Genomic DNA, 126,283 nt, shown 5'->3' on the forward strand with positions numbered 1-126,283 from the left:
TAGTCCATTTACATTCAGTGTTATTATAGAAAGATACGGGTTTAGAGTCATTGTGATGTCTGTAGGTTTCATGCTTGTAGCAATGTCTCTGGTACTTTGTCTCACAGGATCCCCCTTAGGATCTCTTGTAGGGCTGGTTTAGTGGTGATGAATTCCTTCAGTTTTTGTTTGTTTGGGAAGACCTTTATCTCTCCTTCTATTCTAAATGACAGTTTTGCTGGATAAAGGATTCTTGGCTGCATAGTTTTTTTTCTGTTCATCACATTGAAGATTTCCTGCCATTCCTTTCTGGCCTGCCAAGTTTCAGTAGAGAGATCCGTCACGAGTCTTCGGTCTCCCTTTATATGTTAGAGCACGTTTATCCCTAGCTGCTTTCAGAATTTTCTCTTTATCCTTGTATTTTGCCAGTTTCACTATGATATGTCGGGCAGAAGATCGATTCAAGTTACGTCTGAAGGGAGTTCTCCGTGCCTCTTGGATTTCAATGCCTTTTTCCTTCCCCAGATCAGGGAAGTTCTCAGCTATTATTTCTTCAAGTACACCTTCAGCACCTTTCCCTCTCTCTTCCTCCTCTGGAATACCAATTATGCATAGATTATTTCTCTTTAGTGCATCACTCAGTTCTCTAATTTTCCCCTCATACTCCTGGATTTTTTTATGTCTCTTTTTCTCAGCTTCTTGTTTTTCCATAATTTTATCTTCTAGTTCACCTATTTTCTCCTATGCCTTTTCAATCCGAGCTGTGGTCATCTTCATTTTATTTTGCAGCTCATTAATAGCATTTTTAAGCTCCTCCTGGCTGTTCCTTAGTCCCTTGATCTCTGTAGCAATAGATTCTCTGCTGTCCTTTATACTGTTTTCAAGCCCAGCGATTAATTTTATGACTATTATTCTAAATTCACTTTCTGTTATATTGTTTAAATCGTTTTTGATCAGTTCGTTAGCTGTCGTTATTTCCTGGAGGTTTTTTTGAGGGGAATTCTTCCGTTTTGTCATTTTGGAGAGTCCCTGGAGTGGTGAGGACCTGCAGGGCACTTCCCCTGTGCTGTCTTGAATACCTTGCGTTGGTGGGCGGGGCCGCAGTCAGACCTGATGTCTGCCCCCAGCCCACCACTGGGGCCACAGTCAGACTGGTGTGTGCCTTCTCTTCCCCTTTCGTAGGGGCAGGATTCACTGTGGGGTGGTGTGGCCTGTTTGGGCTACTTGCACACTGCCCGGCTTGTGGTGCTGGGGATCTGGCGTATCAGCTGGGGTGGATCGGCAAGGTGCACAGGGGCGGGAGGGGCAGGCTCAGCTCGCTTTTCCTTTGGTGATCAGCTTCAGGAGGGGCACTGCGGCACCGGGAGGGAGTACAACCTGCCACCGGAGGGATGGATCCGCAGAAGCACAGCATTGGGTGTTTGCGCGGTGCAAGCCAGTTCCCTGACAGGAACTGGTTCCCTTTGGGATTTTGGCTGGGGGATGGGTGAGGGAGATGGCACTGGCGAGCGCCTTTGTTCCCCGCCAAGCTGTGCTCTGTTGTCCGGGGCTCAACAACTCTCCTTCCCGTTGTCCTCCAGCCCTCCCATTCTCTGAGCAGATCTGTTAACTTATAACTTTCCAGATGTTATGTCCCGCTTGCTGTCAGAACACACTCCGTCCAGCCCCTCCATTTTTGCAAGCCAGACTCAGGGGCTCTGCTTTGCCAGCAGGCTGCCCCCCCACCGCCCCGGCTCCCTCCCAGCAGTCCGTATAGCGCGCACCGCCTCGCCACCCTTCCTACTCTCTTCACTCTCTTCCGTGGACCTCTCGTCTGCGCTTGGCTCCAGAGAATCCGTTCTGCTAGTCTTCTGGCGATTTTCTGGGTTTTTTAGGCAGGTGTGGGTGGAATCTAAGTGATCTGCAGGATGCAGTGAGCCCAGCGTCCTCCTACACCGCCATCTTCCCAGAAACCTCTCTCTGGAAAAAATTTTTGAAAAATCCCCACCCAAGTATATTTTGATGTACACCCCCTCCAGGAGCTGTGAAGTGCCCAGAGAAGTGCCTAGGCTACCAGAGAGAACTACAGGAGTGGGAAGGATGCCACCATGAATGCCTGGAGGCGAGGAGATATTTCCAATCCACATATAGTTCACTTATCTTAGTTAAATAAAAAAATTAAAAAATAATTTTGCATTCATTCCTCCCAGAGATGTAACTTCACTCCTCCCCACCCTGACACCTTTTCCTCCATCCCTCATGCACACAACACACACAGCAAATACCACATCTTTTTACACAACATAGTGCTGACTCCTGCCCAGAAGCCACTGTCGGACAGGAGTAAGGCTGCGTCCTGAATCTGTTAACCACATTGATCATGACCTTGTCACCATGGAGAGTTTTCTGTACATTTCATAAGCCTCTGCCTTGTTCTATGAATTTGTGGCACAATCGTTCTGACTAGCAGATTTCCTTAAAAAAAAAAAAAAAAGCACAAGAGAAAATCTTTATAAATCTATTATACCCTGGGAGAATAAACTATCTGAAGTCTACTTAACACTTCCATTCCATTGCAGCCAAACAAACCATACCCTTTACAAACTGCTTAATGATTGTGTCGTTACTGCCATGTACCCCACCTAAAACGAACTTCCCAATCCATAGACATGCTGTCATGGAATGAACACTTTTTCTGGAGCAGGAAAGGACCAGGTTCAAGCCCTGGCTCACGCTCACTGGGATGTGGGTGTCTTTCCTTATTTAAGAATAAGGATAATTATACCTACCACATAGGGATGTCATGATGTTTAAGTGACGTAACCTCTGGCCCACAGGTTCTACAGTTGAGCAGTCAAGCCATGGAAGGTTCTAAAAGGTGATCTCCTCACCAAGTCACAATCAAACCAGAGTCAGCTAATTGAATTTAGGGAGTTGAATTGGTATACTGGGCCCCAAGGGTGGGGAGGAGAGCAGCAGAAGGGGCCCATGATGTCATGGGTAGACTAAATTAGCTTTAGACATAATGTGTATACGTGGCAGGGAAGCAGTCCAAGGCATTGTGACCTGGTGAATAACGGACAATAAAGAGAGATTATAACAAGGATGCTGGTGCCAGTATGTAAGCAAAAAAGAGAAGAAACAAAAGACCTGGGGTTTTCAGAGAGTGATCTGATGAAAAGACTAACAAATGATATTGGGCAAGTACTGAAAATGTGACTTGATGAAGTATTAACTGGGGTTTGTTGGGAGTTTAGGATGTGTCCCAGATCCTCCCCTCTGGGATTCTCTGCTAGGAGAAGCATCTACATAAGAGAAAATTCTAAGTGTGATATAAAATAAAGCTTTCTCCTCCTTCTCCCCCACACCATTTCCCGAAAACCTAAAAGGCAGGGACCGTAGCACAGACTTAGAGCACCCTTATACCAGCTCATGGGGGCCAGAAGCCAGTGGGAAGCTCAGACGCCCTGCCTCTTGAAGACACAAGCCTTGCCTGCATGCACTTTCCACATATAAGAAATGCAAGAACCCTGGAAACCAAAAATTTGGTGACAAAACTTGACCTGAACTAACGGGAAGTGAACTGAACTGAGTGGCTTAAACAACAGACATTTTCTCACAGGTCTGGAGGCTGGGAAGTCCCAGATCAAGGTGCCAGTGGATTTGGTTCTTGGTGTGGGCCTTCTTTCTGGCTTGTAGGTGACTGCCTTCTCACTATGTCCTCACATGGTGGAGAGAGGAGGCTCTGGGGTCTCTTCCTCCTCCCATAAGAGCACTGATCCTATCATGGAGCTCCACCCTTATCACCTCACAGAAACCTAATTACCTCCTGAAGGCTCTAGTTCCAAATGCTAGGAATTTTTAAGGGAGACACAAAAACTCAGTCCATAACACAATCTGATCCTAAAGATTTTTAAATTAGGAATTGTGGTCGTGTACCACACCCAGATAATACCGATGTTAACATTTTGGTATCTAATCTAATTTTTAAAATCCACCTGTTATTAGATATTTAGGAAGATGTTTTCAATTTCCCCTATTTAAAAAAATCTGCAAATATTATTTCCTTAAGGAAAAATTCCTAAAAGTAGACTAAACTAAAGGAGCACACATGTTGTAAGGCTCTTGAAACATGCTGCCAAATTACTTTCCAGCATTGTTGGCCAGTATTTAAGAAAGGTTATCAGCACATGAAGTCTTACTGCTACACTACAGCATTACTTTTTATTTACAAAAAACCAGCACATATAGTGTTGTACATCAATTACAATTCAATAATAATAAAAAAGAAAACCAGCACGTGTGTATGATAAAGTACTCATTGAGTACAGAAATGTATACAGCCTTGCTGCCAACTTTCAATCCCTTTCCCCAAAGGAAGGAGGGGAGGAAAGGAGGGAGAGAGTTTGAGGGAGGTCAACCATGTTGCACATATTTTCCTTAAACCTGTCTTAGCCTTTACCAGCTGCCTCCACCAACACTCTCCAATCCTATGCCTTGAGAGGCCAGGTGAGGATGACAACTCTCACTGTATGCCAAACCTGGCCTTCTCTCAGCTGTTTAATTCCTGGACTTTGCTAATCTTTACTACTCTACGGTAATTTAAAATTTCCTTTCTGCCACCTATTTTATTTTAGCAGAATTTGACTTCCTCTGGGTATCAGTCCTGACTGAGAAACTAGGACAAAAAAGAACATTAAAATTTGTAAACCCCATTAGATCTCTGACTACCAATGTAATCTACTAGACCTTACCCAAACCAAATGTCTAGGGCCATATTTGAGAAGATGCCTGTTGCAAGGCTAGTCTCCTCTGGCTTTAGCAAAGACTTTATCTGTACTCTAAACTAGATCTCTTGGCCTGGGGTACAGGGGAGAGACAGGCCCTATGTTGATGCCCCATGAGTAACTACATGATTGGAGTGACAGCCATGGACGGGAGTAGGGGTGTTCTGACTAGACCAGGATAAGAGTTGTCCACCACAGCAGTCATTGGTTCTGCCCACCATGGTTCTCACCCTCTGGTTATTCTATCCTCCTGAACCCTCAGCACATTATCATGGAGAGAAGAGGGAAACAACCCCCAAGTGGATTCACTAGAATCCTGCTAGGTAGGTCAGATCAATTCATTTTGGATGACACAGTCCCCAGTACCTACCCTGGGGTCATAGAAATGAATCTGACCCAGACAGACACTTCCCAGGAGAGGACAAACCCTCTGATAAGTTTCCTTTTAAAGCTCTTCCCCTTTAAATCATAGTTGCCATTGTACAAAGCCATGTTCTGTAAAAAAAAAAAAAAAAAAAAAAAAAAAAAATAGGCTCCATGTGATGGAGCAGTTTCTGTAAATTGTAGCCCTTGCAGAGAGAACTCACCAGGCTGTGCAAAATTCCCTGAGATGCTTAAATACCTGGCACCGGAGGAGCAAGTAAACAAGGAGTGGGAAGGAAGGGGCCTCAGACACCCTTTCTGCTTCTTGTATCAGTTCCTGACTCCTAGCATCCTTTTCTGGCCCCTGAACCCCAGCGCCCCCGTGGTGTGCTGTGATGCTGTCCCTATGCCTGTCTGCCCCAGAGTGCCACCATCCACATAGCTCTATTCCTTACCTCTCCCCAGCAAAACCCCAGGCCTGAGACTCTGCCACACCCTGTCCCCCTAGACTTCTCAGGTTCAAACCTCATTCCTTGGCCCTTATTTCTATCTAGTCTCTGAGACCATTACCTCCCACTGCCTGAGACTCCCTCTCTCACTTACCAAAGATGTTAGGAAGACTGTTGGCTCCATCACACTACTCAGAGTTGTAACACATAAAAGAAAGTTATCAAACCATATTTCCATTTCCTGATTTTCCACAGACTTCATGTGTCTGGCACTATGTTTTCAAGTATTGTGTTTTTCAGGGATATATCTGTCATACAATTGGGATTTGACTGTGCAAAGATTCTATTATTAACAGAATAATTTGGATCATCAAATGATACATTTTAATGGACACCCAAGTAGCCTACCTTTAGATCTAACTCTAAATGTTTTTATTTTATGAAAATCTATAATAAAAAATGGCATAAGACTTAGTATTCAGGCACATCTCTTTGAAATACTTTCTCGATTTCTTCCTCACAAATTATTTTTGTATACTTGGGCTATAACTCATGTCAAAGTTTTTCCATAGTCTGAGAAACTTCTACACTCGACAAGTATATTATTAAACACGTCAAAATTTAGGTTGAGACTTTTCTTTGGGTAAACATCTTGCAGACGCTATTGAAGGATGTTTCCCAAGTTGTCATGCCCCTAACCCTTAATTAAAAATCCCTCTTAATTAAGAACAAGGAATGAAAATGTTAGATAAGGGTGTTGGCACTAGAATGTGGACCCAGGCAAGGGGCCCAGAAATAGGGATAGAGGCTGCCTTGATATGAACTGAAACTCTCTGACCAGAAAGCCAGGAAGCAGAAGGTCAAGACATTGTTGATGTCATATCCAGGAGCAGAGGGTGGGCTTAGACACTTGGACATTCCAGCCCAGACTCTGGCCATCCTTACAGATTCCCAAGACATGGGAATACAACAGGACCTCCTTCAGGCCCCAATTCTGCAACTGTATTTTGCAAGGAGGGCCAGAGAGGCCCTGTTTCCAACCAAGCCTCAGCTGAAGACATGTTCCTCTGCAGGGGAAACCAGAGGAGACATACAACCTGTCCTGAAAGTTCTGGGGTCCACCATACTCTCCCCGCCACTGAATACAGACTTCCCTGTCCGTGGCTGAATCTGGCTCCCTACGCTGTCCCGTGGTGCTGTTTCAGGCAAACGATTAAGTTGCTTTAGGGCCAAGGAACACATTGCGCTCACTGGGAGGCCTAGCATCTCCTAATGGAATCAACCTGGGCCACAACACAGGCTTATTCTCTTTACCTCCTGATCTGTTACCAACTGTGAGACCTTAGGCAAGTTGCTTAACCTCTCTGAAGCCCCCATTTCTTCACCTGTAAACTGCAGATAATACATATGGGGATGTGGTGGGCATATTGAATGCATGCACAAAGAAAAGTATTATGAAAACACCCAGTGCAATTATCAGTCTGGCAATATGTTGATGCTAGCCTTGAGCAGTTTGTATTACTTTCTAAAAATAAAAAAGGCTGCTAAGAAAATTTTATGAGAATTCATCTTTCTACTTGTGTAATTTTCATAAAAACCCTGGAAGTGTTAGCATGTAAACAATGCCAGATACTCATTTTCTTTATAAATATCTATAATTGAAATCAGCTTTACAAAACAGAACAAACCCAAGTAAATTATATGCACGTGATTAATTACAAAATTTTTGTCTCATTAACAAAAGCTTATGTAAATCTGAATTAAGAATGTAAAGAGCATTCTTGAACTTTTTGATCCATTTCTTCAAGCTTAATTGCAAAAATCTTAAGAACCATACAACTATTTCCACTCCCTGAACTAAATCCAATTCAAGAGAGGAGCGAAGAACGAGCCCAAACTCAAGCCTGGGGATGCCCATGCTTAAAAAGTGGGGGAAGAGTGCTTAAGGTCATTGGTAATCAAAGACACAAATAATAAAAACTCCTAGAATGGCTGAAGTTAAAAAGACTAAAAAGATGTTGAGGAAGATGTGAAGCAACTGGAACCCCTATACATTGCTGGTGGCAGTGTATAATGGTGCAACTCGGGGAAGGTTAGTTTCTTATACAGTTGAACACGTGCTTCCTGCACATTTATATCCACTAAAAGACTTGTACAAGAATATTCATAGCAGTTTTATTCATATTGGTTAAAAACAGAACACAACCCACATTTCTACTCCCAGAAAATGGATAAATGAACTGTGGTATATTTATAAGATGGAATGCTACACAGCAATAAATAGGAACAAACTATTGACACATGATGGATGAATGTCATAGGCATTATGCTAAGCAAAGGAAGCCAGTAATGAAAGATACATATGGTATGAATTTCTTTATGTGAAGTTCTCCAAAAGACAGAATTACGGCGAAAAAAATCAGAAGTGGGTTGGCTCTGGGAGGATGGCCTAAGAAGAGACATGAGGGAACTTTCTGGGGGTGATGGAAGTATTCTATGTTGTCATAAAAATATGTGTGTGTGTGTATGTATGTGTTCGTTTGTCAAAACATGTCAAATTGTACACTTATGATTTGTACATTTCACTCTAGAAATTTTACTTTAAAAATATCTAAAAACAAATGCTGAACTCTAATTAGTAAGCTTGTTTTTTTCAGTAGCACAAGTTAGCAATTTTGAAACTACTTTCTGTGTATCCCAGACTTGAGAAAATGAGTAAATATATTTAGGGGAATAGGAGCCAGGTTTCTACTGTCAGAGAAGAATTACAATTATGGAAAAGGGGAAGATTAGATATTCTCTGAGGTTATGGATTGGAATTTGAAGTATCTGTATGAACTCATATGGATTTCAGTACATAGAAAAATAGATAAATATACTTCCTAGCTCTGTCCATTGAGAGCACCTAGAAGCAATGAGACCCCTATAGCAGTGAGCACATCTTAGGTTCTAAATAATTCTCTCATTCTCCACTCATATAAACCAGGTCTCTCTGCAGAAAAGTCTTGTATGCCAGGACTGAAGCATGAAAAGCACAAGATGAATCTGGGACATCCTATTACAGCAAAAACTAAGGAGATATTCAATCAGTAGTTGGAAAATCCAAAAGTACCCAGGATCAACTTGAAAGAACTTCCACTGGCCAAATCTGGAAAAACTTGAGCATCATGTATTATATTCCACTAAATAAAATAAAAACCCATGAGACCACACTGTTATAAATACATACATAAGTACATACAAGCAGGGGGAAAGATAAAGCTCTTCCTTATGGAAAAATGCTACCTAATAAATATAGAAGGAATGGTAAAATCAGAAAACCATCAATGGACTATAAGATAAGTTTGACAAGGGTGAAAGTTTGATAAGGAACAGAATATTCACATATCCTCAAAGTTATTTCCCCACAAAGGGGGAAATGGTAGCTTTATTACTTACCAAGGCAAAATGATAACTTTATGGTGGAGAAATTTGGCAGACACCACCTATTCCAGTTACTACGGCTACCGAACAAACCACCCCCAAACTCAGCACTATTAAACCATCATATGTTATGCTCATGGATTCTGGGGGTTAGGAATTTGGACATGGAACATTGGGGACAGCTTGTCTGTGTTCCATGGTTTTAGGGGCCTCAGCTGGGAAACATGAAGGCTAAAGGCTGGAATCATCCGAAGGCTCCTTCACTCACGCACATGCAGCTGATGATCCATCTCTGGGAGCCTCAAATCCTCTCCACGTGGCTAGTTTGGGCTTCCTCACTGGATGGTGGCTTCCCCAACTCACCACTGTGAAGTTACTACTTCTCGCTTTGTACTTAATAAGTAACTTACAGGAACACACTTTGAGACTATATAAATATCCTATCTCTCAATCATGCTTTCTTTTGTCCACTACTTTTAGCACCCACTGATGATTTTTTTTTTTTTTTTTTTTGCCTGCAACAATCACTATTGTGGTATCATTGCAAACTCTTTTTTAAAATGTCAATTGACTTCACAGACATCTACATTTCTTCAAAAAAGTCCAAAGCCCAAACAGAGTAATTCTTGGAAGTGTAGAATCCACTCGTTTGGTTCACAAGCATTTTCCTTTGAAATTGCACCTTGTTTTCTAAAGTAATCATCTTTGCTAATCTGATAGGTTAGGAAAAAAAGATAACTCATCATACCTTTAATTCCTATTAGTATAGACTGAAGTTGAGCAACTTTTCATGTTTGAACCATTTCTATTTCCTTTTTTGATAACTGTTCTTATTATTTGTCCATTTCATATATACTTGTAGTTTTTTTATATACTATGAAATAATTATGAGGAAAAAAATGTTACGGAAGACAGCCCTTTATAGTTATACAAGTTGTAGGCTTTTTTCCCAGTTTTGTGTTTTTAAAATTTTTTGAGTATTCTTTTTTGTGCATAACTTTTTATTCTTTATATATTATGGAATTTACCAATTGTGTGTGTGTGTGTGTGTTTGTGTGTGTATGTGTGTGTTTCTTAGAAGAGTCTTCCCCATCCTGGTATTATTAGTTCAATCTCTCATATTTTTACATACTACTTTGTGATTTAATTTTTTATATTTGATCAATCTGGAATTTAATTTGGTGTAAGAAATGAGTTAGAGATCCAACTTTTTTCTCATATAATGATCTGGTTGTCTCAACACCATTAAAAGAACAATTTACCTTTTACTGACCAAAGCACCTTTTATCATATACTAAATTCCCGTATTTATTTCATCTGACTTTCCAGTTTGTATTACTGATTTAGTTATGTGTTTTTACCTTGTTGTTGTAATTATTATAAATTTATAATGTTTTAACATCTAGGAGAACTAGTACCTCATCATTACTCTTTTATTTTCCCCACAACTTTTCTCTCCAAGAATATGCTTACTTATTTTTCATGTGAACATTACATTTGGTTTATATGAATTCATATGGTTTATATGAATGTGAACATTACATTTGGTTCCATTTTTCTCAGGAAAGTAATATATTTCTCAGTTAGGGAGACCTGATATCTTATGGTACCGACTCTTCACGAGCATGGAAGCTCAAACATAGCAGAACTTGGTTAAGCCTTCTTTGTGTCCCCCTTTTTTGTGTGGCATTTTAAAATAGAATTTTAAAAGTGTTTTTCAGTTTAAAATAGAGCTACCCTATGATCCAGCAATTGTACTACTGGAATTTATCCAAAGGATACAAAAATACAGATTTGAAGGGGTACATACACCCCTATGTTTATAGCAGTGCTATCAACAATAGCCAAGTTATGGAGAGAGCTCTAATGTCCATCAACTGATGAATGGGTAAAGAAGATGTATGTACATACAATAGAATTTTATGCAGCCATCAGAAAGAATGAAATCTTGCCATTTGCAATGACATGGATGGAGCTAGAGGGTATTATGCTAAGTGAAATAAGTCATCAGAGAAAGACAAACACCACATGACTTCACTCATGTGAGGAATTTAAGAAACAAAACAGATAAACATATGGGAGCAAGGAGAAAAAAGAGAGAGGGAAACAAACCAAGAGAGACTCTTAAAGATGGAGAACAAACTAAGCGTTAATAGCTGGGGGATGGGCTAGATGGGTGATGGGTATAAGGAGGACACTTGTTATGATGAGCACTAGGTGTTGTAGGTAAGTGATGAATCATTGAATTCTCCTCCTGAAACCATTATTGTACTGTATGTTAACTAACTAGAAGTTAAATAAAAATTTGAGAAGAAAAAAAAATAATAAATAAATGAAAGTGTTTTTCATATAAATCTGTATGGTTAAATTTATTTGGGGGGTATCTTATCTATTTTGTCATTATTGCAAATGGATTCTTTTCTCCCATCATGTCTTCTGATTGCTGCTTACAAATAGTTTAATGTTTACAAATAGTTAAGTAGTTCACAAGTTCTGAAAATTTATATAACGTAATAGGAGGAAGAGGATTTTATTCCTTTCTATATCAATCACCAACCCACAATGGTAGCAAATGAGACTAGGGCTATCTACCAAAGCAACTTCATGCAGTTCTCTCTTTTTGTCTTGATAGAAACATTCAGCATACTGGCTTTTGGACTGCCCGTTTATTTTATGGAATTTATATATACTTTATATAAATTGAATGTGTGTAGATAGATAACTCATTCAATAAATAAATCCTTTAATATAAAAATAAGGCTCTTTCAAGTTATCTTAACTACAGCAGAGCTGGTTAATACACGTGAAGAGATGGTGAGAAAGGAGACTGAGGGGTGAGATACAGAAGATTTGCAGTGTTTATCAAAAATCATAACCACACATCCACTTAGAATGTAGGCTTTGCAGTCACCACACTGCCCTTGCAGGGAAAAAAATTTTTTAAGTTTATTTATTTATTTTATTTATTTTGAGAGAAAGAGAGAGACACGAGCAGGAGAGGGGGTGGAGGGGGGGGTGGAGAGAGAGAGAGAGAGAGAATCCCAAGCCAAGAAGCTCCACTCAGGGCTCAAACTCACGAACCATGAGATCATGACCTGAGCCCAAATCAAGAACCAGATGCTTGGGGTGCCTGGGTGGCTCAGTTGGTTAAGTGTCCGACTTCGGCTCAGGTCATGATCTCATGGTTCCTGAGTTCAGGCCCCATGTCAGGCTCTATGCTGACAGTTCAGAGCCTGGAGCCTGCTTTGGATTCTGTGTCTCCTTCTCTTTCTGCTCCTCCCCCACTCCTGCTCTGTCTCTCTCTCAAAAAATAAATAAACATTTGGGGCGCCTGGGTGGCTCAGTCGGTTGAGCATCTGACTTCAGCTCAGGTCATGATCTCACGCTCTGTGAGTTTGAGCCCCGCGTCGGGCTCTGGGCTGATGGCTCAGAGCCTGGAGCCTGCTTTCGATTCTGTGTTTCCCCCTCTCTCTGCCCCTCCCCTGCTCATGCTCTGTCTCTCTCTGTCTCAAAATTTAAAAAAAAAAAAAACATTAAAAGAAATTAAAACAAAAAAAAGAATTGGATGCTCAATGGACTGAGCCACCCAGGCGCCCCCCCAAAAAAATTTTTTTACCATGAGTATGCATAATTCCCAGAACGTTTCATCATCTAATTCAGAGGCTGCAAACTCATGCCAAAACAGGTGACATAAATGCGTGAAGGAGACCTGAGGATAATGAAATAGGGAAAGGTGGTGACTGGGGCAAACTGCCTACCTCCTGTCCCACCAAAGAGACAGCTGTGTCTTAGCACCAAGCAGTGGCTTCCATGTAGTAAGTATAATCCATGTTGCTGTATCTTCCAATTGTTAAGAGAAGCCAGAAGTCCATAATTAACATATGAAAGTTCCCACTTGTTAAATGCTTTCTCAAATTTTTAAAAACAAAACACAAGGATGCAGGCCAGATGTAACCCAGGTCCTCAGGCCAACCAGCACGAGTTCCTTCCTGCTCTGACCCTTACTCCTGCACCTCCATGCTCAGTGGCAAACACAGTGAAAAAGAATTCTGCCTCGGCCAGCTCTGGACTCTAGACTGAGTGTTACCACCCCACTTTGATGGGATGATTAATAACCTGCTTTGCACCAGAGACAGAAGTGGAAATTTACTTCTGAACTTGAATGATCTTTAATTATGGTGATGGCCAGCTCCAGGAAACCACTGGTTTCCTAATGGCCTCCTCCCAGTGAGGCAGACATTGGTCACATTATTTGGGCTAACTGCACGTGGGGCACAGCACTGACTGCTAACGGAATGGCAGCTGAGTCCAGGTTCTAGTCCCCAGAGAAGTGGTAGAGGGTACCCTCCATGCTTCAGTCCCACAGCTGTCAACTTTACCGAAAGAATCCTCCAAATGCTTTTTAAAATTAACTACGGGGCACCTGGGTGGCTCAGTCAGTTAAGCATCCTACTTCGGCTCAGGTCATGATCTTGTGGTTTGTGGGTTCAAGCCCCGTGTCGGGCTCTGTGCTGACAGTTCAGAGCCTGGAGCCTGCTTCGGATTCTGTGTCTCCCTCTCTCTCTGCCCTCCCCTGCTTAATCTCTGTCTCTCTCTCTCTCTGTCTCTCAAAAATGAATAAACATTAAAGAAAAAATTTTAATAATAAAACAAAATTAACTAAATGGTTCCTTGTCAAGAGCAGCATATTTTAAAAAGAGATCTGTTGATCTACAACACTGATACAATGATTTGCAATTTTCAGAGTGTCTCATGTCCTCTTTCTATCCAATATTAATGCAGCCCCAAAGAGGAGCTTTTATGATAACCCTCATTTTAGGTTAGAAAGCTGAGATCAGAGAGGTTTGATGGCTTACTCAAACTCCACAGAGTAAGTGCTTCTGGTCATGCAGCTGAAAAAGCCTTCTCTGTCCATTTTTATTTTTTTTTATTTTTATTTTTTTTTAAATCTAGACAAAGCATTTATTTCCCTACACAGGGTAAACATTATTTAAATCACTTTTATTTGTTTATCCATAGATAGTATGAATATTCTACAAATATTTTCTTTTTTTTTTATTTTTTTTTATTTTTTTTTATTTTTTAATATATGAAATTTACTGTCAAATTGGTTTCCATACAACACCCAGTGCTCATCCCAAAAAGTGCCCTCCTCAATACCCATCACCCACCCTGCCCTCCCTCCCACCCCCCATCAACCCTCAGTTTGTTCTCAGTTTTTAACAGTCTCTAATGCTTTGGCTCTCTCCCACTCTAACCTCTTTTTTTTTTTTTCCTTCCCCTCCCCCATGGGTTTCTGTTATGTTTCTCAGGATCCACATAAGAGTGAAACCATATGGTATCTGTCTTTCTCTGTATGGCTTATTTCACTTAGCATCACACTCTCCAGTTCCATCCACGTTGCTACAAAAGGCCATATTTCATTTTTTCTCATTGCCACGTAGTATTCCATTGTGTATATAAACCACAATTTCTTTATCCATTCATCAGTTGATGGACATTTAGGCTCTTTCCATAATTTGGCTATTGTTGAGAGTGCTGCTATAAACATTGGGGTACAGGTGCCCCTATGCATCAGTACTCCTGTATCCCTTGGATAAATTCCTAGCAGTGCTATTGCTGGGTCATAGGGTAGGTCTATTTTTAATTTTCTGAGGAACCTCCACACTGCTTTCCAGAGCGGCTGCACCAATTTGCATTCCCACCAACAGTGCAAGAGGGTTCCCGTTTCTCCACATCCTCTCCAGCATCTATAGTTTCCTGATTTCTTCATTTTGGCCACTCTGACTGGCGTGAGGTGGTATCTGAGTGTGGTTTTGATTTGTATTTCCCTGATAAGGAGCGACGTTGAACATCTTTTCATGTGCCTGTTGGCCATCCGGATGTCTTCTTTAGAGAAGTGTCTATTCATGTTTTCTGCCCATTTCTTCACTGGGTTATTTGTTTTTCGGGTGTGGAGTTTGATGAGCTCTTTATAGATTTTGGATACTAGCCCTTTGTCCGATGTGTCATTTGCAAATATCTTTTCCCATTCCGTTGGTTGCCTTTTAGTTTTGTTGGTTGTTTCCTTTGCTGTGCAGAAGCTTTTTATCTTCATAAGGTCCCAGTAATTCACTTTTGCTTTTAATTCCCTTGCCTTTGGGGATGTGCCGAGTAAGAGATTGCTACGGCTGAGGTCAGAGAGGTCTTTTCCTGCTTTCTCCTCTAAGGTTTTGATGGTTTCCTGTCTCACATTCAGGTCCTTTATCCATTTTGAGTTTATTTTTGTGAATGGTGTGAGAAAGTGGTCTAGTTTCAACCTTCTGCATGTTGCTGTCCAGTTCTCCCAGCACCATTTGTTAAAGAGACTGTCTTTTTTCCATTGGATGTTCTTTCCTGCTTTGTCAAAGATGAGTTGGCCATACGTTTGTGGGTCTAGTTCTGGGGTTTCTATTCTATTCCATTGGTCTATGTGTCTGTTTTTATGCCAATACCATGCTGTCTTGATGATGACAGCTTTGTAGTAGAGGCTAAAGTCTGGGATTGTGATGCCTCCTGCTTTGGTCTTCTTCTTCAAAATTACTTTGGCTATTCGGGGCCTTTTGTAGTTCCATATGAATTTTAGGATTGCTTGTTCTAGTTTTGAGAAGAATGCTGGTGCAATTTTGATTGGGATTGCATTGAATGTGTAGATAGCTTTGGGTAGTATTGACATTTTGACAATATTTATTCTTCCAATCCATGAGCACGGAATGTCTTTCCATCTCTTTATATCTTCTTCAATTACCTGCATAAGCTTTCTATAGTTTTCAGCATACAGATCTTTTACATCTTTGGTTAGATTTATTCCTAGGTATTTTATGCTTCTTGGTGCAATTGTGAATGGGATCAGTTTCTTCATTTGTCTTTCTGTTGCTTCATTGTTAGTGTATAAGAATGCAACTGATTTCTGCACATTGATTTTGTATCCTGCAACTTTGCTGAATTCATGTATCAGTTCTAGCAGACTTTTGGTGGAGTCTATCGGATTTTCCATGTATAATATCATGTCATCTGCAAAAAGCGAAAGCTTGACTTCATCTTTGCCAATTTTGATGCCTTTGATTTCCTTTTGTTGTCTGATTGCTGATGCTAGAACTTCCAGCACTATATTAAACAGCAGCGGTGACAGTGGGCATCCCTGTCGTGTTCCTGATCTCAGGGAAAAAGCTCTCAGTTTTTCCCCGTTGAGGATGATGTTAGCTGTGGGCTTTTCATAAATGGCCTTTATGATCTTTAAGTATGTTCCTTCTATCCCGACTTTCTCAAGGGTTTTTATTAAGAAAGGGTGCTGGATTTTGTCAAAGGCCTTTTCTGCATCGATTGACAGGATCATATGGTTCTTCTCTTTTTTTTTGTTAATGTGATGTATCACGTTGATCGATTTGCGAATGTTGAACCAGCCCTGCATCCCAGGAATGAATCCCACTTGATCATGGTGAATAATTCTTTTTATATGCTGTTGAATTCGATTTGCTAGTATCTTATTAAGAATTTTTGCATCCATATTCATCAGGGATATTGGCCTGTAGTTCTCTTTTTTTACTGGGTCTCTGTCTGGTTTAGGAATCAAAGTAATACTGGCTTCATAGAATGAGTCTGGAAGTTTTCCTTCCCTTTCTATTTCTTGGAATAGCTTGAGAAGGATAGGTATTATCTCTGCTTTAAATGTCTGGTAGAACTCCCCTGGGAAGCCATCTGGTCCTGGACTCTTATTTGTTGGGAGATTTTTGATAACCGATTCAATTTCTTCGCTGGTTATGGGTCTGTTCAAGCTTTCTATTTCCTCCTGATTGAGTTTTGGAAGAGTGTGGGTGTTTAGAAATTTGTCCATTTCTTCCAGGTTGTCCAATTTGCTGGCATATAATTTTTCATAGTATTCCCTGATAATTGTTTGTATCTCTGAGGGATTGGTTGTAATCATTCCATTTTCATTCATGATTTTATCTATTTGGGTCATCTCCCTTTTCTTTTTGAGAAGCCTGGCTAGAGGTTTGTCAATTTTGTTTATTTTTTCAAAAAACCAACTCTTGGTTTCGTTGATCTGCTCTACAGTTTTTTTAGATTCTATATTGTTTATTTCTGCTCTGATCTTTATTATTTCTCTTCTTCTGCTGGGTTTAGGCTGCCTTTGCTGTTCTGCTTCTATTTCCTTTAGGTGTGCTGTTAGATTTTGTATTTGGGATTTTTCTTGTTTCTTGAGCTAGGCCTGGATTGCAATGTATTTTCCTCTCAGGACTGCCTTCGCTGCATCCCAGAGCGTTTGGATTGTTGTATTTTCATTTTCGTTTGTTTCCATATATGTTTTAATTTCTTCTCTAATTGCCTGGTTGACCCACTCATTCGTTAGTAGGGTGTTCTTTAACCTCCATGCTTTTGGAGGTTTTCCAGACTTTTTCCTGTGGTTGATTTCAAGCTTCATAGCATTGTGGTCTGAAAGTATGCATGGTATAATTTCAATTCTTGTAAACTTATGAAGGGCTGTTTTGTGACCCAGTATATGATCTATCTTGGAGAATGTTCCATGTGCACTCGAGAAGAAAGTATATTCTGTTGCTTTGGGATGCAGAGTTCTAAATATATCTGTCAAGTCCATCTGATCCAATGTATCATTCAGGGCCCTTGTTTCTTTATTGACTGTGTGTCTAGATGATCTATCCATTTCTGTAAGTGGGGTGTTAAAGTCCCCTGCAATGACCACATTCTTATCAATAAGGTTGCTTATGTTTATGAGTAATTGTTTTATATATCTGGGGGCTCGGGTATTTGGCGCATAGACATTTATAATAGTTAGCTCTTCCTGGTGGATAGACCCTGTGATTATTATATAATGCCCTTCTTCATCTCTTGTTACAGCCTTTAATTTAAAGTCTAGTTTGTCTGATATAAGTATGGCTACTCCAGCTTTCTTTTGGCTTCCAGGAGCATGATAAATAGTTCTCCATCCCCTCACTCTCAATCTAAAGGTGTCCTCAGATCTAAAATGAGTCTCTTGTAGACAGCAAATAGATGGGTCTTGTTTTTTTATCCATTCTGATACCCTATGTCTTTTAGTTGGCGCATTTAATCCATTTACATTCAGTGTTATTATAGAAAGATATGGGTTTAGAGTCATTGTGATGTCTGTATGTTTTATGCTTGTAGTGATGTCTCTGGTACTTTGTCTCACAGGATCCCCCTTAGGATCTCTTGTAGGGCTGGTTTCGTGGTGACAAATTCCTTCAGTTTTTGTTTGTTTGGGAAGACCTTTATCTCTCCTTCTATTCTAAATGACAGACTTGCTGGATACAGGATTCTCGGCTGCATATTTTTTCTGTTTAGCACACTGTAGATATCGTGCCAAGCCTTTCTGGCCTGCCAAGTTTCAAAGGAGAGATCAGTCACGAGTCTTATAGGTCTCCCTTTATATGTGAGGGCACGTTTATCCCTTGCTGCTTTCAGAATTTTCTCTTTATCCTTGTATTTTGCCAGTTTCACTATGATATGTCGTGCAGAAGTTCGATTCAAGTTACGTCTGAAGGGAGTTCTCTGTGCCTCTTGGATTTCAATGCCTTTTTCCTTCCCCAGTTCAGGGAAGTTCTCAGCTATAATTTGTTCAAGTACCCCTTCAGCACCCTTCCCTCTCTCTTCCTCCTCTGGGATACCAATTATGCGTATATTATTTTTTTTTAGTGTATCACTTAGTTCTCTAATTTTCCCCTCATACTCCTGGATTTTTTTATCCCTCTTTCTTTCAGCTTCCTCTTTCTCCATAACTTTATCTTCTAGTTCACCTATTCTCTCCTCTGCCTCTTCAAGCCGAGCCATCGTGGATTCCATTTTGTTTTGCAATTCGTTTAAAGCGTTTTTCAACTCCTCGTGACTGTTCCTTAGTCCCTCGATCTTTGTGGCAAGAGATTCTCTGCTGTCCTGTATACTGTTTTCAAGCCCAGCGATTAATTTTATGACTATTATTCTAAATTCACTTTCTGTTATATTATTTAAATCCTTTTTGATCAGTTCATTAGCTGTTGTTATTTCCTGGAGATTCTTCTGAGGGGAATTCTTCCGTTTGGTCATTTTGGAGAGTCCCTGGCGTGGTGAGGACCTGCAGGGCACTTCCCCTGTGCTGTGGTGTATAACTGGAGTTAGTGGGTGGGGCCGCAGTCCAACCCGATGTCTGCCCCCAGCCCACTGCTGGGGCCACAGTCAGACTGGTGTGTGCCTTCTCTTCCCCTCTCCTAGGGGCGGGATTCACTGTGGGGTGGCGTGTCCCGTCTGGGCTACTTGCACACTGCCAGGCTTGTGTTGCTGGGGATCTGGCGTATTAGCTGGGGTGGGTAGGCAAGGTGCACGGGGGCTGGAGGGGCAGGCTTAGCTCGCTTCTTCTTAGGTGATCCACTTCAGGAGGAGCCCCTCTTCCGTGGGCCTCTCGTCTGCGCTTGACTCCGGAGACTCCCTTCTGCTAATCCTCTGGCGGTTTTCTGGGTTCTTTAGGCAGGTGTAGGTGGAATCTAAGTGATCGGCAGGACGCGCTGTGAGCCCCGCGTCCTCCTACGCCGCCATCTTCCGGCACTCCCCTCTGTCCATTTTTAAGTGGTTGATCAAGTAACCTGCAGAGCAAGTCTTTGCCCCTGTTATTTGTAACAATCTATGTAGGAGGAAGCAGACAGTGCAGTTTCTTTCAAACATCAGGAAAAAGCAGAAATAAACTCCACAAAGTCATAGAAGAGAAGATGATACAGACATTACTCTGAAAGAGTGTCTACTAAAACCTCTTAAGCCATGAACTTTTTTTTTTTAATGTGTATTTGTCTATTTTGAGACAAAGGGAGGAGGGGTGAGAATCTCAAGCAGGCTCCATGCTATGAGAGCAGCTCCCCATGCTGGGCTCGACCACATGAACCATAAGATCATGACCTGAACCGAAACTGAGAGTTAGATGCTTAACCAACTGAGTCATTCAGGCACCCCTGAGTCATGAATTCTTAAAGGAAGTCAGACTGAATACTGCCTGGTTAGAGAAAAAAAAAATTATTAGTTTGTATATTTTTTCTCAGTGGTTTTTCCAATCTTTAGATATATCTTTGGCAAAATTTCCACCGTTTCATATAATGAAGTTTTGTTTTGTTTTCTTTTACAAAGAGTAATCCGTTTCAGAGTTGGAATGTAAGTGAGGTTAGTTTTGCATCTCAAAAAGCAGGCCCTCAGGAAGGAGGCAAGTGAGTCTCTGTCGCCACCTGGTGGACATTTATTTATTTATTGTTTAATTTACACCCATGTTAAGTACTATATAGTGCAACAATGATTTCAGGAGTAGATTCCCTAATGCCCCTTACCCATTTAGCCTATCCCCCCTCCCACAACCCCTCCAGTACCTGTTTGTTCTCCATATTTAAAAGTCTCTTATGTTTTGTCCCCCTCCCTGTTTTTGTATTATTTTTGCTTCCCTTCCCTTATGTTCATCTGTTTTTTATCTTAAATTCCTCATATGCATGAAGTCATATGACATTTGTCTTTCTCTGACTAATTTCGCTTAGCATAATACCCTCCAGTTCCATCCACGTAGTTGCAAATGGCAAGATTTCATTCTTTTTGATTGCTGAGTAATACTCCATTGTGTGTGTGTGTATGTGTGTGTGTATAGAGAGTATATATTGTGTATATATTGTGTATATTGTGTATACATTGTGTGTGTATATATATAGATAAATTGTGTATATATTGTGTATAGTGTGTGTGTGATTTATATACACCACATTGTGTGTGTGTATAGAGAGTATATATTGTGTATATATTGTGTATATTGTGTATACATTGTTTGTGTATATATATACATAAATTGTGTATATATTGTGTATAGTGTGTGTGTGTGTGATTTATATACACCACATTGTGTGTGTGTGTGTGTGTGTGTGTGTGTGTGTGTGTATACATTTTCTTTATCCATTCACCCATCTATGGGCATTTGGGCTCTTTCCATACTTTGGCTATTGTTGACAGTGCTGCTATAACCATTGGGGTGCATGTGCCCCTTTGAAACTGCACACCTGTATCCCTTGGGTAAATCTGGTGGACATTGTTAAACGGGAAACTGCAGAGAAGACTAGAAGATGGTGCACAGAGCCCCCAACCACATTGCACAAATGATGTCATGTGACAGCCACTAAGAGGCCAGAGCAGTCTTGGCAGACTGACCCACAATTGTCATTTCCAATTAGAAACACATCATATTTAAAAGATCTTAAAATTTTGCTTGTAGTATTTGGAATGAAGCATCACATGCCTTCCCCTGATCTGTGTGCCATACTCCTCTTGTGTTTTCTAGTATTATTTTCACATTTTCTCTTAACCACAGTGCTGCTTTATTGACTTAAATATTCGTATCCAGTATATGGGCCATTTGAGCTGACTATACTCTATGTCCAAACTTGAATTACTTGATTCTTCTGGCCTTCAAACCTTGTTTTCACCTAAATATTGTGCTCCTTCTCCAGCGATGACAGCTCGTCATTCAGGCCTATTATTTCTGCTTTCAAAATATTTTTAAATTAATCCTTACCTCCCTATATGTTAACTGACCCAGATTTTAATTAATTTTTTTTTAATTAAAAAAATTTAAAAACATTAATCCTTTCTTCCTATTGCTATGTCCCAATCATGGCCTTTATCCCCGAATTCTGGATTCCTTTATTTATTCAGCACATTTTGACTGGGCACCAAATGCTGGTCCATGTAGATCTGGCCCTGGGCATGGGGTAGAGAGATGTGGGCACTTCCACCTGTGGACCCAGGAGAAGACATATTTACAGAAGGTTTCAAGTAAAAACTGGGTAGTTCAGGTTGAGAAGGATGAGTAGCTTCCTTGCTTGGGTTCCTGACATCAACTGTTTCCAGTTAGACCCACCACACCTCCTCTTCAGTCTGACTTCTCACCTACATTCCTGACTCAAAAGCCTTCAGAGTTCCCCCCTTCACCCATCAGCTCATCCACAGAGTCTGTGTAGCTCTGCACTTGGAGACACAGGTAGAGAGAATTCCAGTCCTGGCCTTAAGGATCTCAGCAGGAGGAAGATAGACTAGCAGACACACAAGTGTGCAGAGAGTTTCCCAGAGGCTGGGTTAATAAGCACTCTGGGTCCAGAGAGGGTGTGAACAATTCTGCTAGGTAGTGGGGAGAGTGAGCTGGGGAGGTTTCCAAGGGAAGGTTACATTCACATTGGTCCCTGAAAGACCCAGTTTATCAACTAGAGGTGGGGGGAGGTGAGGCAGACAGTATCCTGGGCTGAGGGAGCTCTAGGTGGAAAGGCACAGAGGAATGGAAGAGTATAAGGGTCAGGGGCAGCAGTCCTTCTGCATGGCCAGAGAGAAAGTACATGGCTAGCATGACAATGACCCAGATTCTAAAAGCATCAGTGGATGTAATGGCCATATGTTCACCCTCACCTCATGGATTTATCATCCCTAAGGTTTCCTAAGGCAATAAAACTAATAATAAGATTTCAAATGAATGAAATCCCATGCAGCCACTTCTAACTCTCATTTCACATACCGCTGCACTTCTATGACTAGGGCTGTATGGGGAATAGCAGTCATTGTTAATCAGGCTGTGAGAGCAAGGCTCATATTCACAAGTCACAGTGTGGACTAAAGTTGTAGGAATGAGGCATCAATTGCTCATTGGTGGCTACAGGAGTGCTGGCAGTTGATGGCTCAGATGAGTTTTCCTTCATGACTTGCTCCCAGTTGAAGAGAGCTGCCTCATCCAAAGTCATAACCTCTTCCCAAAGATGGAGGCAGGGAACGAAGTCTGGGCCCCTTACCCTTATACACAACAGCTTTGAAGGATGATCCCCACTCCAGAGCCCCCAACAGGATTGGCTGAGACCTTTGTCACATCTGCATCACAACTCAACTTCTTCCTCTTTCTACTTTCTTCTTCCTCTTCCTTCACTCCACTATAGGGTCCATCCCAAGAGCACTCCTTAGCACACAAATCTGTCTCATAGTCTATTTTCCAGAGAACCTTATCTGCAACAGATAGCTTAGGAAAACTGGTTCTCATTAAAACAAGATCTGATGTCATCAGCATAGTTTAAGAAAGACCTTGTCACTCAGAAGGAAGCTGACCAGCCATGGAAGCCTCGTAGAGGTCATCGCTGGCAGTGCTCACCCACTCTGTGGAGGGAAGGAGCCTCTCAGAGCCTCACAAGCCCTTTCACCTGGCAGGACTCTACCCTCCCGGGAGATCAGTGTGTAAGGCTGTTTGAATCTGGTGCCAGTAAATGAAACTCACATTCTGTAACTAACTTCTCTTTCTCCTTGCTCATGCTCATCAAGAGACATTTTGATTCCTATTTGCCTGTGTGCCTCAGACTGCAGAAAGAAAATGCCTGAATGTGCAATCTATCTGGCAATTACAATTTATTACTTTTTTTTAATTTTTTAAATGTTTATTTTAATATTTTTGAGAGAGAGAGGCAGAGCATAAGCAGGGGAGAGTCAGAGAAAGAGGGAGATACAGAATCCCAAGTAGGCTCCCAGCTCTGAGCTGTCCACACAGAGCCTGATGCAGGGTCGAACCCACCAACCGTGAGATCATGATCTGAGCCAAAATCGTGGCTTAACTGACTGAGCACCCCAGGCACCCCTACAATTTCTTATTTTCAATCAGCACATTGACATTCAGGCTTGGAGTCGGTCTCTTGCAAACCTTGTTAGCCCAAGTGAACTGATCAGTAGTGAGACAGTGACAAGGACATATGTCCAAGCCCACAAGGCAGAGATCAAAACTTGGATGATGGTCAATTCACCATTGCAATCCCCCTTCTAGGGATCTTGTGGTAGACAGACAGTCCACTGCTTCTTTTCTTTTTTATTAAATTTTTTAAAGTGTCTATTTATTTATTTTGAGAGAGAGAGAACAGGGGAGGGGCAGAGAGAGAGAGAGGGAAAGAGAGAGAGAATCCCAAGCAGGCTCTTTACTGTCAGCACAGAGCCTGACACAGTGCTGGATCTCACAAACTGAGATCATGACCTGAGCTGATATCAGGAGTTAAATGCTCGACCAACTGAACCACCAACTGAACCACTGAACCAGTCCACTGCTTCTTATAATATCTCTTCCTTGACTTTCAAGTGTCTACAGACTTAACCCAAAGGGAACCCGGAAACAGTTCCGCTTCCCCCAGTATAGCCCCTTCTCAGTCCAAACTCTCTAGGAAAGAAACTTCTTTTCCCCCAGAGGTCAGGAGAGATGACTATTTGGGAGTTTAGAAGAGCTTTTTCACAAGCAAAGGAAACTAAGAGAATTGATAGCTCCCCCAGGGGTAAGCCATGGCTAAGGTCCTCTCATGAGGAGATATTGTCAATATACTTAAAAGGAAGAATTTCCATAATGAATCCCTTCAGAATAAAGGAGATGGTTTTGCTAGTAACTGCTTCTGACTTCACTTTAAAACCTCAACAGTAAAGTGATTGGTATTATAAGTAAAGAGCCAATCTGCCCAGCCTGCTTGGTGCTTTTGAGGAACATCCACTTAGCTTCCAGTCCCTGAGAGTAGAGGCCAGGAGGCCAGGCTGTTAGCCTCCAGGTCCCATCTTTGCAAAATGGTTTTCTAGATACATATTTCCTGTCTTTCACAAGCTAGGTGTTTCTTTGGGAGAATGATGGGTATTCTCCAAGTCTCTGCTTTTGCAAATTGACTTCAAAATGGAATTTAGGAACTTTCTCTCACATCTACACCATCTTTATCACCCTCCCCTCCTCAAGCTCTACATTATCTCCCTGCTCCTCCTCTGAAGTGTGGGTCCCCAGAGGTCTACAAAAGGAGAACATGTGTAGCCACTGGTTACTTGGTCAGTTGAGGGGACAACTCCTCCAGAACAGGTCTATGAGCCACCTGGACCTAGTGACATTACTTCAGAGGTGCTAGCAAGACTTGTCTCAGGGTGGCAGTGTGAGGAGAGAGATCCAATTATCTCCCCATGCTCATCTCCTACTCCTTAGAAAAAGGAGGCTCAGGAAACAAAGTAAGCAGAGCCCAGACCTAATTCTAGACCAGTGTCCCTCCTACTGGGACATTCTGCTAAGCTGCTCTCACTCAGGCACTAGTTAATCACATATTTAGTCAACCACTTAGTCAAAAGACATTCAATAAGGTCCTACCATTGGCAAGCCCAGAGCTGGGTTCGCTGAAAGGATGTGGAACAAATATTGGGTGGAGCCACAGGCATACACAGGAAGACGTGATGGTGAGCCACAAAGATGCACCCAGTGTCTACAGGAAACTATAGTTCCGGCACAGCAGAAGAGGACTCAGACAGGCTGAAGGGGTCAAGGGCAAATGTCCCCAACCTCACAGCTTGGCAAGGGCTGGCATTCACTCAGCCTCTAGTTCCTAAGAGCAGAGGACAGCACTGCCAACTAGGACTGGCTATATAATCTGCAGGACCTGGTGCAAATTCAAATGTGAAGGCTGTGCTTAAAAATATTAGGACTTTCAGGGAACCTGGGTGGCTCACTTGATTGTCTGACTTCAGCTCAGGTCATGATCTCACTGTTCGTGAATTTGAGCCCTGTGTCAGGCTCTGTGCTAACAGCTCAGACCCTGGAGCCTTCTTCCGATTCTGTGTCTCCCTCCCTCTCTCTGCCCTTCCCCCACTCATGCTCTCTCTCTAAAATAAACATTAAAAAAATTTTTTTAATATTCAGAATTTCAAGATAGAGACAGCAGCTGTGAGTCTATGCACAAGTTATTTCATCTCTCTGGGCCTCAGCTTCCTTGTTTGTTCAGGAGGGGTCTGGATTAGGTAGTGGGAGATTTGGCATTCCTTGGCTTTGTGAATGAAATGTAATGTTGAGTTAGCAGCAGGGCCAGCTTCATGGGCATGTGACTTGTGCAGTCTCACAGCTGGTCAGTGGCAACCAGGTCTCCTTAGGAAACAGCTATGCCTTGCTTTTGCCAATCAGAATTATATCCTACATATTTGTCTCTTTGCTATCCACTTGTACTTCTCACTGTAAAGCTAGCTATATACAAAATGAAGAGAAGAAAGCATGATTTCTTCAAACATAAAATAATACCAAACTCTCCAGCCACCACTGCCACTTCCTCTTTCTAGGGAAGCAGCCCAGGTCCATCTGGGAAGCCTCTCCAGAGCCCTGCTGCTCATGCAAGGCACACGGCACTGCCATGTGTGATGGCATCTTTCTGGGGCCTCCTGACCATCCTCGATGAGGGCAAAGGAGTGCAAAGTCCACAAATCAGGTCTCATAGTCCCAAGGAGGAACAGGTCAAGCTGCTTTGTCCTTGCACCCTCTGTGGATCCCAGATGTCATGTTGTCACCACTGGAAGAACCTCAGAGTTGAGCACAACAACCCTCCCACTTGACAAAGGAGAGATCTGAGGCCCAGAGAAGGGATGTGTAGAGTTGGGACAACTGAGGTCTCCTGGTAGAGTTCCCCAAATTCCTGTCTTGACTCAGAAACTGTACATGCCCATATTCCTGGCAATACTTTCTTCTCTACAACACGCAGAGGAGGGTGGAAAAGAAAGATGAGGTGTGATGGAAGGAGTTTCTAGGCCAGATAGACCTGGCCAGTTATGCAAACTTTGCTGCCTCATAGAACTCTTTGAGCCTTAGTTTCCCCCATCTAAAAAGTGAGGAAAGTAACATCTACCTCCAGGGTGGAATGAAATGAGGTGAAATGCCCAAGATACCTAAGAGAGTCCTGCCATTATAGCAGATGTTCAACAAATGTAGCGTCCTGCCCACCGTCCTTCCCTTCCTTCCTCTGAATCCTGAATTCCAGATTTCAGCTCCTCTCATGTGTGGTGTCAGGTGAAGTGTCTGAGCATCTACTTTAACCCCACTATATATGGCACTGAAGAGCTTTATGAGAAAATACTTTGACCACATACACAACTGGGGTTCCAACTCATAGGGCAAACTGGAGATCAGTGGGAGGGAAGGGAAATAGCAGAAGGATCCTCATTTTGGAGCAGCAGAGGCCTGGAGTCACATCAGACAAATTCCCAGAAATCCTTGGGGGAAGAGGAAACCATGTCAGAGTGGCTATGACCCTGTGGGCTAGCTGGGGACACCTAATAAGGTGGTAATATCCAGACATTCCCATTCATGGGCCCTCATGGATTTCTCAGGCTGCTGAGGCCTGCAATTGCCCACCACAATGCTGCCATGGGAAAGCCTGTAGAGGCCCCTACAAGTGGGGACCTCAGAGAAGAGGCAGTCCACCATCACTGCCACCAAAGCTGCTCCCTCTTGGCTCTGACACCAGGTAGACTCCCCCACCCCATGCTTGTTCCCTCACCTGCTCACGGTGCCTTTCAATGACAAGGGACACCTGTCGGTAGTTCCCATGCACAGGCTCTCCCCTTCTGAGGCAGCAAGAAACCCCCAGAGAGCAGTATCCCCAGAATGCCCACCCTCCTGCCCCTCATCCAGCCATTCTCAGCCCAGCCTCAGCCTCCATCTTGTCCCGGACACATGGATAGCATTTCCTGTAATGGTGACAGTGGGCCTTGTGACCTGATGGAACATCTACTCTACACAAACCCCAAATGGTGGGCATTTATGACCTTGCCGACCCTCCAGGAGACTGGGGAATGCTCAAGTGGTAGCTGGACTCTCAGCAGGTCTGATCAGAGTAGCAGAGAGGTTTAGAGCAGGATGTGAGGTCAGACAGCCCTGACTGGAATTCTGGTTCTTCCACTTACCATCCGGTTTCTCAGGCAGGTTACTGCACCTCTCTGAGCCTCAGTCTCTTCATCTACAACATGGCTAGATTAGCCCCTTCTATGAAGGAGAAAGTGAGAGGGTGTGAGTAAAAGACTCAGCACCACACCTGGTACACAGGGAGTCCTCATTAAACATGAGAAGTGGTGGCTGCTGCTCTGGATAACTGCCAATGGTCTCATCCAGACGCTCATGGCAGTCGACCTTCTTCACTCAACTCCATCCAGTCTTGATTATCCTCTTGAACTCGGCTGAATCACACAACTTCAGAAATCCTGTGTCTCCATCACCCACAGGGAACAGCCACAGGCCTTATCATGTTCTTCTTCATGCCTTGTGTGTGCAATGTGGCCTCACTCCCTGTCCAGCTCACCTTTCCCTGTGCCCTCCTCCATAGGCATTTCACCCCTCCTACCCCCACTCCTGTTGACCCCCAGAGATGTCCTGTTCACTCTCAGTGCCTCTCCTTTGCGAAGATCTTCCTGCCCCATCAGCAGGAACCTATCATGCCCCCGTGGTCCTTCAGCACTAGCCTGGATCCTTTTCCCATAGCAGACTCTCACTGGGGCTGTGACACAGGCCTGTGAGTCCCTCAGAGCAAGAAACATGGCCCAGGTAATCTCTGCACACTCCCCTGTGCCGAATCACAGTTGGGTGGGTGTTGTTGGCTTGAGGAAATGGAATAATTAGGTATTTGTCTAATTATTCCAGACATGTGCAAGTCTCTATCCTCTACATTTCAGACCCAGCATTTTTGAAAAACAGAAATGGAGGGAGAGAGGCCAGATGCACACATTCCTGTGCTCCAACCAGCATTTTTGGACTAACCAGAGCCAGCCATGCCCCTCCACATCCCCCTGCACCACCCACACTGGCCAGCATAAGCACACTGCAGAGCCTCCACCGAGTTCCACGAGAAATTAATCACACACAGCATTTCACCACCTTTGCAGTTTTTCTGATGGCTATGGGGTCACAAGAAGTGGTCACACGCTGCTTCCAGCGCTTCCCTGGGAAAATCTGCGCTCGCAGACCCACCACCTACAGCTCTTCTGCAGCCCTCACCCAACCCAGCACCAGCCCTCAGGCCCCTTTGGCTTTCTCCTCATTTCCCCAGGCACTTGGAGGTCCCCATGGCTTTCTTGTCCTGAGCAACCTCTCCTTCCCAGAAGTTCTTGCCTCTGTCCCTGTGAATCCAAACCATCACTCTCTCTGTAGGGCCAAGGATTCTGATTATAGACATCCCCCCTGGAGTCCCAGCAAACAATGCAGGGAATGTTTGAAACCATGTACAACAAGGATGAGCACTGAGTTCTAGAGAATGGGCATTCCTAGGGGGAGATAGAAAGGGTAGTAGGGCTTTGACTTAGCCATACTCTTTCATTTCTCTAAAGTGAGAGTCAAGTTCTTTTTTTTTTTTTTTTTCATTCAAGTTAGTTAACATGTAGTGCAGTATTTGTTTCAGGAGTAAAGTTAAGTGATTCATCACTTACATATAATATCCAGTGCTCATCACAAGTGCCCTCCTTAATGCCCATCACCCATTTAGCCCATCCCCCACCCACCTCCCCTGTAGCAAACCTCAGTTTGTTCTCTGTATTTAAGAGTCTCTTATGATTTGTCTCCCTCTCTGTTTTTATCTTATTTTATTTTTCCTTCCCTTCCCCACATTCATCTGTTTTCTTAACTTCCACATGAGTGAAATCATATGATATTTGTCTTTCTCTGACTGACTCATTTCACCTACCATACTACACTCTAGTTTCATCCACATTGTTGCAAATGGCAAGGTTTTATTCTTTTTGATCACCGAGGAATATTCCAGTATGTGTGTGTGTGTGTGTGTGTGTGTGTGTGTGTGTGTGTGTAGGTACACATACCACATCTCCTTTATCCATTCATCAGTCAATTAACATTAGGGCTCTTTTCATACTTTGGCTATTGTTGATAGCACTGCTATAAAAATTGGGGTGCATATGCCCCTTTGTATCAGCATTTTTGTATCCTTTAGATAAATACCTAGTAGAGCAATTGCCGGGTCATAGGGTAGTTCTATTTTTAATTTTTTGAGGAACCTCCATACTGTTTTCCAGGGTGGTTGCACCAGTTTGCATTCCCACCAGCAGTGCAAAAGGGTTCCCTTTCTCTGCAACCTTGCCAACATCTGTTGTTACCTGAGTTGTTAATTTTAGCCATTTTGACAGGTGTGAGGTGGTATCTCTCTGTGGTTTTGATTTTTATTTCCCTGATGATGAGTGATGTTGAGCATCTTTTCATGTGTCTGTTAGCCATCTGGATGTCTTCTTTGAAAAGTGTCTATTCATGTCTTCTACCCATTTCTTCACTGGATTATTTGTTTTCTGGGTGTTGAGTTTGGTCAGTTATTTATACATTTTGAATACTAACCCTTTATCAGATATGTCATTTTCAAATATCTTCTCCCATTCCCTCAGTTGCCTTTTAGGTTTGTTGATTGTTTCCTTCACTGTGCAGAAGCTTTTTATCTTGATGAGGTCCCAATAGTTCATTTTTGCTTGTGTTTCCCTTGGAGAGGCAGGGAGCTCTAAATCCAATGTGGCAAATAGGAAGAGTCTCCATGGATGGCTATAATATTACTTGTATGTGTGTATTTCATAATTCAAAAAAAATGTTTAAAGACAAAGGCACTTGGGGATATAAGTACAACACACTTTAGGAACATAAGCCAATGAGCCCTCTGATCATTCTTAGGGGTGGGGATCATTCTGGCCTCAGCCAGTTGCCCCATATCAGCCCTTCAAAGGGCTCCCCACCCCTGCTCTTCCTCAGCCCACCCTGGGATCCCTGCTTCTGCTCCCCTCTGGGCTATGCCCCATCCACTTCTTGCCTCCTGGATCCCAAAATTCTCTCCTTCCAAGAACACACCTGGCCCAATCAGCCCCCAACTTCTTCCCCCAATCAGCACACCTTTGCCTTCCCTCCTAGTGGCCCTCAGGCTGCTTATCACTGCCAAGCCACAGGAACACATAGTGAAAATAACTAACAAAGGGAACACCTACAGAAGCTGTAAACAGTCCTTCAAATCTCATAGGAAGAACCACCCTAGGCTCCCTGGAACATAGTGTGGGCCAGCTGTGCCCTTCACTTGTGCACTGGTTTGGGAATGTACCTTGCCGGCCTTTTTAATTCCTGGGCTGGCATACCTGGTTCGCAGCCTCAGTCGGGAAAGTGCAGCTGGAAGGATGAGGAGGAAGGTGAGGAGGAGCCATGGTGGGCACCAGCTCCACCAGCGCCAGTCAGGACCACTTCTCATGGGGACCTCCTGGAGCTCATTACCTGTGTCCTGGTGAAGGAAGCCCCTCCTCGGAGCAGGTCCCAAACCAGAGGTGTTTCTGGGACTTGCTCTTCCGATCCCCTTGGTTCTCCTGATTCCTCTTCCTCTTTCTATAAAGTAGATAACAATCCTTCCCCATTTTGCTGACACCAAAAGGAGCTTTGGCTACATAATACACAAAATGGTGGGAAGGGCTTTTTTTTTAATAGTTTAAAATTTTTTTGCAATGAAGAATAATTGGCATAGAGAAAAGTGTCTATATCACGTGTGCTCAGCCCAATGAATTTTTCCAAAGTGAACACACTTGTGAAACAAACACATAGGTCAAGAAGCACAAGCATGCCCCAGGAGCCCTGCCCATGACCTCTTCCAGGCACTACCCTCCACCCCAGGGGGAGCCCCATGCTGACTTCTAACAGCACACGAGTTGTGCCTGTTTTGTACTTTTTGGAAGTGGAATCACACAGTATGAACTCGCTTGTGTCTGGCTTCTTTTGCTCGACATTATGCTTATGAGTTTCACCCATACTATTTCTTGTAGTTGTGGTTCTTTATTCTCATTGTTGTGTAGTATTCCATTGAGAAACTCAGGTACATTTTATTTATCTACCCTCCTGCTGACAGGCATTTAGGTAATTTCAGTTTGGGCTATTATGAATAATGCTATTTGGCAAGGAGGGACTTTTATATCATTATAAATAATTATAAATAAATAAATTAATAAAATATCAATTTAACCCCTTAACAATTTTTAAGTGTACAGTACAGTATTGATAACTGTATGCATACTGTTGTAGAAGAGATCGCTAGGGCTTTTCTTTTTCTTCTTAATTTTTTTTAAGTTTATTTATTTGAGTGAGAGACAGTGAGAGGGGAAGGGCAGAGAGAGAGGGAGAGAAAGAGAATTCTTGGTAGGCTCTGCGCCCTCAGTGTAAAGCCTGATGCAGGGCTTGAATTCAGGAACCATGAGATCATGACTTGAGCAGAAATCAAGAGTTGGATGCTGAACTGGCTGCACCACCCAAGTGCCCCTGGAACTTATTCATTTTGCATGATGAAACTAGATATCTATTGAACAACAATCCTCATTTCCTCCTCCCCTCAGCCCCTGGCAACCTCCATTTTACTTTTTAAGAGTTTGACTACTTTTGACACCTCATATAAGCAGAATCTGGCAGTATTTGTCTTTTTTGTGATTGGCTGATTTCACTTAGCACAATGTCCTCCAGGTTCGTACACTTTGTAGCACATGACAGGATTTCCTTCTTCAGGCTGAGTAAATACTCCAGTGAGTGAGTGAGTGAGTGAGTGAGTGTGTGTGTGTGTTCATACTACATCTTCTTTATCCACTCATCCACTGCTGGGTATTTAGGCTGCTTCCACATCTTCACTATTGTGAATAATGTTACAGTGAACATAGGTGTGCAAATATCTCTTCACAATTTTGTTTTCTATTCTTTTGGATATGGGCACAGAGGTAGGATTGCTGAATCACAGGAAAGTTCTATTTTTAGTTTTTTGACAAATCTTCATTATGTTTTTATTTTTATTTATTTATTTTTTTTTATTTTTTATTTTTTATTTTTTATTTTTTAATATATGAAATTTACCATTATGTTTTTAATTGCAGCATCATTTTATATTCCCACTAACAGCACACAAGCATTCCAATTTCTCTACATCCTCACCAACACTTGTTACTTTCTGGGTTTTGTTTTTATAGTGGCCATCAAGGAGATATCTCACTAAGGTTTTGATTTACTTTTCCCTGATGATTAGTGATGTTGAGCTTCTTTTCATGTTTGTTGGCCTTTCATCTATCTTTTTTGAAGAAATGTCTATTCAAGTCCTTTGCCCATGTTTTGTTTGTTATTGTTGTTTTTAAGTTGGAGGAGTTCCTTATATATTTTAGACATTAACACCTTATCAGGTATATGGTTTGCAAATATTTTCTCCAATTCTGTAGGTTGCCTTTTCACTTTGTTGATTGTTTCCTTTGCCATGCAGAAGATTTTAAGTTTGATGTTATCTCATTTTTCTATTTTTGTTTTGGTTATCTGTGCTTTTGGTTTCATATCCAAGGAATAATTGCCAATTCCATTTCATGAAGCTTTCCCTGTGTTTCCTTCTACAATATTTAGTCTCAGGTCTTACATTTAGGTCTTTAATCCACTTTGCTAATTTCTGTATATGATGTAAAAGAAGAGTCCATTTTCATTATTTTGCATGTGGTTCTCCAGTTTGCCCATCACCATTTGTTGAAGACACTATCCTTGCCCCATGATGCAGTCTCAGCACCCTTGTTGAAGACCATTTGGCCATATCTGCAACAGTTTATTTCTGGGCTCTCTTTCCTTTTCCATTGGTCTCAGTGTTAGTCTTTCTGCCAATACCATATTGTTTTGATCACTATAGTTTTGTAATATATTTTGAAATCAGGAAGCATGAGGCCTTTAGCTTTGTTCTTTCTGAAGATTGATTGTTTTGGCTATTCAGGATCATTTGAAATGCCATATGAAATTTAGGATTATTTTTCTATTGCTACCAAAAAAATTCCATTGTTATTTTGATAGGAATTTCACTGAATCTGAAGATTACTTGGGGTGAATATGAACATCAACACTATTAAGTCTCCCAATCCATTAACACAGGATGACTTTCCATTTATTTCTCTTCTTCCAATTAATTTCTTATCTTCTTTAATTTCTTTCAGCAACATTTTGTAGTTTTCAATGTATAGGTCTACTGCCTACTTGGTTAAGTTTATTACTAAGTATTTTATCCTTTTTATATAAATGGAATTGTTTTATTAATTTCCCTTCCAAACTGTTCATTGTTAGTGTATAGAAATGTTGATTTTTGAGTGTTGATTTTGTATCCTGCAACTGTGCTGAATTCATTTATTAGTTCTAACGGGGTTTTTTTTTGTATGTGGAATCTTTAGGGTTTTTTACATATAAGATCATGTCATCTATGAACAGAGATTATTTTACTTCTTCCTTTCCAGATTGGATGCATTTTTTTTTTTCTGGTCTAATTGTTCTAGCTAGGAGTAGAGAGATCTTTTTAAAGGCTTTGCCTGTATCCCTATAAGGCTGTCTTCCTCCCTTCCCTAAAGTCCCAGTATGATAAACTTGCTCTTTGGGTTAATTGACGTGCCAAAGTCACAGTTAATATTTGCTTAAGGCAAGAATTAGACCGACACCTATATGACCACAGAACTTACAGGCTCTTTTCATTTTCTCTTATGAGCTAAGAGATCTGTGATTATTAAAATGACATGATTAAATTGAACAGGTAACACCCATTAACATACCAATGTAAATTCCTTTAGAAAAGGGAGCTCCAAGAGCTGGTCAGTATTGACATGATTGGAAGAGCAGAGAGGGAGCTAGAATTTGGGGACAGGCGGGACTGGGGTAGTAGATGCCCCTAGGCAAGGGGTGGAATGAAGGGAAATAGAGCTGATGGGGGGCTATGACTGAGGTGGCTCCCTGCTTCCCAAACTCCCACTTATGGGGTATCACTGGCATGAGTTTTATTTTATGCCAGTACCATCTGTACTATTGTTGACTCTGTTTTTCTAAAAATAAATACACTTTAAAAGGAAACTTTATATCTCTACTCTAAATCCCTACTATAATCATTTCCCACAAATAGAATGTAGCTATAGAAAATAAATACAATGAAAACAATACATGTTGTGAAATTCTAACTAAATAGTTGTCTACTAAAGGATGCCATCCTGGGGCCTATTTTTTGGTTAAGGAGTGAGATTAGCATGAGTTAGGGAGGTGTGGAAAACATTACCATCATGCTAAATTTCTCCTTGATACAATCAGAAAGATTAGGAAGCAATTAGAAAGGAAATAACTATCTCAACTTTGATTCAAAGTTATTTTATGTACCACCTAAAATTACCTCCCACACCTCCAATGGAATGTGTCCTAAAAGACATTCTTAGGTAGAGCATCAGGTTTTGTCTTGTTTTGAGGAAAGAGCCTAAAGCCCCACCCCAGAAAAGCCATGAGAAATGGGGGTTGTGGCTGAAAAAGGAATCTGGAGCATTTCTAGGAAGGTAACAGCATGGAAAGCCATTAGGGGCAGCAGGGACTGGAGCTTGAGAAACACAAGTATCTCCCATTCCCATGATTAGCTTTCCTAGAAGGGTCTGTGGGGAAAGCAAGAGCCATTTGAAGGTTAGAGACAAGAACAAGAGCTAGCAGATTCTGCTAAGAATTCTTGGCTTCAGTTCTCTCCTCCCTCTTCGCTCTTCTTCCCTCTTCCTTTTTTCATCTCATCTTTCTTTCTCTCTCTTGCTTCATTCTCCTTCCCACTGATTATAGCCTACCTACTACTGTGCATGAAGTAGCTAAATAGGAAGCACTTCAGCAAGTACAGTCAAAGAAGATGGTTAATGGTTAATATTGGGGAAAGTAGAACCTAGAAGCCAGAAAAAAATAGCCTGAAATCTTGGCTCCTTAAAATGAAAACATTTCTTTCCGTGTAGCAAAAAATATGATTACAATTATGATAACATTTGACAACAAAAAACAACTGGAAAATATGTACAATGTAGGTAACAATCCAGAAGTTAATATCCCTATGATATAAAATAGAGCTCCTAGAAATCAACATGAAAATAAATAAGTAGGGGTGCCTGGGTGGATCAGTCAGTTAAGCATCTGACTTGATTTTGGTTCAGGCCATGATATCACAGTTTGTTGAGACAGAGCCCCCATGCCTGGCTCTGTGCTGACAGCAAGGAGCCTGCTTAGGATTCTCTCTCCCTCTCTCTCTCTCTCTCTCTCTGCCCCTCCCCCTGCTCACGAGCACTCGCTCTCACCTTCTCTCTCTCAAAACAAACATTTTTTTAAAAAAGAAAATAAATAGCTCAACAGAAAAATGAACTAAAGAAATAGACAAGACACTTTCAGAGTAAGAAATGCAAATGGCTAATACATGTAACGAAAAAAAAAATGATCAGCCTCCCTAGTTATCAGAGCAATTGATATGAAACCTATCATATTGGGAACATGTAAAGACCTGATAATATCAAGTGGGAGTAGGGTTTAAAGAATAGAGCTCTTTCATACACTGTGCTTTGTTTTAACATCTTTAGAAGATAATCTTATAAGTCTATCAACATTTCAAATATATATATATATATGTATATATATACGTATATATACGTATATATATATACGTATACATATATATACGTATATATATACGTATATATATACCCTTTGACTCAGATTCACTTTTAGAAATCTATCCTATGGAAATACACACACATTCAAGGATATCTGTACAAAGCTACTTGCTTCAATGTTATTGACAATAGTACACAGTTATAGGCATCCTTAATATCTACCAATAGAAAAGTGGTTATATACAGTACAGAATATCCATGCTATGGAATACTATGCATTCTACCAAAAGAATGAGGTAGAACTGTATGTAGTATAGATACTGTTGAGTGAAAACAGCAAGTTTCAGAAAATTGTATATAAATTCATACATATACCCAAAATGAGATCAAAGTATTTCCCTTAAAGAATAGTGAACTAGGGGCGCCTGGGTGGCTCAGTTAAGCATCCGACTTAAGCTCATAATCTTGTGGTTCATGAGTTTGAGCCCCAGTCGGGCTCTGTGCTGACAACTCAGAGTCTGGAGCCTGCTTCAGATTCTGTGTCTCCCTCTCTCTCTGTCCCTCCCCCGCTCATGCTCTGTCTCTCTCCCTCCCTCTAAAATAAATATTTTTAAAAAATAGTGAACGAAATGTATTTTATTTACTAACCAGTGCTAGGGCACCTGAGTGGCTCAGTCAGCTGAGCATCTGACTCTTGATTTTGGCTCAGGTCATGATCTCACAGTTTGTTAAGACGGAGTCCTACATCTCTCTCTGCACTGAGTGCATGGAGTCTGCTTGGGATTCTCTCTCCCTCTCTTTCTCTGCACTCCCCACCCCCAACATAAATAAATAAACTTAAAAAAATAATCAGTGTTTACATGGTTAATATTCTTCCACTTATCTACTTTTGCATATTCACGCTGTTTCAGCAGTTGTAGTGTCCGTTGAAACATTAATTGAACATCCCTTTTGAATTTGCCTTCAAATGGCCTATTATGTTAAATTTGATGATTTTGATGGTGCCAAATCATCTCCTTTCACATTTGTTCAATCTGGAGAATAACTAGCAGCCCTACAATGACAAGAGGGTCATAAACACTATTTGTTATATTTTTATCTCCAAAAATTGCGAAGTGATAAGTGATATGCTAAGCTGTATCCAGCTCAAAAGGTAAACTTCCCAAAGAACAGTAACCACCTAGGCCAAAACAAAATAGCTCACAGGGCCCTGAGGTGTCATAACCACTGAAGACTCTGGCTGCCCACAAGGGAGGGTTCTCATAATAAGCATCGCCCACAGACTCTCCATCCCACCCATCTGTGTGAGCTGGTCCCATTCTCCAATCTATTCTTCCTCACCTCAAACACATAGGAAAAGATAGAGGGGGTCATCCAGATATGCCACTAGGGCTTATACTTGAGGAATGAGAATGGAAGGAGAGTGGGTTGATAGAGACTTTAGTTCATGTATAAACTTTTATATCACTTAAATATTTTCAATAAATATCTACCAACTCCATTTAAAAAACATTTTCATGGACAGAACAACAGCACCCAGAAGAGTGATCTAACTAGCATTATGATAACCATGTTTCCGCCTAATGGGAGATCTCTTCTGCTTAAACTCAGAATGGAAGTTCCTCTTTTCACCAAACAAACCAAGTGCCAAGTCCCACCGTCAGCATCGTCACATCGTCAGCAGAACATGGCACACATTAAAGAGGTGGAGGAGCAAAATGGCAACGTCACAAATAAAGAAAAGGAAGCTACTGGAGATTAACAGATATCAAGCCACAAGCAGTTAGCAAAAAGCATATTTAAAGATGCAATCTCTTGTAAATACCAATAATGGAGGATGCACTTAAAAAGAACTTTGAGCAAGTAAAAGCAAATCATTTCTGATAGTAATTTCTACCATCCTTCTCTACATTCACTCCTTGCTGCTTTTACATGGTATTCATCGCAATTTAAAATTGTTGTAATAATTTGTCCATTTGCTTTTGGTTTGTCTCTCTCCCGCATACGAATGAATATAGGTCCACAGGAATTGGGCCCATATCTGTCAGTCACAGTCTCTGGCAAATAATAGATACTCAATTAATTTGTTGGATGAATGGATAGATGAATGAAAATAACAACAAAGATCTTTGTATATGGAAATAACAATCTCAGAACAATAAATTGTGAGACAAAAATAGAGTAGAAAACTCCTTAGAGATCAAAATACCTGCAGGACATAAGAAGAGAAACTTGGCAGATTATAGAGGTTTTCCACCAATTCCTTAGTAAACAGGAAATTACAAATTAATACCTTAGCTTTACTGCCTTAATTAATACCTAAAACTCAACAAATTGTTGTATATATACATATGTCTAAGTTAAATGTAGTATAAACCACACAGATTTTTCAATTCATAATGTGAATTTGGTGTTTGGAAAGAGCATGGGTTTGGGGCTAGACCAATCTGGGTGTGAATTCCAGCCCCAACACTATGAAGGAGCATGTGTGGTCCTGATTTAAATAAACAGTGAGGAAATATTTATGAGAAAACTGGGGAGATTAGATCATCACTATTAGAAAGTGATGATGTTAGGGAGTTGCTCACTTGGACAGGTAGTGCTAACAGGACTGTGGTTACATTTTAAAAGGGCCCTTGTTTATGGAGCTATGCATTGTGGATGAAATAGTGTGATGGATGGGATTCACTTTAGAATAATTGGGGTGGAGCTGGCTAGGAGAATGGGTAAAACCAAATTAATGAATTGATGGCTGTTGAAGCTGGGTGTTGGCTGCACAGGACTTCATCATTCTATTCCCTCTGCTTACCTATAAATTTGAAAATTTTTCATAATCAGAAGTCAAAAAACAAACTGGTATTACCATAGGTTAGAATAATATACTAGTTACAGACATATAGATCAACAGAATAGGATAGAGATCCCAGAAATAAACCTACATTTATATGTCCAACTAATCCTATGGCAAAGGAGGCAAGAATATATAATGGGGAGAAAGACAGTCTTTTTAATAAATGGTGCTGGGAAAAATGGACAGCTACATGCAAAAGAATGAAAGTGAACTACTTTCTAACCCCACATACAAAAATAAACTCAAAATGGCCTAAAGACCTAAACCTGAGACCTGAAGCCATAAAAGTGTTAGAAGAGAACACAGGCAGTAATTTATCTGACATTAGCCATAGCAACATTTTTCTAGATACGTCTCCTAAAACAACATTAAAGTAAAAAGCTTCTGCACAGCAAAGGAAACCATCAACCAAACAAAAAGGCAACCTACTGACTGGCAGAAGATATTTGCAAATGATATATCTGACAAGAGGTTAATATCCAAAATACATAAATAATTCATACAACTCAACACCAAAAAAACAAACAATCCAATTAAAAAATGGGCTAAGGACCTGAATAGACATTTTTCCAAAGAAGATATACAGATGACCAACAGGCACATGATGATCACTAATCATCAGGGAAATGCAACTCAAAATGACAATGAGATATTACCTCATGCCTGTTAGAATAACTAAAATCAGGAAGACAAGAAATACCAATGTTAGCAAGGATGTGGAGAAAAAGGAATGCTCATCACTGTTGGTGGGAATATAAATTGGTACAGCCACTATGGAAAACATTATGGAGGTTTCTCAAAAAATTAAAAATAGAAATACCATGGGGGCGCTTGGGTGTCTCAGTCGGTTAAGCATCCAACTATTGATTTTGGTTCACATCATGATCTCACGGTTCATGAGATCAAGCCCTGCATTGGCCTCTCAGCTGACAGTATGTAGCCTGCTTGGGATATTCTCTCTCTCTCTCTCTCTCTCTCTCTCTCTGCCCCTTCCCTGCTCTCTCTCTCTCTCTCTCTGTCAATCAAAATAAATAAATAAACTTAAAAAATTAGAAATACCATGTGGCTCAGTCAGTTGAGCGACTGATTCTTGATTTCAGCTCAAACCATGATCTCATGGTTTGTGGGGTCAAGCCCCATGTCAGGCTCTGGAGTATTAGTGTGGAGCCTGCTTGAGATTCTCTCTCTCCTCTGTCTGCCCCTCCCCCTGTTTGCATGCTCTCTCTCTCTCAAAATAAATAAATAAACATTAAAAAAATACTATGTGATCCAATAATTCAACTACTGAGTATTAACCCAGGGAAACCAAAAACACTTGAAAAGATACATGCATCTTTACATTTATTACAGGATTATTTACAATAGCCAAGACATGAAAGACATCAACAGGCGAATGGATAAGGAAAATGTACACACGCGTGCACGCGCGTGCGCGCAATGGAATATTACACAGCCATAAAAAAGGATGAGATCGTGCCATTTGAGACAAGATGGATGGACCCAGAAGGTATAACGCTAAGTGAAATAAGTCAGATTGAGAAAGACAAAGATCATGTGATTTCACTCATAAATGGAATCTAAAAATGAATACACAAACAAAAAGCAGAATCAGAACTATAAATACAGAGAACAAACTGATGGTTGCCAGAAGAGATAGTGGTACAGAGATGGGCAAAATGGGTGAAGGGCAGTGGGAGATACAGGCCTCCACCTATGGAATGAGTAAGTCACAGGAATAAAAAGCAGAGCATAAGGAATACAGTTAATGATACTGTAATAGTGATGTAATAAGATAGACGGTCGCTACACTTATGGTGAACATAATCGAATACACAAACTTGTCAAATCACTAAATTGCACACATGAAACTAATTTAATATTCTGTGTCAACTATATTTAAAAAAATAATAACACACTCTGGGTAAATTTCAAACCTCTGTGCTTCAGTTTCCTTATCTATATAATATTAGGATAGTAGTAATAACTATGTCATAGGCCGCTATGAGGTTTAAACAATGTAATACAGATATCAAACATAACGGTGGCTGGAACATACGGCTCAAAAATATAACCAATTGTTGTGGCACCTGGGTGGCTCAGTTGGTTGAGTTGGACTCTGGATTTCAGTTCAGGTCATGATCCCAGGGTTGTGGGATCGAGCCCCATGTTGGGCTCTGTGCTGAGTGTGGAGCCTGCTTATGATTCTCTCCCTTTCTCTCTCTCTCTCTCTCTCTCTCTCTCTGCCTCTTTCCCCCCTCCCCTTCTACCCCTCTCCCCCACTGGTTTGTGTGTGCTCACTCTCTTCTGAGATAGAAAAAAATTTTTTTAAGATTAGCACTAATTGATACTATTAGTGAAGGAGAGAGCATAGATAAATCTGAACACATATGTACCAAATGCTAACAATCTAGGTGGAGGGATCATGGGTAATTTTAATATCCTTTCTTTTGTTTAATTATATTTTCTGATACTTTTAACAGTGAATATGGATTACTTGTATGATAAAAATTAAGCTAGAATGCTGCCTCAAATCCTTTTATGGATGAAATATAATTATCTGATGAAAGTTTAATGAACATGAAATTGAATTAGTCATTAATTGAAAGCTAGCAGGCATCAAGGGAAGAACAAGTCACAGAAAGGAGGTGGGCCAGGTCCAGGGGAGCAGACAGTCTGGAAGAGTCGGGGAGCCCCTCAGAGAGGAAAGAGGCCTCTGAAAGCTCTCAAGTGCAGCCTGCCCTGCACAGCCGGCCTTTCTGCTTCCTCTTTCTTTTGCTTCATTACAGAGGTTCAGTCCTTGCCTAGCCTTTTTATTCTCAATACATTTTCTCCTTAGAAGACAGTAGCCTCTCAAAATAGCCTCAGTTGTCACTCTCCCAAGGACAACCCCCACACCACATCTCCAGTCCCCACTGCTGCCCAAGCTGTCTCCCAGGGCAATTTCAACTTAGCATGCTTGTTTCCACCTTAGATCTCAATGTATGTAGAGTGGCATGAATCCTCTCCCATATCCATGATGATGTTAATGACTGCCTTTCCAGCTCCACAAGGCCTCCAGTCTCCAGAGTGAAACACTCCCTCTCCTTCTGCCCTCACAATTGATTCCATTTGACAATATCAACATAGTAAGATGTTATGTACCAGTCACTGGGGTTAGAAATACGAAAAAAGATATGTGAGCTCTGCTCTCAAGAATCAAGTGCTTCTGCCAGTATTCCTGCCTGGAGTGTCATTTGATCATTTTTTCCCTCAGTAAACTCCTATTCACCCTTCAATGCCGAGTCAGATGTTACTTCTTTTATGACACTTTTTCCAACTTCTTCCTCTGAGGCCTTAGTTTGGAACCTGTTGCCTTGTATTATGATTCATTTCTGTGGAAGAGGATGCTAATTGTCCCCCAGTACTTAGTATCTCCTTTTGTCTCAAAGCAATAGACTCTCTAAATCTTAGCATAAGAAATGACCTCCCAGAATAAAGATTACATTTCCCTGCCCCCCCTCCTTGCAGTTAGTTGTGGCAAACTGACCAAATTTCAGTCAGTGAAATACAGTGAGGTAGACAACCTCCAGGGAGAAACTCTGAGGAGAAACTTCTTACCCACGTCTTCCATCCATCTGACTGGAGCAAAGATGTAGTGAAAGCCATACTGGTTCAGGCAGATGAGGTCAACAACTGAGGAGCAGAGCCACTGCTGGAAAACTAGAATGCCTACCTCCAGCCTATTAAATAAAAGAGAAACAAATGATTTTATTTAAGCCACTGTTATTCTATGTCTCTGCAACAGGGAGCTAAACCTATTTCTTAAATAATAGACCTGCCTGATCCACACCCCCTGCCAAGGTTGTATATAATTCCTGTAAGTATTGCATACATGTAACTGGAGTCTCCAAACAAGAGGGAGAAAAGCATGAAGCAGATAAGATATTTGAGACGTAATTGTTGAGATGTTTCCAAAATGGGTGAAAAACCTCAAGCTATAGATTTAAGAAGGTATATCATCTCTAAATAAAGTAAATACAAAGAAGACCACACCTACATATATCATAATAAAACTTCTGAAAAACAAGACAAAGAGAATATCTCAAAAGCAGTCAGGAAAAAAAAAGACACATTTATTTGCCCAATGCTTGGCACAGAGCAAGACCTTCAAAAATATTTGTTTAATAAATGAATTATGGCTTGGGTGGGTGTTTGATAAAGATCATCTTGTTGCCCAACATGCTCTAGTGGAAACAGCACTGGAATGGGTATCAGGAGACCTGATTTCTAATTCCAGCTCTGCCTTAATTAGCAGGATGAAACTAGACAACCACTTCCCCTCCAGACCTCTGCTTCCTTGCTATAAAGTGAGGGAGCCAGATTTCTGTTCCTGAGAAAGGCGGAGTAACTTGTGACCAGCCCTCCCACTGAGAACATCTCAAAAAGCTAGATGAGATACAAAAGGCAAGGAAGGAAGGAAGGAAGGAAAAGAAAGAAAGGAAGAAAGAAACAAAGAAAGAAACAAAGAAAGAATGAGAGGAAGGAAGGAAGGAAGGAAGGAAGGAGGGAGAGAGGGAGGGAGGGAGGGAGGGAGAAAGTAAAAGGTGTTGGAGAGAGACCTTGGCAGGCAGGACTTGAGGAAACAGAATCTCAGAGAGAAGAAAACCAAGTGAAGTGATTGAATTGAATGCTCTGCCAGCACTTTGTCCCATAACGTTCTTGCTGATTCATAGTTTAAGGCAAGTGGATACGAAGCCAAGCAGAAAGAGGAACCTAAGAGTTTAGTGAGCTAACCTTGGCTCTCAGCAGCTGCACAAGGTTGAGGAGACAAAAATTGGAGCATGTCTAAAACAGTTTCCTTGCCCTGGAAGCTATAAAAGTTCTAATTTGAAGTAAAATCTAATAAGTCATAGATGTGCGTTATAACCTGAGGTAACCACTAAGAGAATGCATAATAACAAGCTAATAGAAGAGGAAATGGAATGATAAAAAAAAAAGTATTTGATTTATCCATAATCTATGGAGACAGAATGCACACTTGTCTTAACTAGGGAAGAGGGGAGGGGAAAATGGGCAGTGACTGCTTAGGGGGCATGGGGTTTCCTTTGGAGGTGATGAGAATGTTTTGGAACTAGAGAGAGAGGAATGGTGGTTGCACAACATTGTGAATGTACTAAGTTAACTTTAAAGTGGTTAATTTTATGTTACATTAATTTCACTTCAATAAAAATTTTAAAATACAAAAATGTTCAAAATAGTTGATTTAACTGACAGAAGGCAGGAAAAAAAAGAAAAAGGACTACAGAACAGATGGGACAAAAGAAAATAAGAAAAGCAAGATGGTAAAATTAAACCCACTGAATCAATAATTATATGAAATGTAAATGGCCTAATAGGTCAATCAAAAGACAGAAATTATCAGAAACCCAACAATATACTGCTTTTAAAAGACACACCTTAAATATCAGGGTACAAGTAGGTCAAATGAAGGAAGGAAAAAAAGATATACCATATAAGCCTAAACCTAAGGAAAACAGGGGAGCTGAACTAATACCAAAGTAAACTTTGAGGCAAGAAGCATTACTAGAGATAAAGAGGAACAACTAATATGATAAAAATTCAGTCCACCAGGAGGCCATAGCAATTCTAAATTCAATTGTATTTCATAGCACGACTTCAAAAATATGAAGCAAAACTTGGCAGAATTTAAAAATATGTATGCACTCTAGAGTCATGATGGAAGTTTTAATATGCCTCTCAGTAACTGATAGAACAAACAGGAAAAATCACAAAAATATCCCAGATTTGAACACTATAATATGTAACTTGATCTAATTAGCTTACAATGAATGTTGCACCCAACAACAGTAAGACACACATTTCTCTAAGTTTACCAAAGTTTTACATGTACCAAAATTGATCGTCCATGGGGCCATAAAGCAAGTCTTGACACAATCCAAAGAAGTGAAACCATACAGAGTATGTTCTCTGACCACAGTAGAATTAAGCTAAAATCAATAACAAAAAGATAACAAGAAAATCCCCAGCTGCTTGAAAATTAAGTGACATGCTTCTAAAATGAGGAGGCTAGAACAGATGCTCTCAGGGGTCCCTTCAAGGTCTAAGGGTCTCTAAGTCTGGGCACCTCATTTGCCAAGTTTCCGCTTCATACTGAGCAGGGCAGGCCATATGGCAATTTTCCTCATGTCTTTAGGGGCTAACGGGATTGTCAGCCTTTGTTCATTCTTTTGAAGAGACAGGGAGAGAAATTCCCTGGGCAGAGTGGGACAAGCTCCTACTTGCTCTTCTTCCTCCCTCTGTCTCCCAGGGTTCTGTAGGAAACATTCCAGCAACCAATAACCATTTTTCCCAATGTGGGCACTATGTCACATCACCAGAGAAACTTCCACAGAACTTCCAGATTCCTGTGAGGAGCCCAGTGACAGCAGCTGCCCCATTTCTGAGGCTGCTCACAGGAGGGACAGTGTATTTCGACTATGTATAGACTCCTAGGACAGAACCCAAAGGGACCAAGAGACCAACAGCTTAGGGACATCTTTATTTTCTGAACTCTCAGAGCCAGGCCACTTGTGCCCACCTTGTATGGGCTCCTGAAGGTGGCTGGAAGCAAGTCAAATAAAATTGGCATGCCCTGATTGGAGGAGTCAGTAGGGCTGGTGTAGAACAGCTCCCAAACTGACAAGAGCTCTATTCAGTCACCTGTCCAGCCTTGCCATGTGCTTATTTACTGGGAAAGATTGAACACTCCTTTATACTAGGGTAAACATGACTGATAAGATCTAACAGGAATCTATACTTCATTCATTCAACATACATCTATTAATCTCCTACTACCTGCCAGGTACTCTGCTAGACACTAGAGCTACAAAAAGAAAAAGAAAAGAAAAAAAGAAACACAAGAAAAATCATATGAATTTGTAACTAAGAGAATTAAGCTTTAAAATGTTAGAGAAAGTCTTTTCAAGGGTATACACTGGGACTATTCCAATAGTCTAGCATCTTTCTGAAATCAGAATCTGGGCTATGACCAATCCTGAAGTTTAGGGGAAGATCAGGTCTTACAGCTCCACAGTAAAAATCAAAGAGTGGCCTTCCCCCAGCACTGCTCCTAGCACTAGGGCCCCTGAATCCTAAATTACAAGACGCAGACATTTCTGGAGGCCCCTCAAAGAAGACATATGGATATGGGGCATGTGCACTTAGTAACAATAGGCCAAGTCACTAAGACCCACGGATTCATGTTATTGGCACTGTAACAGAGTCTCCTGGTGCCACGGGCTGTGCTGAGGCCTGATGATGGCTCACATGTCATTCTTAGGCAGCACTGTACTTACATTTTCACAGATGGACAAAATGAGCAATGTGTTCCTGTGGGAGAATGAGGAGGAGACTGGTGCTTGGAGTGATGGCTATAGGGACTGGCATGGGGAGAGGGCACAATGGAGTCCAGATGGCTAGGTAGGCAGCAAGGGGCTGCCTCCCATACCTCTGCCCCCCAGTTCCTGATCCACCTGTGGCTCTGCACTCAGAGACTGGAGTCTGCACAGATTATCATCAGGCTGACCTCCTTAGCTCTGGAGCCAGGCCACCCTCAGGACCACAAAGCTGACCTGCAGCCTGGATGCCCAGATGAGGTGACTGGCAGCCAAATGGGAGCCAGTTCCATGGTTCATTGCAGAATCAAAGTAGAAGAGGTCATTTGGCCAATCCCCCATGGCTGGGTGAGGAGACAGGGGCAGAGGTCTCCTGACTCCGCAGACCTGGAAAAAGTCCTTCCTCTACTCCTTTCCTGTCTGCCATCTAGCAGGTTCCCGTGGAGCTGTGAGAAATACATGCACGGACACACACATGCAAACTGAAGCAGGTAGGCCCACGCACATGTACCTACACACACACAAATGCAGAGTTGAGCCCTGACCCATGGCTGGTGGTCTGGGCGCTGCCCACGTGATAGTGCTCACTTCCTGTTTGGCTTCCCTGAGGCCTGGATGGAGAGCACATGGATGGCCTTGAGGATCCAGGGTAGGACCACAAAAATCCCGTCCTGCAGGGTGGGGCAGAGAGTCCCCCAGAGACCAGCAGCCAATCCACACAGGCAGGAAGAGATGACCAGCTCCTTCTCAGTTCCCTCCAGTCCCTGTGTAGTCCCTCAATATTACTTCCCACCCTGACAAGATGCGCCAAACCTGGCTTCTTGGTGCCAAACCCCACTCCCTACATAAAGGGGAAATGACAACATTCTGAAATGGAAAAAAGATGGATGCCCTCCTCTAAGAAAAGAAATCCTTTTGGGACAGCCAAGGGGGAGGGAAATTAACATTTACTACATGCTCACCATGCATTTCAACTATGGTTTTGTCCATCGTTTCAGTTCTACAGAAAGGGAAACTGAGGCCTCAAATGCTAATTATGCAACTTGCCCAAAGTCATAGCACTACTGAGGGGTGGGGGTCTCTTTATGAGCAGAACACAAAGGCCTAGAGGCCAAGGTGGTGATGCAGCAAAGAAAGAGTATGTGGAAAGGGCAGAGCTGGGTAGAAAAGCAAGTCACTAGGCATTTGAGTTTATTTTTTAAATCTTGAATTCCTAAAAGAAAGGAATGTGCATATGGGACATGTGACATTTCTGATAAGTTATCAAAAAATAATAGATTTCCCTCCTTCCCCCAGGGAAACCATCCCCAATCTAAGTCTAAATACTGGAGCCCATGATGGAACTGGCATAGAACCTTGGACAAGCCACTTAATCCTTTGGAAAGAGGCATACTGGAGACAACCCAGAAATGAGCCAGCAGAAGAAGGAAATTGGAGGCTGCTGCACGAATGACTAATTCTGGGAATGTGGATGCATGGATGCAGAAGAGCAGAGGGAAACCAGCAGATGCCTGGAAAGGGGGGTGAGGGCTGATGGCCACACCTGTCTACCTGGGAGGCCTGGGATCAGGGGAGGGTGCTCATTATAATCTCTATGTTGCTAAATCCTCATCTGATCCATTACTGCCCCTGGCAGGGCCTGGGGCCTAGGAGGTATTCAGTGATGAGTTAGGAAAAGAGCAAAAAGGAGATGGAATCCTGTGCTCAATTGGAGAAGGTAGGGTTCTAAGAGGTTCCTAAAAGGCTAATGTCTTTGGCACAAAGTACATGTTCAATATCTATTTACAGAATGAATTAATAAATCAGGATATCCAGTTTCTGACCCAACTCTGCTTCTCCATGAATCTAAACTAATCAATTTAGCTTCTCTGGGTCTCTACAGTAGAGACTGGACCAGACAACCTCCAGCTCAAGTGCTCTATGGCCCCACGGTGTACCTTCTCATGAAGGAGAGTGGGGTTGACACAATAGGACATGGAGTCTGGACACCAGCCCAGGGGCCAAGAATCTTCTCTAAAGCATTACAGGAAACAATGCAAAAAAATTATCTAATATTTCTCATTCCCCCCCCCCACACACACACACACATGCACCCCACTCCTTCTCATCTCCGAGATCACCCTTACCAGCCTGGTAAAGGTTTCAGCATGGCGTGCCAACTCAGGAATGCCTAATCCCAAGCCCCCAACAATCCCTCAAAGACTCCCATCTATGCGGCCCTGTGTTACATCGAATATGAGATCCATTTCCCAGTTTTTCCTCAGGCATCCTATCCTTCATCCGTGCCCACCACTCATCAAGCCTTCCACAGTGCCAGAGGGGCATGGGCGCAGGCTCCAGCCTCATACTCCCTCCCCAACACTTATGGCTGGTTGACTTTGGGCAGCCATTTACCCATTCTGACTCAGTTCCTCATCTGTGAAATTGGGTAATAATGCCTACCCACAGGCTTTTTGCAAAAATTAAATGAGAGAGTGAACATAAAGTGCCCTGCATGCTGCAGTGGGGGTATTGCAGTAGGAGAGATTGGGCTCAACTCCCAAAACAACAAGGACAAATCAGGATTTACAGCCACTGACCAGAGTAAGGAGTCAGTGGATGGAAAAACTAAGAGGAGACATCACAGGTAGGAGATTTTTGCTAAACCGACTTAAAAGGATTCTTGCTGAAGGCAGGTCAGGGTGATCAGATACCAAGGGTGTGTGGAATGAAGAATTTGATCATACATCAAGGGTGATCACATATCACAGATGGGGGATTTCTTCAAACTGACTTAGCAGGATTTAGGATTCAAAAACTGGGCTTAGCAAGTACAGACACAGAAGCCCACAGTCAAGGCTTAACCAAAAACAGGGGTCAAAGAAGCCTAACTACCGTTTGGTCAAGGGGAGGATCTTGGTCACCTGCCGTGATGGTCCAGCTAACAGTTATCAAGTGAGACACTAAGACTTAGTGTTCTGAATCTTCAAAATAATCTTGGAAGGCAGGGACGAGAATCATCATCCCTGTTTCACTGATAAGGAAATGAAGGCACCAACAGGTTAAGTATCTTGCCCAAAGTCAGACTGCTAGTCAATGACAGAACTGGGATTGGAACCCAGAAAATCTGGCTCCAAAGCCCATAGCCAGCTGACACGACTTCTCATCTCATCCATTCTTTGATAGATTTCATGCTTAATTATTCTCTCTACCACCAGTCTGGGGCACAGAGACCCAAAGAGATAGGGCTCTCATACCATCCTGTTTTTTAATGGACCATCCCTTCACATCCTTAATAGGTACTTTGGGGCCTAGAAAGATAAGCCATTGCTTAATGATTGCTCCATAATGTGATTTGACCAACAAAAACAATGGTACACAAAAGAAGAAACCAGAGCAGATTTCTGCATTAGTTTCTATTTTTGTTGGGTTCTGCTTTTGTCTGATAATAAGGGGGATGAGACTGAGCCTGAGCACTCATCTGCAGCAAGAATTTTTTATTACCAGAGCCTGGAAAACAAAATGAGTTTTAATTTCTTCCAATTTTATTTCAACTTTGCCAGTGGACATCTGTGCTCATGGACTTGGAAGCCATAATACACAGCTAACACTTTCCAATAATTTTCTTTTGATAATTTCTCTGACAGTGTTGAAAAAAAAAGGCCCAAACATGGATTAAACATCACATGACAATACTTTCCCAATTCTATGTGGCAAACTGATACTTTCCTTTTTCTACCAAGATAAGGGGAAGGGAGGGGGAATTATTTAATAGGAAAAACAGCAGGCTAGGCATGAGGGAACTTGGGTTCTCATTCTGGCTACCTGCCTTCTAGCTGTGTGACCTGGGGTAGGTGACTCACCTCTCTGAGTGTCTGTTTCCAAAGTGGGAAATGAGATGTTTAGACTACCCTGACCCCAAAGACTCTCCCAGCTCTGAAATGTCCTGAGTGATACAATATGGTGCCAAGAGACCTTCACAGTGTCAGCATTGTGGTTTTGGGCCTAGTTTGAGTTTACCTGGCTGACTGGCTAACATAGAGGGGGTAATCCACAATTAGCTGTGCACATTTATGAGCATAAAAAAGGCAACATTCATGTCAGGGATCTCACATGACAGACAACATAAGTGAGGGCATCTGGCTGTGCAAGTAGATGATAGGGAGTGGTGTGGACAGTGGTGAACAGTGTCTCTGAAGGTAGCAGCTATGAAAATGCAGGCCTAGGGTGACCACAGTTTTATTTTTCAATAGAAGATGGAAGTCTAGATTTTTATGAGATTTCTCAATTTTTAAAACACTACTGGGACCCAGTTAGCAAATCCCAGGTTACATGTGCTAGATCTCCATGCCCTTCTCTTTGCTCCCAGAGTGCTCTGGACTTCCTCTTTCGAGCAGACCATCCATCCTATGTATTCATCTGTCTCCTTGCTGAGCTCAGACCATTTTGAGAGTCATGAGTTCTATGTCAGTCTTGAGTAATAGTAAATATTTACAGTCAATAGTAAATGGAATAAAGTGTTCTTATTATATACAACTGAAGCCTCACAAATTACCACAGATTGTATGGCTTAAACATTACAATCTTTTTTTTTCCTCTCAATTCTGGAGGCTGGAAGGTCCAAGATCAAGGTTCTATCAGGGTTTAGTTTTGGGGGAGGCCTCTCTTCATGGCTTTCAGACAGCCACCCTCTTGCTATGTCCTCACATGGCCCTTCCTCAGTGCATGAGCTAAGAGAGGAAGCGAGCTCTTCAGAGTCCCTTCTTATAGGGACATTAACCCTACTGGATCAGGGCCCTACCCTTATGACCACATTGAACCCTACTTCCTTAGAGTCCCCATCTCCAAATATACACTGAAGGTTAGGGCTTCCATGTATGAACTGGGGTGAAGGATACAAACATTCAGTCTGTAACACTCACCTAATTCCAATCCACAAGAATTTATTGAAGGGCTGGGGAGGGAAAAGACAAGAAACTGAGACCAGAAGGCAATGGTGCCAGGAGATGCAGAGGCCCTCTGCCAAGCTTGTCTGTGCCTCTGCCCCTTCCTAGTGGCCAGCACTTCCTTGCACCAAGGCTGCTACTGAAAACATCCCTCACTCCTCACCTTGCTGATGCTCCTCACTCTTCTGCTCTTACCCACTTAGCTGAACGATGGGCTCTCCCAGGACCACGACCCTCGGCTTTCTGACAGGCCAATGCACATGGAGAACTGGCTGGGCCACCGCCAGCATACACATGCATCATCTGCCTTCCTTACCACAAACCTGCCAGGGAGACAGCATTATCTTTACTTTTCTAATGAGAAAACTTGGGTCCAGGCAGGTGGAGTAATAGGCCAAGGTCTCATGGCTTGTAAATGGCAGGGCCCAGATCTAAACCCAGTCTGCTTGGCAACAATGCCCCTGCTCCACCCCTTGAGCCTGACTGCTTTCTTGCCACTCACCCTATCCACCAGGTGTCCTGTCCCCAACCTAGAACTTTCAGATGGTAAGAGTCAGCACCTGAACTCCAAACTTGGCTCCTCACCTTCTCCAGATTCTGCCCCTTCCAAAGGAAGACACCTCATGCCCCAGCTGATCATCATTTCCCCTCAGAGCCAGCTGCACGTAGGTAGTGATCCATGGCATGGTGACTAGCTTCTGGGGTCCCAGCAAGACCGCCTCCCACAGAAGTGGTTTCTTAACACCCTGCTTTCTGATGCTGCAACTTCCATTTTTTTAGCTTCCTAAGTCAATCCCTGATAATGAAGCTTGGCTAATCATCAGAATCATTCAGGAAGTCTTTTTTTTTAATTTGTTGAAAAAGCTCATTGGTTTCCCTCCTGTTTATAAAAGTAACAAATATTTATTATCAAATTTTGAATAATATATAAAGATATAAGGAAGAGACTAAAACTCACCTGAAATGCCACCCTGCAATAACCATCACAGATACGTCTATGACCATAAATTCATGCATTTTGTTAGGAATGCATGTTATAGATACATGTAACTTTTATGTGGTCTTATCACCCATGCTGTTTTTTTATTGCTACTTCTTTAAATGTAGTACCCGGGGCAGGGGGTGGCAGGGGGATTACCGTTTTATTCTACCTCTGACCCCTTTTGCCCACAGTCCTTGGTCCAAGTCACCAATGTTAACAACCTTTCTCTATGTTCATCAATCATAAGTAGATATGCAGACAGGCATAGGATGATGATGATGATGATGATGATGATGGTGACAATAATGAGAAGTTTAAAAGGGAGATGTGGATTATCCTTGATTTAGCCTTTTATTTTTATTTTTAATATATTTTTAAATGTTATTTATTTTTGAGAGAGAAAGAGAGAGCAGGCAAGTACGCATAAGTTAGGGGAGGGGCAGAGGCGGGGGGGGGGAGAAAGAGAATCCCAAGCAGGTTCCTTGCTGACAGCAGTGAGCCTAATACAGAGCTCAAACTCATGAACCATGAGATCATGACCTGATCTGAAGTGGGACACTTAACAAATTGAGCCACCCAGGTGCCCCTGATTTATCCTTTTATAAAAAGGAATCATATACATTTCTCTGAGTCTTGATTCTCATTTAATAATACCTCATAGGAATACCTCTTAGTCATCTTTTCTAAAACTACAAAACACTCCATTATGTTGATAATTATAATCCATTAAACCAGTCCCCCATTGATGGGAACTTTATGTCTTATTTTTGTCACTATGAATACCAATGCAGTAAACATCCCAAGACATATCTATCCATACTCTCTTCTATTCTATGAAAGAGAGACTCTGGAATGGCACTGTTAGGTTGAAATGATGTGTGTTTTTTATTTTCTTCACTCATTCCAAAATGTTGTAGCAATCTGCATTTCTACCAAGAGTGTGGAACTATATTCTCTACTGCTTCCCACTGGTAGTGTTATCAGGCTTTAACTTCTCATAATCCAGTAGGTAGAAACTGATATCCCGTTGTTATCTGTTTGTGCATTTCCCTGCCTACCAGAGAACTTGAACATCTTTTACTGTTCATTGGTCATTTGGGTTTGCACTTCTATGAACAGTCTGTCCTTATCCTCTGCCTATTTTTCATTGGATTGTTTGCCTTTTTGTTATCAATTTATAAGATATGAATCCACTGGGATAGAAGCTAACAGTTTGCCTAACCTCTTTCTCCATCCTCCCAGTAGCAGCCAGACTACATGCACCAGCCTCCCTCCTGCTTAGACATATCTACAGACTGAAGTATAGCTGGTCAAGTGTGGGGAGAAGCACTGTGTTCTACTCCCACAAAACTGCCCCCTGGTGAGCCTCCCTGTCTTTCCCCCAACAGCTTTTGAAGCCATGTGTTAAAGACAGAGGCACACAAAATGGAGGGAGCCCGGGTTCCTGAATCTCTGCCTAGAAAAGAGATGCTGGCCAAACAAGACCACCCATTGTGGACCACTTATGAGTGAGAATCTCATAGCTACTGTGTTAAGCCATAAAGAATGACGGGTTTATATGTACAGCAGTTAGTGGTGCCCTAACTAATACACCCACCACCTGCCATGTGTGTTATAACTCTTTTCCCCAAACTATCATTTGTGTATCCACTTTGCTTGTAGTAAAATGTAAATTTTAAGATGCCTATATTTTCTTGTACTGTTGCATTTTATAGCTTCTATATTTTCTGTCTAAAATGGTCTCTTGGAAGCTTTTCAGAAGTACTGATTCTAAAATCCATCCTAGAAATTTCTGCTATAAGCAAAGTGGAGTGGAGCCAGGAAATCTAGATATTTTTAAAGCTCCCTGGAGGATTCTGCTCCTTTCCCAGGATTGAGAGTGTTGCTTAGGCCAGTAAGGTGGCAGCCTCTTCCACAGTGGAAGTAACTCTGGGGGTAACGACCAGCCCTATCACCCACTGATGCCTCTGAGAATCAGCTTACCTGTCATCTAAAAGTAGATTCCTAGAAGCATTTGGAGAGAGCCTAACCTAAAGCTAGGTATTAGCCCATCATTGTGGGGAGGTCCTAAGTTCAAATCCTGACTCTTCCATTTGTTAGTATGTGCCCTTGGGCAAGAAACTTAACTTCTCTGGGCCTCCTTTCTCCTTCCCTACAAAATGAGGGTTCCTACGTTGTGACTTTAACTTTAAGGGTCAAGGCAAAGATACATATAAAATACTTAATCCTAAAATTGGTACATGGGAGAAGCCCCCCAAAATTGTTACTGTTAACTCTATATTAGAGAGACACTAAATACCTTGCCTATATATACACATTATAATACACACACACACACACACACACAGAACGGTTTAGCTTTACAAGCATAGAACGATTCCAGAAATTCTCTGAATCTCTCAAAGTTTGCTTAATTCTATGTGTGTTGTATTGGAATATTTGTGCATGTGTGTGTGAGTTTGTGAGGTGTGGTATGTTTATGTATTTGTGTGTGTGTGTTAACGCATGTGTGTGAAAAGCATTACATTTAAGTGTAAGGACTACAAACTCTTCAAAAAAATGTAGATGCTGTGACAACAATGCATGAATAACTGTTTAGGGTGGTTTCTGACTAAATCAACAGAAACTGATGATATATAGATATATATAACTCAAATCTATTGGGGGGTGACCCTGTGCCAGACCATGTGGTAATAAGGGTGTTATTTGCTCTCTATTCACCCATGAATAAGCCCATGAAATTGTATGTTACTATTCCCACTTACAAGATGAGGAAACTGGAGCTTATAGAGGCTTAAGTAGTCACACGGATATGAAAGGGTAGAGTCAGAGTGTGCCCCCAAATGCAAGGTTTCTTTTGGGGATGATGAAATTTTTCTAAAATTAGATCGTGGTGATGCGTGCACAACTCTGAATATATTGCTGTTATACACTTCAAAATGGTGAATTTTATGATATGTAAATTATATCTCAGTAGAGCTATTAAAAAAAAAAGTGCACCCAGGTCTGCCTGACTCCAAAACTAGATTTGTGTAAAATGTTTTCTGGTTTAAAAAAACCTGTTTTTAATGTGCATCACTTTGTTGATGTCCAAACTGCCCCTTCTTCTCCCAACACCACAAAGTAGCTGTTGAACCCCACAGGCCTGCGGGAGGGAAAGGATAAATAAACAAAGCCAAAACTCTTGTGTGGCCTCTCAGGCCAGATGATCAGCAAAACCACAGAGAGGCCAGGGGTGGGTGTCGAAGTCAGGAATCAGAGTGGGGTGTGTGGGAGAGCGGGCAGCCAGGGCAGATGGTGCCCTTCCACACTCACCAAAATGTCACAAATCCTCTATAGTCCATTTACAATGTGGGCTGGCTAGGCTTAGCTTAAAACTCAAATCTGGGGAGGTGGGGCCTGGGTGGCTCAGTCAGTTAAGTGTCCAACTTCAGCTCAGGTCATGATCTCACAGTTTGTGGGTTTGAGCCCCACATTGGGCTCTGTGCTGACAGCTCAGAGCGTGGAGCCTGCTTCAGATTCTGTGTCTCCCTCTCTCTCCCTGACCCTCCCCCGATTGTGTTCTCTCTTTCAAAAATAAATAAACATTAAAAAAATTTTTTTAATTTAAAAAAACAACCTCAAATTGGATCTTGTGGATCCCACCAAAAACCCTCCACAGCTCCACAGCTTTGCATTTAGAGTTAAACATGAAGCCTTTATCACAAAACCCAAATCCCTTAAGACCCAAGGCCACATGACCCCCTGCTCTCTAGCCACTCCAAGACTGCACAGTCAGTCCCCCAACTGCAAGTGGGTACTCAAGTCCTCATGCTTCTGCCCCCTTACACTGTTCCTCATCTTGCTCCTGTGAAGGATCCTACTCAGCTTCAGATTCCATTTTAACATTTTCTGTGTTGTCCTCCTCTGCCCTCTCTCTTGCCCAGGGCCCCCACCTCCTAGCTCTCCACTTACACTTCCTTCAGGTCCTTATTTTTGCATTTTTCACATGACATTGTCACCATTTGTGTCTTGCCATCTTCCCCCTCTCTCTGCAGCCCTATCACTACAGATCCACAAAGCCAGCTGCCCACTTCACCTCTCCACTTAGAAGAGGCACAGGGACTGTTTTGGGCTGAATTGTGTCCTCCAAAAAGACATGTTGAAGTGCTGACCAACCCCAGGTCTCTGTGAGTATGATCTTACCTAGAATAGGGCCTCTACAGATGTAATTAGTTAAGATGAGGTCATACTTGGAAAGGGAGAAGATATTTGCAAATGACATATCAGATAAAGGGTTAGTATCCAAAATCTATAAAGAACTTATCAAACTCAACACCCAAAAAACAAATAATCCAGTGAAGAAATGGGCAAAAGACATATTTGAATAGACACTTCTCCAAAGAAGCCATCCAGATGGCTAACCAACACATGAAAAAATGGTGAACATCACTCATCTTCAGGGAAATACAAATCAAAACCACAATGAGATACCACCTCACACCTGTCAGAATGGCTAACATTAACAACTCAGGCAACAACAGATGTTGGTGAGGATGTGGAGAAAAAGGATCTCTTTTGCATTGTCGGTGGGAATGCAAGCTGGTGCAGCCACTCTGGAAAACAGCATGGAGGTTCCTCTAAAAATTAAAAATAGAATTACCCTATGACCCAGCAATTGCACTACTAGGCATTTACCCAAGGGATACAGGTGTGCTGTTTCGAAGGGACACATGCACCCCCATGTTTATAGCAGCACTATCAACAATAGCCAAAGTATGGAAAGATCCCAAATGTCCATTGATGAATGAATGGATAAAGAAGATGTGGTATATATATACAATGGAGTATTACTCAGCAATCAAAAAGAATGAAATCTTGCCATTTGCAACTACATGGGTGGAACTGGAGGGTATTATGCTAAGTGAAATTAGTCAGTCAGAGAAAGACAAACATCATATGACTTCACTCACATGAGGACTTTAAGAGACAGAACAGATGAACATAAGGTAAGGGAAGTAAAAATAATACAGAAACAGGGAGGGGGACAAAACATAAGAAACTTTTAAATAGGGAGAACAAACAGAAAGTTACTGGAGGAATTGTGGGAGGGATGAAGGGCTAAATGGGTAAGGGGCTTTAAGGAACCTACTCCTGAAATCATTGTTGCACTGTATGCTAACTAACTTGGATGTAAATTGAAAAATAAATAAATTATTTTAAAAAAAGATGAGGTCATACTGACTCAAGTGGACCTGCCTTCAATTTGACTGGTGCTCTTGCAAAATGAGAAGACACAGGGACAAGAGATACACAACGAGAATAGCATGTGATGATGGAGGCAGAGACTGGAATGATGCAGCTATAGCCAGGGAACCCCAGAGACTACCAGCAACCACCAGAAGCTGGAAGCCGCAAAGAAGGATCCTTCTCTAGAGCTTTCACAGAGAGCGTGGCCCTGCTGATATCTTTATTTCAAACTTCTATCCTCCAGAATCATGAAAGAATAAATTTCCATTGCTTTAAGCCCCTCCAGTTTGTGGTAGTTTGTTACAGCAGCCCTAGTAAACTCATAGAAACACCATATACCTACATCAAGGTGAAGGCTAGCAGAATATGCCACCTCAAAATAATGCCACTTTGACATAAAGATTATTTTGAGCTGAAAGCAATTAAGAAGCAGATACAAGCTTTCCTCTATTTGTCTAAATTCGGGACATAAATTTGTAAAGGTGTTCCCGCTCCCCTCTCCACCAGGATGGACAGAAGTTCATCACTAGAGACAACTCAAGGCCCTCATCCACTCAGAGATGGCACCAAGGAACCTACATTACAAACTATTAACTGTCCCTTCTCTTCTACTAGTTACACCATATATTTGCCCTCCTACAACTTGTTGCCCTAGAAACTCAAAGTCCTTTTCCATTGTCATGTCACTTCTCTAAAAATATATTGGTTTTTCGTTTCTTTGTTTGTTTTTAAGATGTTGTATAAGCCCAAGTTCTAGCCACTCCTTTGAGTTACTCATCTCTGGGTACTCCCATGTGTATGTGTAATGCAATGTCAATAAACTTCTGTTTATTTTTCTCTTGTTAATCTGTCTTTTGTCAGTGCAATTTACAGAGTCCTAGCCAGTGACCCTAAGATGGGTAGAGGGAGAAAGATTCTCTCCTCTACAAGGGCCAAATATGATTTCAAAACTGTGTTTCCAAACTGGCCTCTTTGATCACTTTTAGCACACCTAAACCTGTTACATTAGCGAGAAATCCACAAGCAGTATAGCCAACTTCCTCGCCCTCATATCCCCATTTCCAATTCATCAGAGTCTTGTTGATTTTATATGCTAAATATCTCTGGAAACTGCTCCCTTCTCTCCAGCTCCACTGTACCAACCTTGTTAATCACCTCTCACTGGACTACTGGCCTCCCCACACCCATTCTTGTGCCCCCCATATTTTTCCACACCACAGCCACAAGGTCATTGAAAAAGAATTCTGATCATGGGTCCCCATGCCTGCTTAAAACACTTCCTGATTTCCCACTGCTCCCTAGGAGGAAGACAAAACTTTCTCCTCCAGCACAGTGGGTGCCGCCTTCTGTCTCCCTCTGAGATCAGCTGCTTTTTGATCTTTGGGGGGTTCTTTTAATATACCACACTCCCCCACCCACAGACCTTTTACTTCTACCTCTCTAGTTCCTAACTCCCAGCAACATTTCTTATATCCCTTTTTAATCCCCTCTCTTCCTCCAAACATTCTCCAGAACCTCTTATTTGCCATATGTCCATTTGCCCCCACATGTCTTTCTTTTCCTCCTCTCTCCCTGCACTTGATTAAAAAAAAATCAACTTCAGTTTTCTGGCTAAGCTCTTCCCATTCCCCTTCAGCCTCTTTGCTACAGCATGAAAGTCCTGGAACCCTTCTGACAAATGGAAACTTTCTAATCATGGGAAGTCGGGAGAAAAGGGGTAGGAAGGGGCATAGGGATAAAAAGTTACTGCATAAAGACAGCATCCACCTAGTCAATAGGAGAGGAGGGAGTATTCAAGTCTAAGTATCTTTTGGGAGATAGGGTAAATAGGAAAAAGTGGAGTTGTAGGAAAATGTCTACAGTTATTGATCTTACTCTAAAATGCTGACTATTCCAAAAGGTCCTAGCTATTATGATCCACACAGAGAAAACATGACATAGATATACACAAAACCATCATAAGATAGGTAGGATACCACACAGTGTTTTGATGTTTGGGAACAAGTGGCTAGATGGACAAATTCAAGCATAGGGGATAGTGGTGAGCTGATTGATTATGTGTCATCAGAGCCAGGCATGAAAGGTGGTGAGTGATAAACAACACTGACAAAGAAAGCTCAATTTTTGTGATTTTTCTGAAAGTTAATGAGTTATGAGTCAACCATTTCCAAGTAAACAGTCCAAGCTGCATATCTAGGTCTTTGGGCAATAGTTAAAAATAAAGGAATACATTTGTATTTTCATTCACTTTTACTTTATTTTAGACAGAACTCCAGACTTGCAGAAAATTTACAAGAACAGCTAGTTATTTTGTAAAATGTCCTCAATTTGGGTTTGTCTGATACTTTGTCATCATTGGGTTCAGATTATGCCCTTTTGGTAGGAATGCCACATAAGTGGTGCTGAGCCCTTCTCATGCCCCATATCGGGAAGCAGTGTATTTTCATTTGAAAATAAAATATAACATAATATGGAGAGATTGTTCTGAAAATGATTGTGCAGTGATTATGTTTACTATAACAATGAGAAGAAACAGCTTCTAGCAGAACCACAGTAGGAACAATCACAAACAATGAAGTTGTTTTCCAAGATGACACCAAGGCCTGGAGTTGTTTTCTTTATGACTACAGAAATTTTTCTGTCTGTCTAGTCCTGAGTCAATATAAGCCCATTTGGCCTTTAAAGCTTTTTTAATCATTAAATTTAAAAAACAACTCTTTATTTGAGATGAGCAATGGGTGATATACGTAGGGGATGAATTACTGGATTCTACTCTTAAAATCATTTATTGCATTACATGCTAACTAACCTGGATGTAAAATAAAAAATTTTTAAAAATTTAAAAATAAAAAAATAAAATAATTAAAATATAAACAGATCTTTAGGATATATCCATAAAATAGAATGCTCTACAGTCATTAAAATGGTGAGAAGGTGGGAATTGTATGAACAGACATGAAAATATGTCCAGGGTAGTTTTTTTTAAGTAGGCTCTACGCCCAACATGGGGCTCAAATTAACAACCCTGAGATCAAGAGTTGCATGCTTCACCAATGGAGCCAGCCAGGCACCCCCAGAATAGGTTTTTTAAAAAGGGTACAAAGAAGTGGTGAAGGAAACCATCAACAAAACCAAAAGATAGCTACTGAATGAGAGAAGATATTTGCAAATGACATATCCAATAAAGGGTTTGTATCCAAAATATATAAATAACTTACAAAACTCAACACCCCCTCCCCCCAAAAAAATCCAAACTCTTTATTGGATATGTCATTTGCAAATATCTTCTCTCACTCAGTAGGCTGTCTATGGGCAAATGGGCTAATATTGGCCTAATGGGCAAAAGACATGAATAGACATATTTCCAAAGAAGATATACAGATGGCAAACAAACTCATGAAAACATACTCAACATCACTCATCATCAGGGAAATACATATCAAAACTACAATGTGATATCTCTTTACACCTGGCAGAATGGCTAAAATCAACAACCCAAGAAACAGCAGGTGTTGGTGAGGATGTAGAGAAAGAGGAACCCTTTTGCACCGTTGTTGGGAATGTGAACTGATGCAGCCAGTGTGGAAAATAGTATGGAGTTTCCTCAAAAAGTAAGAAAAAAAAAATAGAACTACCCTACAACCCAGCAATCACACTATTGGATATTTACCCAAAGAATACAAAAATACTAATGCAAGGGATACATGCATCTGGATGTTTATAGCAGCATTATCTACAATAGCCAAATGACTGATGGATGGATAAAGAAGATGTGAGATATATATATATATATATATATATATATATATATATATATATATATGTATGTATATATATGTGGAATATTACTCAGTCATAAAAAAGAATAAAATCGTGCCATTTACAACAACATAGATGGAGGTAGAAAGTATAATGTTAAGCGAAAGAAGTCAGAGAAAGATAAATCCCATATGATTTCACTCATATGTGGAATTTAAGAAACAAAACAAACAAGCAAAGGAAAAAAAGAGAAACATTAGGTTAAACAAAGTTCAACAGTTTTCTTAATACAGAACTCATCGAAGTCCTTCATATTCAAATGGACACTTTGAATCTCCAAGAAAGAAGTTATACGTACATTACTTTTGGCCCCAAAATTCTTTTTTTTTTTTTTATTCAAAGAACATCTATGCTCAGGAATGATCCATGTGAAGGAGCCATAAGATAGAAGAAATGTAGGTTCCTGAGTCACTGCTTGGAGCTTCCCAAGAGAGCAGCCCTACCAGAACAAGTGATAGGCTATTGGGTGGGTGGGAAAGACACTTTTATTACATTCAGCCACTTAACCGCAGGATTGTTTGTAATAGCAGTTAGATTATGCTGCCTAATGCCAAATGCATGCAGGTTTTTAAGTTATCTGCCAAAGAACAGATTATCTTTTTCAGTCTGGAGAGCTTTTGTCACAAACAGTCACAAACAATAAGCCACAAGGATTGCAGCCTTATTAAGTACAGGGCATTGTGATAAGCACTTTGCAAACATTATCTTATTTAATCCTCTTGACCACCTACTAAGGTAAATACTATCACTGCATCATTTCACAGATGAAGAAACTAAAGCTCACAGAGGTTAATAACTTGGAAATAGAAGTCCAGAATATGAATTCAGGGCAACTGGCTTCTGTATCCTTGCTCTTAATCACACTGAGGTCCTGACAGGTAAGCCCGGGTTATGAGGTCAGAAAACCTGGGTTTCAGGTGCCATGTGTTAATTACCTAGACCAACAGAACATAAAAATGACTGACAGACTTTCAGTCTTTTTATTTAGGTGAGTGCTTCTCAACCAGAGGTGATTTTGACTATATCTGGAGACATTTTTGATTGTCACAGCTGGGGAAGTGCTACTGGAATAGTACCTCTGTAGCCAAGGATCTGCTAAAACATTGTACAGTGCAAAGGACAGCCCCACATACACAACAAAGAAGTATCTGGTCCAAAATATCATAGTGCCAAGATTAAGAACTCTGACCTACACATCTTGTATATTTTCCTGACAGCCCAATGTGTCCAGAATAAATATACACTCTTGGTTGGAATAAAAAGCACGCTTGAAAAGTCTGCTTTCTGTCTTAATACCTAAAAAAGTAGTGAAAGCAGTAACCAACAAGTGGCTTTTGGTGCTCAGAGATGTTGAGACTTGGCCATCGTGGGAGGGAGTCCAGCCCAAAGAAGACTGGCCACGGATAAAGAATGTGGTTTGGCAAAATCTCAGGAACAATATATGGTGGCAGAATAGAAATTCTCTTGAAAGAATGCCAAACCTTTTTGGTTTCCTAGTAACATGATTTTCCTGAGATTTCTCTTATATTTGAATTTGCAATATCCCTATACCTATTTTAAATCAAGGCAACAAAAGAAATTAAAAAAAAAAAAAAGATGACATAACAGAATCAGAACTTCCTGGAGAAGGAGGGAACCCTAAAAGACACCTGGTCCATTCCCTGCCCACCCCTCTGATGTATGGTGCTGCTGTTTCAACATCATATGATTGCAGGGTGGGGATGTCACCATCACAAGGATCCTGTTCCATTTCCAGAATATTCTGCAGAAAGTTCTCCTTCCCAAGGGCAGAAACTATCTTCTCTGAACTCTAATTCAGTCCAATGTCAGAAGTTGGTGAGGGAGGTAAAATAGGCACAAAGAAAAAGGGATGGAAAGTGTCCTTTGGTGAAAGCTTACTGGTCCCAGGCAGTGTACTTGGCACTGTATGTGTATTATTTTTATTCCTCCAACAATCCTTCTAATCCTTCCACTCCTCAGTTCTCAGCAGACTCAGGTTAGTGATCATGCACAGCCTCCTGCCAATGCCTATTGTCTCTTCTCTCAATGAAACATCTATTTTCACATAGAAACATCCCTTTGACATCCTGTTAATTAATGAATGAATGAATTAATTAATTAATTAATTCAGCACATATTTACTGAGCGCCTATGATATTCCAGGCTTGTGCCAGATATTGGCGATACAACTGTTGGTAGGTTGGCATCTAAGGACAGCAGGACCACCCATACTGTTGGCAAGAGAAGCCCTCAGTTTGGGGGCCATTATTGTTTGCACCAAAAAATCTGCAGGCTAAAACCCTACTCGCTGGCCTACCACATCAAGGATTCATCTCAGAGAAAGTGATGTCTAACTGGAAGGTAAAGGTCAGATACAGAGGGCTTCACCAGGTGCTGGAGACAGGGAATCATTCCAGGCAGAGGGAGTGGCCTGCGTGAATACCAGGAATGCACTCAAGGCACTGAAAACAGGTCCATGTGGCTAGAATGAAGAGTAAGGATCTGGGAGAAGCAAGAGTGATGCAGAGCATGGGCCCAGACTGTGGTGAGCCCTTCAGGTCATGTGAAGGATCTGGGTCTTTAGCCAAAGGACACCAGGACCAACGAAGCTGAGAGCAACAGAACTGATTCAACTTTAAGAAAGCCAGTCTTGAAAGCTGTGTGGAAAATGGGTCAAAAGTTGCAGAGGGGCCAGGAACTCTAGCTGGGAGGCCCTGTAGTTGTCCTGTGTCCTGTGGTGGGGTAGGGAAGGGTTGTTGATAGTGGGGATTGAGAGGTATAACTATGGTGGTGGAGAGGTTGGAAGAGCTTAGCCATTGCCCATAATCTCCATCAATTCATCTACAAAGTCACCCTAACTAAACAGATCCTCAAATTTAAAGCAGGATGTTGGCTATGCACCTGTAGCTAAAAAAAGGCCCCACATTCTGCCTCTCTTCCACCAGAAGCCTCCCTATAGTGAATTTTACCCTTGTCTACCCTAAGGGTAGACAAGAATTGGTATTTGGACATGGGACACAGAGAGGGAGAGGAAGTAAGGATGCCCCCAATCCCTGGCTTAAGCAGCAAGAAGATGATGGAGTCTTTCAGAAGCCTGGAGAAAGGGCATGTTTAGTGGGGAGGAGCCATACAGAACAGAGCAGGGGGCACCTGTGGGTAGTCCAAGTGCAAGGAGAAGGATTGGGAGCCCCAGGAGAATCAGGGTGCAAAAGAAGACAGAGGGCAAAAGGATGAGCCTGACAGCAGAGTGAACAGCCCTTTGATCTCCATGAAATATTCAGGAATGTCTGTAAAACTCTCAAAATGCTTGCCACGATGGTTGTTCCATGGAAACAAGTGTGGCTGAGCTCTGCATCTGGGTGGATGTGAGAGAAAACAGGATGCAGGAAACAGAAGCTAAGGGGACCCCAAGACTGCCATACCCAGGGCTTCATCAGGCCATGGAAACATGTAGGATAGCACGGAGGAGGGATGTCTAGGGAATTCTATCTAAAATTCAAGGAAAGTGGGAATCCCTAACCCACATCTGAATTATATATATCTGGGCCTTTGGTACAAGACTTAATTTGCAGAAAGAGCTCCATTGCAGTACCAGTACCCCTCAAAAAAAGTTTGAAAACAACAGCATCAAAAGGGAATATTACTCAGCCATAAAAAATAATGAAATCTTGATATTTGCAGTGACACGGACGAACCCAGAGAGTATTATAGCAAGTGAAATAAGTCAGTGAGAGAAAGAAAAATACCATATGATATCACTCATATGTGGAAGGTAAGAAACAAAACAAATGAACAAAGAGAAAAAAGAGAGAGAGGTAAACTAAGAAACAGACTCTTAACTATAGAGAACAAACTGATGGTTACCAGAAGGGAGGTCGGTGGGGGGGATGGGTGAACTTAGTGATGGGGATTAAGGAGTGCACTTGTGATGAGCACTAGGTGTCATATGGAATTGTTGAATCACCATATTGTACACCTGAAACTAATATAGCACTGTATGTTAACTAACTGGCATTTAAATAAAAACTAAAAAAAGCAGGGGGGGGGGCGCAGAGATAAACCTCCAATGATGGAATGGTATGTTACTGTGTTATTAGAGCCACACTTGGTAGCAGAGGGGGAGTTTTGGCACCTTCCAAATCACACTCCCTGAGAGCAGCTGACTCCTTTGTGCCCCAGGGTACCCCCTGAAGAAGTGATCTGGGGAGGCCTGGGGAGGGCTGACCCTCTCTCTGCTGGTCAGGGGTCTTACCAGCAATCCCTGAAGAAGTGGTGAGACCCAAATGAAATAGCAACAGAAAACAACTTTGTTCATTGAGATGCCTCTCAATGAACCTAGGGGAATTGTGTACAATTCTGTGTTTTTGCCATTATTCCTGGAAATGAGGGGCCAACTTTCCTTATGAGTTTTACATCTGGGGGCTGAATGAAAACAGACTTAAACAGTTGCACAGAAGCTTCATAATCTCCTGGAAATCTCTTGGAACACAGAGGTAAATGTGGAAATTAAAGAAAAAAAAAGACTTTTCTGAAAAATAATTTGCAGTTTGAATGTTATCTGAAAACATTTTTTACATCATGTACATTTTCATTTCAGGCTCATCTTGTTGAAATAGCATTGTCTTTGTTCAATTTTTGTTTTGTTTTGTTTTGAAGCACATAGCTACGCAAGAAGAGGCCTATGTTCCGCCTGCTAATAGAGTTTTTTGGGTACTTGTGCTGCATGTACCCACCTCCCCACCCCCCAATATAGTTAATTGACTCCTTAAGACTAAAAGGGTTCTGTTTCTTACTGTATCTTCAGCATGCCCGAGATCACACCTCACAAATAATAGGTGCTCAGTAAGAACCTGAAAATCTGAAGGAAATTGTGTGGGAAGCAGCAGCATGGCCTTTTCCTCAGGAGGGAAAAAAAAGTCATAGGGCAGCCATCTCAAAGGGCACTTGGTCTTCTGTTCTGAGTGTTCCAAGATAGCAGCAGCCAGGCCATAATTAGTTTTGTATCCCCAGTCCTCCATACCCAGAAAGTACTTAGCAAATGTTTGATGGAAAAGAGCAGGCATGAGGGCCAGGAAAAAGAACATCTATATATCAAGGGAAGTACTACAAATCCAGGCCTTTCTCCCTCCTGCCATCAGGGAACTGTGGGCTGGAGGAGCTGCTGGCATAACAGAGCCATCACTGGTGAAGAATGGCAGGAAAGTTTCCAGGATCTTCATTTCTGGTGGGTAAACAATGTAGGCAAGATGCACAAATCAGTTCCTAATGCCTGGAGCTACAAGCACAGAGCCTCATAATCTCCATTCAGAACTTCCTTCTGAATACATTCAACTGTTAACATTTTTCCAGGAGGAGCTCTGGGGAAAGACAGATTTGGGTTTCAGCCCAAACCTCACCAATGACCACAGTTATGTGACCACAGGCAAATGACTTAGCCTTTCAGAGCCTCCATTTTCCCATCTGTAAAATAGAGATAAAATTTAGTAAGGCTGATTTATTGGGAAATATCAACACATGTAAAGCACAGTGCTTAGCACATATCAAGCACTCAGTGAATTTCCAGAGGGTAAGAGAGACCTACCCAGGGTGGGCCCTGACCAAAAGTGTGAGGTGGCACATGTCCGTCCAATAAGCCCTCTCATAGCTCCTCTCCCCTGCAGTGATTGCATGCAAACAGGCTCAACCTCAGGAATGGGGTGGGAGGACTAGCTGGGAGCATAAGGGGTGGCACTGATACAGGACCGGGCAGGGCTGGGGTTAAGGGGAACCAACCTGCAAGGTAGCCTGCTCCAACCCTGGTGTCAGGGGTGGCCAGATAAAGGTTATAGAGGCCCAGGGAGGCCCCCATAGGAGGTTGCAGAGGGATGCAGGGGGAGGGATGGGGGTTATGTCCTCAAGGAAACTGGCAGGCAGTTTCCAGGGCCTCATCCAGGCAATCTGGGGCTCCAGACTGAGCTCCTGGGCCCTCTGGGAGGGGGGCTATCATCCATAGTTTACTCCAAGCTTTCCAGGCATGTAGACTATGAATCAGGAGTAACTGCTCCTACCCACCACCCTCTCTGACTTCCTCATGGACCACCCTCACCGTGCTTCCCCTGAGCTCCCAGAACCCCTCGCTGGTCCTCCAATACACCACCTGTTCTCCCGCTCAGATCTTTGCCCCCACTGCTCCCTCTGCTTGGGGTGCCTTCCCTATGTTGTTCACTGGCTTGCTCACCGCATACAGCTTCTGCCTGGCTGTCACCTCACCCAAGAGAACTTTCCTGCCTGCCCATGTGAAATATCACACACACCTTCCCCCATCCCCACCACTCTCCAGCCCCCTTACTTTCTTCACAGCACTTATCACCATCTAACCCATGATACACCTATTGGTGAATTTACTGCCTATCTCCTACATAATGTATGCTCCATGAGGGCAGGAATGTGTTCACTCCAGTATTTCCAGAGTCTAGCCAAATGCCTGGCACCTGAGCATGTAGCTCAATCAATATTTGATGAATGAATCAGTGAACGAGTGAGTGAGTGAACTGCCAAACCCTACCTACTGGTAGGTGAAGGATACCAGCATTCTGGGCTGGCTCCAGAGCAGGCCAGGACTGAGCCAGGACCTCATGAAGCTCACATGTACCAGTTGCCAGTGGTTGGGAATGGGGAGGAGGGGCTGAGTGCAGAGAAGGCAGAAGCTCACCCTGGGGCTCCCAGATACCTACTTTTACTATCCATCCGAGGATATTTTTTATTACGGGACTCTTGTACTCTGAAAACTTGCTTTTGATTCAGTAGTATGAACCACTTGATGGTGAAACTTCAGGCACTCTGGCCAGCAGGGGAGAGGTGTTGAGCTGTTTGCCTCACCCAAATCGGACCCCTTGCGTCACTTCATGCCTACTTGTAAGGCTAATTCCAATAGCAACCAAAAGGTCATCTATGCAGACAAGTAATTACAGAAGTTTGAGAATTTAAGTCCTAGTTTCAGTGGCATTAGCCAGATGAATGATGGCTTGTGGCTAGAGCTTGGATAGCATTCTTGCCCACAGGTCAGAGCTTTTTCTCTGTGGTGCTTAAAATCAGTGTCTGGCAGAGGACACAGCGAGCAGGGTATCATTACTGTGAACAATTCATGACCCAAAGTGCAAGAATGTTCAAGCCCCACTCAGAAGCCCATGGTCATTATGCTTGCCCAATCTGCTCATGGCTGAAGAATTATTTCAATACCAAAAACACATTTCTCTAGTTCCTGTCCATATGTGGGAAGAAGTGGCAAATGTCTCTCTGTGACAGTGCCCAGAAATAAGCAGACTGAGACTGTCACATTGGTGAGTGTGACAGAAAACTCACCCACAGCCATGGCCGACATCTGAGAGGTTTTCCCAAGAGCCTTCTTGAAGAAGCAATGATATTTTCCAGGGGAGGGTGGGGCATGGTGATGATAATATGGAACAGGCAAAAGAAAACAAAACACCCCATTCTGAAAGTGTGAGTTCAGAAAGTGATGATTGTGTAAGAGGCTTGTCCCTTGTAGATGGGTCACTGCTCTCACTCCTGCAGCTCACTTTCCATGCCTGCTGCATCCCAGGGCACCGAATCCCTCCTCAGCCAGGACCAGTTACAACAAAATCCCACTCCCAGGAAAGAGATGTACCTGCACAGTGTTCACTTGGATAGGTTTTGATCTATGCCTGGAGAAGTATTCTAACCTATGTGGGCCTCAAAGTTGTCATCAGTACCCACCATAACTGGAAAGTGAATGGAGTTTGAATCTCAGGTCTCCCAGTTAGCTGAGTGACCCTGGACAACTTATTAACCTCTCTGAGCCTCAGCTTCTTCATTTGTAAAATAAGACAACTTTATGCCCACGTGGTTGTTTCATCAGGATTAAATATGATTAAGTAAAATTGGGTACATAAAGGATCTATAACATGCCTGGGAGTGCTCAATAAACATTATCTTCCCTAAACCCCTCATTATTTTGCTTACTAAATAATATTACTTTGCAGTGAATAATTATTCCTTTTAAATTCTGGTCTAGGGATGTCTGGGTGGCTCAGTTGGTTAAGCATCTGACTCTTGATTTTGGCTCAGGTCATGATCTCATGGGTTTGTGAGATTGAGCCCCATGTCAGGCTCTGCACTGACAGTGCAGAGTCTGCTTGGGATTCTCTCTCCCTTTCTTTCTGCCCCTCACCTGCTTGTACTCTCTCTTCCTTTCTCAAAATAAATTCTGGTCTAGACTGCCCCTTTTAGTTTCTTGTATTTTATTTTAGAGAATGTAGAATATTTTGGTTTTTAGCTATAGTAAAGCAATGTTGGAACCAACTCAGTCTAAGAACACTCTCAAATACTAGAGTGATTTGAGGGACATTTGTTCTCCCATTAATTTATTTATACCCCACCTTGATCCAAAAGTATTTTGAGGAGGCTTACAAAAATAAATATAGGAGGATACAAAGAGGGAAGAGTAGTTGTTATAAGTTGGTCACAAGGTTGACCTGAGCTTCCTAGAAGCCAAAGCAAAGAGGGAATGCTGAGCAATGATAAGATTCACAGTGTTTGTTACATAAAAGCTGCTCCCAGGTGGTATAATTATTCCTGCACTAAGCTCTAAGTGAACTCTGTCCCATCCTCAACACTATCTCCACAGAATAGCTGTCTCTGATCCTGTCTGTTGGTACAAAACAGGGCACCACACCTGAGGGCTGCTCAAAAGATCCAGGGGTAGGATTTTATTCACAGTAATCAATAAAATGTACATCTGTCCCAGTTACTAGGTATGCATAACATACTGCCCCAAAACTTAGAAGCTCACAACTACCATTTTATCTTGTTTATAATTTTGTGGGCCAGGAAGTTGGGCAGGGAACAACAACAACAAACAGGGCAGGGAACAACTTCTTAATGGGAGGCCTATCAAGGTTATGCTGTAGAAAAGTATATGTATGGGAAACACTGTTGCTGCCATCTTTGGAAAATACAATCTGCTATATCATCACCCATAAGCACTATATCCTGCAACCAAGCTTTTGGTAAGAATTGAGTAGATGTAAAGTAGATATAAAAGGCTTAAAGGTAACTTCCTGGTGCCAAACACCAGGTGAGGAGGTCTTGGCTTAGTCTAAGGGGTATATTGCAGGTTTGACAGTCACAGTGACAATATGCTAAATGTATCAACAGATCTGGGTCTCCATGTGCATCATTCTACTCAGGCTGCCTTAACAAAGTACCATAGACTGGTGCTTCTCACAGTTCTAAAGGCTGGAAGTCTGAGATCAGGATACCAGAACAGTCAGATTCTGGTGAGAGCTTTCCCCTCACTGGTTGCAGATGGCTACCTTCTCACTGTGTGCTCACATGACCTTTTCTTTGTGTGAGCATGAATATGGGGGACAGGGAGATGGGGAGGACCTCTCTTATATCTCTTCTTATAAGGGCACTAATTCTGTCATAAGGGCTCCACCCTCATGACCTCATATAATCCTAATTAACTCCCAAAGGCTCCATCTCCAAATACCATCACATTGGGGTTAGGGCTTCAATGTATGAATTGAACACATTCAGTCCATAACACCACAATTACAGACATGCCAGCATTCAGTAGAAAATGACATCAATTCCTGAATATTTCCCAATATCTGGAGTCTTTAATCAAGTAGACACATCACCCCCACACATGAATTTTTCACTTTCTTTCCAACTTAGTCTTACAGCTAAAACTCAAGCCAGAGACTATGACATAGATATAAATAGACCCAGAGCATCATTATATATAATTTGGAAAGGATTTCACGGGTGTACATCTGTAAGCAGTTCAGGCACACTTTCAAGCTGTGTTTACATGATATCAAACATCTGGATGAAAACTGAAAAAAATAATCAATTTGGACTGGAAACAAAACAGAAGTACAAATCTCAGTGCATTGGTCCTTGGAATACCAAATGCAGAACTGATCCCTTTACCCCAAGAAGGAGATAATCATGCACAAGAAGAGCCATTGAAATGGCCAAGGGGCAAAAGGGGCTTCCATGGGAAGGCAGACTTTAAAAAAAGAACTCCATTATGCAAACAGGGGATATGGGAAGGGATGAAATCAAGGACCATGAAAAACATAAAGAATAAAAATCTTAAAGAATCAAACTTCTGGAACCAGGAGCTTTGAAGCTTGAAGGCCATGATTTTAGCCCAACTGAAAACCCAATAAATCCTGGCTATTGGGGAAAGGGGTGTCTAAGAAACTCAAACTTCTGGATAGTCAAGGAATCACAACCTATTTTCACTCTTCAGGCAGAAACCTTTCTAAAATGCACTTCTTCCCCAGCCTCCTCAAGAGAACACACTATCTCTAGATCACCACTATGTGTATAGTCATTATGCCACAAAACCTCAAGTCCCAGTGATCCCTGCTGAATGACCCCCGGGCTCCAAAATACCTTAGTTCCTGGGCCTGCTTTCTCGGAGGTCTTCTGCTTTCTCTTTCCATCATTTCTCAGCTTTCTGTTCTTGTGGCATGATGAAGACAGGTTCCCTTAGATGCAGACCCTGAGATAAGGATTGGAGGGCAAGTTGTTTGTTTGGGAGGTGATCCCAGGAAGCACCAGTAGGGGGCTGGGAGTGACAAAGGAAAGGGGAGGCAGCCCAGACCGGTAGGTGCATTACTTACAGGTGCAATTTACTTACCTCCAGGAGCAGCTGGGGCTCAAGACACTGAGACTTCCACAACACAGTGCAAAGCTGTCCCACATAGGGGGCAGGAACCTAGATTTTATCCCCAAATCCTGTCTGTCATTCTTTAAAGGCTGCTCCCCTTAGCTCCCTGGCACTTCCAGAAGCCTGAGGGTGTTGGCAGTAGGAAGCTGCCAGGACGTAGGGGAGATGAGTGTGCAGGACAGAAACTCCTCCTCTGTGGCTCTGGAGCTGCACAGAGGGGGCCTCCACCCTTCCCTCTCATCCTCGCCCCTGACAGAAATTCAGGGTAAAGAAGGAAAACTAGACTATGACTGAGAGCCTAAGGGACCCCCCTTCGAGTAATAGATAACTTCTGTGATAGCCCAGGAGCCTTTACTGTCTAACTTCCCTGGTTCTTGGTTATATTCTTAAAATGCACTGTAAGACAACTGGTTGTTTAAAAGAAATTTTTTAAACCACTCAAAAATATCCAATCAAACTAATTTTTGAAGTAAAGTAAGAGTCCACAAATTGCAGTGTGTATTAGGCAAACTCTCTGGAGAGGAAAACTGACTTGTTTGTATTACCTCAAATGATAGGATACAGCCAGACCTCCAAAAGAGTCAGTGTCCAGGGTGGGGTTACAGTCTGAAGAAGGACACATAAGTGCAAGTGGGGAAACTGAGGTAAAACCAAGCACATGTGTTCAAGTATACATGAACTGTGGGGCAAAGCCAAAGAGAAACTGTGGGTCACTGGACATGCAGGGTCCAGGGTACGCTGGACGCCAGGTTACAAACAAGACTCACCCCCTCCCTCATCTTGGCAGTGGAAGGGACTTGGTCAGGACAGGCACAGGCATGACAGGAAAGTGAGGGGCATGTTCAAGACACGTGAGATGGCAAGCTGAAGGTCCTCAGAACTGGCCTGTGAAGAGGGCTGGGACAAACATCCCTTATTTAAAGTCACATATCAAGGTCATGAACAGCCAGGACAAAAATCCAGGTGTCTTCACTCCACCACGGCAGAAATTACCCAACAGTTAGTGGTCCAGGGGAAAAGCCAAGAAGAAGAAGTGGGTTCCAAGAAAACCAGGGCATGCTGGCCTCAAGTTCCTGTGAGGATAATTCCAGGGAGAAGGAACCCAGGCCAAGCCAGAGAGTCAAAACCTCCAGCCATCACAGCAAAGCACCCTGGCTGACAGGAAGGAGACAGGCTTTATGCTGGGGAGAAGAGGAGCAAGGAACCCACATGACAGGGATGGGGCTGCAGCAAACAGAGCCAGAGAAATTAAGTGTGGGGCAAGAAAGAAGCAGAGAGAGGCTGAAATGGGGTGGGCATGGAACAAACCCATCACTGCATAGTCTCTGGCTAGTTCTTTGTTTTGACATGTATTCAGGGCTCTTCTGTGCATGGGGAGCAGAGTAAGATAGTAAAGACACAGCTCTCAGATGAAAAAGACAGAGCTTGAGCTCTGGCTTGGGTGTAGTGGGATTTGGGCAAGGCTGGGGAAAATGTTGTTGCAGCAACCAAAGACACAGGTGAAGAGCTGGGAGGAGGGAAACTGCAGATTTGGAAAGGAAAAGATAAAATCAAGAGACCTGTGGAGAGGGGCGCCTGGGTGGCTCAGATGGTTAAGCACGGGACACTTGATTTCAGCTCAGGTCATGATCTCACAGTTCGTGGGTTTGAGCCCTGTGTCGGGCTCTGTGCTGATGGCTCAGAGCCTGGAGCCTGCTTTGGAATATGTGTCTCCCTCTCTCTGCCCCTCCCCTGCTCATGCTCTGTCTCTCTCTCTCAAAAATAAATAAATATTGAAAATTTTTTTAAAAACTTACAGCACAGAGCCTGCTTATAATTCTCTTTCCCTCTCTCTCTCTCTCTCTGTCCCTCTCGCTCATGCGCGCGCTCTCTCTCTCTCTCAAAATAAATAAATAAACTTTTAAAAAAGGAGAGAGAGACCTATGGAGAAATAGCATTAGAATTTGACAGGACTATGGGTGCCAAAGTGAAAGAAAAACAAAAATCAGAGAACTAATTTGAAGACTCTGAGCCTGAGGAACCGGGAGCTGTTGGCACCTTGGGTGCTGATGGAGACTTTGGAAAGATGTGATTATTTGGAACTGAGAGTCCACGTTGCACTGACCCCACCCTCCACTCTGTATCTGGGAAGGGAGAGAATGATGGGGCTAGGATCCAGCGTCCAGAGCTGACCTCGCCCCTGTGTGCCACTCCCCATTCCTATTAACTCTTGCAGCAATGTCCTGCACTACAGAAGGTGATAGGTATCCCCTTCACTTGTTTCCCGGGACAGAAACCTAATACTTGATCCTTGGACTCATCAACTTCATCAAAAGAAATGAAAGTATGAATTATACGAATGTGAAGGGTGAACTGAGTTCCTGGATTCTTGACAATGATCTGACTTGACAATCCACACTGGAAAAAAGTAACACAGAATTTGGAATACCATTAAGCCAACTGGAAATATGGTATCAATGTGTCTGTTTGGGGGGAGGATTAGTGCTTTTGAACAAGGTCACTGTGACTCAAATATTGTAATGATGTTATCCTGAAAGAGCTTCAATAAAGCTAACCGCTTGTTAATGTCTAGATAATACAAATTTGGAAAGATCTAAAATCCAGCTAAAACTGACAGCCAAAAAAGAAAGTTGTTGAAACACTGAAAACTACCATGGGATGATGTGTGGTAATGGTTTGAACTAAAATAAATTTGATATTTTTGGCTATGGGAGGATTTCCCACCTATGCCATACTGTCTGAGATGTTAAGATGATCACATCCACAGGCAAGAGGCCAGGGAAGTAATAGAGGTAGGCCCAGGGGTCCTTCCAAGGGATGACATTAATTTATGGCTTTCCTCAGAGAATGATCAAAGGTTTATGGCAACCAGGAATCAGATCCAGTGCTTGAAAGATTTCTCCCTTAAAAGTGTTGATGGCTTCAACCAGGCAGATGGGCTTTGAACACAGAAGGGAGGAATCAATTAAAGAACAATGCTAAGAGAAGACTTGGTGGGAAAGAAAATGTTGGCTAGAGAGGAAAGAGAACTGGAAAATTTAAAAATCCAGAAGAGGAGAGGGGAGGGGAGGGGGGAAGGGAACAGAGGGGAGGGAGGAGGAAGGGGATGAGATGGATGGGAGGGGGAAGAAGGAGGGAAGAAGGGGAGGAGAGGGGCAAGAAGAAGGGGAATAGGAGGGGAAGAAGGGGAGGGGACAAAGTAGAGAGGAAGAGGGGAGGGAAGGGAAGTGGGAGGGGAGGGAAGGGAAGTGGGAGGGAAGGGAAGGGAGGGAAAGAAAGGGAAGGGAAAGGGGAAAGAGTCATTGATGAGATGAAGAAATTAAAGAGGGGTTGGTCAAGTCCTGCTTTTAATAATTCCATTCCAGGTGGATATGGGCTACTAGAACACTAGTGTGCAAGAGATGATAAAAGGGGAAATATCAGTATTGAGGAGAGAGATTTGCAGAAGTTAGAAGCAGACTGAAAACCAGATGTAGTAAGGAATAGTAAACAGCCCATAAAGGAGCATAGTACTATGATGAGTGCCCTGAACTAGGGCCAGAGACCTGGGTTCTAGTCCCACTTCTGCCGCTAACTTTGGGCAAGTCACTCCATCTTCCTGGACATGTCTCTTTATATCTAAAGTAATGGGATTTATGACCTTTAACATCCCCTCCCTCTTCTATAGCCCTCGAAATCAGAAACTTGCATAAATGGAACCTCTTATATTGGAACATGTATTTAGCTTTTCTAAGTAAAAATGCTTCGAATGGAGGGGAAAAAAAGGTTCCACTCAACACTTGGCAAGCAGTATTTGTTCTGTAAAATAATTAGCGAGTAAGCATTATTGAACTGGGTTGTCCCATAATTACAAGAGAATTAAAAGGAAAAAAAAGACTTTAGGAGACTCAATTTTCCCTCCCATAGATCAGAAGAGTGATTAACAGAAACTATGGGTGGACGGTTAATAAAGATATTTGCAGAGGAGGTGAGAGCTAACATCAAAAAAAGAGTGCTAGTCTAGGGGTCAGGAGCCTCGAGTTCCAGTCCCAACTCTGACCCTTCTGGGATCTGAGCATGTCATTTCCCCTCTGTGCTCCAACTTCTAAAGGAACCCTAAAGATCATGGACTCCAGGTTCCCACAATGTGGTCATCCACCTGTAATCATTAGAATAGTCTTTCTGCTTTCTGTGTGTCTATACTCATAAGGCCCAACTAGGAAAGTGGAAACTATTTTACGTTTCCAGGAGTAATGCTGGGAATTGGCCACAGAGGTGACTGAAGAGCTGAGAAGCCAAACAGAGGACAGTGAAGGAAGCTAGATATTAGCAAGAGCAGGAAGCCACTGCCATGGCCTAGAGGGACAAAGGGGAGGAGGTGCGGTTGTGGAGCCCAGAGGCTGTGGTCACCTGATGGAAGCTGGAACCACAGTGAGTCCGTCTGGTAGGAGCTGGAAGAGCCACGGAGGAGATGCAGCCATGGAGGAGGTGCCAATATCTGAGGGACAGACAATTGGAGAGAATATCCCTGGCACACACAGACTGCAGGGATCAGCACTTCTTCCATACAGAGCAGGGAAATGGCAAGGAATGGATCTGAGAACAGGCAGGCCAGGACTGGCACAAAATCCAAATTCTACTTTCTTATAACATCCATCTATTGATCCTGCATCAGCCTAGAGTCCAGGTCTCTTCCACATTTGAGGACACCCATCCCTGTTTTCTTTCTTCCCTGGAATGATATTCAAACTTCCTCACAAAGAATGGTTTGGAAACCATTCTATCATTGTCCTAATTCCCCTTCTCTGGGAGCTCCCTGGTATGTCTCCTGAAAATGTGGTACCAAATGCTCATAAGACCCCAGGTATCCATAACATCAGCTCAAACACAGGATTATGCCCACCCTTGTTTTAGCAACATAGCTGTTATCCCACTGTTGACTCACATTGAGTTCATGGACCACCAAGACCCACTTATCTTTTCCATGTGATTCCATGTCTTCCCTGACTTGTCCTAGAAGGGTACATATTTGACAAGCAGAACCTAATTCATCTTCTAAATCACTGATTTAAAAAAAGAAAAAAAGTAGGGATACCTGGGTGGCTCAGTCAATTAAGCATCTCTTGATTTCAGCTCAGGTCCTGATCTCGTGGTTTGTGAGTTCAAGCCCTGTGTCGGGCTCTGCACTGACAATGCAGAACCTGCTTGGGATTCTCTCTCTCCCTCCCTCTCTCTGCTCCTCCCCTGCTCATAATCTCTCTCTCTCTCTCTCTCTCTGTCTCTCTCTCTCAAAATAAACATTTAAAAAATAAAAAAATAAAAAATAAAATAACAAAGTAGAATAGACCAGAGCCAAGGACAGAGCACTGTGTCATTTACACTGGAGACTTCTGTCCAAATTAACTCAGGATCATGAATCAAGACTCACTGGGTAGGATCATTCAACCAGCTCTAGATCCACCTAACAACAAGGGAATTATGCAAGATTTCATCAAAGTCTTTACTTAAATAACAATATATGGTATGTGTGGCAGCCAGTTCCCTTCACTTTGCACCTGAAGCACAAAAAGGGTACTCAACTAATATTTGCTACTTTGAAGTTGAATAAAATTATCTTGATGTCACTAGACATCTAGTGACCCTGTTTAAAGAAAGTTAACAAGGTTATTTTGATGAGACGGATAATGTACCCATGTTGGCTACTGGTGATCATCATTTTCTTAAGTGTGTATAACCCTGTTTGTTCCAGACTTTTGCTAGAGGGCACCAAAAATGTCACCAATCTGTTATTCCTGGAACCTATTCCTTTTTCCTTTTGAAAACTGGGCAATACTGCCCCTTTGCAGTCTCTGAGTTCTCTTCTATCTTCCTGAAAACTGTAAGGACTCTGTCACTGCTTAAGCCGTGTGGGTCTTAACTGTCTTCCCCTCAGTGGGAACAATTTTGACCCTTTCCATGCCACATGATGATGGGAAGGCACTGGGCACAGGTGAAGTGGTCACTTAGGGTGCCCACATAGGAGCCCTGTGGATCCTTGTAAGAACAGCTCCAGTACAGCACAGTCACATCCTGCAGCCCCCACTGTGAATGCCACAAGTGGGACCAGACACCATATGTGATCAGGGAGAGTCCCAGAAGGGCTGACCCCTATGATCCTGGTCTTGCTGTTTAAAAGACTTGCAAATAAGCCCATAGAAAGCTGGGCCGGGGCACAACAGAGATTGGGCCCATAGAGCTTTCTTCTTTCTTTCTCTTCCTCTTCCCCTCTTTCTCAATTACCTTCTTCCTCTGAATCAGTGCTTTAGAGTCACTATAACTGCATTAGCTGCTCCAGAAGCTATCCTGTAGGCAGCTCATGAGGGCAAAAGCTAAGAACGTAGAACGGCCTGACGCCCAACAGTCTGCCTCCCACGAGGTGTACAGACTTGGATAGAGCTGTGCAGAGGACACACTGCCCACAAAGACAACGTGAAAGGGAAATCTCCACTCCTGTCCTCAACCGATAGGGATCCCCTCTAGGCTCAATCAATGCTTGATAAATACAAGAATGAACTCAAATAACTCACCCAGGGTGCTGAGAGGGGATCATGCCCACAAAAATTCTTGATAATCATAAAGTCTTGAGATACATACAGCAATTATTTTGTTAGCTACAATTTTCTGTCTTGTTTCTCTCTCCCAAGAAGAACAAATGAGGCTGCTGAAGGTTTACAGACATTGATTAAAGATGTATGCAAAGATTTAGAGATGAAGATGTTTACTGAGCTGTCAATTATAGCAGAAATTTGGAAACAACTTAAATGCCCAATCCTAGAGCACTATTTCACTACATTATGATACACTCATACAACAGAATACTGTGCAAATCGTGTTTTCAAAAAGTAGATGGAATGATGTTCACAACATATTATTAAAAGGAAAAAGCAAGTTAAAAAAGGAGAATGCCATACACAAGGAGAGAAATTACTCAAAAGATGTGTTAACAGTTATGCAACTGGTAGAAATATTATTTTTTTAATTTTTAATTTTTCTACAGTGATACTTTTGAAATAAGGAATGCAGAACAATAAAACTTTATTTTTGCTAGCCAAAAAAAAAAAAAAAAGGAAAAGGAAAAGCCCCTTCTTTCAAGGCTGTCTTCTGGCACCTCATTCTACCAGATGGATATAAAGACAGTTCAGACCTCACTGTACAGCTTGCCGAGAGAGCCATGAAAGCCCCCTTGCTCTGGGCAGAAGCTTCCTTGGTGCCAGCATCCACTTTGAGACAAGTTATTTAAAATGGGGCTGTCCTGGCCAACCTCTCATCCTGAAATACCAAGGGCTGCTTCAGCCTAGGAAAAAAGGCAGTTCCAGAGCTCTGTAGGGTTTTGAAGCAGAACAGCAGCCCTAGCGTGTGAGAGGAACCTCCTCCCCTCTCCAGGCTGCTTGCCCGAAGGTTTACAGACAGCTCCCTTTCCATCCCACAAAAGGAGACAGGCAGATGAGTCACAGCACTGGCTTAGATTAAAGAGTATTATTGTGTTAGCAGAAATGGATCTATTTTATTATCTGTTTCTTGACACCTTACAAGTAGATAGGCTTTTCCCACCAGACAGGCAAGTTCCTTAAAAAGCCAAAAGACTTCGTTAGCTGAAGCTAAGGAATGACCACTAAGAGTTAGAAACTTGTGTGTCTGAAAAGCAGCCAGACTGCAAAGATGTAGTGGAAACACTGAGGAAAGTGGTTTATAACCCTCAGACTCTAGATTCAAGTCTGCAAAGTGATGCCATTCGTCTAAAAATACACAGAGGAACTACGGAAATCCTTTCCTCTTTTCTAAGAGCTTTTTCTTTCCTTTTTTTTTTTTTTTTTTTTTTTTAAGAAATATACTAGGATTGGTTTGTAAAGGAGATTCAGCACCTCAGATTTCACTGTTTTTGTGGGGGTGATGGCCATGAGATGCTATTTTAAGGACTTCCTTCTCTTATACAGATTTTTCCACACTGGGAGGACAGATAAGGTATGTTCCACTAATGTTCCTCATTAAACACATATGCATGCCAGCAGTCATTTCCCTTTGTCTTGCTATCCCATGACAACAGCCTGTATATCATAGGAAATTGGAATGGAAACCTTATTTAGTTTGGATCTCTCTTCTCCATTGTTTAATTCCACTTTCAATTTTTCATTCTATGTCTGCCTTTTTTTTTTTTTTTTTGCAGAAATATACTATGACTGAACATAGGAACAGATAAATGAATAGGTGTTGTTTTTCTGAAGACTCACATCATAGACTTTCCAAAAGCACTTTGACCAGCATTCCCCACCCCCAGCAATTTACCTCTGAGTAGAAATGTACTTATTATTCAGTAAAGATCCAATGGCTGGTGGGCCTCTATGTGTCATAAATGTGTGCTCCCCATACTTGGTTTACTGTTAATCAAGTTCCAGTGGTGAGCTTCCCTATTTCCTTTATTACCTGAGTGGGATTCTGTCTATCTCACCCTTCAACCCAGACCACCTGTCCACTAAAACAAACAAACAAAAACCAAACAATCCTCTACCAAATGCCAGAAAAGAAGGTCTAAGGGAAGAAAGTTTCACATTTCCTATTGTTGGATCAAGGTTTGGCTTTCAGAGGAAGCTGGAGGTCTTTCCAATCCAATATGCTCTATTCTCTGATGCTACCATCATTGTTTTTCCTTAAGAATGCAAAGCTATGATAGCAAACTTTTTAAATGATCCCAGCTATTTATTTTTGAATATCAACTTTTACCCAAATGTTGCTGGTACTTTTTTCTTTTCACTTAAAAATGTGATTTTAAAATATTGTTTTTTCTAAATGGGATCCATTAGATCTAAGAAGTAATGTACTTTCCATTTACCAAACATTAGCTGTGTGCCAGGAATTGAGTAATAGCCTCCACACACATTATTTCATTTACTCCCTTACAACCACCCTATGAAGGAGATGCCAGCACATGAGAAAACTGAAGGTTAAGCCATTTGCCCAAGATCACACATCTAGTATGAGACTCTTATGACTGTTCTGTGGAAACCCATCCAACTTTTGTCAACTAAAGTCCTGAGTTTGGCCATCTAGAAAATGTTTTCTGAGGACAAAGTAGAAGAACTGTTATTTGTACTCTGTGAAGCCCATACCTTCACTAAAGGAGGAAGCCCTCAGGTAGCCAACAGGCCAAACTCACCTGTGACCCTATACCCTACCAGTTAGGAGCCTATCTGGACATCAGATAAGCCTGATTTCAAGTCCCAGCCCACCGGCTTACTGGACCTGAGACCACAAGAAAGTTATCTACTCTTCCTGAAATTCGGTTTCCATATCTATAAAATGAGGATAATAACATAGGTCGAATTCTACGAAATGGCCAACTTTCGACTATATTTGAATCTCCAGAAAAGCATTTGCAGATAGTTCAACTCTCCACTGGGTCACTGTGCAGATTAAACAAATGCACATAGAAAACAATTAAATGGCTTTAGTAGACTTTCTCTTCCTCATCTCATTTTGCTCAGGTCAATAAAGTTAGTTTTCATTCTCTGTGGAACTTAATATACAGGGAAGCTGGCCTGAGGTTACATAAGTGTTGGAGCCGATAATTCAGGGAGACAGGAAGACTGCACGGATGGTTGAGAATTAACAACCAAGGATCTCCTGAGGCCTTACTGCTCCTGCTCTGGGCGTTTTCCCTAGTATGGTAGTTTCCTCTCTTAATGACGAAGTAAATGCGCAAATACCTCTTTAGAAAGTGAAAGGGCAGGGGATATTGAGGATGTGGAGCACTCCGTGTTAAGGAGAAAGACAAGGTTTCAAACCCGGTCTTGGCACGAGTTCGCGGCGCGAAGCGGCGGGCCGGAGCCGGCAGGGCGTGTCCACGCGCGCGGCTCCCAGCGCCGGCCTCGCGCCGCGACCGCCCCGCCCGCCCCGCCCACGCGGGGGAGACGCGCCGCCGGAGCGAGCGTACCTGCCGGGTGCTGTTCGCTTCCTCGCCAAGCGCCAGGCCCCGTTCTCGGCTCCTCACGTGCATGATCTTATTTACGCCCCCACAACATTCCCGACAAAAAGCAACTGTCATTTCCCCATTTGCCAAGTGAGGAAACAGCTCAGAGAGGTTGAGTCTCTCTTCTAAGGTCTCCGAGCTGGAGGACTCGAACCCGGGCAACCCCAGGACTCCCACCCTGAACCTCTCCTTCTCCTTACTCGGTAGAGGCGCTTTCTCGCCTCAAAATCGTCCCAAGTTGGCCCCCAGCAAGAGACCGCTCGGCCTCGCCGACCTGCACGACCTCGCCGCGCTCCTTAGGTCCAGGGCGCGGGGCGCGGGTAGGAGGAGCGGCGCCGCCCCCGGGGTATTTAAGCCCGGTCTGGAACCCGCGGGGCCGGACGCTCCCGTTCCTCCCTGCTCGCGCCTCCCCTCCCCCTCCCGCTCTCTTCCCCGCGCGCTCCCACCCTCCGCCCCGCGCTTGCTTCGCGCGCAGGCACCGGCCGGCGGCCGCGGGGAACGGGACGCGGGCGGCGCTCGCCTCTGGGGAGTCGACCCCCGGCCGTGGCCGCCGCGCATTGCCCAGCCAGCCGCCGCCCGGCTGCCCGCACCGAGTGCGCCGCGGCAGCCGGAGCTCGGACGCCGACCCCGAGCGTCCCGCAGACGGGAGGGCGGGCGGCTGCGGACGCCCGGCCGGCAGCTCGCAGCATGGATTCGGATTCCGGCGAGCAGAGCGAGGGCGAGCCCGTGACCGCCGCAGGTACCGAGGGGACGCGGCAGCCCAGCCCGGAGGGCCGGGACCGGGAGGAGGGGAGGCCAGGGCAGGAAATCGCGAGCATGTCACCGAGCTGCCGGACGGGAGGCCGATCTCTTCCAGGCCAGGACTGGGGATTGCTCCGCGCTATGAGTTTGCTGTGAGGCTTTCTCCCTCACTGCACTTGGGCGCGCGGGAGGAAGAAGAGGTGCTTCTGCGGGTGGCTCTCCGCGCAGCTGCGTCCCGCTGCGGGCTCGGGTCGCCCGGGCTGCGTGGGGGTGGGGAAAGGTTCGGGAAATCTGCGTCCCGTAGTTTGCTGCAGCGAGGGTCGCAACACATCTGCCCTTTGAAAGAACTTTCCGAGCGCCCACCCCGTCCTCGAACCCGGGGCGCCAGGGACGCTGCGGAACAGGTGACACGGTCCGAGGGCGCGACAGGGGACTCCGGAAAGGAAAGGACCCGCGGGTGGACTGGCAGGAGTCAGACCACAGCTAGTGGCTGCAGTTCCCGAGCCTGCACTGGCGGTGCAGAAGGGTTCGCCCATCGCTGTCCCGCACCGGCAGAGTGGGTTCCGGCGGAGGGGGTCCGGGAACACAGCCGCGGGGGCGCGCGGGAGCGGGGCTTCGCCATTAAGAGGCGCCGCCGGCTTTTCACAATCGATAGTTATCGAAGCAATGGGTGGATGCTTACTTTGGAAAAAATGAGTGTCCTCCCCCGCCTCTCCCTGATACTGAGCAACAGGAGGAAGCCACCCACAGCCTTGGGTCGACTTACCGCTGGGCTCTGCCCACCTCCACCGCCGGCTCCGCCCCGCCGCCCACGGGTCCGCGCACCGGAGACCTGATCACCCTCCCCACCTGTCCGTGGCTCGCGGCACCCGTGGAGCCCTGAAAGCCACCCTGACCGGCCGACCTGTGAGCTGAGACTCTCCTGTTACACACCCGAAGTCCTAGACTAGTCCCCACTCTTCCCTGTATCAGACCAGCATCCTGAGAGTGGGGACCAAGTGCCAGGAGGCACTATGAGCCCAGGCGTGGGTGTAGGAAAGGCAGGCTCAGGAATCAGGCAGCACAGGGCCAGGCGCTGTGCCAAAAGCCCTACATATATTATTCCCCTTCATCCTCACAGCATCTAGCCAGGTGGTTATTATCTCCATTTTACAGAAGTCCAGAGAGGCTAAGTGCCTTGCCCACGCCTCAGCAGGCAGTAGCCAAGGGCAGAGTGATTCCCTTCCCACTGCGTGGTACCCCTCAGCCTTTCACAGGGCAGCTGTGGTCAACACCTTTGGGTGGGGAAGAGATGAGGCAGGCAAAGAGGAAAGGCTGCGTTACCAAGATGCCTATGTATGAGGATTCCTGTGTGTGTGTGTGTGTGTGTGTGTGTGTGTGTGTGTGTGTGTACGCGCGCGCATGTGTGTGTGCAAGGGCCACCTCCTTTGTGTAGGCATATGTGGATATAACCAATAAACATGAGCCTTCTGCTGCCTCTATGCTTCTGTGGCAATGAAGCACCACGATTTTGTTTCACAGGGGGGCTTGTGGATCTCCTTACATCATTTTAAAGTTTCAGTGTGTTTGTATGTATCTAAGTATATCTGGAAAGCTGAGGGGTAGGGGGTGCTGACCTTGACACTTTACTGTCTCAAAATCCCAGGAATTAACATGCTCTCCCCACCCCACCCTCAGATCTCTTGTGCACGTTGATGTTGAAGGGAAGGAGAAGGAAGCTTAGAGAAAGAAGAGGGAGAAGAGGAGGGAGGAGACACTCCAGAAGAGTTGGTGCTTGAGTGTAAGGGGAGGGAAGAAATTCTTAAGGGTCCTGTTGCTTCTTCCCCAAGCCTACCCAGCACAGAGTATCCCAGATGTATGCATTGTGTCAGGTCTCTGCACTGCTAACAGCAAACCCTACCATGGAGGTCATATGGGTCCCATGAATAAGAGGACAGCCAACTCTGAGCTGTCACCATTCATTTGCACCTTGCTGTTTTCTACAGTCACTTTTTCTTTTTTTGTGTGTGCTTGAATCTCCCAAGTTGAACATTTATTTGAATATCCCAAGCCATTCTGCTAAATGGCATTCCGTCTCATTATTCTCAGTCTTAACTTTTTTTTTTTTAACGTTTATTTATTTTTGAGACAGAGAGAGACAGAGCATGAACGGGGGAGGGGCAGAGAGAGAGGGAGACACAGAATCGGAAGCAGGCTCCAGGCTCTGAGCCATCAGCCCAGAGCCTGACACGGGGCTCAAACTCACGGACAGCGAGATCGTGACCTGAGCCGAAGTTGGCCGCTCAACCGACTGAGCCACCCAGGCGCCCCAGTCTTTTTTTTTTTTTTAATTTTTTTTTAACGTTTATTCATTTTTTGAGACAGAGAGAGACAGAGCATGAACGGGGGAGGGGCAGAGAGAGAGGGAGACACAGAATTGGAAGCAGGCTCCAGGCTCTGAGCCATCAGCCCAGAGCCGGACGCGGGGCTCGAACTCACGGACCGTGAGATCGTGACCTGAGCTGAAGTCGGACGCTTAACCGACTGAGCCACCCAGGCGCCCCAGTCTTAAAGTATTCTTCGTGAACAAGCTTCAAAACTAGATGCTAATTCATTGCCTTGCTGTCGCTGCATCCTGTCAAATAGAAACCCTTGCTGCAGCTTCAGATACAGGTTAAATGATAGGTATGTTATCCACAGGGGTTGACCTTTGTCTCTACAAGGAATGAGGCGTTCATCTGTGGACCTGTATCTCTACAAGCTGGATGAGTTTGTAACAGAGGACAGCAGAGGAAGTGGGACTTCTTGGAGTATTCATGTGTGTGTCTTCTTGTGTTGAGATGATAAGGGCTGCTTCCTCCTCAGTGGCCTTCCCTTCTCGAACTTGTGAAAAATCCCTGTGAGAGGTACCTTATTAAAGTCAAGAGCCTGGACTCTGGGATGAGAAAGACCTAGGTTCCGTTCTCTACCTTTGGGCAAGTTATTTAACCTCTCCAAGCCTGTTTCCCCCTCTGCAAAATGGGGATGACATTTAGTACCACAAGGAGGATTAAATAAAATATCACACGAAGGGGCACCTGGGTGGCTCAGTCACTTAAGCGTCCGACTATTGATTTTGGCTCAGGTCATGATCTCATGGTTTGGTGTGTGAGATAGATCCTCATGTAGGGCTCTGCGCACACACACTCTCTCAAAATAAATAAATAAATTTTTAAAAATACCACATGAAAAGTGTTCCTGGTAATCATTCAGTAAATGGTAACTACTATTTTGATTATCATTTGATTGGATTATTTGTTGTAAGAATACTGCTAAATAATGTACCTTGGTGCTTTGTAAAATGTAAATCAGTAGGCATGTGTAAAACAATTAGTATTATTGGCATTATTATTACATTAATATAATTGAGCAGATTTGTTTTGAATTTTCTCCTTTTCACACTCTCATTCTCTCTGGTGTGTATGTGTGTGTGTGTGTGCGCGCGTGCGCGCTTATTGGTTTTGGGGGGAGGTTATCTTTGATTTACCTCTTCTTATCCTCTTCATCTTCCAGCTCAAGGAATGAAGATGGGGACATTCAAAATACTACTTTCACACCCCTTTTCCTCCAGCTCTAGGTAAAGTTGTACAAAGCAGAGAACGCTTTACCCAATCCACTGGCTAATGTAGAAATTAGCCACTTTCATGCCACTTCAAATAGAAGAAGAGATAACCCTTCCAACCAGTGAACCTTTTTCCTTCAGGGTAGCGAGAGGCACAGGAGGTCCTTGCCATTCTCCTTTCCATTTCTGGAAAGTCACCTTCCAAGATACAAATTGGCAGAAGAGTGAGAAAATCTCTGAGGACCACCTACTCTTTACTGCACCCCTTTCCAGAGACTTGTCTAAAGCTCTCCCCGGGGCCTGCTGTGCAGATTTCTCATCGAGCAATGCAGTGCTCTACATAAGAGGGTGAAGGGGGGAGATGAAATTTGTCTCCAACTGCATTTTCTGTTTTTCAGGAAGCACAGGATGATACTTCTATGCCTGAAACTCTACCCCACTTTTCTTTGATTTTGGGTTCTTTCTATGATTGGAAAAGACGCAGGGTTTATGGAACACTGGATTCATTCCAGAGACCCAACTTGGCAGTCTGTGGTTTGGCAAACCCACCATCCATCTCTCAGAAATTCTAGCACTTGGTATATTAACTCAGCAGTGATTAAGAGTCTTTCCTAAGAAGCAACAAGTGAGTAAACATTAGTGGTGTCAGCTTTTTCCCTTTCTGGCTTGTAAGACCAAGATAGTCTACCCAGCTGAGGACAGACCAGCTCCTTCTACCTGCAGCTAGATGGTCCAGGGCAATCAAGCTTATGGGGATTCTTCGCAGCTGGGTAGGTGCTACAAAAAACATGTCCATGCAGTGGAGTCAGGATGTGGTAGGAGAGCATCAAGACAGTAAAAGAAATGGGAAAACAGGCCCCCAACTTTGTATTTGCCATCCTTCTCATTGCCTAGGTCCTAAGCTTGGTCTTTGTGAATAAAGTGGCAAGGAGTGGGTAGGCTTCAATAGGTGGCCAAAAGGAGGAAAGGCATTCCAGAAGTCACACACCACTTGAGCAAAGGCACAAACAGGGAGGTAACTGGAGTGAAGGGCATATACTAGGGAGTACTGGGAAATAAAGTTATATGAGTGAGGGGAGGGCCTCATGGAAGAGGGTCTTAATAACTTGGTCCTGATGGTGCCAGAGGAGCCCCCATTGAGCTGATTGTTGTGCAGAGATATGACGGACTGAAAGTTGGGTTTTCGGGAGCCACATTTGATAGACCTGAAGTATAAGGACTGCCTAGGCTTGAAGCGTCAGCTAGCAGGGGTGGCCACAGTATTGGAGGAGGTTGTGGCTCTAAGGCAAGGCAGAAGAGGAAGGAGGCCAGTGCCACATCAGAGAAACAAACAACAGACACTGCCGACAGATTGTACAAAAGCAGTGAAAGGAGAGGGAGAGTGAAAGGAGACTAGCGTGTCAACTTGGGTGAGGCAGGGAAATCCAGGAGACGGACTCCCCAGCCCAGGCTTCCAAGCCCCTGTCCTTCAATCAGGCACATAGCAGTGGTGCTTTCCTTAAAGGCACTTTTCCCCTGCAGACAGTAAATCATGCCTGGTTTCAGGGGATCTTGAGGTTCTACAGTTTGTTGATTCTCAGTGTTAGGTTCCTCAAGGAGACTGTTGAGTAACCTTTGTTGACTGACAGATTGACCATTGATGGGCTGGCCGACCTGGCACAGGGACCACCTGAGGATGAGGTATCACTTGCCTGTTAGTCATAGTCCCACATCTTGTTCCTGTTTGTGGACCTTTTCAGGAGCCTCTGCCTCATCTACACTCTGGGCTGTAACTGCTTTAAGGGTCGGGACCCTGTCTTGTGCCTTCATGTTCCTGAGATTTTATGGACAAAATAAGTGGAAGAGCATCTAGAGGAGCCTCCTGGGAAGTCTGCACTGAAAGGCCAGACAGCCAGAAACCTTTCCTATAAGGTGGAACTGCCAAAGCTTTCCTCCAGTGCTTTGTTTTCCTTCTGTGTTTTAAGATTTCTTGCACTATCTGGGACCCTGTGTTGGGAAGTATGGGAGATGCAGAGAGATAATGGCAGGGTCCATCCTGTCTTCCAGGGTTTGAGATCTGATGGGGAGACAGGACATCTATAGTGATGGCCACAGCCTACACCAGTACATGAAGACTCTTGACCCTTGCCCTAGGATAACACGCCAGCCAAATTTTTGTTTATACGTTCTGTCTTGGTAACAGCCACTTTCCATTGTCTGCTTTATGGTTATTCTTGTACATCTCTCATCTCTTGTACTGGATTGTTAACTCCCTAATGGCAAGGATTGGGTCTTTTTCACCTGTATCACTTCCTACCAGCACCACCCAGGGACCCTAAACAGACTGGTAGGTTGCTGGCTGGCTGAATGCATGCATACATCGATAGATGGATAGAGGCATAACTCAGAGATAGTGCAGGTTCGGTTCTAGATCCTGGCAGTAAAGCAAATACTGCAATAGTCAAATGAATTTTTAGGTTTCCCAATGCATATAAAAGTCATGTTTACACTATATTGTAGTCTCTGAAGTGTGCGATTGCATCATATCTTTAAAAAAAATGTACATACCTTAACTTAAAAATCAATTTAGGGTAGCAAAAATACTTTGGTAGGGGTGCCTGGGTGGTTCAGTCGGTTAAGTATTTGGCTCTTGACTTCGGCTCAGGTCATGATCTCACGGTTCATGAGTTTGAGCCCCACATGGGATTGTTTCTCTCTGGCCCTCCCCCACTCATCGTGCATGTGTGTGCGTGCGCTCTCTCAAAATAAACTTTAACAAAAATAAAAATACTTTATTGATAAAAAAAATGCTAACCATCATCTGAGCTTTCAGTGAGCTGTAATCACTGATCACAGATCACCATAACAAATATAATAAAAAATGAAAAGTTTGAAATACTTCAAAAATTACCAAAATGTAATACAGAGACATGAAGTGAGTAAATGCTGTTGGGAAAGTGGTACTGATAGACTTGCTCCACCAGGGTTGGCACAGACCTTCAGTTTGTAAAAAAAAAAAAAAAAAAAAAAAAAAAAATCTGCAAAGGGGATGCCTGAGTGGCTCAGTCAGTTGAGCATCCGACTTCAGCTCAGGTAATGATCTCCCAGTTTGTGGGTTCAAGCCCCATGTCAGACTCTGTGCTAATAACTCAGAGCCTGGAGCCTGCTTTGAATTCTGTGTCTCCCTCTCTCTCTGCCCCTCCCCCACTTGCTCTCTGTCTCTCAAAAATAAATAAATATTTTTAAAAATCTGCAAGGTGAATTAAGCAAAGTGCAACAAAATGAGGTGTGCCTGTATATGGATAGACAGATGGATGGATGATGTTGTAGGTTGGTTCCCCACGAAGCATGCAGTGAGTTTATTTGGGGGAGAAGAGGGGAAGGGAGGAACACTGGACTAGGCAGAGTGAGAAACTGAGCTTCAATGCACGCCCAACAATAGCCTCCAGCTCTGGAGCTGCAGTAGCCCTTCAGAACCATTCTGAGTTGGGGTGAGGGGCCAGGACTTCATATCCCCTTATACAGTGATGAGTCATTAGATGCAGGCCATCCCAAGGAACAGGGTGTGACCTGGGGTGAAGCTGTTCCCATCAACTGAGGGCTGTCTGCAGGCCATGCCCCCAGCAGCTTGTGAAGTTCTTGGTTCTCCATTCTTGAGGAGGAACCTGGGCAGTATGTTGCAGCATCCACCACGGGTGGTCCCCCAAATTCTTCAAGAATGTTTCATTAGGGATGGCAGCCCTGTCTACCAGCAAAGCTCAGGAGATAGTCATTGAGCTATAAATTTTTTTAAAATTTTTTTTAATGTTTATTTATTTTTGAGACAGAGACAGAGCATGAACAGGGGAGGGGCAGAGAGAGAGGGAGACACAGAATGGGAAGCAGGCTCCAGGCTCTGAGCCATCAGCGCAGAGTCCGACGCGGGGCTCGAACTCACAGACCGCAAGATTGTGATCTGAACTGAAGTCGGACGCTTAACCGACTGAGCCACCCAGGCGCCCCGAGCTGTAAATTTTATCTAGACCTCATTAGGACAATTTAGATTGCCAGACAAAATTAGCCATTCTAGACCTCATAGCTCTGCACCCAGTTATTCAATCCACTCAATCCAATAGATATTGACTGATCATCTGTGTTATGTTGAGTGGTGCAGGGTGCTATGGTAGCATACATAAATGGAATTAGAAGTAACCCTACCCTCTAGAAATTTGCAGCCATCCATAACTGAATCTGCATGACTGGGTGGCATCAACAATAAATGGTATAGAGTTTGGAGCACAGAGCATTGTGGTTTGGAGTTCCGATGGGGAGGCTTCATGGAGGAGATGGGCCTTGAGGGTAGCCTTGAAAGAGTGAAGGATTTAGATGGGGGGAGGAGAGAGGGAAGGGAAGAAAGGAACCTGTGAGGAGCCTGGCCTGACTCAATGGGGATCCCCTTGGAGGACTCGTGGGAAGAGGGTTGTCATACTTAGAAAGTAAAATTGGGTGTCATGATGGTGGTTGTATCCAACATGTAAGTTTCTAGAGATGGGACAAGAATGTGTGTGAGTGTGCAAATAGAAAGCCTTATTTCCTACATTATTTTTCTTTTTAAAAATATGGTACCTGCTTTTTTATTTGTCAACAAAATCAAATTATAGTCACACTTTCCATTAGCACCATCCTCTAACTGGTTGTTTTTCCTCCAGAGTTATCATTGGCTCTCACTTGAATTCACATGCAAATCTCTATAAAGTCACTGTATACATAATTTGATTTTGTTTTTTTCGGTCACTTGGCTTCCAACTCTTTATGTAAAATGTCTGTGTAGGTGGGTGTTTGGGCTGTATTCTGTGCAAGTATAGAAATAAAGGATAGAGAACCATTTAAAAAACAAGTTTCCTATACCAACCTAATCCAAGAAAACATATAAGGAGGATGAGTATCTGTGTCCTTCACATATATTAAGGCATGCCAAAAAATATATTACCTTTTTATACATCAGAAATTTTTTTTTAGGCAGTTGCATGGTCCAAATTCTGATGCTGCTTTAGAACAGTCTTTATGTTCATATTGGGTTTTCTAAACATCATTGCCTGCGAATAAACTTGAGTCTGTTCATGGAAAATCTACTAGTGTGCAGACTATAAAAATGGAAGGCTTGGCGGCACAGAAAGTGCTAGACACACCCTAATAGAAACCAGTATTTTATAACTCAGTTCTCCAGAAATAAAAAAAGAGAGAGACATTTTGGTGGGGTCCAAATATTGGTTTAAACTATTGAAAAACCACAGGAGCAGCCACTAGCTTCTAGGTTCTCCTCTCAAAAGCAAAATATGCTTTCTGTGAAACCATTCTAACCCTGAAAAGAAACATTTTGGTGACATGTAGCTTTATGGAGGTTCCCAGTTGATATTTTTATGGTACAGGCGTCCAATTTCATGCCTGGGAGGGAATTTCTGTCAAGGGCTGTTCTGGTGAGCACGTCCAGCATGCCTGATTTGGGGCCTGTGGGTTATGCTGGGAAGATACACAGATGTTGGCGTAGAATATGGGAGGGAGGTAATGGGGCCGTCTGCAGGGCAAGCCTCTGGAGCAGCTCTGTCCTACCACATTCAAGTCTGGTTCCTTGGTTTCCTCAGGATAACGCTGAGACAGAGAGAGAAGACGGGGGTTGGGGTTACAGGAGAGGAAGTAGGGTTTAAGAAGGTGTGGCAAATATCAAACAACATGAGAAGCTGTGGGGATGTGCCAGCCAGAGTCCAGCCCCAGAGGGCTAGTACTGAATGCAAAATAATAGTGATGTTTTGAATTTTACTTATTTATTCCATGTTAATTAAGCACATACAAGGCACTTGAGACTGAACTGATTGTTTATATGATATTTAACCCTTAGACCAGCCTTCTGGGATAGATACTATAAATAGCCCCATTTTATAGACCAGAAAACTGAGGCACAGAAGGAGGTTAAGTAACTTGCTCAGGGATATGCAGCTTGTCAGGGTATATGAAGACAGTCTAACAACAATAATAGTACTCTTGTACCAGGTAGATTAGGTAAGTTAAGTTGGCAGATGGCACCAGGTTCCTTTGTATCCCCCACCACCTCCCACGGGGCCTAGAACACTGACCATTAGGTTCCTTCATGAGGCTCCTTCTGTTAGGACATTGTATCTTCAGAAGGCCCTGTTTTAGGGGTGCCTGGGTGGCTCAGTCGGTTAAGCGTCCGACTTCAGCTCAGGTCACGATCTCGCCGTCCGTGAGTTCGAGCCCCGCGTTGGGCTCTGGGCTGATGGCTTGGAGCCTGGGGCCTGCTTCTGATTCTGTGTCTCCCTCTCTCTCTGCCCCTCCCCCGTTCATGCTCTGTCTCTCTCTGTCTCAAAAATAAATAAAAAACATTAAAAAAAATTAAAAAAAAAAAAGGCCCTGTTTTAAGCAGCAGACATTGCCTGCATCAGCCCAATGACACATGGGCAAGGATTGGCTGGGATTGGAAAGGATTGGAGGAAGGAGTAGAAAGCAGAGCCAAGGGAGGTGTTGAAGACAGACAGACATCCCCTTCATCAGAGTGCTTAAGCTGAGTCCTAAGAAATTTTTTTTCACTCCAGCATTGAGTCATTTCAGATCAAGAATGGTAACCAGTTGGATTTGAGGATGAGAGAAAACTCAAGGATGAGCCTGCCCCACAGTGAAGAGAAGTTGAGATTCAGAGCTAGATGACTGGGGTATGGGTGTCCAGCACTGTCTCTTACCGCCTTTTAGTAACATTGGTTTCTGATCAAAGGCAAGCCATAGCTCATGGCAGAATATGTGAAAACGGTACAAAGAAGAAAATTAGATTGAGCCCTAAGAATAGATGTGCTTTTCCAGAGCCAGAAAGCAATCCTGAAGAGATGCAAGGGAGCTTTATTTGGAGAAAGACGGGGCTTTATAAGAGAATAAAAGTACCCCTTCTGCAGTGTTTACTCAGGAATACTAAAAACATCTGGCTAAAAACTGTCAGAACCAGAACTGGAAGCCAGATCCTCTGGCTTCTCTGTCCTTCCCCAAAAACATACGTAAGTTTAAAATAGGACCAGAGTTACTCTGGATGGTGGGATATCAAAGGATCCCTTCTCTATTTCCTTCTGACACCTTCCACCGTGTTCTTGCCACCCTCTCCCCTCCTTTCCCTCTTCGGAGACTTCTCCCCAAGAAGCACATCTGCCCACCGGCCACCACAGGCCCATACCAGGCCCTGCCCTTCTTTCTGGCCCACCCCTGCCCCGCATCCAGAGAGCCCTCCACAGAGCCCTCAGAAGATTTTTATATTCCTTAATACCCAAAAGATGTTTAGCAGGTTTTATAGATGCCCAGTGATAATTGCAAAGGTTAATTTACCCTGAGTTTAACAGCTATCAGCTTCAGGGATAGATTTATTGACCTCTAGTTCTCCAATTGTTTTTCATCTTTGTTTATATTGATTGTTTTTGTAAGGAAATGGAAATTAGTTCATCTGTGTTAGCTTCTCTACCGTTAGGATTTAACTTCATAATTTAGTCTCAGTGAAACAAGGTGGGCAGAGCTCAGTCAACACAGAGTCAACTTTTAGAGAGCCCAGAGGAGTGTCCAATGGGAATTCAACAACAATTTCTTGACTTTCTCTTTCCTTTTGACTTCTCTGACTGTATATAAACCTGTTTCCTGCACCCTTCCTCCACTGGTCCTCCTGCTTCCCTCATTAATGCTCTTTTCCTACCTGTGTCCCCTCAGGCTGAGGCCTTGGCCTGGTCTCTCCTGACAATACACTTTCATATGAGAGAGAACACCCACTCTTTCAGCACAAAGCCAGATATTCCCAAAGCTGCATTCTAGCCCAGTCCTCTCTCCCAAGCAAGAATCCCACCTTTCAGGGCCTCTGGAGAGGCCAGGAGACCTTTCGACTCAGCGCCTCCACACCCAGACCAGTACTTTACCCCCCTCAGCTTTTCCCAGCTCTTCTGTGGCCTCCTCAGCCACCAAGTCGATCAGAGTAAAACAACTGTAAGGTCATAAGAACAATTAAATATCCCGTACACATGATCCCATGGCAAAACCAGGAGATGGATAAAGCAGGTATTATTGTTCTCAGATTACACATGAAGAAACAGATTCAGAGCGATTACCCCAAATCATAAAGAAAGTGGTGAATTTTCACTATTGCAAACTACCAACCCCCCAAAAAGGGGCAGCAACAAACCTACATATCCAACCTAAACAAACTATTCAAATAGCTATTGAACGATTAAATACATGATCACATTTCCACACAGTGGGATATTATTCAGCTGTTAAAAATTAATTTGGAGAGCATATAATAAATAGTTTGCATTATAATGTATAAAGAAAGCTTGGTAATCTATTATCTCAATTGTGCTACATACATGTATACACACACATATAAAAATGTATGTATATTTATACACACACACCCCTATAAATACATATGCATACACACACACACCCTTTTGTATAGAGAGAAGGGGAGGGGACTCCCTTACATTCAGTCATACACATAAATTTTATTTTAACATTTTAAGGCTGGAACAGAATTAACAATTCTATATAATGAGTTTCTAGGTAATTATAATTTCCTTCTTTGTACTCTTCTTCCAGATATTTCTGCAGTGAATATGCATAACTTTCAGAGGGAAGTTTGATCTCACTTGATTGTTGCTTTTAAGTGAGATCCAGTGGCCAGTCCACTGCTCATCCTTTGGGCTTTCTTGCAGTTTTGTCTCAGGTCCTTCCATCTTCTTCCTTCTCTTCCTTCCTGTGATCCTCTTTCTTCCTCAGACAGTCCTCCATGAGTCCTTCTCATGGCTCCTCCTGGTGGGGGTACGTTCTAGGCTTCTTTCCTCAGCCCTCTTCCTGCTCACCTATTGCCCCGTCTTTGGCTTTCCCCTCTCCCTGGTACCTGTCCCACATCACACTGTCCCCTCTGAGCCCACCCAGCCTGGGCCTTGTGAGCCCTCATGCCACAGGAATAGGAATAGGAAATGAATAGGAAATGTAGACCACCAGAGTGGGTAATGAGCTCATAGATTTGTAGGAAATGTAGACCACCAGAGTGGGTAATGAGCTCATAGATTTGAGGCCTGCAGTCTGCCCCAGAGCACCAGAGCCTCTCAGACCAAATGGACATGCTGGATGAGCTTGCTCACTCAGCCATTTTGGTTCCTAAACATGGCCTCGCCATTGCTTGCGGACCAGCAGTGTGTGCAACCATACCTCCTTCTTATCATTTGCAAGTGAATGAATATGACCACCATGATTTTTGAAAGAGAGATCAGAGAATATGAAAGGCAGAATAATAGGGCGCCTGGGTGGCTCAGTCAGTTGATCGTCAGACTTCAGCTCAGGTCGTGATCTCATGGCTCATGAGTTCAAGCCCTGCATGGGGCTGGCTGCTGTCAGCCTGTCAGCAGAGCTCTCTTGGGATCCTCTGTCCTCTCTCTCTCTGCCCCTCCCCCTTGTGTGTATGTGTGTGTGTGCACATGTGCACATGCTCAATTTCTCTCTCAAAAATAAATTTAAAAAATCTTGAATAAAGGCAGAATAATCAAGATAGGAAGTGAATTCTTAGAAAAAAACAGGCATTTATGAGAAAACAGGCATTTTAGAGAAAACAGCCTCACACTGGGCTTTCCATTCACCCCCAGAGGGAGGTCAGTGATGGGCTGAAGGTCATGGTGGGATGAAGATGTCTAGTTCCAGCCATCCTTGCTTTTGTGTGTTTCATTTTTGTTAAAAAAAAAAAAAAAGGTTTTTTTCACATAAAAATAGCTCTGCCAAGTTGTCATAACCCAACGAGAGTGACTGGAGTCTGAGCAAAGTCTGAAGGGGATAAAGGTTGGTGATAATTAGGGCCAAGACTGTCTTAAGGCAGGATGGAGGCTGGCAAGGACTAAGAGCAGCTGGTCAGGTCATCAGGAAGTCAGGACATGTGGCAGGGGCCACAAAAAGGGCCTTTCTCTTGAGTCACTTGGCCTGCAACAAGTCTACCAGTCATGGCCGCCCCAGCCTGCTTGGGCCTCTTCACCTGGAGGGGAACCCCACTTAAAGAGTCCAAAACTTTGACAAAAGCTGGCTCCCTAGCAGAGGCATCCTGACCTCTTACCTCCTACCCAGAAGCAAGTCCTCCTCCTGACCTCTCCCCAGCCCCAGATTTCTGCCTCATCCTTGATGCTTCCCTTCCCTGAAGCCTCTCCCACCCAGGGGCTTCTCTCCCACTCACCTCACAAGTCATCCTGGGCATTGGAGGGACTAAGGCAGTGGAAACTCTGAGACCTGTGGCCATGACTGGTCATAAAGCAGCTTCCAGATCTTAACAGCTTCCAGAGAGAAAAGCCAGGCTTTTGCCAATGGACTACGTTCCTGAGTAGTAACACGAAGAGCTGAACAACAGCAGTACAGTGACTTTGAATTCTCAAGGCAAATGACTTTCCAGGTAGAGTTCTGAACTGCAACCATCAGTCAAGTGTGTTGGGTGGAATAAAGTCACCATAAGACATGTTTCCAGACAATTACCTTACTGTGTTCCCTTCTTTAGGTTGCTGCTGGATCAGGAGTCAGCCCACTGAGGCCCCCAGGCCAAGTCCACCTGCCATCTGATTTTGAGTGGCCCATGAGCATTTTAATCTTTTTTAATGGTTGCATTTAAATGGTTATATAAGTGTCCAGATCTGTTTTGCCTTTTGGCCCTTTATTCCCTGGCCCTTTCAGGTAGTTTGCTAGTGCCTGTATTAGACAAAGTATTCCAGTGAAATGGGAGTAAGAAAGAAGAAGCCATGAGATCCAAAAACAGGAGATGGACACAGGAGAGAAGGAATGAAGGATTGGAGGGAGAACCGGGTGACAGCCTGGAGCAGGCTTAGAGGGAAATGTGCCCAGAGTTGATCCAGGGCACAGAAAGCTCCCAGAAGAGTCTCCAAGAAGGAAAATTAAAGTGAAAGATTGGTTGATGTGTCAGAACCTACTGAGAACTCTGTATTCTGTTAGGAACTCTGGGAGTGAATTAGGGCTAGGCAGATAGAAAACTAACCAAAGAAGAACAAGGCAGTTTTTAACTTCTGAGAAAACAAGATGAATAAGAAAGGAAATACAGTCATGGAAGTGATAGAACATACATGACTCAGCTATGAATGGTATCCAAATCATGGTAATGTAAATCACTGAAGTTAGAGTTAGCCAAATATTATAATAGAACTAAATGGGAAAGTGGAAGGAGAAATGAATGGAGAAGAGAGTTAATTTATCACTTTCCAAAATAGGAAGTTAAAAGCAAATAAAGTTAAGGGCTAACAGGATAAGCATGTAATTTAAATATAAAGAGGTAATTATTAGTTGGAACAGCTAAAATAGTTTGAAGTATTTGGGGTCTAAAGAGCCAGCATCAGAGGTGGGCCAGAGGATGCTGCATTTTGTAGAAGCCGTAGAATGACCTGACTTTTAAAATAGTGTACCCAGGGGTACCTGGGTGGCTCAGTCAGTTAAGTGTCCAACTTCGGCTTAGGTCATGATCTCGCAGTTCGTGAGTTTGAGCCCCGCGTTGGGCTCTGTGCTGACAGCTTAGAGCCTGGAGCCTGCTACGAATTCTGTGTCTCCTCTCTCTCTGCTCCTCCCCCACTCATGCTCTGTCTCTCTCTCTCTCTCTCTCTCTCCTTAAAAAATAAAGCATTAAAAAAATTTAAAAAAAATAAAATAAAGTAGTGTACCCAAGGGGTGCCTGGGTGACTCAGTCGGTTGAGCACCTGGCTCTTGATTTTGGCTCAGGTCATGATCTCACAGTTCATGAGATGGAGCCCCATGTCAGGTATTGCACTGATAGTGCAGAGCCTGCTTGGGATTCTCTCTCCCTCCCTCTGTCCTTCTTTCCCTCTCTCCCCCTCCCTCTTTCTCTGCCCTTCCCCTGTTTGAGTGTACTCTCTCTCTCAAATAAATAAACTTAAAAAAAAAAAATAATGTACCCATAATCACTTTGAAAATAGATTTTTAAAATAATAAAAAGAAAAAGTGACTTGTTCAGCCCAAGGAGTGATGTCCTGGCAACCCTGCCAAGGTGGGAAAAAGGCACAGTGGGGGTAACCTCAAGCCCCTGGCTGGAGGAAGTAGGCTTCAGTGTCCTGGGGCCATGCTAGTTCTGATTATCATTATTGTTCCTGACATTAGTGTGAGTACATTTCAATAAAATGTCAAGACTGATAGCCATTGATTCATGCAATGAACACTCTCTGCATTTCAATCCCTGGCTGGAGCTGTTGGGATGAATACATCATGATTCCTGCCCTCAGCAGTTCACACACTGGTGATAAATAAAGTCATTCATCCAGCTGGTGTATGATGGCTCTACACAGCGATAATATACTAGAAGGATACATGATTGCAGGGACAGGTGCTCAGAGGTCAGAAGTCCTTCGGGGAACATGAGACTCTTAAATATGGAGAACAAACAGAGGGTTACTGGAGGGGTTGTGGGAGGGGGGATGGTCTAAATGGCTAAGGGGCATTAAGGAATCTACTCCTGAAATCATTGTTGCACCATATGCTAAATAACTTGAATATAAATTTAAAAAAATAAATTAAATTAAAAAAAGAAGTCCTTCGGGGAGCCCGGGAGGTTGACTAGGAATCAGGGGAGATGGGGTGAGGCAGGAGCAGATGTCCAAGCACCAGGGAACGAAACGTGCAGAGGCACAGAGAGGACCCAGGAATGATAGAGCTTGTTACAGCTGAGACCTGTGTGTGGCCTGGAGTCAGGAACTCAGAGTTTTTAGAGGAAGAAGCTGGAGAGGTGAATAGAAGATAGACCCTCCGCTAAGCAAGCAGGCATGCCGTGATAAAGAGTCTGTCCTTTGCCTTCCCCCGTGACATCACTTCCTGGACTGACTGGTCTCTATGGGTTTTTTGAGGTTTAAATTTATCATTGAGCTCCTACTATGTGCCAGGGACACCACCGTGTACACAGGAGTCCAGGTCCCCTGTCCTGGGATTTGCAGTGAACAGACAAGTGAAGCAGGTGGGAGGCCCTTGAATAGGCCCTGTTTGCGGGGCAGGGGGGCGGGGTTGTTCTGGATAGAAGGGATGTTCAAGGTGTGTGTGTGGCGGGGGGGGGGGGGGGGGGGGGGGGGTGGTAATAGGGAGAGCAGCAGGCTGTGTTTGCATCTGAGTAGAAGAAGCAGAGAGCATGTGTGGGACTGGGGCAAGGATGAGCCACTTTCTCTTTGGGACAGAGAGGTGGATGACAGGGATGTGAGGCCTCACGGGAAAAACTGGCCCTGGGGTTTTGGGCACAGCTCCCACATACAGCTGTGTCAGCACAGGGCGGCCTGCTGGGGCTGGCAGTCTGCAGCTCGGTTTGTGGGCGCTGAGGCCAGCATGGGGAGAGGCCCTGGGGCGAGTCTGCTGACCGCCTGCTCTGTGGTGAGCTCAGGCTGAGGTTCTGACAGAGGAGGCAAGGGCCCCAGGAAACTGGTGGAGGGGGCATTTTGGAGGGAAGCCACCAAAAAGGAAACTGGAGGCTCTGAAAGTCAGTGCCCCAGGTTTTTTCAAGGAGGGAAGAGCAGGAGGTGTTCCACTGCTGAAGCAGACAGTTACAGAGCTGGAAGAGAGCTCTGTGGGTGGAGGGGAATCAGTGTGAGAGAAGGAAGGCTGATAATCCATCCTATGGGTATCTCATATACACCCAGTGCTGTTCTTTTATGGATTTAAAAACTCAGTTTCTGATTCTGAAGAAGATACTATTAAATTGAGAATATAAAACAAATTAGCAGAATCATCTAGTCCAGCTCCCCCACTTAACACACCAAGAAACCAGGAGGGTAAACACTTGAGCCCATGGACACAGAGAGTACATTAGGGACAGCAGGCAGTCTGGGAGCCTGGCTGTCTCCTCCACACCCTGCTGCCCTCACAGTGGCTGGGGACAGGAAGTTTTCCCTGTATTTGGGGAGGGACCCCATGGCCACAGCTCTGGCAACCTGACTCCATGGGTCAGCCATTGTCAGCATCTTGGAGTTCCTGCACCAGGTGACTTGATTTGAAAAGGTTTACACCTTTTGGTGGTGCTGTCTTCTGTTGTCATGAAATTTGGAGACATTTACTGCCTTTGAGACAAGTACAGGGAAAGTGTAATTTAGAAAGGAAGTCTCAGCCTGGGTACCCAATCAGTTAAGCATCCAGCTTTTGATTTTGGCTCATGTTATGATCTCATGGTTTGTGAGATGGAGCCCCTACATCAGGCTCTGTGCTGACTGGCACACAGCCTGCTTGGGATTCTCTCTCTCCCCCTCTCTCTGCTCCTCCCCTACTCTGTCTCCCTTTTTCTCTCAAAATAAATAAAAAACATTTTTAAAAATCTTTAAAAATAAAAACAGGAAGTCTCAGAGAAAGACAGAGAAAGACTGTGTAACTTCCAGGAACACAGTCTCCACAGCTAGTTCTATTCTTGAGTGATGTGAGTGGGACTCTCTCAGCTCACAGTGATTCCATCTGAGTAGGGGTCCCAGCGGAGCTCGGGAGTCCAACCTCAGGGTCCTTGCGGGTGAGTGAGACACCTGCCATTTCCCCTCCCATCTCCCAACTACATTCCCCAACACTGTCATTCCCCTGGGCCAGAGATGGCCATGGCACCAGTGGATATCCAAAATGTGGCCTGACTCAGGTGTCAGATCTCAAATCCATGAACAACAACAACAACAACAAAATAAAAACCACAGTTACTACAGAGTATGTGTAAGGGGTACTATAAGTGCTATATGTGCCCCTTTCCTATTGTTCCACTTCCAAATTGACTGAAATCCAAAAATGTCATTGTACAAAATTTATATTTCACTAAAAAAAAAATTAAGTAGAACACTGAGCAAGGCATAGTGCTATCTACCAAATCATCTCCCATCCAGAAGTACCTTCTGGTTTCTTCTCTCTCATACGTTCCAACCTCTCTAATACAGCTAACCATCTATTTATTTATTTATTTACTTACTGTAAACTCACTAAGCTGAGGGTTCATGTGTTGCTGTATTAATCTAATTATAGCACCTTCGAAGAGTCTCTTCCCTTTAGGCTTACATGCCCACTGTCTCAGGACATATTTTGTTTATTTTTTTCCAGTATCGGCTGGAGTTTGTTCCATTTTATTGCCTGATATTTTTTTTTTTTGACGTTTTAGGTTTTGTATCTGCACTCCAAAAATTGAAGAATTCCAAAGGCAGACATTTTTATTGCATCAGTCTGTTTACTAATTTCACATATTACCAAGTTGGCATCCTCCCAGGGCTCTGAATGCGGCACCCTGCCGGTGTCCTTGTTGGCAGTGTGCTGGCCTGAGCCTGGGTTTTAAGCGCCTGCTGCGGTGAACACTTTGGGAGCTGCCAGCAGAGAGAGAGAGGATCACCCAGAGAGACAGACGTGGCCTATGCTATTCTGATCCCCAACAGCTCCCAAAGCATTAAAATAGCTGGTGAGCGTGAAGGGACATGAATGGGGAGGCTCCGGGGGTGGTGGCAGGGATGGGTGCTGCTGCTGTGGAGAGAGGGTTCCTGCTGGAATTGAACACTAAGGGCGTGGGGGTGGTGGTGGTGGCACATCTGGGACTCCAGGAGATACTGCTGCATGGAGGGGTGCAGACAGGCAGAACCCAGGGGGCCAGGCAGCAACCCCATGTGAAATGCAAGGCATTGACCTCGTGCTGAGTTCGGGAGGTGCTTGAGTGCATTCAGTTCAGCATGTACTTCCTGAATCTGCACCTTGTATGTATCCTGAACAGATAGAATCTGGGCCTCAAAGGATGAGAAAGAGCACACTGAATCATGCATTCAGCTATTCATCTACAGACTTATTGAGCAATTTCTACATGGCAGATGCTGCCCTGGTTGTAAGGATATCCAGGTCCTCTGAGCATCACTTGTGGAATCACACGGTGCCAATCCTAATGCAGCCCTGGGAAAAGATGACACTGGAATTGGGTACAAGGACCCCCCTTCCTGGAAGGATGTGAGTGTTGGCCTGGGACTCTGGGTGAGAGGAGACCTTCAGCAGGAACAAACTGTCGCTGTGCCTCTTCCACCTGGGCACAGATCCATTGGCCTCAGCTGTGGGCACAGAGGACCAGGGCAGCTGGGGTCAGGGCACCACCCCAGGGAGAGCCAACTTAATTTTTGGTACTGTTTGGCTCTCACCTGCCTGTCTTCAGCCAGTTGGGCTAAGGCAGAGCCATACATGTGAAGGAGTGAGCCACCCCTTCACAACAGGGACAAAGAAAGTGTTTGATTAAATTAGATGCGTGTTTCTACCTTCAGACAAAGCCTTAGCAAAACAGGAACAGAAGGAAGATTCCTTAATTCGGTAAGTGGTATCCATCAAAAACCCACAGCAGAGATATTATGTGGTGGGAAAATTTTAGAGTCAGTTGTGTTAGTCAGGAACAAGCAAGGGATGCCACATAGCATTGCCCTGGAGGCTCCCACCAGTGCAACAAGGCAAGAAAAAGAAATGGGAAGTAGAAGAAAATGATCATTTTGTGCAGGCAATGTAGTTGTTCATAGAAAAAAAGCTGATCTGCTACAAAATCTATTAGAACTAATTATAGAACTCAGCAAAATTTCTCAATTTGGAGATAAATATACAGGAATCAGTTGGGTTCCTATATATCACTAATAACCGTTTAGAAACTATAATAGAAAAAAATTATACTTACAGTAGCAACCAAAACTATATGCAAGAGCCTTATGGAAATGACTCTAAACCATTATTGAAGGACACAGAAGATCTGACTGAATGGTGAGATATATCATGTTATATATCATGTTAATGGATGGGAGGTTTGATACCATAAAGATACCAATTTGCCCTAGATTGATACAGGGTGTTCATGGCATTTGGTCAAATGATCCCAAGAACAGTCAAGACAATTTCCAAGAAGAATAAAATGAGATCTCACAATTTGTGATATCAAGCCCTTGTGTGGGCTCTGTGCTGACAGTGCAGAGCCTGCTTGGGGATTCTCTCTCTCTCTCTCCTCCCCTCCCCACCACTCTCAAAATAAATAAACATTTTTTAAAAGGCTTATTATGAGTTACAATAATTAATGTGGTGTGGTGCCAGTACTGAAATAGATCAGTAGAACAGAGTAAAAGACACAGACCCATGCAAAGTTGATAAGGAAGGGGTGGCCTAACAGATCAGTAGGACAAGGATAAACTATTCAATAAATTAAATAAATTGTGAGGAGAAAAAGTACCTCACGCAGTATGCACAATAAATTCTAAATGGATGAAAGATCTAAATGTGGAAAGCAAAACCTTAAAACTCCTGGAAAATATATGAGACTCACTTCCCACCTCATGGCAGGAAAGGATTTCTTAAAATGAGATTTGAAAACCACTAACAATAAAGGAAGACATTCGTAGATTTGACTATGTTAAAAATTTTAACTTCTGTATGACTAAAGACACCACAAATAAAGTTAAAACATAATACTACAGACTGGAAGGAGATAGCTGCAACTCATGCGATCAGCAGAGGATTAGAATGTGTAGCACAGTAAAAGCTCCTACAGATTAGCTAGAAAAAAACCATACAATCCAACTGGGGGAGGGGGCAAAGTTAGCAAATTCTATGAATAAGCAATTACAGAGGAAAGATCTGAATGCTCAGTACACACACAAAAAAATATATTGAATTTCACTGGCACTCAGAGAAATATATGTTAAAACAAGATACTATTTTGAACCTATCAGGTTGGCAGAAAATTAAAAGGTGGGCTATTTGAAGTGTTGATGAGGAAATGGAACCACAGGAAATCAGACGCTGCTGCTGAGAGTGAAAATTAGTGCAGTCTTGCTGGGTAGCGCCCGCGGCCTCTGGCACAGGAGCTGGCAGCCATGTTCTAGATGTAGGACCCAGGAGACTATTGTCTGTGTGCAGAGACAGGTCTGTGGACCTTTCTTGCTTTGCAGAAAGTGGAAAGAACTTAAATGTTCATGATCAGGAAACGTGGATGCATAGTATATTTACATAATAAGCAACTAAATAACTAAATTCGAATGATTTTGAAAGCATGTTGTTAAAGGAAGAATTGCAGAAAAATGCGTGTGGTATGACACCTTTACCTGAAGTTTAAAAACATTCTAAACAGGGGCACTGGGTGGCTCAGTCAGTTAAGCAGTTCAGCCTCTGACTCTTGATTTGGGTTCTGGTCATGATCTCACAGTTGGTGAGTTCGAGCCCCACGTCAGGCTCTGTGCTGACAGCAAGGAGCCTGGTTGGGATTCTCCCTCCCTCCCTCTTTCTCTCTCTCTCCCTCTGCTCCCCCCATGCACACTGTCTCTCTCTTAAAATAAACATTAAAAAAATAAATAAATAACACTCTAAACAATATCCCAGTGATACGTGCATACTCGTGAGGCAAAACTATAAAAACGTGGTTGAGACAAAGACACATCAGCTTCTCAAGTGCAATTAGGTCTGTGGAGATAGAAGTGGGAAAGAGGGAGCTGAAAACAAAGAGGGCTTTTTACCTTGCTCTGTCTCCTAGGACAAAATACTGAGATTTGTTCCATCTGGGTAGTGGCCACATGAGTAGAGTTTGTTATATTCTATTTTGTCTATATACTTGAAATGTGTCATGGCTTTTTAAAAAAATTCTGAGGGGAAAAAAACCCTTAATTTCCATTTTCAAGTGGGCAATAATTCAAAAAACATTTAAACTAATTGATATTTGTCACTCGTGACTGGCAGTTTAGTGTGGTGGGTTGAAGCACAGGACTCTGGGGCAGCCTTCCAGGTCCGAATCCTGCTTTGCTTCTTCCTAAATGGTATTTAGGAAGCTGTTTAATTTTTCTCTGCTGTGGATTCCTTGGATGTAAAATGCTGCCACCGATGATGATGATGATGATGATGATGATGACGGTGATGATGATGATTAGTGCGTGCTCATAGAGTTGTCACGAGGATATGATGAGTTAGTGTGCATAAAGCACTACAGAAGTGGACTCTATTATTGTGCCCAAATACGATCTACCATTCGGAGAGACACTAGTTACTTATTATATGCAGGGGAGAGTGGGGGAGGGGATGAATAAGCTTTGTTGAAAGAAACCGTGTAAGTAGATGTTTTCAGTGATGGTTGCTCTTCTAACTGCAGTAAGACAAAAATATCTCTCAGATCTCCAAAATTAACCTGTGGAGTTGGAGATGATTCAGCCCCCAGTGACTTCACACGTATCTGCTTCAGTTAGCTCTGGTAAGTAAAATCATCACTCATTCACTTTTCAGAGCTGGCTGAAAAATCAATATGAAAAACAAAATCAATATGTAACTGTTGAAATATATAGAATCCCCTCTAAAAATGAAAGCTACATCTATCTTCAAGTTTTGATGGATATGTGGTATTGTATCATGGAATAAGAATGGCTTTTTTGTATTTAAAAACAATGATGAAATGTAAATCTCCTCACTAGATGGGGATTTGAATTGAAGCCTATTTAATGTCTCAACTAAGTGAGAAGAAATCACAGACGTTAGGGAGTCAAGGATGATTTTCTGAAAGCAGATACCAGAAGAGAAAGATTGCAGGCTTTGTCTGGAGTTGACTTGAACTTGGGTCCAGCTGCAATTCTGCTACTTACTAGCCCCATAGCCTTGAGTGAATTACTTAAACCTGCTGTGGCTCAGATTCTCATCTACAAGATGGGACTCACAGTCCTTCTCTTGCAGAACTCTTGTGAGGACCTAGTACGTGCTCGGTGCTGATGAATGGGGGATCGTAAGGGTCTAAGACAAAATGAGATCACGAGCCGTTGAGCCTCACTTACAGCTGACCCTGCCAATCGCTCTTCACCTTACTTGGAACAGTAACTTATTTCAAAGCCCAGGAATTTTTCAAAATGAAGAAAACCTGGTCTTCTTAAAGATGATCAAATGCTGCTTTTAAAGAGTATTCAATGCAAGGTATTGCAGCAATCAGGATCGGCTTTCCTATAAGGAGTGTCCTGTTCTGACTGCCACTGCTTTCGCATGTCCTTGCACAGCATCCTGGAATATCCAGTCCAGTTGGGAAGATTCATCATGCCTGGTCCCCCCAAAATACTCAAGTCATTTCTAACCACTGGAGGAATGAATTTCTAGGAATGACCAGCCACTAAGGGCAAAGCCAAAATTCTGTGCCCGCTCCCAGGCCTGAGCCAAAGGCAAGATTTCCGAGGCCACCAAGCCTGAGCCGGAGGCAGAACACCTGGCTAAAGCAATACCCCCCTCCTCTGCACACCCTTCTCTGACAACTCCATCCTTCTCCCTTCCACCCTCCATCCCAGTCCTGCAATGCCCAAACCTGCCCCTCACTTCCTACCCTCATTTTTCATTTAAGAGGAAGGGCAGTGTGGTAGTGGGCCCAAAGAGGAGAGAGAGAATCCCTAGGAGGGAGGCAGTGTGGCTCTGACTAAAGTGATTCCCAGCAAGCTGTGAATAGAGACTATGCTTTAACCAGCTAATTCGAGGTACCTGCATTTTCTAGGAAGAACCTGTTTATCTCTCAGGATCTCTAATTGGCAAATTCTTTAGGGAAGATGGGTCTTATTACCATCTCTTGCTCTATGGAAAGGGGTAAAGTTTGGGTGGGAAGATGGGAAGTTCAGGGTAGGACAGGTGGGTGTGAGGTGCCCACTGGGTAGGCTCCTGTGACCATCTCCACCCAGACAGAGGCCCCTTGGGCACCTGGAACAGCATGCCGAATTCATCCTCCCCACCAGCTCCTAGATGCCTGTTGCAGTTGGTGGTGCCTTAATGCCACCTCCCCCACCTGGTTTCCCAAGCTAGAAGAAGCACTCAGCATCATCCTTGACTCATCCCTGCCCCCCAGCAGTCATCCATGCTGTTCCTTATTGCCCCCCCTGCCATCACAAAGGACAAGCTAAAATCAAAATTACAGTGCATTTAACTGTCTTGCTAATTGCCATGGCTTCCTACTACCTTGGGGAATATCTCAACACAAGTAAAAGTGTTTGAAATCCATATTTCAAATCGTCTTATTAAAATTTGTGAAATTTTTATGGCTCATTTCTTTTCAGATCTGATTAGATCATTACTTTTACCTTAATTTGGCTACGGAAAAGCTCTTACGATGAGGATAATCGTCAGCCCTGCCATTTCCTTGCCATTCACTTATGCTGGCAATGATTAGCGTATTGTCTTCAGTCCTCAGTTTTGTTTCTCATAAGAATCTTTTAAAATCACTGGCCCATTTTGTGAGGGTTCAGTTAGAACTAAATAATATAATCACTGAGTCTGTTTAAAGCACACATAAACAAATGCTAAAATAAATCAAAACTTTTGAAAGGGAATAAACAAGTGAGAGATGCACTAAATACCCCCAAACCCTGGATGGGGGACTTTCCCCACTTCCCTTAGAATGCCACACACCGGTGGGTCGCACAGTCAGCCTGTATGTTAAGTTTTAGTAAAGCTTAACTTCTAAGGAAACAAGGAGACAGGGACGCCTGGGTGGCTCAGTCAGCTCAGCATCCAACTTCAGCTCAGGTCACGATCTCACAGTTGAAGGGTTTGAGCCCTGCATCAGGCCCTGGGCTGGCAGTGCAGAACCTGGTTAGGATTCTCTTTCTCTCCTCTCTCTCTCTCTCTGCCCCTCCCACATTTGCACTGTCTCTCTCTCTGTCTCTCTCTCTCTCTCTCTCAAAATAAATAAATAAACTTTAAAAAAAAAGAGACAGAAATAGAGCTTCTAATGGCTTCATTTTGCATACCTGGAGTGTTGCCTGGCCGACCCTGCTGCCGTCTGTGTCATGGTGACCCCCCTGTAGGACCCACGAGCTGCTTGCTTCTTACTGCAGGTGGTGGAAATTTGGGGACCTCAGGTCTCAGCCACAGAGGTGAGCCCAGGAGATATGTGCTCAAGGCGTGGTGGCTCTCTTGGGGGGTTGGGGAGACCCAGTCCTGAAGAAGGCTCAAGAGTGTGCTAGCCTGAACTGCAGTCAGAAAAACTGCATTCCTGACCCTCCCAGGCCATCCAAGTTTTACTGTGATGCCTTTTAAAATATCCCAAAATATCTTCTTTAAGCCTCAAGAATGCTACCTCATTGAAGTATGAAAGGGATCAGACCAACAAAGGCATTTTTTCACGAGCTTCTAAGCTTTGATCATTTCTCTGTGGAGAGATGGGAGGATGGAGGTTTTTGCTTGTCTCTAACTCAAAGGCCCCACCATCATTCAATAATCGCATTTCATTGTAACTTCTCCAGTGTCATGTTTTTAATATTCCAGCAGTATACAAGTCACAGTTTTATACAAGGGAAGGAAAATGTTTTCTAGGTTGACTCCACTGGAGATGCAACAACTCAATTAATCTTCCTGGAAACCGTAACTCTGTTAGGTTCACATTTCAAAACTCTACTTAAGGTTGCTTAATAGTTTTGTCCCCATAGCAACATAGGGACAAGCAAGAACTAAAGCAGAGGCAGCGTCTTCTCTAGTAGGTGTTTTGTCATCGTCATGGATATCCCATCCTTCAGACCACCTCACCCCCACAGCCAGCCCCCTCCTCATCATTCACACAGAGAACAGACAAAGAAGCAAGCAGGGAGAGGCGAGGGTGTTACTTCCCCCCCTGGCTCCTGGCCCTTTATCAATAGTGAAGGACACAACCAGTCCAATCAGCCTTTCTGGGCGCGTATGCAGGTGAGCAGAAAGACAGGTGCTCATCACAAAAGTTCAAGTAGTTTGCGAGGCAGCTCCATCTCAAGTAGTTTGCTTGAACTTCTTTCCCAACAGTTAAGTATAAGTGATTGCCAGGAATTTGGATTACCACTCTTCACCCTCTGCTTACCCTTCCACATACCCTGAAGACCCCTCCCACTTTCCTTGTACTCTGGGTCTCCTGCCTTGACAGATGGTACTTATTAAGCACCACAGATTGTTTTGCTCTGGGCACCATCTCCACTCTTCTACTCTAGCTACCTGTTCTACTGGCCATCATCTTAGGCTGTTTACAGAAGTGAAGTGATACTGTGAGCACTGGCTATGGCAGAGAATTTCTAATCTTACAAAGTTGATACAACTATCCATACTCAAATCCAAGTTTTCCACACACTCCTTAAGTGGAAGTAGAAGAGTCAGAGTCCCGAGAGTAAGGAGAGAAGAGATGAGTCTGCTCCCAGCCCCTCTGTACCTCACCGCATGCTGGGTTGAGGATGCTCAGAGCACTTCATCCCTCATAACCATCATTTATTTTATTTTTCCCAAAATGTACTACCTGCTCTTCCTATGCTGAAGTTCATCTGCCTCCTTTCTGCCCACTCACCCAACTTGGTAAGATCTTCCTGCTGTTTATCACCACCAGTTCGGCATTTCACCATCTGGGAGAGCTTAGCATTGTCTAGAAATGTGGAAACATCACTTGTACTATGGCAGAACATCATTTATAGAAGCACCAATGGACACCAGCCCCAGCACTTTTCCATTTAGTGAAGGACCCACTTAAATTATCTTTTGCTTACTCTCTCCAAACTGTTCGCTAACTACCATTGTCACACCACTCTCCCCACATAGTTCTGATACTTTTCCTTTCCTTGTAAATATTCTAAGGGTGCCTACTCTCAGGGCACTGACTTCACATTGCTTTTACCTGAGCTTCCCCATCAGGGGAAGGAAGCCCCTGTCTATTCTACAGGGATCAATTTTGCAGCTTCCTCAGTCTTGTCTCATTGTGCCAGTCAAGTAAGCTATATAGTAGCTGCATAATCACATTTTTGTCTCCATTCTCAGAGATCCTGAGGTGTTGTAAACAAGTCATTACCTTTCATGACTGGGGAATGGGAACGTTTTTACAAACATTGTTAAGAGAATTACCCCTGGCCAAAAGAGCCTTCCAAAGGCTTGTACATAGCAATAAGAGGACGGTTTTCACCAAGACCTAATCTAGATCTCTTAGTGTTTCTCCAAAGTAAATATGTGTCCACTGATCAGGACTGTTTCCCCAGATATCCAAGTGCCTTCCTGACCTTGACTTCCAAAACTCACACGCTTCCTCTCAGCCTACAGCGTTCCTCCCTGATACATCGCCAACACAGTCCGCCTGCTGAAGGTTGAGACAGAAGGATGGATGGAAGGAAGCAAGCCCAACATTTCTATGTGCAGAAGTCTTCTGAATAAGACCGCCTCCCCCAGGTTTCCCTAGTGCACACACCCTCCCTTTAATCAGGCACACATGATGGAAACAGTGGGGTCTCCTCACCCCTGCCAGGCAGATCCCCTGGGAGATGTAAAAATTGACCAGAGTGTCTTATTTTTTTTTCTCTCAATACTACCCCAGCATTTCTCATAATATATGCCACAAGATAGTGTGTGTGTGTGTGTGTGTGTGTGTGTGTACACAAATTTCGTAAGGTTCGGTAAGTTTGAGAAGTGGTGGACTAAATAAAACTACACAGGTGTCTTTACTGTGGGACTTCTCGAAGCCTTTAATAAGCTACTACTTGGTATGGCAAATCTTTAAGAGCCAGCCATAATATATGGTCATCCGCGAACTCATTGTAACTGGCCACAGACCCTTCCTTACCAGAGCGCCTCTCAGGACTAGTGTTCTGTAGGATACATGCTGGGGCATGTTGTGTTCTGTGGGTCTTAGAGGCAGCATGTCAGAGTCACTTAAGGAGCTTGTGATTACCAGCCGTCTCCTAAAGATCTTCATACTGACAGTCTGGGCTAGAGTGTGAGAATCTACTTATTGTTTTTTCTTAAAGCTTTCCTGGTTATATTGATGATCCATAGCCCTTGGGTTCCCCTGCTGTAGACTCTTGATATTTAAGGCTTCAGAGATGCTATACCTCTGACCCTCCTGAGCCCTCCCCATGGAAGCTTCTACACTAAATCCCCTTGTAGGTAAATAACACATTCTTATACAATAGAGATGGCTGAAAACTTACCAGGAAAAACACCCAAAGCCTTTATGATTTGGGGGAAATTGCTGGCCTGTATCTATGACTTTAGAAACCACTTTGTAACATTGTAGCCATCCCCATCCAGCCACATTCAAGTCCACCTTTAGCTTTCTCCAGCTGTTCTCACTCATGCCATTTTGGGCTATTTCACATGTTTTCATATTTTGTTTCATTTGTCTACATCTCACATCCCTGCAGGGCCATATTTTGGGGGGATTTCATATACAGATGAACTAAGAGTAAGCACTCAACAACTGCAGAGAAACCAGAGGACAAAAGGGACTTTGCCCAGAATGAACAAAAAAGGGTTAAGGTTGACTACAGAATTAAAAAGCAAGTAGAGAGGCACGGTAAATCGGTCAATGTGGCAACATGAATGTGTACAATTTACCTGTACACAAAATTTATAGCATTTTAAATGGTAGGTAGGTCTCATATTCTGCCACCCTCTGCAGTTTTTCTTTGTTACTTCTTTGTTCAATTTTTAACTCCATGATATATGCATCACTAGTGGTTTAGGACTAGGGTGACTAAGGCGCCTGGGTGGCTCAGTTGGTTGAGTGTCCAACTCCAGCTCAGATCATGATCTCGCAGTCTGTGAGTTTGAGCCCCGTGTCAAGCTCTGTGCTGACAGCTCAGAGCCTGGAGTCTGCTTCAGATTCTGTGTCTCCCTCTCTCTCTCTCTGCCCCTTCCCCGCTCGTGCTCTCTCTCTCTCTCAAAAATAAATAAACATTGAAAAATTAAAAAACAAAAACAAAAAATGGAATAGGGTGACCAACTTGTCCCAATGTGCCTGGCACTTTTCTCGTTCTAGCACTGAAAATCAGCTGTAAGGGAAACCCCTCAATCCTGACAAGTCAGAGCAGTTGGTCCCTCTACTCAAAAGACAGAAAGAATTCCCTGATCAAATAAAACTGGGAATTGCTACATCACTTTTATCCACCTGAGTCACTGCCGCAGTAACAAACAAACTACCACAAACAGTGGCTTAAAGCAACACAAATTTATCATCTTCCACATCTAGAGATCAGAAATCTCTAAATAGGTTTTACAGGACTAAAAATCAGTGTATCAGCAGAGCTGCATTTTTTTTTTCCTAGAGGCTCGAGGGGAGATTCTGTTCCCTTTCCTTTTCCAGCCTCTAGAAGCCAGCCACATCCTCGGCTGGTGGCTCCCTCCTTCATCTTAAAAGCAAGTGATCACGTCACTCTGACCCTCTACTTCCATCGTCAAATCCCGTTCTCTGGCCCACTCTGTCCTGCCTCCCTCTTTCACTTTGAAAGACCCTTGTGATTATGGGCGCCTGGGTGGCTCAATCAGTTAATCGTCCGACTTCAGCTCAGGTCATGATCTAATGGTTCGTGGGTTCAAGCCCCACATTGGGCTCTGTGCTGACAGCTCAGAGCCTGGAGCCTGCTTCAGATTCTGTGTCTCCCTCTCTTTCTCTGCCCCTCCCCCACTTGTGCTCTGTCTGTCTCTCTCTCTCAAAAATAAACAAACACTTTTTACAAAGAAAAGACCCTTGTGATTATATCAGGCTCACTGGATGATCCAGTGTAATTTCTCCATCCCCAAATCCTTAACTTCATCACATCTGCACAGTCTCTCTTGCTGGGTAAGGTAACATATTCTCAGGTTCCAGGGACTGAGATGTGGACACCTTTGGCAGCTGGAGGGTCATTGTTCTGCCTACCACACCCAGTGTTCTCAGAGAGTTGAAAACACCTTCATGTGTTAAAGGAATATTGTTAAGTCTCACAGGAAAAGAACCTTTTAGCATTGCCTGACCCAGTCCTATCCACACTTACTTGATCAAGAAAGAAGCTCTTTACCCCCAAAGAGCACTTATCATCTCATGGAATGCAGCTGCTGTCACAGAAGGGGAGAATTCAATCTGGTTGTGCGTACCGCCGAGAGTCCAGAGACTTTCCATGTGATATGCAGATGAGGACAGTTTTGAGGAAATTGATTTATAGATCCAATTCCTCTTCCTCATTTCAGTACATACTCTTTTCTACACTTACCTGCCTGACAAACAACATGAGGTCAAGGCAGGGTGGACCTGTCTTCTTTCTGCTGTTTTCATCAGAGGCCACAGCCATTAAGAATCGTATCAGGACAGTATATTACCCTGGGTGCAAAACCTCCCTGGTCAGACACAGGGATGATGTGAAACTCTGGGGTTGGCGATGCCTCTTTGAAGCAAGACGCCATAACCTGCCCCCTACCCATCTCATTTGAAGCTGCATTTCCAATAAAAATTTTCCTTTTACATTTAGTATTTGTCAACATTTTAATATTTCATATTGTGTGCTAAAATGAAATAACTCACTCCAGAGGAAATGCTTTGAGGCTTGGAGATTTATGGTTACCAGAATCATCTTTTAATTTAAAATTTCAATTTGTATGCATCCTTTGACTGTAGAGAATTATGATGAATTGATCAAATAAAACACTTTCAAGCATAAAAACATATTAAGTTAAAGTTCTCTGGGTGTCATGGAAAAGAGATAGTTTCAAAGGGAAAAAAAGAACAATGTAACATTTCTAAAGAAGAGCTTGCTCCTGTCACTCTAAAATGTACAATAATGTCCTATCACTGCCAGTGTTTATGTTATGTTGGACATATTTAAAAGAATGATATAGCAGGCTAATTTTAAATATCACTCTTATATAGAAATCATGTCTATTAACAAATTATAACTATTTAAACTTAAGGTGAAAAATATGGCTGCCAAGTTAAATATGCAAGGAGGTATGTAGTTTTTCAAAACCCTTAAGGGAATATATGAGCAAAAACGGTGACAGCTACTGGTCTAGAGAAAAATGTTGGGAATGCTGGCAGGGGAAAGAGCAGTGTTTGGAATCAGGCTCGCAGAGGAGCCTTGGTTAAAATGCTAGCTTCACCCAACAGAGTTAAAACCATGAAGCGTCTGGCACAGAGCCAGCCAGTGCTCCCTTCCTGCCACCAGGACCTGCCAAGTGCCATCAGTGTGTGAGGCACTGGGCATACAGTAGGGCTTCGACACCCGTCCCTGCTCGCACAGAGCTCACATTCTGGTGGACATGCATGTATTTGATCTGCTGCTTCTGTGTGGGTACATGCTTGCTGCATTTCTTTTCTTTTCTTATTTTTAATGTTTATTTATTTTGAGAGGGGAGGAGGGGCAGAGAGAGAGAGAGAGAGAGAGAGAGAGAGAGAGAGAGAATCCCAAGCAGGCTCCAGGCTGCAAGCGCAGAGCCCGACTCAGGGCTCAGTCCCACACCCATGAGATCATAACCTGAGCCGAAATCAAGAGTCGGACACTGAACCAAGTGAGCCACCCAAGCGCCCAAGCTTGCTGCATTTCTAAAGAGTCTCTTACTACTCTTATTCTCAGGCAGCTTTTAGGAGCTGTATCTATAAAGAAATGACTCATTTTTTTATATTCTAGAAGAGGTCCTTCTAAATTCCATTGTTCCCTTCAGAATAATCACCTGAGGAGGCATACGCTTATTTTAGTGACAGGGCCACTACTCAAAAGTCTTTAAGCCTCTGCTGTGGGATTGACTTCAAAGCATACAGCACAATCTTCTGAACATTCTTAATACTTGTAAATGTTTGTCTTTGGGGGAGCGCCTGGGTGGCTTAGTCGGTTGAGTGCCTTGACTCTTGGTTTCAGCGCGGGTCATGATCTCATGGTCGTGGGATTGAGCCCCGAGTCGGGCTCCATGCTGAGTGTAGAGCCTGCTTGGTATTCTCTCTCTCCCTCTGCTCTTCCCACCCTCACAAAGTAAATAAATTTTAAAAACATATATTTGTCCTTGGAATACATATTGGTGTTTTGGGGAACAGGTTATTCACACAAAGGGTCTGGTGACCCTAGTAGGTGGTCAGACTAGGTAGGAATATTTTTTATGACAAACTCTAGGAGGGCATAAATCAGGCAGTCTGGGCTTTCTCTTGGTAAAGAATAGTCAAGAGATGCTGTTTGTTCTCTTTGTACCTAGACTGAAGGCAAAAGCCCACCCACATCAGGGTCACTTGACTGTGAAGTTGCTTGAAGACTACAGTTTCAAACTTTCGGGAGAGAGCTTCCTGAGTTGTAGGAAGCCCATGGTACCTACTACCTTACTGATGATGATCCTGCCACAGCAACCCCACTCCAGGCCATGACCCTCGGGGCCCGCATCTAGAAGCCTGAGAGCAGACGTAGCTGTCTTGGAAGGACCCAGGACCGAGGGAGCAAGGCCGGGCCAGTTGTGAGGGGGCCATGTGGGTGCAGGAAGTGCACACAAGCCTTGTCTGAATTGTGTTGGAGTGTTTATTGAGTGTCTGTGAGACCTGAGCATTAATCACAGGTATTAATCACTGTCCACTGAGAAAACGAGTCCAGGGTGGGCAGAGGGTGTAGAATATGAGATGGGGCGGACAGGCAAAGATTTCAGAACATGGCATGTGTGGCCATCTGTCTGTCCGCTCTGCCTATCATATCTGTCACTTACATGTGGCCACAGAGTGCTGGATAAAATCTCTCTGGATCCTATAAGGGTCCTCAATTCTCAAAGGAAAACTGTTTTTTTAACTATAAATTTGCACTGTATTTTACTGCTTCCTTATTCTTCTGCAGTGTTTCTCTGTATTTTACTTAGCAGACACCATTTCATCCCTGTGCCCAGAACTGAACTAGGTGCTGTGGGAGACACTGTCTCAGTCCTTAGGCAACTTGAATCTCCTTGGGAAGACAGGCATACATACTGTAGAGTAATGGCCAGCGGGTTTCAAACATCAGCTCTAGCTAATAGGTGACTTCATGGAGTATTTTATCAAATCTAAGACACTGTCAATTGTAAGATGTTGTTTTATGTGCCCTTAAGAAAGAAAAATATGCTGCCAATTAAATTGTGAATGACTGCTTTCTTTTTATTCAGCAATTTTATACTTCTTGAAAGATTCTTTTTGGACTTGCTTAGACATAGTGTTATTTTTAACATATATTACTCTTGTTCACTCATGAAGTAGAACATAAGAGAGAAATAAATTGGCTTTGGTTTTTCTAAGCTGCTTCACATTCAGGGTACTGCTCACCTGAAGTATCTTTGACCTGCTGTGGTCAGTGCATGTGTTTCTCACGCAGCGCCCTTCTGTTCCCTATGCCAACAGAGAGCGTTGGAGAGGCAATATTCCTTCAAGTACTCTTGACTTCTCCCAAATCTCTGGCTCCTACTGTGCAAATTGATGCGCATATAATGACAACCACAGCACAAGTGCCACCTGGCAACAGTGACTGTAAGACACATACCAATTTCCAAGATACTGAACATGAAAAAAATACACCATAGACTCAAAAGATAGATTCTGAGACTCAGTCAAAAAGACTGCCATGATCAACTGCCCATGTCTTCCCTGGGAATGGTGTTGGCATCGGTGCTACATTCTTGTCATTAAACAGTAATTTGCACAACTGGTTAGTTCTCTGTGAGCTAATGGGTCAGGAAGGCGTTATGCATGAAGTAGGTCTAAAAAGGTGCGATTTCGGGTGCCTGGGTGGCTCAGTCAGTTAAGAGTCCAACTTCAGCTCAGGTCCTGATCTCATGGTCCATGAGTTCAAGCCCCACGTCGGGCTCTGTGCTGACAACTCAGAGCCTGGAGCCTGCTTCAGATTCTGGGTCTCCCTCGCTCTCTGCCCCTCCCCCACTCACACTCTGTTTCTCTCACTCTCAAAAATGAATATTTAAAAAAAAATTTTTTTAATGTGCTATTTGGCCTGGACAAAAGGAAACCACTTCCAGAGAGGGAAGAGTGCAAGACAGAAGGTTCAAGAGGGAAAATAAGCATGTCATGTGGAGAGGACGGTGGAGGGATCCCAGGCTTTGGTGGGGTTTGGTTAGGGAGTTGTGGGGTATAAAAGGCATGAGTCTTTGCCCTAGGAACATATTCGTGTGTTTCACTTGTAGAAGACACTAATGGTTCTCATATTTCTATAACTTTTCTTTCTTTCCTTACTATAGGTCCTGATGTTTTTAGTTCAAAGAGCCTTGCCCTTCAAGCTCAGAAGAAGATCCTGAGCAAAATAGCCAGCAAAACTATGGCAAACATGTTGATCGATGACACCAGCAGTGAGATCTTTGATGAGCTCTACAAAGTCACTAAAGAGCACACCCACAGCAAGAAGGAAGCCCACAAGATCATGAAAGACTTGATCAAGGTGGCAATCAAAATTGGAATCCTCTACCGGCACAACCAGTTCAGCCAGGAGGAGGTTGTTATCGTGGAGAAGCTCAGGAAGAAGCTGAACCAGACAGCCATGACGATCGTCAGCTTCTATGAGGTGGAGTACACCTTTGATAGGAACGTGCTCTCCAAGCTTCTGCATGAGTGCAAGGACCTGGTGCATGAACTGGTGCAGCGACACCTGACACCCAGGACCCATGGGCGCATCAACCACGTCTTCAACCACTTTGCTGACGTGGAGTTCCTCTCTACCCTTTATAGTCTGGATGGAGACTGTAGGCCCAACCTCAAGAGAATTTGTGAAGGAATCAATAAATTGCTAGATGAGAAAGTCCTCTGAATGCCTTCTCTCCTCCTGGACTTTGCTGAGTTCCAGTTCTAGTACCCAATGTGGTCCAGGTTAGAAAAAAGAAACCCGGAAACCCTTGTCGAAGATGCCCATTTTCTGTCCTATTCGCCCATCTGATATTGATGCCAGATTGCACTCAGGTGTGTTTATCCCCTGAGCTCACTGACGAGGTCTGTTCTTCAAATCACCTTGGTTCGCCAGCCCAAAGGACATTTCATTTGTTCTAGGCAGAAGGCTGCTATGCTCCTCAAGGTGAGCTCAGTGCATCTTGGTGGAGTGGAAGGAGCCCTGGACCAGGAGTTGGAGGACGTGGATTTGGTTCCCAGCTTCACCAGTACAACCATCCTTGGGATCCTGGAACCACAATGCCCTCCTGCCTACCTCCCAGGACTGCTGTGAGGTTCAAATGAGACAATATATGTTCCCGCTTTTAAAAACTCTAACGTAAGCTCTTATTATTTTCTCTCTGGAGTGTGAGAGGGATCAACCTGGATCTAGACTACTAAGCAGAAGAGAAGAAAAGAATAATGGTATCTAGTGGGCCGGGTTTACAGTCTGTCTCTAGATGTGCTGTTTCAAACACAGATGAATACACAGGTGTGAAGAAGTGTAGCTGCAAATTGGAAAAATGTTTTCCAAGAGTTGTGTTTTTTAGGTCTTAGATGTAGGTTTATGATCCTGCAGAGGGAATCTTTCCAGCAGGGTGGGGGTATGGAGAGTTTCTCACTCATAATGCAGGAGGAGGGAAGTGTGCTCCCTGTGGGAGAGGCCTCTCCCTCCCAGGGGCCACCGTGAGGTGTGGGAGGGTTTATCCCAGCAGCACAGGAGAGCTGGGCAGCACGAACCCCTATCCATCTCTCTTGGCCTTTCACAGACACATTGTGCTATTTTCTTTGGTTCGTTAATAAATTGAAACCCTTCAAACAAGAGGTTTTGGAGTTGTGATTCAAAAATAAAATACTTTGGAATTAGATACAGTGTTAAGAATAATGGGATTGAGGGGCACCTGGGTGGCTCAGTCAGTTAAGTGTCGGACTCTTGATTTTGGCTCAGGTCATGATCCCAGGGTGCTGGGATTGTGCTCCATGTTGGGCTCCATGCTGGGCGTGCAGCCTGCTAAAGATTCTCTCTCTGCCCCTCCCCTGTGTGCACTCACTCACATACTTGCACACATTCCCTCTCTCTCTCTCTTTAAAAAGAAGAAGAATGGGATTTAAAGGCAGACAACGAAGAGCAAGAACTCTGCACTCAGACCCTAAGGGGCAGTGTGGGAGGCAGGAAGGGTGAGGGTGCAGGCAGCCGCTCATGGACATGTGACCAACCACCTTCTCTGAGCATCTCCCAGCCTCACTTTCACACTGTGGCTTCTGACATTTTCATCAATTCTTAACAAATCTCAGGACAGTGTATTTACTGCCTTCTCATGTTGTCTTCAGGACACCACTTTAGGAGACTTGGTCTTCCTGCATCACCTCCCATGCTGCTCTGCTTCTTATACCTGATGATATTATAAAAAGACATTAGCTCAGCCCATGGCTCATCCCATCCAGAGATGGTTTGAGGATGTGAAATGGCATCCTGTGAACCTACAGTGGCCATTCAGCCTCAACTGGCTCCTGTGTCAACATCAGTGCAAACCATCAGTTAAGTTCTTCAGCTACTCAAAATTAGCTCATAGGAAGGGTGTTTAGTAGGGAAAAGGGAACAGTTAAGCCAGCCCCCAGCCCCTCCTCACAGACCTGAGGACTGAACGATGATGCCCTGTGCACATGCGGGCTGGGGAGGTCGTTGGCCATTCTGGCAATGGAAGCCACCAGTGGCAGGATCCTTCCTTCCCACCTACCCACTAGGCAGCAAGCAGCCCAGTGATAGCTGAATTTTCACATGCAGAGTCTTCAATGCCTGCCTTGGTGCACTAGTCTGATTAAGGACTGCTTTCTAGTTTGAGGGATGGCTCCAGAAGCAAGTTCTCTTTTCACTAAGTAGGTGGACCCGCCCAGAGAATTCAGACCCACAAGGAATGCATGGAACTATCTTCTGTTCATCTGAGACACAGCAGGGAAGAAGGCAGGATCAGGTTCTCCTCACTTGGCCGGTCATTAGCACACATTAGTTTCTGACAGTCCACGAGTCCCTAAGGAAACCGGGTCCTCCTTGTTCTCATCACAGAAGGATCAGCACTTCCACCAGCACGTCTCAGCAAGGTGCAAAAGCAGAGTGTAGACCAAAACATGTTCTACTGACCTAAACCTCCCCACTGAGGCAGCCAAGGGGCTCTCTACTGCATGACCAGCTGGGTGTATCTCAAAGTTATCAACAGTAGCACAGCAGGGAGGCGGGGGGCTGGGCTACCCAGGCAAAAGTAACCCACAGGCCTCTAAAAATAGCCAAAACCAATCCCATGTGTACATTTTAAATATACCACTGGTATATAAACTCAAGTGATTCTCGAGTTTCATCAACCAGCTGAAGGCTTACAAATTTCAGATACTTTACATAACAATCTAGTGACCAAAAAAAGAATCGCATTATTAGTTTATCCTGAGGACTCTACTCACATCACTCTGTGGCCCTGAAAGGCTGTTTTGGCTGAAAAGAAAATACGAAGGAGACCAGCAGATGCTAGATGCTTTCAAAAACAAGACCCTGCACATGTGCATTTGTGCTCAGAACTCTATAAAAATTGCAATAATGAGAACCCACAAAGGCAAAGTGAGGATATCTACATTTAGGTGGCAACGAAAAGAAAAAGGATTTCAAGAGAAGCAATAATATAAAATCACTCAATTGATCAAGCCCCACACGAAGTTCAGAGAGCAAAGCCTGGCTCAGCAAATGAAGGGCAGAGACAGCACTCATTCTTTAAGAGGGGAGGGGCGCAGGAGCAGCCTGTCTCAGTTATCTGGAAACATCGCTAGGTCTTCAGCCATCTGTGAGCACTCAGCTCTGTCCCCTGGGAGGACGGCAGACTTACGCTGAAATCCCCAGCCCGAGCCTGGTTACGTGTCCCTCCTCATGCATCTGAGCCCTGCAGAAACACATTTCCTGCCGGCTGCGCCTGCCGTGTGTCTGTGTTGCCCTTCCTCCCTGTGTTTGCATCTGTGAGTCTTGACACCCTCAGCAACTCCAGGTCTCTGCTCAGTGACAAATCAAAATGAAAAGACTTCTCCATCTGTGCTTCTCCTCCGAACTCCCATCTCCCCCATCTGTACATTTTTCAGAAGCAGATCAGTACATTTGCTGGCTACTCAATGAACTTCTTACATCCATTTACATTTTAAAAAGAGAGAGCACAAATCAGGCCTGCATGCCCTCTGCCCATTATCTTTGGGTTTTGTTTTTTTTTTTTTTTTAATTCAACATGGTCTCAGGTGTCAAGAGCAAAACTGATCGGTGAAAATTCTAGATCAGCCAGCTTTGGCTGTGAAGACATTGCATTAGCAGGAGCTGTCCGTCAATGGACTGGGATGTTGACAGCAGAGTCATAAATCAGATGGCCTTGAAGGAGAGGGTCCCCAAGACCCTCCCAACTCAGAATTGTGTGGCCACTTTCCCTTGTTTAGTCTGACTGTACTGTGGGGGCCACCAACCAGGCCCACCCCCTGCTCATTCTTAGAGGGAGGTCTTTTTTGTTAGGGGGAAGACTCTTCTACAACCCTGTTCCCCAAAATGGCATCTAGGAATCACTGAGAGTTCTGGTTTTGGGGGGGGGGGGGTTGGGGGCGGGAAGGAGGATTGGTAGCCAGGGAGAGAGAAGAACTCTCCCATGAGTTCTAAAGGGAGTTTGGGATTTCTGTTTCATTCTGATGACTTTATTTTTGAGAGAGACAGAGACAGAATGTGAGCAGGGGAGGGCAGAGAGAAAGGGAGACAGAATCCAGAGCAGGTTCCAGGCTCTGAGCTGTCAGCACAGAGCCCCAGGCGGGGCTCGAACTCACAAACTGCAATATGATGACCTGAGCCGAAGTCAGATGCTTAACCAACTGAGCCACTCAGGTGCCCCTTCATTCTGACGACTTAAAAAAAAAAAAAAAAAAAAATCAAAATCGATCTAAGTACCTTCTGAATCTTGTGGGTGACGCCACCTAACCTCAGGGTCTGAGATTTCCTGTATTTACACTTTCATGCTGAATGATCAACTCAAGCGAAATAATCTAACTGAATGTATTTCTTTTTTATTTTTTTAAATATTTATTTATTTTTAAGAGAGAGAGCGCGAGTGGGGGAGGAACAGAGAGAGGGGGGCAGAGGATCTAAAGCAGGCTCTGTGTTGACAGCAGAGAGCCCGACGCGGGGCTCAAACTCACAAACTGCGAGATCATGATCTGAGCCAAAATCGCACGCTTAACTGACTGAGCCACCCTGGCGCCCCTAACTGAATATATTTCTGCAACTAGGTGGATCTGTAAGTCTTCAGGGTCCATGGGTTCTCAATTTTGAGAATTGTTAGACAACATGTGAGAGTGTAGGCTTGCAGAGAACGAATGTCCCATTGCCCTTGATGGTGACTCACAACAGGTGCGGGATGAGCCAGTGTCTGGGGGACACACAGGCCTGCTGCAGAAAGAGGCGGACTCCCACATGCCCTGCCTGCCCTTTGGAACTGGCCAGCACAGTCTACCACACATAAACCAAAGAATTGACCAGCCCATCCTGGCAATCCTAATAATGAAACTCAGATGTACAAGAGAGGCCATCACTAGACACACCAGGCACTGCTCCTTCCAAGGAAGGGAACAGAGGGAAAGCCTTGCAGAGAAGAGAAGTCACTTGTGCCCACTCACACGCTATCTCAGTTCCAGATTACTAGACTGCAGAATCCCAGGCATCAAGAGTATCTGTGGTTCTGGGATCCCAGGAGCTAATTCCTTGGCTGAGCTTAAGAACAAGGCACATGGCACTCAGGTACTGGTGGCATCGAATGCCTCCCCACCCAGAAGGAGGAAGAACCAGCCAGAGTAAGCATTCTCTCACACTCCACCCCAGCAAGCCCCTCGGTGCTATCATTTGCCTTCCTTGTCCTTCCTTTGCAGAGCTGGGGCAGGTCTCTACAGAGCAAGGTCCCGGCCACCCACCCAGGCAGCCAGAGTTTGGGCAGCCGGGCCCCCCAGGCCGTGGTATAAAGCTCCTCCTTGCCGACTGCCAAAGCCCTTCTGGACCAGTTCCTAGGACAAGAGAGTCTGGGGTTTGGCTCCCAAGAAGAGGCTGGATGGACGCCAGAGGTTGGCACAGAGCAAATGCTGGACGCTTGCCGGGGAGCGGCAATTCGTTATGTTGTGGAGGGAGAAAAGCATCTTCCAGGCTCTTTTGGGAGGAGCCTGTGGGCTGGTCCCCTCTGTGTGACTGGGATCCTTCCACCTCCTGGAGCTGCGTTTCCCTGAGGAGAGGGTCTTACTGAAGGAAGTGGTGGGATGGGGCTGCCCCCACTTTGTGGTTCAGAAACAACTACAACTCGATTTTAGAACTAGATGGTGGGTTTGGTTTTGGGGAGACAGGTATTTTGGGGGTTTTCTGTGGCTTTCATAGTGCAAAGCGCAGAATATGGGATAAGCCATGAGTCAGAAGGCTTAGTCTCAGTTCACAAGCTTACTTGGTAACTTCCTTGCACTTCACTTCTCTCGGGCCGTAAATGCAGACAGAGTTGCACAAGATCTCCAAGAATCAAGGGGCACCCGGGTGACTCAGTTGGTTAAGCGTCCGACTTCAGCTCGGGTCATGATCTCACGGTTCGTGGGTTCGAGCCCCGTGTTGGGCTCTGTGCTGACAGCTCAGAGCCTGGAGCCTGTTTTGGATTCTGTGTCTCCCTCTCTCTGACCGTCCCCCGTTCATGCTCTCTGTCTCAAAAATAAATAAACGTTAAAAAAATAAAATAAAATAAAATCTCCAAGAATCCTTCTAGTGCCATAGTTCTGTGTTCTGAGCATCACAGGAGAGAAACTGGGTATTTTATCCTTGTAGGGTTCTTAGAAGGGAGACTATTCACTAGTTAAATGACTGAGAAATAACTCCTTGATGATCCCCTTCAGGACTTTTGATCATACATCTAAGTTCATGATTTCAGAGGGAAAAGTTTTAGGCTAGAAAATGCAGGGTAAAAGGAAGACTCTGTAAGGAACAGAGAACAGAACCATGTGGGCCTGGGTAGAAAGCCAGTCAGTCACCAGCTTAGCTAAAGCCCACTGGGATGCAATGTCAGGACCAACCCTCTTCTGAGACACACATTGCAAATTGAGATGTGTCAGACTCAGCAATGTATCTCTGTAGAGATAACAGGGTAATAAGCAAAGTTGTGAATAAGGCATTACTGATTTGAGTCAAATATCATAGGAAATTATCAGTATATTAAATTAAGATTAAAATCAGTATTTTAATTTTAAAGTATATCAGTAAAGCCATTCCCCAACAAATGAGACTCTGGAGTTCTCAGACCTTTTTTCCCTCCATTTATGTGGGAAACACATTGTGTCACTGAAATAACACTATCTTTATTTGTATATACAAATAGCATTCTTTGAAACATCTTGAACATGTGGCTTTAGAGAGTATATTTCATGCACCACAGTGTAACAAACTTCTTCTTTAGACAGCTTCATTGAGATATATTTCATAAAACATACTATTCACCCATTCAGAGTGCACAATTTGTGGATTGGGGCATATTCACAGATATGTACAACCATACCCACACTCAGTCTTAGAACATTTTCACCCCCTCAGAAAGAAACCTGGTGCTCTTTAGCTATTACCTCCCTCTCCTACTCAGGCCTTACTAGCAATATAAAAGTTGCACTTCCCCTGCCCAAATATCACAATAACGATTTCTCAATTGCACTACAGTCATAGAGTCAGAGCAAGCACATCCCAATGGCATCATGACTAAGACTCATGCTGAACCAGGTTGTTCCTCAATCATCATGGGTGTTGCTCCCGTTAGAACAAGCCTCAGCAGCCTTTTGACGGGTGGCCTCTGTGGGGAGGTGGGTCTGGCTAAGCGTGAGGATGGCAGGCAGACTGTGAGAGACACTTGAAGTTGGCAGCTCCCTCATCATTTTGCTGCTCCATCACTGGACACAGAGGCAGTGGCCATGTGCTGGGGTGCCACAGAAGGAGCTCAGGTATCATGTGGGACAGAGGGCCTTGAAGTGTAGACCATGAACTATCTGCATCAGAATTCCCAAGGACAGGAAATGGTTCCTTTAAAAATGCACAGTCCTGGGATCCACCCCACCACCTCCCCCAAACTACCGGAGCCAGATCTCTGGAGATGGGACTTGGGAATCTGCATGATGAACAAACTCCCTGGTGATTTTTAGACACATAAAGTTTGCTGACCCCAGTGTAAAGAGCTCGACTTGAAATCCATTCCATCTCTATGCTTCTCAGAGGATGTAATTGTTTTTACCTCCCGCCTCTTCTGGCTTTGAAACTGAGTCCATCACATTCTCCCTTTGTGTCCGTGAGTCCCCCCTGATACTTGCTGTTCTTCTCACATATTCCATCACCCTGGGGCTATCACAAGGCCTGTCCTCACCAGCTGCCCGAAGGACAGCTGTCTTCACTGCAGCGGACACCGTCCGTTATCTCCAGTGCTGAGAGCCATGGGAACCATGGGGAAGGTGGCATGAGATGGCCATGCTGTCCTGGCCATGCCGTGAGTTTCACATTTGCCATGTTTTTTCTACTCCTCATCTCTCAATTAATGAAGTACCTTCTAAGGTGGCTGTCTGAAAATTTCCTCCTAAGGAAAATGACCTGGGATGCTAGTCTGGAAATAGAATTTCCAGAATTATATTTGGTCCAGTTGCTTCAGGAAGAATAAGAGTCCCTCAGGGGCATGTTAAAGATGCATCCTCTGCTAGGCCCCTCTTCAGCCTCTTTTCTTTCTGAGGCCCCCTCTCCAGCAATGTAGGATGGCCTGGAAACACCATTGAGGGGCAGGACTACTCCTGGAACCAGGACCTAAAGAAGACCTGCCTTTCTTTCAGCTAGTGGAGAAATAAATGATCTTAAAGTCAAACATGGGCTCAGACCAGCCATGCGTGGGACTCCCCAAGGAAGGAATAAAGGAGCCAGGGCACACAGAGACACAGGGAAGAGGCTCCCAGCCACATGGGGGTTTGGTCCCACGTGATTGCAAGCTGATCAGGGCTACCCAACCCCTTCAGTGTTCTCTATCCAGGTTCTCTTGCACCAAAGGGGAGCTGGCTTTTTGCCAGAGGAAGAAAGATGGAGCCTACAGCCAATGAAACAAAAAAGGAATGAAGGGTCTCCAGCTGTGTTGTGGGGGTGGCACTGACAGGCCTCCCCAAAGATCCACATACCCCACACTCTGGGGCCACTAGCACAGGGCAGGACTAAGGTGCTGGTGTACCAGGCACTTCCTAGCTGGGGTTGAGTAAGG

At 43.7% G+C, this 126,283-nt stretch overlaps 1 protein-coding gene and 1 long non-coding RNA gene across 3 annotated transcripts; one reads left to right on the forward strand and one right to left on the reverse strand.

Moving 5' to 3' along the window:
* Positions 1–42,657: 42,657 nt before the first annotated feature.
* On the reverse strand, positions 42,658–82,531 carry LOC132669120 (uncharacterized). The gene is made up of 3 exons (XR_009606012.3): positions 82,036–82,531; positions 71,813–71,921; positions 42,658–42,775 (listed from the first exon to the last, which is right to left on the reverse strand). It is a non-coding gene; the product is annotated as an uncharacterized LOC132669120 (long non-coding RNA).
* On the forward strand, positions 82,444–118,811 carry TNFAIP8L3 (TNF alpha induced protein 8 like 3). Of its 2 annotated transcripts, none has more exons than XM_060618533.3 (2): positions 82,444–82,810; positions 117,311–118,811. In XM_060618533.3, the coding sequence occupies exons 1-2, from the start codon at positions 82,759–82,761 to the stop codon at positions 117,871–117,873; spliced, it is 615 nt and encodes a 204-aa protein (XP_060474516.2). In that variant the 5' UTR covers positions 82,444–82,758; the 3' UTR covers positions 117,874–118,811. The 2 variants fall into 2 exon arrangements, with proteins under 2 accessions (XP_060474516.2, XP_060474515.2); XM_060618532.3 differs by lacking the exon at positions 82,444–82,810 and adding an exon at positions 105,513–105,611.
* Positions 118,812–126,283: the final 7,472 nt, after the last annotated feature.

The sequence above is a fragment of the Panthera onca genome, chromosome B3 (assembly GCF_046562875.1).
Source record: "Panthera onca isolate mPanOnc1 chromosome B3, mPanOnc1 haplotype 2, whole genome shotgun sequence".
NCBI classification, from domain to species: domain Eukaryota; kingdom Metazoa; phylum Chordata; class Mammalia; order Carnivora; family Felidae; genus Panthera; species Panthera onca.

Bases quoted from the DNA above. Each gene is read 5' to 3' on its own strand.
- TNFAIP8L3 (XM_060618533.3), top strand. From the start codon at position 82,759: ATGGATTCGGATTCCGGCGAGCAGAGCGAGGGCGAGCCCGTGACCGCC. The intron at 82,811-117,310 runs GTACCGAGGGGA...TCCTTACTATAG, and splicing joins CGAGCCCGTGACCGCCGCAG to GTCCTGATGTTTTTAGTTCA.